Source organism: Mauremys reevesii, linkage group 1 (genome assembly GCF_016161935.1).
Source record: "Mauremys reevesii isolate NIE-2019 linkage group 1, ASM1616193v1, whole genome shotgun sequence".
Lineage (NCBI taxonomy): Eukaryota > Metazoa > Chordata > Testudines > Geoemydidae > Mauremys > Mauremys reevesii.
The window spans coordinates 338,433,743-338,577,921 of NC_052623.1; the positions used below are offsets into that span (position 1 = coordinate 338,433,743).

Consider the following 144,179-nt stretch of genomic DNA (forward strand, 5'->3'; position numbering starts at 1 on the left):
GATAATGGCATAGAGAGTACACGTATAAAGTTTGCAGATGATTCCAAGCTGGGAGGGGTTGCAAGTGCTTTGGAGGATAGGATTAAAATCCAAAATGAACTGGACAAACTGGAGAAATGGTCTGAAGTAAATAGCATAAAATTCAATAAGGACAAATGCAAAGTAGTTCAATTAGGAAGGAATAATCAGTTGCACACATACACAATGGGAAGAGACTATCTAAGAAGGAGTATGGCAGAAAGGGATCTAGGGGTTATAGTTGACCACAAGCTAAATATGAGTCAACAGGGAAATGACTGCCTAAGAAGGAGTACTGCAGAAAGAGATCTGAGGGTCATAGTGGATCACAAGCTAAACAGTGTAGGGTTGCCAATTTTGGATGGATGTATTCCTGGAGATTTCATCACATGACACAATCTTTAATTAAAGATTAATCTTTAATTCCTGGAGATTCCAGGCCAATCCTGGAGGGCTGTTTTGGGACCGGCTCGGTTCAATATCTTCACCAACAACTTAGATGTTGGCATAGAAAGTACGCTTATTAAGTTTGCGGATGATACCAAACGGGGAGGGATTGAAACTGCTTTGGGGGATAGGGTCATAATTCAAAATGATCTGGACAAATTGGAGAAATGGTCTGAGGTAAACAGGATGAAGTTTAATAAAGACAAATGCAAAGTGCTCCACTTAGGAAGGAAAAATCAGTTCCACACATATAGAATGGGAAGAGACTGTCTAGGAAAGAGTACGGCAGAAAGGGATCTAGGGGTTATAGTGGACCACAAGCTAAATGTGAGTTAAGAATGTGATGCTGGTACAAAAAAAGCAAACATGATTCTGGGATGCATTAACAGGTGTGTTGTGAGCAAGACACGAGAAGTCATTCTTCCACTCTACTCTGCGCTGGTTCAGCCTCAACTGGGGTATTGTGTCCAGTTCTGGGCATCGCATTTCAAGAAAGATGTGGAGAAATTGGAGAGGGTCCAGAGAAGAGCAACAAGAATGATAAAAGGTCTTGAGAACATGACCTACAAAGGAAGGCTGAAAGAAAATTGGATTTGTTTAGTTTGGAAAAGAGAAGACTGAGAGGGGACATGATAGCACTTTTCAGGTATCTAAAAGGGTGTCATAAGGAGGAGGGAGAAAACTTGTTCACCTTAGCCTCTAAGGATAGAACAAGAAGCAATGGGCTTAAACTGCAGCAAGGGCAGTTTTGGTTGGACATTAGGAAAAAGTTCCTAACTGTCAGGGTAGTTAAGCACTGGAATAAATTGCCTAGGGAGGTTGTGGAATCTGTATTATTGGAGATTTTTAAGAGCAGGTTAGACAAACCACCTGTCAGGGATGGTCTAGATAATATTTAGTCCTGCCATGAGTGCAGGGAACTGGACTAGATGACCTCTTGATCTCCCTTCCAGTCCTATGATTCTATAATTCTGATTCAGAGCAGTCTTTGCCTTCCATATATTTTGAAGACTATGTAGAAATAAAGACAAGGTCTGTATGAAATATGATTCATATTCTTTTTGTTTATATAGACCTTTGATAATTCTTTTTCATTTTCTTTTCCTCTTCTGAACTTCTTTTCTTCCTCATTTTTTCAACAGTTCACCCTTTTACCTGACCAAGACTGCTAAACAAGGCTGAATTCAGGTTTTTACTCTCAAACATACCTTACCTTAAGGTCCAACTTCACAACTCTTATGGTGATGAACATTTACTTACACAAGTTAAATGAAACTGCTTGCATGAATAAGTGTTAACCAACATGAGTAAGGCTTGCACAATCTGGTCTTTACTGATTAATGACTAACATAATTGAATGAAAAGGTTCAAATGGCACAGTCTACATTTAATATTAATAAACATAATATGCAAATTTCAGTGTTTTTAAATTTCAGTAGAAAACCTGACCTCTGAGTAACGGTTATAAAACTAGGCATTTTTAGTCCTGAGAAAAGACGACTGAGGGGGTACCTAGTAACAGTCTTCTAATATGTTACAAGCTGTTATAAAGAAGATGGTGATCAACTGTTCTCCATGTCCACTTGTGATGGGCCAGGTGCCCCAGCGCCCCCTCGTGGCAGGGGCAGGTTGGGGCCTAGCGCTGCACCACTCGCTTGTCCCTTGGTCTGCCCCTGGTAGCCGGCGTATTACGGCCTAGCGGCCAGAGTCCGTAAGCGCCCCCTTCGGGGCGGGGTAGCGCGGCCTGGCGGCCGGAGTCCGTAAGCGCCCCCTTCGGGGCGGGGTAGCGCGGCCTGGCGGCCGGAGTCCGTAAGCGCCCCCTTCGGGGCGGGGTAGCGCGGCCTGGGGCGAGTCCGTGGCGCCCCGCCGGGCGGGGTAGCGCGGCCTGGGGCGGAGTCCGTAAGCGCCCCGCCGGGCGGGTAGCGGCCTGGCGGCGAGTCCGTAAGCGCCCCCTTCGGGGCGGGGTAGCGCGGCCTGGCGGCCGGAGTCCGTAAGCGCCCCCTTCGGGGCGGGGTAGCGCGGGGTGGGGTAGGGGGGCTCGGGCCCTCCCTCTCCACCGAGCCCCAACCCAGGGCCCTGTCTGTGGCAAGTTCTCCTTGCCTCCCGCTCGGCGGGGATCCGCCTGCAACACGCCGAGCGGTACTGCAGCTTTAAGGCTGTCAGTCGCTACAATGCCCCGGGTCACTTCCTACCCTGCCTGGCCGGACGTCTGCATTGTGGGAGCGGCTCCCCCGTAGGTCCGTCACTGCCGGCGTCCCTCCCCGGGGGCTCCGGGTCGGCCCCGGCTCAGCTGGCGCCCCGGTCTGAGCTCCTGGGCTCTCCCTCTGCAGAGGCTGACGGTCTGCGTCCTTCTCCCCCAGTGGCCAGCCCAGACTGAGCAGACCTGCAGGCTTTTATACTGGTCTGCCAGTTGGAGCATGCCCAGCAGAACTTCCTGGGCGTGGCTTCCTCTGCTAGTAAAGAAGAGTTAACCCCTGCTGTACCAGTGCGGGGCTGCCCTGCCCCGTCACACCACTGAAGGCAGTACGAGAAGTAATAGACTTAATCTGCAGCACAGGAGATTTAGGAATCAGGACAAACTTTCTAACTATAAGGATACTTAGGGAGTGGAAAAGGTTACCAAGGGAGGTTGTGGAATCCTCATCATTGAAGATTTTTAAGAACAGGTTAAACAAGCACCTATTAGGGATGGTCTAGGTATACTGTCTTTGTCCTGCCTCAGCATAGGGGGATTAGCCTAGATAACCTGTCAAGGTCCCTTCCAGCCCTACATTTCTATGAGTTTAGGATTAATAAACAGAATATGCAAATTTCAGTGCATCCTCCCCTGGACATTCTCCCATCCTTGTATTATCTTTGGTGAGATGGGATTCTGTGCTGCACCTCTTATAGCTGCAGCACAGAACTTGCAGACATCAGGGAGAGAGTCCAAACTATTTTTAAGATACCTTTGTGCCCTCTTGCTCCTGGGCTGTGTTGGGGACTGAAGTGGCCCCAGGTGTAACTTGAACAGCCTCAAGGACCTGTCTGAGTTATGGTAACCTCCCTGGGTTGCCTTATGATCTGTAATATGCCTGGAATATCTGCAACATGCTCCCAAACTCATCCCTCCTACCCCAGCTACACCGAATATGCCAGGGCTTAAAAGGGAGTCTTCAAAGGGAAGTTTTCAGCTGTCTTCCACAGTGCCTATGTCGCAGGAATTCTCCCTCAGCAAGAACTGGCCCCTTTATACAGCTCCGGCCCTTTTACCAGGTGTAAAGAGGCCAGACCATGGTGTGAGCGGCTCACCCCTTGTGTCTTTTTGGATTTTAGGGCTGCCTTCTAATGTCTTTTGGGAGGAATATCCCATTCACTCTACATATGCCTGGAGAAACAAGGCAAAATGGTTTCTGTGGACAATCTTGAACATATCGAGTAGACTCTGCCAATCAGGAAACCTGAAAAAGTGTCATTGTAATTCAGTATCTGAAAGTGCACCACAAAAAAAGTTGTACTGAAAATTTTAAGGGCTTTCAGACAGCGAAAAGAATGTTTTACTCAACTGTGGCAATATTTTTGTTGACAAGAAAAATTGTTAATGAGTTGTCAAATTCACATCAGATGTGTGTGTCTACTAGGTATTTAAATCTAGTGATGAATGTGATGTTTACTGCAAAGGAAACTCCATTTGTCCATGCCTAAAGGAGAACTTCAAATATGACTAAAAGTGAAATAATCATGATTTGACTTAACACTTAACTAACTTTAAACTTTTTTTTAAAATGCCTAATTCTCCTAGTTGCGGCATCTCATTCCTGTTCCGCTGTGATGATCTTGAATGCATAATTATGTGACATCAAGACAGCCATTATAGCCCTGCAGAAGCCCAGGTTAAATTTTTAGATACTTATAAGTTTTTGAGAAGCATTACTTATTAAATTAATTATTTGCTATTTTGTAGGGGCTAAGAAATATCCTATCCCTCTTGCTTACTTGGGGCATTCAGCACACCAAATCATGATTATTTCATCATCAGTTCAGGTTGTATGGGAATGGTGGGGAATGGGGCCTTCTTCAGTATGATTTTTCATATTATATCTTAATAAAAAGCCTTTTGAAAACATATACAAGAAATCCATTTACTAGAGCAGCTATGGCCTGATGCCATAACTTTCTCTAGTAGAGTCTTCGTATCTATGACATCTCAGACCATTGCTCCCTGGAGTCACGATAACTGAGAGCTGACCAGTGTGACTTGTGGGGAACCTGACTTTTTTTCTGAAAGGTTAATTTAAAATAAGCTAAGCACCAAATGCCCCTCTATCACTGTTATTTCAGGCATTTAAAAACACTTTAACTGCAAATATTTTGCCAGAAATTATCTGTAAGGATTACTGGATTGCATAGCATGCTCACACAAAACTGATTCTCCTCTCCACTAGTGTAATTAGAACTAATTCCACTGAAGTAACAAAAGCTGCACTATGTATCTGAGGGCAGAATCAAGCCCTACATTATAAGGCATTCACCCAGCTCCTCTTCTATCCAACACTGTTTCTCTTGTGCAACACATTACATTTTATTTTCACTGAAATCCTCCACAGCTCTTATAGTAATTATTTGCATTCATTGCATTCTTCTTATCAGTATATTCAAATTATTATACTGTCCAGTTGCCTGCTCAGATGAATAATGTTAGGTAGACTATGATACTATAAAATTTACAAACCACATGTTGTTTAGTGCTTTGGCTGCAACAAAATTCTGGTTTGCATTAAATGTAAACAGGCAAGTTGATATAGATTTGATGAAGTTAGTAGTGGAAAAGCCATCCCTACAGAGGTGTTACATTTAACATCTGGATGCTGTTCTTCACAAATGAAATTAATGAACTGGGAAGGACTCTAAACTGGATTATTATCATCTGAGGCAACGCCTGACTATTTTAGGTTTTTATTAGCTACATTCCTGCACTGGTTATTTTACAAATGTTGGCATGAATTTTAATTTCCAACATGAGTATAATTTTCTAAGGTATGCAATGACTTATTGTATAATATTGTCACTTAAATAGGAGAGTAAATTATTTACGAAGACCTTCAAGACCATTTACAATTTACCATCTCTTGGTGGGACTCCATCTACAAATATATTACTAGGTGGTGTGCTGAAGGGAGCTAGGTGTTGGACAAAGTGTCACAATACCTAACTTTTAGGCACCTATAAAATCACAGAAAGAGCACTGCAATCCACAAAGCCTGAGTAAGGCACCCACGCTCCCTATACAATGAATGGGGAGAGAAAGGCTCCTTAGAATGCAATCCACTAAGCCAGCACACTAGGCAGGGAGCTGCCTAAGCTAGTCAATAGGTGATGCTGGTTAGAGGGGTATGATAAACCCTCTCATGGAGTTTGGTGCCTAAGTCTGGGTTGCAGGGAGGCATCTATCTCTCTGTGTGATTCATGAACCAGGAAAAGATAGGCATTTAGCTGCCTAAATTGTGTCTGGGGCCCAATCAGAGGCGATCTAACTTCACATGCTGCTACTACTGACTACCCGATGGAATATATTAAAGTGGGTTTCCCTCAGTCTCTCCTGTTGAAGTTTTTTCCAGTTTAATTAAATAATTGAATAACTACAGTAAATATGAATTGGGCCAGAGAGAGTTAGAAAGACTCTGTAGCCCAGGGGTTACGGCACTCACCTTAGAGGTGGCAAATTGTTGTTCAAACCCCTTCCCATCAGGCAGAGGGATTTGCATCACGGGTCTCCCACTTCCCAGGTGATTAACCTAACCACTGGGCTAAAGGTTAGAAGGGATGACTCTCCCCCTCCCTTGTTCTGGGTGGAGTTAGGAGGCCTCAGTGCATGCCTATTGGAGAGGGTCCAACACACAAGTTAAGCAGATGAACACTGGTCTTTCCCCTGGTTCATGAATCACTCTGGGGCATAGGTGGGAGATAGGGGTCTAGGCACCTAGAGGGAGATAGCAGTGCACATGCTCAGAGGTAGAAACACCGGCATCAAGGAATTTTTACTGCAAAGGTGCTGAGTGACTTTAAGCACCTATGGGGTTAGGCGGCAGCTGAGCAGCAATGTTATGGATTGCAGTCATGCCTAAAAATGGGACTTAGGTCCCTACGTACCTTTGTACTTCCCACCCATATAAGCATACGCTATTGAGAACTGAGGACAACCCATTCTGTCAGGCCCGGTACATCTATTATATATAACAAATGCCACAAATCTACCTAAAAGTGAGTTAAAGTCAATATGGAAAATGCTGATTAAAGAAAAACAAAATCCATCATTTATATGTGCTAGTTTGGGGGTCTAAAATGAGGCCCAATTATGCTCCCATTGGAATCAATGGAAACTGAACTGGGTCCTCAGTTCTCAGGGCAGGGATTATCTTTTTGTCAGGTGTTTGTACAGCGCATAGCAGTGTGCGGTCCTGGCCTATGATTCAGATCCCTAGGCACTATGGTAGTTCAAATAATAAATAATAATGGAGTGTTACAGCTACAAAAATGCCAGGCAATAGAGAACTGGGACGAAAAGTCTCCATCCAGTCAAACTAATTGCATACTCGTTAAGTGTAAAACTCAGTGGGGTTGGGTTGGGGTGGGGTGTGGGGCGGGGAGCATTGGTTGGCTAGCTCCCAGTACCAAAAGAAAGGGGACTGAGACTGACAATCCCCAGGAACAATGGGGAGAGGCCAATGCTCCAGGTCAGTCTGATTGACAGGATGGGCAGGCTAATGAGGGAGTCAGGAGGCCAGGGGGGGGTCCTGTCCTCCCTGTGAGCTGGAATTGCCTGGGTCAGACAGAGTGGGACCAAGCTAAGGAGAGAGCAGGGGTGCAAGCTCAGTTGGGGAGAAGAGCTGTGCCAGCCAGAGGGGCCGGAAAAGCAGCCCAGGAAGCAGATCACAGTTGGGAGCAGAGTCACAGAAGCTGCCCAGAGAGCAGACCTGTCCTGGGAGGAGAGCTGCAGCAACCAGAGCCAGAGGGGCCAGAGAAGCAGCCCAGGGAGCTGGAGGCAGAGCAGCAGCAGCAGTGTTAAGACAGAGTGGAACTGGGGCTGGAGCAGTCTGGAGCCAAGTGCAGTGAGCAGCTGGGGAGAGCGAGGGGGACCCAGGACAGCAGGCCCAGTGTAGGGAGATGCCTCCAGCCAAGAGGCCATGCAGGCCAGACATGGAGGGGGATTGTAACCCCGACGGGGCAGGGGCGACGCTGGGAAGAAGGATCCTGCAACTTAGAGCTTGAGGGCTCTTATTTTTTTAAATTGATTGCTGTTTAATAAATTGCATTTGCTTTGAACTGTATGTAATGATCAGTGGGTCAGGGAAGTGTCCAGTGCAGAGAGAGCACCCCAGAGTGGGGACATCCTAGCCCTTGCCCTAAGTGACAACAAGTAGGTTGGGGATTGAGCACCCCCAAGGAATCCTTGGCCCAGCCTTGGTTGTGTTGTGAGGACTCTGCCACACAGGAGAGTGGAAGGGGAGCCCTTGAGGTCAGGCAGGCCTCTGGGTAAAGGAAGTGGGAGTGAGGACTCAGATCCTTCTACTAGCCCACTTCACTGGGGTAGTGTATAAACCAGGAAAGTTCCCCACAATAGCGGGACTATTCCCCTACTTACATAAGGCTAGATAATGCAACCATTACTCATGTTGGAAACACTTCCATAGGTTTTCCCATGAAATTCAGTGAGACTATTTGGCTGAGTGGTCACCAACAAGAGTATGGGTTGCACAGTTTAGCCCTATATATATATATAAAGTACATAGATCATAATATGACCCTTCTCCTAGATGTCATCTGCAGCAACAATGTCTGGATTCAAATAGCTAGGGATGTCTCTTAAAACTTACCAAACACCACTACCTTAAGCCCTCAGTCAGAATTTCTGGGATCACTACATACTTTCTTCCTCCATCCATTTTAATCTACTTTAAGGATCAATGTTGTAGCATTAGTCACCCCCTTCATTCTTGGAAATATGTAAATTATGCAGCTGCTCCCAAAAGTGTCTGGTTTGAGAAATGAGACTGACACTAGGTCTCCCACATGGCAGTGCAAAAGCCACAGTAGACCATAGTTTATTTTGATACGTAATAACACTAATAAATAGCAGAGCTAGTAAAAAGTTAATGAGAAAAGGGTGGTTGGGGGAAGGTGCCAGAAGAGAACCAAAACTGAGCATGGAAAGCACGTGTGGCTGGAAGAGGTGGGAGTGCATTGGGATGGGAAGAGCAGGCGAGGACGCAGATTCTTGTGGTGAAGGAGGGAGGATGAGGAAAGATGCATCTTCCCTTTATTCTGCTAATTATACACTTGAGATTTAAGACTTCTGGCCCAGGCAGCTGTTTCCTGCTGCTGGTTAACCAAACCATTTTTCTTCAAATTTGGCTTTATTTTCTTTGCTGAGTGAGGACTTAAATCATACCAAGTTTGAAATGTTATGTTCAGACAGTTTAAGATATTTTAATGGGGAATAATTTCTTCACTGACAAATGAAATTTTTTCAACCATAATTTGATACCAGATAAACTCAAACTTAAAAAAACAAAGACACTTCAGTTGAAGTCAGTTGTGGACATTTTCACAGAGGGGATTTTTTTAGTGTGTGAAAATCAGAAGGAACTTCAAGTTTCTCATCTTTAACTATACAATATTGCTCACTGTTCCCAAGAGAGAATGTGACATCTTCTTCAGTAACAGTGGTTCTTTGAGCAGTGTTGTCCATATCGATTCTGCTTCTGGTGCGTGTACAACCTGTGTGCAGGAGCCCAGGTTCTTTTGGGCAAGCTCAGCTGGCTGGACCCATGCCCTTGCACCCCATCTGCCCTCCCCTGCACCCAGGGGCCTAAAAGTCAGAGTGGGCCCAGTATTGCTGCAACAGGGTGAGGGCACTGTAGTGGCAAGGAAGCAGGGGGAGTGCAGTCCAGGGACTGTGAACCACAGTTACTGCTTAGGGTTGCCACCTTTCTAATAGCTACTAACCAGATCCCAAGGCCTCAACCCTGTTCTGCCTCTTTCCCCAAAGGCCAGCCCCTGTTGCTCATGACTCTTCCCCTTCCACTCTCTGAATCATCTAGATATCCCTTCACCCCTCTGCCCTAGGGCTGGAGCTGTTGCTGCTTGACAAGGAGCCTGCCTGCAGCTAGGAGGCAGCCCTGGCTGATCAGGGGCTGGAGTGGGTTAATGACCCAGCATCTCCTCCAGACGCGTGGTAACCCAACTTTTGGTGTCCATTCAGTGCATGTGACCAGACACAGCCAGGTCCCCTTTTTGACCAAACTTTCCATTCCAAAACTGGGCACCAGGCAGCCCTAAAGGCAGCTGGACCCAGCACCCCAAAAACGAACTGTCTGGGTAAAACCCAGATGGGTGGTGTAGCAGCCATATGCAGGGTAGGTCAGCACTGGGGCCAGCCACTCCTCTGGCCAACTCCTGCCATGGAGAGAAGTTGACTTCTTGCATCATGGCAGTAGTTCCACCCCACCTCAGGAAATTTCAGCCCTCTGATTGGCTGCCCACCCCACTTGTTCCCGCCCCCTCTAGGGCAGAATAACCAATTAGAGCTGCTGAAATCAAAGCGCCCCGTCCCCTTCTGTTGGGACCCCACGCTCTTCCCACAGGAGAGAAGGGGGCGCTCCAGGCCCCTCCCTTCTGTTAGCAAGGGGCGACAGGGCGGTTCCTGGCCACTCCTCGCTCCTTTTTAAAAGAGCTTCATGACTTTTAACCGCCGGGGGTTACTGGAGGGCTCTTCCGCCCCTCCCCCACTGCCAGGAGCCCGGTCAGGGTTGAGCGACGCGCTCCCCTGGCCGGCATGGCCACACGGAACGGGTGGGCGGGGCTTACTTTCCCCAGTCAACTGGGGGACTCCCCCGCTCCTGTTGGTACAGTCTTGAATGGGTGACTCCTCCCTTCAGTGAGACTGGTAGAGTCCAGTACTGCAACCGTTAGAATTCAAAAACCCCTCAACGGTTCTGTTCTGTTTTCTCTGTTAACAGACTATTTTATTAAAAACTGTCGGCCCGGCGACGTCACACAGACGCAGAGTGGATTGGCAGAGGTGGTTTGCTCCTTCCCCATTTTTCATCCGGGTTTCCTACCCCCTTCTTTTCCATTCCCCACCATTTCACCGCAGGCTTTTTTAAACCCGAGCTGTCGTGCGCACGCGCACTGCCTTCCCCCAGGCCTAGAGCGAGAAGGACTGTACGCGAGCGAGCGGCGCGCGCTCCCCCCCCCCTTCCGCGAGCTGTTGTTTGGAGTGTGTGTGTGTGTGCGCGCGCGCGCGCGTTGCTGAGGAGAGCGCGAGACAGGCGGCGCCTTGGGAGCCAGGGCTGGGCAGCATCACTGGGCTGAGGGAGCTCAGGAAGAGGAGGAGGAGGAAGGCAGCGGGTCCCTGCTCTCGGGGACCGTTGGCTCCACTCACGCCCGGACAGAAACGGCTCTGAGCCTTGTCTGTGTAGCGCGTCCCCCCGGCGCGCGTGTGTGGGGTGAGCTCCGTCACCTGAGCGCCTAGACGGGGGGTTTTCTGGGGGGATCCGTAACCGCCTACCGCCCCCCAAGATGGGCTGCACGCTGAGCGCGGAGGACAAGGCGGCGGTGGAGCGGAGTAAGATGATCGACAGGAACCTGCGGGAGGATGGCGAGAAGGCGGCCAGGGAGGTCAAGCTGCTCCTCCTAGGTAAGGGATGGGGCTGCTGCCCTTCCCGGCCCGGTGCCGGAGCCGGGGTCTGTGCCTGCCGGGCCTGGGCTCCTCGGGCCAGCGACCCTGCTCCGCCTGTGCGCTGGTGGCAGCCGGTAACTCCCTCCCCAGGGCCTGGCACGGTTCCGGGTAACGCTCCTGCGCGCCCGCTGCCGAGGGCGAGACGTGGCGTGTGGCGCCAGAGATGATGTTGCCCCGTAGGATGATCACTCGCGAACGGGACCGTGGATGTTCTTGTGGCCTCCGTGCCGCTTATAAGTTCTCGGAGCGTGGGGATAGGGAAGGCAGCAGCCCCCCACCCCACCCCCGAGCGGCGCCCTTGGCCTCTGCTGGCTTCAGAGGAAGAATTCATGGCAACTGTAATGATCAGTGTTGTAGACAACACCCTTGGGTTGGACGATTTTTACTTTAACATTTAAGCCCTGTAGAACTGGCCATTCATTTCACACCGGCCCTTTGAAACACCAAACATTAAATGGACACACACAGAGGTACTGCTTTTACTCTCCAAATGCTCTGCTTCCACGATGAACACTTACTTTGCCTACACTTTAAATATCTATTTTAAATGACTTTTTGTGATTGGGGTTTTTCGCGATGTGTAATTCAATGAATCACTATATATTTGTCTCCTGCCACAAGTGTATGAATGCGGTAGTTGGTTAGTCCTTTTCATGATTATTGGGGGGGGTGGGGTTTTTTGACATCTTTTTAACAGACTTCGATTTGTCTGGGGAATGAGGGGATGTGTAAACCAGAAAGTTTAAGAGGTTTCAGAAAATCGGAAGTGAGCATTTTAAACCCATCACTAAAGTAAATGTGACATAATCCATAGTTACAAGCAGAAGATACTTTTCAAGTTAACCCACAAATGAGGGAAGTGAGATTTGCTCTACACTATTATTGTGAGGTATTTTGTATTATATATTTTAAAAGTACAAACTGAACAGGAATGTATTAATTCACATATTCAAACTCAATGAACTGCATGTTTTTTCTGCCTTTTAGGAGCTGCACTAGTAGTTAATGGTAATTTCAAAAAGAAAAGTTTTCTGATTTTTCCCAGGAAATGTTGACTGCCAGAATACTACTCTGATATATTTTTTGCACAGGAAAACAATTCTTCTTCTTTTCTGTTTTAACTTCTCCAATGTGCCATTTTACATCTATTGCACAGGAAACTTAAGTTCTTTCCTGCATAGATGTAGAGGTGAAACAAGCCTTGTATGGAGAAAAACAAATGTAGTCCTACACTGCATTCATGCACTTGACATTTTTTTAATGAAGGAAACAACTGAATTTTTTTCAGTGTCAGGCCTGTTTGGTTAGTGCAGTGCTTCCTCAGCCATTGCTTGTTGCATGAAAGGTTAAAAGTACACCTCTACTTCGATACAACACAACCCGATATAACACGAATTCGAATATAATGTGGTAAAGCAGTGCTCAGGGGGCAGGGCTGAGCACTCCAGTGGATCAAAGCAAGTTTGATATAACGCAGTTTCACCTATAACGCGGTAAGATTTTTTTGGCTCCCGAGGACAGCGTTTTATCGAAGTAGAGGTGTATGTGGGGTCAGTGTTAAAAGTGTAGACATACTAGTGTTTCTGTTCTTGAAGGTGATAGAAACTGATCGTTTTATTATTATGGTAGTGCTTACAAGCTCCAACTGAAATAATTTTTTAAGCATTTCACTATTTCCTGTGGAGTTGTTAACTTGTGCAGTTATAGTATGCACAAACATTTGCATGACATCCATAGAAGCACTTTGAACATACCCTTTAAAAAGCATGATTTTTAGATAATTGTATTTCACAAATAACAACTATTTCTCCTTAATTAAAAGTTTCACAAATTCAGGGTTTGTAATATAGGAAAATACATATTCTTCTGTACAGTTTTCATGCAGTCCCAGAGTATATAGCTAATCTGCTCATATCAATACATTTTGAGAATAGCATAATTCAGGAGTTGAAATCTTGCTTCAGTTAAAATGGGCTGTGAAAACCAGAGGGTTAATTTTTATTGGGTCTGGATCCTAAAGTTCTTATGCAGGAAGAACCCATTGAAAATAATTGGACTAAGATTTTACATAATTATGGACTTCATGAACAGGCCCATAATTCAGGGAATACCTCTTGACCTATTTGTGTGGCTCGCCATCTGTCCTGCACCGAAGTTGGTTTGTTTCTCCTGGTGTTTTTTCTTGCTAGATAAGAATGGCCATACTGGGTTAGACCAAAGGTCCATCTAACCCAGTATCCTGTCTTCTGACAGTGGCCAATGATAGGTGCCCCAAAGGAAATTAACAGATCAGGTAATCATCAAGTGATCCATCTCCTGTCGCCCATACCTAGCTTCTGGCAAACGGAGGTTAGGGACAAAATTACTCTAGAGCAGTGATTCCCAAACTTTTTGGCATCACGCCCCCTTTTTAATTTTCAAGAAACCCTCACGCCCCTCACCTCTCCTTTACCATCATCCAACCCCCCTGCTCCTTGTCCCCTGATCGTCCCCTCCCAGGACCCCACCCCATCCAGCCCCACCACACCCTGTCCCCTGACTGCCCTCCGGGACCTCCTGCCCCTTATCCAAACCTCCCCCTCCCTGCCCCCTTACCAGGCTGCTCAGAGCAGCAGGACTGGCTTATTGGAAAGCCTGGGAAGTGGGCGGGCACAAGCCGTGCTACCCTCTCGGTGGCATGGCTGCAGGGGAGGGGCCACAGGCTAGCCTCCATGGCCGGGAACTCAAGGGCCAGACAGCCTCACACCCCTCTTGGAATTTTTTCACGCCCCCCAGTTTGGGAACCAATGCTCTAGAATCTACAAAAACTATATTTTATTTTAGTACCCTGACTTGAGTGTTTCTTGTTGGGTCTTGTGCTAACACATATTCAAATGCTAGGTGTTATACATATTGAAAATATTAGTATTTCTAGTTTTTTTCATTATATGTTTTATTAAGGGCTTGTACAATTTCTGCTCTTATACCAGTTAAACTAAAGGTGTGATGTTAAACTGATTTAGGGTAACTTTTTGTGTGGACTGTCTCTCATTGGGTTTGATCATGATTTATCTTCCCAATATTAAATAACAATTGAGTTTAAATGTTGTCTAAACACAAAGTTGCACTGGTTTAGCTAAATCAGTTTAACATCACATTTTAGTTAAGCCAGTGTAACTAAGCTAGGCCTTAGAAAGTGGTCCCCAAACTTTTTATGTTGTGCCCCACCCCTTACCTGTAATGAAATCTATCCACACACACCCTCCGGGGAGCTGGGAGCGAAGCTGCTGCTAGGCCAGGGCTGGAGCTGAGGCTGGGAGCAGAGCTGGGACTGGGAGTAGGGCTGTGCTGTGGTTGGGGGCCGGTCTGGGAGCGGAGTGGGGTTGGGTGGTGCTCCGGGCCTTGCTGTGCCATAAGGGGGTATGCCCCACACTTTGGGGACCACTGCCTTAGAGACTGTGGGTTGTGGTAATTCTTGATTTTTCATCTTTTTGAGTCAAAATATCCCACATTCTTAGGGTGATCTTCCAACAATCAGAGATCTTTAGGGTATACAGTCTCTCTGGTGTACATTTTGTAAAATTTATTACTAAATTGTAGTAAATAAAGCTGGCAAATGCCCGTTGTTTTCTTGAGGAAACTTCAAAATAAAAAAAAATACTATGAATTTTTTTGTTTTTCATATAGGAGGTAAAAAACATTCAGTTTCTGACAATTGAAAACTTCTTACTGTTTTTTTGTTGTCTACTTTTTGGTTGAAAAAATAGACATTCATTTTGATCAAAAAACTTTTTTCAATAAAAAAAGCCTAGAGAATCAGCATAGAGAGCAGCTACATGGGATACTTCACAGCAGTGCAACTTGGGTCTCTAGCGTAGACATAACCTAAGTGTTTTTCCAAACTTTTTAATATTCAGAACTTTATAGGATTTTTTTAAAAAAAGTGTCTGACAGAAGCGTATGAAATTGTTGTTTAGTTGGGTTGGCTGTTAACGGTAGTACACTTAACTTTCTTTTAACCTTAATTTGAGTTACTTTATCTTACTATTGGAGTGATAAGGTGTGTCAGATAATATCTTTTATTGAACCAACTTCTGTTGGTGAGAGACAAACTTCAAGCTTACACAGAGCTCTTCAGGTCTTGGTTTAATGTTAATGTTACTTCACCCATCTTGTCTCTCTAATCTCTTGAAACCAACACAGCTGGGGCAAAACTGTATACAATCTTAATGTTTAGCACACAGTGATGTAACGGCTTCCCATCAGAAGAGTGTAGAGAACTTAATTGACAGCACGGAGGCCCGATGTTGTCATCAAGAAAGTAAATACTGAAAAGTCCAGGGACAAAACTATCAGGCTTTGTTTAGTCTAACCTTATTACAACATGACCAAAGAGATCAGTTGGCCCTGTGTTGAACTGTGACCATGAATAAGCACTTGTGGTGGTGCGGAACAGTAAATGAGATCAAGTCAGAAATATAGGCAAGTGTTTGAATAATGTAAGGTCTTGAAAGTGAGGACAAGCATTTTGAATTTATTACACAGGCAGATCGGAAGTCAGTGAAATGACTCAAAATAAGGTTGACATGGTTGAGCTGAAAAATAATTAGGGCATGGACAAGCAATTTGGCTAGTGGGACAGAGAAATTTTTTTTCATGCTGAGACAGTCTTGTGCCTCAGGAATCTGTGTTCTTGACACAAGAAGATTTGGACTCAGCTCTTTTGTCTCTGAGGTGCAAAGAGACATCTTATGCCTCTCACCCATTGATTGGGGTTGGGATGGTGTGTGAAGTTTCCTGGGGAGGAAAAGGAAGAAGCAGCTTATTTTCATGTCTTCTCCTTCGCTAGCTTGCTATCTCTTGCCCCAAACCCAGTTGCTATGTAGCTCCGGGCATGGAAAGTGGGATGCCAGGAGGTGGTGGATTTATCTGCAAAATCTCTGGAGACACTACTTCCCTGAGGTTGAGTGCTGTGTAAGTGGTGGAGAGAAGCATCTCAATCAGCATGGTGTCTCCCAATGCACAAAATGATCTAAAAACCATCCTGTGATCCCGCTTCCACATCTCTACAATCACAAAAGATTATGGATATGGTCAGTTGTGAGGTCAATTTTGGTCATTTCTCTGGGTCATAGACCCAGTATGACTGAGAACCATTGAATCAACATAGCAGTGATATTTTTACCATACTTATATAAAGTCAGGTCTATTAATTGTCAATATTGATATTGCTTCTGATAGGAAAAGCACATCTTTACATGTCTGTTGCATTTATTTTAGTTTAGCTGTTATGATTTAAAGTATTCATCCTCTTAGAACTTAATACTGTTCCTTACAGTTCTCCCATCTAATCAGTTGATTGGCTTATCAGGTTTAAGAATGAACAGAAGATGCTTCTCAGAACCATACCACAGCTTTAACTGTGGTGGGAAAACTGATTTGCTTTTCTCCCCTAGATTCAGGGGTAACTGACAGGACATTGCAACTTCCAAATAAGTGAAATTTCTTATCTGTTGATGCTGACATTCTACAAGTACAATCTTTTTCCTTAAAAAAATAAGAAATTGCAATAAGAAAATAAGGGGTTAATGGGAAAAATGTGAGCTACCTGCCTTTTATAAAGATGATATTTTCAAGGAATTTTACTAGCAAATATTGCAGTTCACTGGAATAATAGATGGATTTTTGAAGTAAAATGGTAGTGTGTAGTAATCCTGTTTTATATAATTTTTAAAGACACGTATTGTACTTGACATCAGTATACCTAGCAAAGGCACCTAATTCAATATTTAGTAGGAGCTACAATAACTAGGCAACAGAAAAACAGTGAAAAGAATCTCTGCAATCAGCTCTAAATGGGCTGCCTTTACAGAAGCATGCCGTACGCAGTAATGAAGATATTACATGTTGGAACTGTTGAAACGTGCTTATAATTGGTGATTAAGAAAAGTTTGTCTATTTTTTTGTCTTTGTTTTAAACCTCCATGGGGTTATGTGTGATGTAGCTATTGGAAATCTAATGACTAAATGTAGACTTAAAATTGAATATTCTTAGGCCCTTGTCCTACATACACTTAGTTCATGCTTAACTTTTTTCACATGGGTAACTGGATTGGAGTCATTGGGGCTGCTCACATGAGTAAAGTTAAGTACTTACTTTCATAAGAGCTTGCAGGAGCTTTCTGAAATGTTCACTACTTTTTCTTCCTTGTTAATAAACTATTGGTCCTTTTAATGATAATGAGCTTTACAAACTCTTTTCAGATGAGATGCATCTCATAAATTTAACAGTTCTGAGATGTTTGTATCTGAGAATCTAGTTTTGAAACTGAAATAACTTTTCTAGGATTCCTGCATTAGGCAAAATGGGACCCATAAACCACTTTTGTTACTGCTGGTGGGGCTGTACCCATGATAAATAACTGATCTTAACTTTTCTAATGTCAACGAGGCCTTTGTTGTAACAGTCTTCCTATCACTATATCTTGCAATACTTTCACCAGAAGTGGTCTGAGTCATAGGATAGAGGAGTTTTATGTAGAAATGTTTTGCTGTCTTATAGAACAGGAAGTAAAATAGGTATTAACACATGGATTGAAACATCTCTGATCTCTGTTTTAAAAAAAAAAAAAAAAAAAAAAAAAAAAAAGCAGGACTTGTGTTGAGGAAGTGAGCCATTTTGAAAGCATTTGAATGATCTACGTGTTGTGTCGTCCGTCCCCCTCCCCAGGATTTCTACATCTCAGTCTGCATCCACATTAGGAAAATTGGAACCCAGAAACATCTAGCATTAGAAAGTTGGGAAACTGGTCTTCTGAATCTTGCTGATCATGCAAGTGACTATCTTAAATTTCCCCAAATGTCAGTTATGACAAGACTTCAGCAGCAAATAGTTTGTAAACTGCTGGAGATGAATGCTTCATTCTGGTTTTCAATTTTTAGTTATGTTATTGTTTATGTTCACATAGAGTCCTATTGTGAATTTCTGCATAAACATGCAATAAAGAGTGTCTCTTTCTTAGTTTACAGTCTAGATAGCTCTACCACTTCTTAAGATAGCAGCCATTAAAATTGTATATGAATTTCTGTGACTGATAGCAAGATAGTAACTGAATGATGTACAAAGTTTTAAGGTCTGAACTTAGGATCTGCTAGTACTAGAAAAGTCTGACAGTAGTGAGAAGCTGGATATAAACAAGTCAGTAGGATTAGGCATTTATAGCTTTAATGGTTAATGAGATGTCTGATGCTGATGGTCATTGATGAATTCACCATTGCTTTCTTGCAACTAGTGATGGACTGAATATAAAGTCCCAAAGCTTGGACCAGTGTCCTCTTTATTCCCTGATGTTATATATTTGTCTTGGAAGTGGATTTCTCAGTTATATGGTGGTTCACTTACTGATCCCTGACAAATCCAGTAAACTCGTAGCAAAACCATTATTTGCTACTAAAGCTCTTAATGTCATTGCCTGGGATTCCCAAGTAATATGATTTAACACCTCAGACCTTGTTAGTAGTGGTTGGCGTTTTGCCTCTGCCCTGGATTCTGCAATAGTTGAATTTTCTTTCTGTGCTGTTCAGTGGCTTTTTTGCCTTTGTGGGTGTGTCAGACTAGATTTAGCCTTAATAATATCCTCAGAAAACCTGCAAGTCACTTTTATTAAGGTATCTACCTTTATAGATTTAAACCAAAATTTTCACACTTGTGGGTTCCTGCTGCTTTTTGCACACTACAATAATAAATTTTAATGTGTTGAAGCCTTAATGAAGCCAACTGGTTAGCCATAGTGAAGGGGGAGTGGTGGAAGGGGTATGGCCCTCTTTTTATAGGAGAACCACTCCTCTGCTGAAGCAGGGGAAGACTGATACAGCAAATTATTTGAAACTGTTGGAGGACATGAACCTCTGCTCTAGTAATTTGAATCTTTGCTGTATTTCAAAGCTCTGTCAAGCAATTAAATATTTTATATTTAACCTGTTTTAAAAATAAATTGGGAAAATAATTACGATCAATGTTTTTTGTGATGTGTGTATAATTTAATCACAAACATTCTTTTAGGTAATATATATGTGAAACATACATTTGCATGTGCAAACACATTTTGCATATATAACATAGAACTTGAGTTTTGAAAATGGGGCCCTATATCAGAGTTCCTTAATGGTTTGCTTTGGAACATTGGTTAGAATTTTAGGCCCATACCTAGGCTCTTCATTCAAGAAGGTTAAAGATGAAAGGTTTGGCTACATTAGGGATTTTTGTACTGCTGGTACTATGCCAGTGCAACACATCCAGTGTTGATGCACTGCTCTGATGTAAAGCGGCGCGCTAGGGCAAGCCTGGCTTTGTTCTTCCAGGGCCTCATTGTAATCCCACTTGTAGGATATGGCTCCCCAGATACCAGGCTATGGAACTGCCTTGAAAAACCATGTCAGTTGAAGGGCTCTTAAGGGATCTTTTGTGAGGGTGATGTTATTGCTCTTCTGTCTAAGGGAGTACACCACAATCGCCTTAGTGTTCCTTCTCCCTGACTGCCAAATTGTGGTGATATGTAGGACTTTGAAGTAGAGGTGAAGGTGGGCCAATATGGTGAATACACACAGCCCTTCTTTGAGCAACTATTAATAAGTGACTTTTCTTCTTTGAGGGCCTTTTCCCATAAGCGGTACTCCACCAAGATGATGGTGGACAAAGAGTTTTTAGCTAAATATGGACAATAGCACCGCTCTCCTAAACTGGTCATTGTAGTGCCATGCTAAATCCAAGGAGTAGCAAGCATCTGGTGAAACAGTGAACTGAACTCCAAGTTTCTGCTTTGCTTATCTCCACCAGAGGAACCTGCCTAAGAGATGCCACTGATAATGTGGCAGCTGTCGGTGAGGTTTAAGCCATGGATTACTGGTTTTAAAGATAAAATATACCGGTAATGTTCTATATCCCCAACCTTTTTTGTCTAGCAGATGCCAGACGACGAGCCACGGAGGACCGTGGTGGCGGACGAGCATCTGAGAGCAGACATGGTCAACATTAGTCAGCATATTATCCTCAACACTGCAGACTGGAGTGTGTCTAGGCTGGGATGCAGAATCCGCCTTTTCTGTTGAGACAGGAGATCTGGGAATAAAAGCAGTGGATACGGTGGCTCTCTGGCCACCTGCAGGACATCTGAATACCAGTGCAGATGAGGCCCCAGTGAGGCTGTTAATCGGAGTTTGTTCTGTCTACCCTCACATTCTTACGACTCTGACCATACATTTATCCTGGAATAAAAGACCTATGACATGGCTGTGGTTTGCCTGGGTCAGCTGACCCACTCTCGTGGGGTCCCAGAGCTTGGGCTCCAGTTCAGGCCCAAACATCTGCACAGCAATTTTTAGTCCCACAGCCCAAACCCCAGGAAGCCAGAGTCATCTGACCCAAGCCAATCACAGGTATTTAATTGCTGTTAGACATATGTTGAGTGTCAGGGGAATGGAAGGGATGTCGTATAAGAGATGATGACTCCAGTCCAGCAGAAAGTTAATCTGAAAGAGTTTTCGTTTCTATACACTTTTATGCAATACATTTGACATTTGGTGTTTTTGCTCAATCACAGACTTATCAGTTGGCCCTCTCTGCAAAATAGTACACCTCTACCTCGATATAAAGCTGTCCTTGGGAGCCAAAAAATCTTACCGCGTTATAGGTGAAACTGTATTATATTGAACTTGCTTTGATCCACCGGAGTGCGCAGCCTCGCGCCTCCGGAGCACTGCTTTACCACGTTATATCCAAATTCGTGTTATATCGGGTGGTGTTATATCGAGGTAGCGGTGTACTGGTTTCATGGACCACTGATGCTGATCCTGAGACCTCCTGCTTAGTGAGTCTTAATATTCTCTTCTCCAGAGATGGGATGTGAAGAGCTATGGAGTGAATTTGTTCTGGATGTATCACAGCAGAAATCTAGGCACTCCTTGTATTCAGCAGAGGTCAGCTATTGAACAGTGAGGTTCTGGAGCAGAGGCAGACTTGCAGTTACACAGAACATTATACTTTCTGACAGCCAATAGCTGGACTGGTGGTCAGTAGGAAATACTGATGATATGAATATTCCTTGTTTAAAATAAAAAAATTACTTCTGGCTTGGAGTTTGGTTTGTCATATTGCTAGCTATAGATGTGCATTCCTATCCTTGTCTGCCCTTCTATTTCCTTTAATTTCTTAAAGCCACTTGTGTGTTTGTCGTAATCTGCTTCAGCAGGACTGCTTATATGAGCAAAGTTGCTAACATGTGAAACTGAGCAAGATCAGAGCATAGAACAATATGTTCTTTAGGGCCAGAGTGTTTTTTTTAATATGTATTTGCACAGCACCCAACATAATGGTCTGGTGAGTGCTATTATAATGTTAATATTAATATTTCCTATATAAACAATTACTGTGTTCAGAGATTTTATTTGGTGTAGGTGCCAAGGGGGAAGTGAGGTGATCTTTGCAATTGCAAATGGGAGGGAGGGTGGCTGACTAGTCAGTCTCTGTTAAGATATGGTGAACATATTGGAAAAAACTTGAAACCCTGGAAAATACTTCTCCCCAGCGCATGGTCTGTTTGTTTGGGCTGTGTTTTGGGTCCAGGATTTGGCCCTTGGGTAATTTGCTACATTCTGCTTTTAGAGTGTCAGTAGATGTAGGAAGACAAAATGCATCATTTTATATTTGGAATGTTCTTTTGAAACTGATGGGTAAGCACTTTATTTGACACAGTGATGTGTGGATGTGTTTAAGTTTTAATATGGAAAGAATTGGAGATGATCTGAAGATATCTTGTTAAATTTAACTTAAATTTCAGGTCAGGAATCCAGAGATAAATACGGGTTTAAAGGTTTGTCTTTTAAAGTTTGATAAAAGTGGACATTATGGAGGGTGAATGCTATTCTTAGGGTTATTTTTAAATTCCAATTTTCTTGTGAAACATTGGACTACTTATAACATACTTTTGTAGAAATAATGGTCAAAATGAAAAATCCTGAATTACCTTCTCTTACTTTTTCTTGCTTGCTTCAGGCCTGATGAATCTAGGTATAATAATAATCTAGGTATTCAAGTTCAATTTGACTACTTTAAACAAACCAAAACAAACTAACAGAGGCCTATGTGTGGTAAATCATTATGTTCTATATCAGGGGTCGGCAACCTTTCAGAAGTGGTGTGCCGAGTTTTCATTTAGTCACTCTAATTTAAAGTTTCGCGTGCCAGTAATACATTTTAATGTTTTTAGAAGGTCTCTTTCTATAAGTCTATAATGTATAACTAAAGTATTGTTGTATGTAAAGTAAATAAGGTTTTTAAAATTTTTAAGAAGCTTCATTTAAAATTAAATTAAAATGCAGAGCCCCCTGGACTGGTGGTCAGGACCTGGGCAGTGTGAGTGCCACTGAAAATCAGCTTGCATGCTGCCTTCGGCACCCGTGCCATAGGTTGCCTACCCCTGTTCTATATACTTAAATGAGTTGTTGCATACTTGCCCCATATGATAGGGGTGTAAATAGAATACAAGTAACCTTAAGTAGTACGTATTCTTTGTAATCAGCTAAATGAGTTATTGTTGTGAGAGACTGACTCTAAGGATTTGTCTAGAGCAACAAAGACCTATCAAGGAAGAAATAAAGCAGCATTAATTCATTAGTTTTCCAGAGTGCTTACCAAAAGTGAGAGTGCATTGAAAGTTTGGCATACACATGGTTTCTATTTCTACCTAATATCTGAACACTGGCTGATTTCTAGATCTTGAATTATCTCAAATCTTCTGTCCAACAAATCAGTGTCATTATCACTTCAAATTCTGTCATGTTATTCTCGTGGCTTCTAACAGTGATGTTCTGATCTTTATTTCATGCTTCATTACTTCCTGGGTGAGTTATTGTAATATTTTATTTTCTGTAGTCTGTAGGTACTATGTAGACAACTTTTTTCTTAAGTCCTTCAAGCTTCTCTCAAATGATTGCATTTCAAGTAATTTGTAAATTCCAAAACAAAAAAAAGGTAAGAGCAGTTCAAGAGAAGACGTAACATTAAAAACATCAATGTGTTAAACAGGGTGGATTTGATTTAAGTCACTAGTTGGGAAGACTCTATTAATCATAGATTTCTACATAAAAGCACATTCTTGTTGGTTGTTATAACCTTAATACCTCTTCACACCTCAGAGGTATATGTAGGTTTCGTTTTTAGAAGGCACACACTATAATTTTTAAAGTGATTTATTTTGAAAACTTTTCAGATTCGTTTTACAGCTATATCAGAAAATGAATGATTGTTTGGTTATTTCATTTACCAAAGGTAATTGAAGTGCAGATATTTATGAAGTCATTGGGAGGTGAACTATCTCCAAAAGGTTAATCATTAATATTTGGAGGATTTTCTTGCCATTTTGTATTAATAGGAGAACATCACCAAACAGATATTTAAATTGTTTTATTTAACTAAAACAATGACATTATGTATTCTGGATTTTTTTCTTCAACAGCAAACATCATATTTTAACAAAACAAGCATATTTTTTTAATTTAAACATTCTATTTTTTTAAAATCAAGTTTGTTTTTGTTAAAATTGTTTAACTAAAATAGTTAAATGAAATATTAAAAAAAAATTAAGTAGACTATGTCAGCCAGGTCAACATGAGAAATATTGGCTTCTGCAGCTAACTCAGTTGTCTTCCCCTTCATTTTTCTGTTTGTTCATAATCTGAAAAAGAAAAACAAGCTTTCCTGCTTTTTCAGATCCCAAAAGATTTCTCAATTTGGAATGACTTAGTCCAAGGCAGGGGTGGCCAACCTGTGGCTCCGGAGCCACATGCGGCTCTTTAGAAGTTAATATGCAGCCTTTCCAATGTGCCGGGGGGTGCTCACTGCTCAACCACTGGCTCTGCCATGGGCCCTGCCCCCCACTCCACCCCTTCCCATTCCCTCTTCTGAGACTACCATGCCCTCGCTCCTCTCCCTCCCCCACAGAGCCTCCTGCACACCACAAAACAGCTGATCGGGAGGTGAGGGGGAGGCGCTGATTGGTGGGGCTGCCAGTGGGTGGGAGGCGGGAGCTGATGGGGGACTGCTGATGTATTACTTTGGCTCTTTGGCAATGTACATTGGTAAATTATGGCTCCTTCTCAGGCTCAGGTTGGCCACCCTGGTCCAAAGGAAGAAAATATTCGTTCTACACCGGCAGAAGTTACTGCTGTTAAAAGTGAGATTATCACTTCAACAGTCTCTGAATCCAAGTGCTTAACTGACTTCCACCAGTTCACTGGTGTGACTTTCTTTAAAACATCATCAGCAAACATATCGTTTTTGAATGGTTCACTCTTAGTGCTGAAGTTTATTATAGTTGGCATTATGGAGGGATGATTGCTGGATGTCCATGTCATAGCCAACTCCTCCTCTTCAACAGTTAAGGTTTGACCTTGGTACCGAGTATTGAGACTATTTGTAAGAAAATGAGCTGGACATAGTGCTTGTCCATTTTATTTTTTTTATTTTTAATGCTTGTAAATTAACTCTGTCATTGCATATTTCTCTTTTTAAGATCACTCAGTTCCTTCCAAATTTCAACACTGTCAGCAATAAAACAGCTATTTCCCAGCATTTTGTTCAAAGCTACAGAAATAGGCTTCAGAGTGCTCAGCATGTGTTCCACATTTCTCTTAAGCCCAATGCTGAGAACTTTGGCTGTGACAGTGCCATCTATTTTTTCACGATTTTGTTCACAAACTGTCTTCAGATTAGGCCAGGTCTTGGTATAGTGCTCAAAATAGTCCACTACTGAATTCCATCGCACATCTTGTGGGAGAGTTAGCTTGGTTCCTCCCACTTTTTTCAGAGCAGCTGCTGCAAAGTGGTTTTTATGGAAGTATTTTGCAATTTCAACAACATTAGCCTTTATTTCTGGAACACTGAAGTCTTTGGCTAGGAGGTGCATCAACTGAGCACTACAACCATATGTTATTAGCTTAGGACTCTAAATAATTTCTTCCCATCTTGGATACGTTTGCAGCATTGTCTGTGACCAAGCTGCATACTAGACATTTGAATTTTTTTCAGTTTGTTATAGCTTTTACTGCTACTTCTTGTAAGTATTCTGCTGTGTATGCATTTCCTGATGTATCCATTGTTTCTGTAAGGAAGATATTCCCTTCTTCTGTTGTCACAAAAGCACATACAACAGGATCATTGTGGACATTGCTCCACCCATCAAGACTCAGGTTAACAATTTCACCCTCTAGACATCTTGCACACTGCTCAATTTCTCTTTCATACACTTTATCCAGCAATTTGCCTGCGACATCTGCTCTGCTGGGTGGACTGTATCCTGGTCTTAATGACTGAACCATGTTAATGAAGTGTGGGTTCTCAGTCATAGGGAAAGAAGAGTTTGTTGCATAAATAAACCGGGCAATTTTTTCATCAATTACCTCTTTGTAATCTGCTGGTTCTTATCACAAACTTATCTATGGTTGTTTCTGGATGATGATGATTTTTTTTTCTTTTTGCTACAGATATACTGTGGCTATGTGACATACATGATGTGACTGAAACACTATCATTGGCAGATAACTCTGAAACTATAGAAAATGGTGATCTTGAAGGTGGATAGGTTTCAGAATCCTGTATGTTGAGGATAGATTCTCCTAAACAAAATAAGTCAATGCAGTTACTCAATTATTATTACCAGACTGCTCATGTAGTATTACTCATTGCATTCACTGACACTCAATACTACTTTAAAGGTGAAATTGTAAAAGAAAGATCTGCCTATCTCAGCTATTTATTTTTTATCACAACTGCAACTAAAATGATAGTACGATAGAGTTAACAACTATATTTTTTGCTTAAACGTGAGAATTCAAGAATAGTCCAGAAGGAAGACAGGAAGTCCTTAAGAAAGAAGTATGGAAATAAAAAGTTCACCAACCAGAAGATCCTGCACGTTTACACATGTTCCTTTCATCATCTTCAACAGAACTTCCTCCTGAGAGGGAACGCTTCTCGTGATGTTCTTTAATTCTGGCAACCAGGCCTTGCATTTCTTTGTGGCACTGTTTGCATTTTGCACCCATGCCTGTCTTACCCACAGGTAGAGGAACTTTATTAAAATATTCCCAAACTGGGTCTCTTTATGGCCTGCTGCCATTATAGGTTTTCCCTTCTAGTGAGAGAATGGTATGGTAGATCTCAAATCAATGAAGGCTACACTCAGAAAGACCTCAAGACTTCTGGAATATCCTGCTTGAACAGTTTGACTTTTTGTTTCTACTGCCTGTCCCTCCTTTCTCACATTTATCTCCAGACTTCTTCTATGTGTCCAGATCTATTCCGGCCCCAACAATCTTCTATTCATTGAACTTTTTTGAAACTTTGCACTTTTAGAGAGCGGTAAGGGATTGACTCTGTGTACACAAATTTGCAGAGGGACAATAGGGTTGAGGTCTGTTATTTCTCACCTCTATATATTATTTATTTAAAAACTTTTTTTGCTGTTAACAAGCATGTTATCTCTGGAGACACAAATCCACAGTTTGAGAACTGCAAAACTAAACATCTCTGATGGTATCCTCTAGACTGAGCATTGAGTCCCATTGGGTAGATAGAAAGATTAACCTAAATAATCTATACAGAAGCCCCTGGAACCCCATAAAATTGGGTCCCTAATCCGTGAACTATTGGAACTCATTTACAAAACTTTCCTTAAACATGACATGAATATATTGTCTCATACTATAGAATTAGAATTTATAATCCCTATTCCATGATGAGATATCTTTGAGCTATAATGTATCTTAAACTATATTTAGATTGCTTTTTGAGGAAAACTTTTTTATAAAAAAAATCCAATTTTAAATTAGTTTGTTTTATTTTAATACCAGGGTGAATAAAAATCAATGATTTAGGGGAAAAAAAACAAAACAAAACATAAAAACTCAGGGCATGTCTATGCTTAAAATGCTGCAGCGAAGATTCTGCCTATGCTGACAGAAGGCCTTCTCCTGTCAGGATAGGTAGTCCATCTCTCCAAGAGGTGGTAGCTAGGTTGACAGTAGAAGTCTCCCGTTGCCCTGGTGCTACCTACACCTAGGGTTAGGTGGGTTTAATTGTGGCATTCAGGAGTGTGGATTTTTCACACCCCAAGCAAAAGTGATGCTGACCAGATTTCCTATTGTAGACCAGGGCTTAGTCACCAACATCTACATAACCTTAACCCTTCCCCTGTTTAAAAAACAAACAACACTTGTAAGGGCAGAGTTAAGGTGATTTGGATGCTGGTGATTGAGACTGTTTCTATTCAATAGTCTGTATGTGCATAGGGTGTTTAGCCTATTTCCATAATTTTTAATGTGTATAGGTTGGCTTTTAACACAGATGTGTTCATTGATACTTCAAAGTGGTGCTTTGCAACCTTAACTGTAACTTAGTTTTGTTTTGGAATTTCATGTCCTTTTGTTTCTGATTTAATACAGTGACAGACTTCTATTGTTTCGCCTGAAAAGCTGAGTGCTGTCTGAATAATAGAATATCAGGGTTGGAAGGAACCTCAGGAGGTCATCTAGTCCAACCCCCTGCTCAAAGCAGGACCAATCCCCAAGTTTGTGTCAGTTAAAATTTTCTCTGCCCTGCTTGCAACCCGTTTTCTTGGAGCAAATAAGATTGTTTTATTAATTCCCTGGCTCTATTCCTGAGCCAGATAGAATTGGAAGCCCAGAACCAGCTCTGTTCTGCAGCTCCAGCTTCCAGCCAGACTCTCTCATTGGCTTCCTCTTAGCCCCACCCTCAATTCACAATCATTCCTGTTTGCAAGAGGAGATCTCTGTGCTTAGACTTTTAGTATATCCCAGTCATATCCCTAAGGTGTCAGCGTAATATAGTTTGGGGCTTCCCTTCTTTGCTCCCTTATGACGCACCCAAACATGTCACCCTCCAACTCATGGCAGATTGGAATGCAGTTAAGTTCTTAGCACTCAAAACTTTAGTTATTCGTATAAGGAAACTTTAATTGATAAGCAACTGATGAAGATGTGTTTCATTGGTGCAGCTGCACCACTGTAAACTCTCTCTAACGTAGCTATGCCCTTAGACCAGGGGTCCCCAACGCGATGCCCGCAGGCACATCTAAATGCGCCTGCGTCCTGGCTGGCGGTGGAGCATCCGGTGGCATTTCGGCGGCAACGCCTCTCGATGATGCTACTTGCCACTGACAAGCGACGTCATCGAGAGGCATCGCTGCCGAAATTCGGCGGCATTTTGGTGGATGCCCCACCGCCGCCACAGTCCTTCGCCAGACAAAAAGATTGGGGACCACTGCCTTAGACTGTTGAAATTAGACATAAAACCAGTGTCTATGGAGTCCATGATTTTAGTGTCTGGCAAAGTTATGAATTTAAGTTTCCAGGCACATCTTTTGAAGGTGTTGTGCAGGTTTCCTGTGAGGATGAGGACAGAGATCAGATATGGAATGATCATTTTGTGAAAATTGTTCGCCCTTGAGTGATGGGGTGTTTTTGTTTGTGGAAGTTTATTCAGGAGTGTAGTGATTTTCTGGTTTCACCCACATTTGTTTTTGCGGTATTTGATGCATGTCGTGATACACATGTATAAGACCCAGGGATCTTGACGGGTGTGTTGTGGGAGGTGTTGAGCATCATGCCAGTGGAGATATGTCTGCATGTTTTGCATCTGTTATGCCAGGGTCTGGTGCCATTTTGAGTTGGACCGTCCTGTAATGTGGGGAACTTGTTTCTGATGATAAGGATGGGGGATTGTTTCAAGGCCAGAAGAGGGCATTCAGGAAAAATTTCTTTCAGGATGTGGTCTCCATCAAGTATGGGTAGTAATTGTTTTGTGAAACCCCCTATGGGTTCTAATGTGGGGTGGTAGGTGATGTGCTAGGCATGTGCAGTAGGTGTTGGGGGAGGGGGGTAAAGCAGAGTTTCTCAGGATATTCAGGTGGCCCATTCCACAGTGGTTTCGTCCACATCTCTCTCTCCTATCCTGGGACTAACAGGGCTACAACCACACTGCAAACAAATATTTTTTTCTAGCATTCTCAATTTCTAAGTAATGTGGCATATGTCTGCAGTCATGAAACTCTTAACTTTTGCTCTCTTACCATTTCAGTTTTTAATTGTAGACTTCTAAATCTGTAGAAGAATTCTACTTCAAACCTAATGTAAGCATATAAACTAATTTCTCCAGTCAAGTTAGAGGGATATTGAAAATGGGCCTTAAAATGGAAGTTTAAATTCAACATGAGCTATGAAATCATGACCAATTTCTCCATTATATAATACTTTGATACTATTGTGATAATTATATATACTGTAATATACTATAATTATATATATAGTTCTGCTTCTTAAATGGTTTTATTTGCTCATTCTGAAATACTATTTATCAGGCTTTATCAGCCCTAGTCAGCTCTTCCTGAGAAAGTTATGTATGTACCATATATACTCAATCATAAGTTGGTTTGTTTATAAGCCGACCCCCCCCACGATGGATAAGTGAAAATGGAAAATTTTTATGACCCATTCATAAGCCGACTCTATAATTCAGGGGTCAGCAAACTTTGGCTCCCAGGCCATCATGGTTTGTTTACCTCGAGTGCCTGCAGGCATGGATGTAACCCTAAGTAAACAAAGTGTCCCAGCATGCCAGCTGCTTACCCTGACAGGCCAGGACAGCAACTGGTAGGGAAAAATTTTTTGGGGGTGGGGGGGGGGAGAAGCTGGGGGTCAGGGGAGTAACCCCTGTGACCATCCCCCACATGACCTCACACTAGCCTGGGGCACCCACACTTTCCCCATCCCATCCCTTTCCACCTGATCTGGGGAGGGCCAGGGGGGGGATGTCTCTGGCCTGGCTGGAGCTGCTCCGGGCCGGGTGGCACGGCCGCAGTGTGCCAGCCCCGGAGCTGCAGCTGCTTCAAAGGCTGGGGGGAGAGCAGCATGGCCAGAAGCGGAGACTCTGGCCCTGCTTCTTTCCTTCTGGCTCTGCTGCCTCTCCTTGCTCCCTCTGTTGGTGGGAGGGGCTGTGGCCCACCTCTTCGTCTCTATACCCGTTCATAAGCTGACCCCCTTTTCTGGTGCCTCCCTCTTTTACTTAAAAAAATTTCGGCTTATGAACGAGTATTTACTGTACTTATTTTAAGTTGTGAATGACTGAATTTGAAGAAATTAATGCAACTGAAGATAGAAAGATAAAAATAGAGCCCATCTAATCTTCTGTAGTTTGGGATTTTGACACACTGTTTTTATCCATTCCATCATTTCAGATTTCTTTACAGGCCACCTCATCATTAATATACAGTGCTACTCCACCATCTTTACCTTTATTTCTGTCTTTCCTGAAGAGCACATACCCTTCAATACCTGTACTCCAGTTATGACTACTGTTCCACCGTGTTTTTGTTATCCCTATAATATCTGTTTCCCCTTGCACCAGTTATTCTAGTACCTCCATTTTGTTACCCAGGCTCCTTGCATTTGGTGTACAAACATCTTAGTTGTTTCTGCTCGGCTTCGCACAGATTCCTCACCTGATTAGGTACAGTCATTGTACTGCTTGTATCTCTTACTTGACTGGTGGTGTCATTTGTTTGTGTTGAGCAGGTGGAGAACATTGTCCCTACCAAGTTTCTCCAAGCTGTCAACACAGAGCTCTTAGTTTTGATGAGGGGCAGAAAGGTGACTGGAGGCAAAGATCATGGACAGGGAGAATAAAGGAAAGGTTTCCTCCTCCACTGATAAAAGACTAGCTCAAGCTCCTTTGGACCCCTCTTCTTATTCTTGTAGCGAACAGTACAGTAGTGGAGAAACCAAACCAGCAGCCACTAGTGGCAGGGCTTCTCCTGTTCTTGCAGGTGTGTGCCCTCTGCAGATAGTGGCAGGAACTATATAGTCAGAGTGTATGGAGTTCTTGAACTGTGCCTTCCAAAGTGAGAGCAAGCAGAAAGAGATGCCTCATGATCCCCTTCTATCCCAAATGGAAATCAGACTATTGTTCACTGAAGCTCTGCAGTCCTGTGGGGATTGCTAAGTGTCCACCTCCCTTTCTCCTTGTAAGGATGCAGGACGCTTTCTAATCTCAGACCAATATGATTCAGATGATATGGAATGTTTGGTAGAAATTGTTCCTTCCACCTTGGAATATAGCACATGCCAACAATAAGCTCTTGCTCACCACCTAGAAAAGCTAACGATCAGATGCAAAAAGGGCAAATATTTTATTCTCAATCTGGAATCCCTGGAGAAAATTGTGATTTGGGGATTGTTTAATTTGGGGGGAGAGAGGTGGATTAACAAGGCTGCCTTTAAAATATAGTAGTCCCACAAGACAAAGCTATTGTTCAGTATCTAAAACTTCTCCCCCTCATCCATTCTTGGTACAGGGAGACCCTGATCTCAGTAGATAGAGCTGTTGACCGGAATGATTTAGTAGATTGAAAATTCCCTCAAGAAAGGTTTCAAGTCCTCTTCCATAAACCTGTGTTTCCATGGCACACTTGGTTCTGACATAGTGGTTTTTTCTTTGGTGGTTTTTATTTATTTATTTTTAGTGATGTAGCTGCACTCATGCAAGCCTCTAATGTTAGTTCCATTAGTACAACTTGCCCCAGTTTGTCACTTTTTACATGAGTACAGTGGAGGATTTCACAAGTGCAGCTATGTAGACAAGCCCTGAGGGTAGGATGGAATTATGGGAAGGGGGAGAAAGATTCTTCTCCTTTCCCATGTATGGTAGGCAGGAGGCACCAACTTTATTAGACATACTTACTAGAGGTTAAGTATCAGAGGGGTAGCCATGTTAGTCTGGATCTGTAAAAGCAGCAAAGAATCCTGTGGCACCTTATAGACTAACTGACGTTTTGCAGCATGAGCTTTCGTGGGTGAATACCCACTTCTTCGACTTGCATCCGAAGAAGTGGGTATTCATCCACGAAAGCTCATGCTGCAAAACGTCAGTTAGTCTATAAGGTGCCACAGGATTCTTTGCTGCTTTTACTAGAGGTTGATACTAAAGTTGGAGGACTCGTGTAGTCAATCCTCTTTCCCTTCCTGTCAGTTGAGATGGGGAAATATTTGTCCCTAGAGCTCATTGATGGTGTTGGGGAACCCTCCTCTCCCTTCCTTTACTTATCATGTCTCTCTGTGGCTGTATGGAATGTGATTATGTGGTACCATATAAGGGTTCTATCAATAGGAGTTTAGGATGGCTGCATTATTCATGAGTAGTGAAGCTACAAGTGAGTTATAAAGTCTTCAGAAGAACCTCTGAGAATATGTATGTAGTATGTGTATGTGCATGTACACACACACTCTTCAGATTGTGGTAAAATGTACCGTCCCAGGCACAGAATTTATGTCCATTTTTTACTATGATGAAGTGATAAATAAAAAACCCAAAACTACTTACATATGGAGGAGAGGGAATCATTCATTGCTGTATATTTCATGAAAATAACAAATTACTTACACAAATGATTTTCATAACTTTTTAAAAAGTATAAATTGTTCTTAGACTGAATCTCATACAACTTTTAGCCCAAGTCAAGCTGAAAGACATGTTAAGTGCCAGAAGCTGACTAATGAAATGATTGACATAGTGTACTAAAAGGTGTACCTAGTTTTTGTTAATGCAGTCCCATTGTGCCTTTTAGTTCGTGCTAGCATGGTCTACCTGGGGCAACTCCGGTAAACACTTTAGTGTGCTTTGCAACTCTCACACCCATAGCCTGCATTGCGGGGCCCACAGACAAGCCTTTAGATGTCACAGTAATGATATTTTGATTACACTGTCTTTCAGGGGAGGTATTGTGAAAACATGTGAGGGGAAAAAGTTGTCAATTTATTGGTTTAGTTCAGGGGTGGGCAAACTTTTTGGCCCGAGGGCCACTTCTGGGTATAGAAATTGTATGGCGGGCCATGAATGCTCACGAAATTGTGGGTTGAGGTGTAGGAGGGGGTGAGGGCTACAGCTGTGGGTGCGGGCTCTGGGGTGGGGCTGGGACCAAGGGGTTCAGAGGGTGGGAGGGGGATCAGGGGTGGGGCAGGGGGTTGGGGCATGGGAGAGGGTCAAGGTTGAAGGCTCTGGGGGGCACGTACCTCAAGCAGCTCCTAGAAGCAGTGGTATGTCCCCCCTCCGGCTCCTATGCAGAGGCGCATCCAGGTGGCTCTGTGTGCTGCCCCTTCCACAGGCACCACCCCTGCAGCTCCCATTGGCCATGGTTCCCAGCCAATCGGAGCTGCAGGGGCAGCGATTGGGGTGGGGGCAGCGTGTGGAGCCCCTTGGCTGCCCATATTCGTTGGAGCCGGATAAGAGACAGGGCAAGCCCCCAACCTCGCTCCCTGGCTAGAGCGGGACAAGCCCCCAGCCGTGGACCCAGCTCCCCGATGGGAGCTTGAGGGCTGGATTAAAACGTCTGGAGGGCTGGATACGGGCCACAGGCCATAGTTTGCCCACCCCTGGTTTAGTTAGTGGATTCTACACATATATATTTGGCCGCTTGTTTGTATTAGAAATTCCTGCAATTTTTTTAAATGAGAAGATTGTGTGGCTTGATGGAGTATAGCTATGAATATAAAGGCATTTCAGAGTTAAATCTCCTCCTGTTGTAAGTGTCAAAAACAAGAAATTGTAATTTAAACTTCCTGCCTGATGTTAAAAGGTAACTCGTAAAAATTGTGTTTTAAAATTCTTCAGTAATATATCAGTTGTTAAGGGATTCTTGAAAGATGAAAACTGACTTTTTAACTGCTAGCTTTGGAAACGAAGGGAAGTCAAGAAGGATGTCTTTTAATAATTTTTACCCTTTTATTTTTCAGGAGCTGGTGAATCGGGGAAAAGCACAATTGTAAAGCAAATGAAGTAAGTATGGTTAAAAGATATAACTGAAATTTACTTGCTTGCATTTGAATAGAAGACTTAATATTATTTTCCTCCATAGGATTATCCACGAAGCTGGTTATTCAGAAGAAGAATGTAAACAATACAAAGCTGTTGTCTACAGTAATACCATTCAGTCCATTATTGCTATCATTAGAGCAATGGGGAGATTGAAGATAGACTTCTGTGATCCAACCAGGGCTGTGAGTATTGAAGTACATACAAATATAGATATGCCGCTAACATGCCATATGTTGTTCAAGCATCATTTTCTGTCCATTGTTGCTTCATGGTAAAGGTATTAGAATTTTTTTTCCCCTATCCACACTCCAAAAAAGAGAAGGAAAAAACCCAAACTCCTTAGAGTGAGAAAAGTACTTTTCAGAATAACACAGAATCTAAAGTTTCAGAGTAGCAGCCATGTTGTTCTGTTTCTGCAAAAAAGAACAGGAGTACTTGTGGCACCTTAGAGACTAACAAAGGTGTGAGGATACTTAACATGGGGAAATAAATAGTATTCTTTCACCTCTTGTCAACTGTCTGAAATGGGCCATCTTGATTATCACTACAAAAGGGTTTTTTTTCTCCTGCTGATAATTGCTCATCTTAATTAATTAGCCTCTTAGAGTTGATATGGCTACTTCCACCTTTTCATGTTCTGTATGTATATATATCTCCTTACTATATGTTCCATTCTATGCATCTGAAGAAGTGGGCTGTAGCCCACGAAAGCTTATGCTCAAATAAATTTGTTAGTCTCTAAGGTGCCACAAGTACTCCTGTTCTTTTTACAGAATCTAAAGAACTTTGGCAACATTTATACAAACCTACCTTGTCTTACAGGTGCAGACTGACAAAAATATTAATAGTCCACTTTTAACATTCCAAATAAATGACAATTTTCCTTTGCAGGAGGTTTGATTTATAGAGCACCGTAAATGTCATTGCACTTTACATGGTATATGGCTGTTCAAATTTTCCTTCTGCCTCATGTGGAGAATGGATTTGAACTTATTTCCTACATCCCAAGTGAATGCCCTAACTGCTACTCTACACAGTCATTCTGCTCCTCTGTCCGAATGCATAATTATTTATTCATTTATAGACATTGGAACAGTTTCAACAGGAAAAATTGAGACTCTGCACCAGAATATCCCATAGCACAGTGCTTCAGGCACTCACCTGAGAGATGGGAAATTTGTTTTCAGATTGCTTCTACATCAGACATGGGAGAATTGTACCCACACCTCCCACATTCTGGGTGAGTGCTCTGACCACTGGGCTAAAACTTATAAGGTGGGCCTCCCCAGCCCTTTTGCGTGAGTTTAGGCATGCCCTGAGCACACCTGCCAGATCAGGCCCTGCAGGTGAGTTTGGTGGGGAAATGCCTAGTTTGATGGCTAAAGCATAAGAGGTACCCACGCACCTAGACTCAGGCATCTGTGCGCATACACACTTGCAGAAATTTGGGTATCCAGGGACTTTTAACAGAGGATACTCAAGCACCCAGGGAAAGTGTCTACAGAATTAGGCGTTGGGTAAGAAGGGGTTTTGAGGACCTCAGTAACACCCAGATGTTGGATTTAACACCTAAAATGGCAGTCCGTACCCTGGAATGCATAAAAAGTTATTGTACTCAATGGAGGTGGAGGTCAGTGTGTGGAATATTCATTGGCTGCAACAGCTGAAGCAGGAAGTAGCCCCGGTATGGGCTAGTCTTCGCAGAAGGGACACAGAGGAAGGGGAGAGATTCTGCAAATCATGTACTGAAAAAAACTTATAAAGTATTTATTTGTATTACATGTTTTATTTATTATTTAGTACTTTAGGGTCTTGTGCCATATTTACTTTTTCCTCACACGTCAAGATTGCAAGCTTGAATGACAGAAAGGGGGTGGGTGGGAACAAAGAACAAGGGGAAGAAAAATGGTTTTATGAGGAAAGAAGCACCATTTTATATGTTGACGCTTTGCATTTTTATACCTCTTTTATGTGAATGTCTCAACCACTTTTTTCTAACATTAATGACTATAGCCACAATGCCCCTATGTAGTAGCCATTATCATAATTTTGCAGGGAAGAGTGTGAACAGAGATTTTCAGCTGTTTAAGGCCACCAAGTCAGTGGCAAAGCTGGGAGTAGAACCCAGATCTTCAGATTCCAGTCCTATATTTAGATTACTAGATAATGCTACTTTGCTTTTGACATTGAGTTTATAGTGATGGGTAAGACAGAAATGATAATGGTTTGGCTAATAGGGGTTACTAGATCATTAGTTTTCTTGTTATATATGAAACAAGAAAATTTATATAGATAATAATGTGCTCAGAACCTGCAAATTATGCACACATCTAGTCTTTATGACCTTGTTTCTCTCACTGTTATTCTCATTTTCCTCACCTGTTGCTTAGTTTGTTCTCCAACTGGGTGTGTCTTGCCTTTTGTAATCTCTCTCAGAGACAGGCATTGTCTCTGTGTGGCTTAACCTGGCTCCCCGGGAAGGGTATTGTGATGATCTTCTACTCCTGGGGGAATTATGCACCACTGCACATGCACAGAATTTTTTTTCCTCAACAGAAAATCATTCTGCTCCAGAATGCTGCAGTTCCACCTTTTGCCCACCAGAAGCTGCTGTGGTGCCAGAACAGGTGGCTCGGTTCATGTTGCTGGCTGTTCTGGCGCCACAGCGGCCTCTGGTGGGTGAAAGGTGGAACTACAGCAATTCTTGGGAAGAATGTATTTCCTGCATGGGGGAAAAATTTATGCACTAGACATGAATTTTGCAGTGGAGCAGAATTCCCCCAGGTGTAAATGTTGAACTGACAGCTTTTGGGTGGGTGATGACTCTTTATTGTGATGGTATTCAAAAATAATTACTATATTAATGGTAACAAGAAGGAGATGGAGAGATAAATTAGTGACACATAAGGAGGAGATGACTAAGTTTTGTGACATTTTTTTCTTCGTGTAATGCATAAATTTAGTCAGGTCACTTGTTTCCTGTCTGTAGGAACAGGACAAACCCAATTCTGTTTATTTTGTAAAAAATTACAATAGTCCAGAGTTCTGGGTGCATATATACAATTTCACTCTCTCTCTCTCTCTCTCTCTCTCTCTCTCTCTCTCTCTCTCTCTCTATATATATATATATATACACACACACACACTAGAATCAACTTTATATTTTATTTATTTAAAATATAAAGTTGATTCTAGTGTGTGTGTGTATATATATATATATATAATATAAAGTTGATTCTATTGTTCTGAATTCTTGCTGCAGTGTAAATTTACATATTGACTCTGAGAAAATAGGTCATTTAAGTAGCTCTGTGGACTTGGTTTATCACGGATTGGCATGCTTGATGGGGGACAAAACCTTCAGCATATAGAGCTCTGTAGTATCAACATTCACTTTATTTAAACACTTCAGCAAGCAGAAAAGGTCTCTCTCTGTGTGTGTATATGTATGAGTGTGTGTGTGTACGTACACACACACACACACACACACCTCTACCCCGGTATAACGCTGTCCAAAGGAGCCATTATAGGTGAAACCGCGTTATATCAAACTTGCTTTGATCCACCAGAGTGCGCTGCTCCGCCCCCCCGGAGCGCTGCTTTACCGTGTTATCTCTGAATTCGTGTTATATCAGGTCGCGTTATATCGGGCTAGAGGTGTGTGTGTGTGTGTGTGTGTATACACACACACACACACACACACACTCTTCACTTAACATCCCCTGCTTAACGTTGTTTCAAAGTTATGTCGCTGCTCCATTAGGGAACATGCTCGTTTACAGTTGTGCAATGCTCCCTTATAACGTCGTTTGGCTGCCTGCTCTGTCCACTGCTTGTAAGATTCTGTGGAAGAGCAGCGACTTTGCAAGGGAGCATTGCACAAGTTCCTCTTCTCGGCGTCCTCCCCCTCCCTCCCAGTGCTTCCCCCCCACCAAACAGCTGTTTGGTGGCGCTTAGGACTTTCTAGGAGGGAGGGGGAAGTGCTGCGTTCCTGCTCCTCCCCCTCCCTCCCAGAAAGTCCTAAGCGCTGCCAAACAGCTGTTTGGTGGGGGGGAAGCACTGGGAGGGAGGGGGACGCGGCGTGCTCCGGAGAGGAGGTAGAGTGGGGGCGGGAAGAGGTGGGCCTGGAGTGGAACAGGGCCAAGAAGAGGCGGGCCTGGAGCATCCCCAGGCAAAGTCAGCGCCTGTTCTTCTGTGGGGAAGCTGCTACTGTGCCAGTGTGGGGTAAGCCTGTGTGGGGCACCTCCCAACCACAGTACAGTACTGTACAGTATATAATGTCTTTTGTCTGCCCCCCAAAAATTTCCTTGGTACGTAACCCCCGCATTTACATTAAATCTTATGGGAAAATTGGATTAGTTTAATATCATTTCACTGAAAGTTTTTTTTTTCAGGCACATAACTACAACGTTAAGTGAGGAGTTACTCTGTGTGTGTGTGTGTGTGTGTGTGTGTACACACACACAGTAACTCCTCACTTAATATATATATATATATATATATATATATATATATGTGTATAATTTATTTTCCTGAAAGTGACTTTGGTCAAGCTAAATCTGTCAGTGTAGTCTTGGTATGAAAAATAGGAAATCAGGGGAAGTGTGTTTTGAGGCTCTTTCTTTCTGCTTTATTGTTGTCAGTACATACCCTCTCCTCCCGCTACACCATCACCCAGCAGGCCAGAGATGATGCCAAGTTTGGAAGAGTACTGTTGCAATCTGCATGTCTATGAACTCTAAACCCACCTCCTTGGGTACCGCTTGTGAGTCATCTAATGTGGAATGGACATGACCAAGTTCTTGAAGAAGAAAAAATGATTACTGATGTTTCCGTAACTATTGTTCTTCAAAATGTGTGGTTCGTGTCCATTCCACAACCCACCCTCCTGCCCCTCTGTCAGAGTTAGTCAGCAAGAAGGAACTGAGAGGGTAAGGGGCCAGCCAGGCCCTTTATACCAGCACATGGCACCAGAGGGCGCTAGAGCCAGCCTGCCAGATACCACTGAGGGAAAAATCTCTGGTGATGGTGCATGTACACCTAATGTGGAATGGACATAAGCAACACATCACAAAGAACAATAGTTACAGAAAAGTTAGTAACTGTTTTTTCCTGAAGGGAAGCCCCTCTATTCCAGACTGTTTAAGGGAAGGATGGAAGAAACCCCACATTACCTACCTTCATAAAAAGAAGAGTTGATCCTAATGCCCCCTAATACAGCCACACTTGGTGTGTCTACTGTTTCTGTAAAGGGAAATGTGGCACTGAAGGATAAGTATAAGTCATGAAACAAAAAGTAGATTTGTTGATGGAATTGGAGGTGGGATGAAGAGAAGCAGGTGATTGTTCTGTGCTCCATAAATTGTGCCCTGCATCATGCAGCCCCTATTTACATTTCTAACCTGGTCACCTTTTGAATCCAAGGTCTCCTATCCCTTTCCATTCCACCAAAGATACCAGTCTAATTGAGACCTTCTTTCCATCTTCTGCAGCAGGAGCTGTCTCTGTGTCTCTTGCCATGCTCCCCTTTGCTTTATAGTATGTTTCTCAGTTCTGTTGTCAAGGCTTCACTGTTTTATTCAAACCATTCCAGAGAAATCACCCCTGCCACTCTCAAAAAAATATGCTTATACTTCAAAACAAAACAAATATTTCAACTACTCAGATGTATATATTCATAAAGAGAATATCTGTGTATTTAACAAATGTCCTTTCTTGGTGTCTGTTACTACTTCAGTTGTTTATGTAATCCATTATTGAGATTCTGCTCCTTGGGACAGGGTTTTTTCATCTTTGTATTTAAGTGTGTAGAACAGCTGTGGTCAAATTCTGCCCTCGTTTACACCCGTCAGTCTAATTGTCCTTCAGTGAAAGTTTCGCTCTTGTAAATGAAGGCAAAATTTGAACTGCAATCTCTTTCCTGGAGAACTGGGACCCATATTTGAGTTTGTGGCAAACAAGCAAGCCTTGCCTGTGAGAGAATCAGAGCAAAAAGACCAGGACATACAATTCTCGTGATGTTGGGAGGTGCCATTCCTGTACTATCATGTCAAACAGATCTGAAAATTAAGCTGTAAGGAAGGTGGGTTTTTTTTCTTGTGCTTAGACTTGTGTGTATTGAAGGTCAGAGCAATATAAGTGTAAGATAAGAAATTTTTAACTAGTGATACTATGATATGACTTATGAATTCCACAGTGTTCTAATATGATAATATAATAGTTAACCCCCCTCAAAACAAGACCTGCTTTTCATTCTCACCATATCTAGAAATGGGAGGAGAAATAAAATGCTATAATCCGATACATGTATCACAAAAATTACTCATGATTGAACAGTTTTCTATATTCTGCTTTTTATTCAACAGTTTAGTTTTTAAACCTCCCATATTTGTTCTATTAAAAACTATTAACTGCTCGATGTTGGCCAGCATTGAGAGAGAATGGATTCTTGCTGGGTAAAATAGGCTTACAGGTTAATACCTCTTCTATTCTTTCCAGAAATACTAGAAAACATTTTCTTGTATATTGAGACGATTGGTTACCTGATGCATCTGCTGACAGAAGAGGAGGAATGCTTTGAGGAGAGCTAGCAATTTATGGCTTCTACTCAGAGCTGATTTTTTTTTTGTAGGTCTTTAAAAAATAGTGTACTACAAATTCAGAATTCACGTAAATGTATCTGTAAAAATTTGAGTGTAAATATAACTGTATCCAGTTGGTTTTGAGGGCTAAAATGGGATTGGAGTTTGGCTTCAACTTGAAATACGTTGGATCCACTTAATTTGTAAGATCTCAACAAGAAAAATTCTTTATCAATAAAATTTAGTGTCTTCACGCAAATATTTGATTTACTACCAGTCAATATATTAATAACTTCAATTAATAGGCTTTTATTTTCTACAGTTGGGTGCACAGACTCATACTTGTGCTACTGTACTAAAAATAGATGTGTAGCTGTTGCAGCTTGGGCTTTGAAGCCTCGGCACGAGTGGGCTTTAGAGCCCGAGCTCCAATCTGAGTTGCAACTTCAAAGTACTGTCTACACTGCTATTTTTAGTGTAGTAGTGTAACCTTTGGGTGGGCTAGAGTTCACTTCATTGCCCTTCTCCAGTGCCTTAAAAAACCCAGCTCCCATAGAAAAGCAGCAAGAGACTCAGAATTCTGTCTCTAAAGATTTTTCAGCAATGATTCTACAGGGTCAACCTCCCCACATTCAAGTCCCAAAAAGAACAAAAGGAATAAGCTTAATTAAGTACCAACTTTATAAAATCTTATGATAAAGAAACATAGTTAATAATTTATTTTTTACAACATAACATGGCTGCTTTATAATCCACATATGTTATCTTCACAGTTTATACATAAGCATAAATAAAGAAAACAAATTAAATCTAAACAGTTCAGTCCCCACAGAAACCCAGTTAAAAGAAACTGAGTTCCCAAAAGCTTAGGTTGAGTTCACCTGAGTCTCTATTAGTCTTTGATCACAAAATGTATATAGTCTGCTGAGTTAAAAGCAACATCTCACCACTTGTTTGTAGAAATCTTTAGTTGGAATCCATGAAGACTCTTCTTCCTGCTCTGCTGAAATGAACTCAGTTAGCTACAATTAATCAGCCACTTAGTTCAGTATATAGATTTTTTTTTCTTTAAACTGCTGCAAAATACTTTAGAGTTAGGGAAAACAGTCAGCTTTCTGCTCCAGGAGCACAGCTTCTCCCAAACTACATAGGGCATATGGCCTTTTGTAAAGTAGCTGCCCTGACTACTTGCCCTCATGGAGTCTGAGTTCAGGAACAGGGAACGTATTTAACATTCCCAAAACTGCCACACCCAAGTCCAGAAACTTCTGAATGTGGAGATCTAATTGTGCATCTGCCTAGCAATAAGGACCCAGGCACAACTTATTCCTACTCCACCCCCATAGATCTCTTAAAGAGATCTCCCTATTAGGCACATGGGTTACAGTAGCATGAGCTCTGTGAGACCTAGTCTGCCAGCCTGGGTCGGGAGGCCACTGTCATGGGCTGTGTAGACATACTCATTTCCTTAGTCTACTAATTCATCCATTTGCTGTGGACTGGGCTGATGCTTTTAAGTCCTTCTATTAACTTAAAGGAATGATATGGATTTCGGCTCTAGTTTTTTTTTTTTACCCTCAAGTTTTCTGTTTCCATGTTTCTTACAGGATGATGCCCGACAACTCTTTGTACTAGCTGGAGCAGCAGAGGAAGGATTTATGACCACGGAACTTGCAGGAGTTATCAAGAGATTGTGGAAAGATAGTGGAGTTCAAGCCTGTTTCAATAGATCCAGAGAATACCAGCTTAATGACTCTGCAGCTTAGTAAGTGTAGAACTGATACTATGTTGATGGGAGTCTTAGAAGTACCTAGATAGTCCTTTTCTGGGATCAGACAGTTGCAGCAGTCCTGAAATAGAAGTCTGAACTCGAAGAAAAGGAGTTGGGTGGGGAACCTAAGTGTTGTGCTGGAATTAACAGGTCAAATCTGTGAGCAGTACCCAGAGCAGTTAATGTAAGAAATACAAACTAACAGGTACTCTCGAGTGCTTTATATGGCCATTTATTTTATTTTTGTCCATATAGTGGAGCTGGGGGGAGTTGTGGTCTCAGGGCTACTTGTTCCGTATATGAAAACCTTTCATGACTGTTGGCTCTGAATCAGCATTGTCAATTGAACTTTGCTTCACTTCCATTACATTGGTATTTTTGGGTGCTACCACAGTATTAATCAGGATTTGTCTTTGTTGTGCTAGGCACTGTACAGATGCATAGATAGATATCGTTCTTGCCCTAATGAGTTTAAAACTAATTAAGACTAGATGCAGCAAGAGAGGAAAAACAGATGGAAAATAGGGTAGGAGGAGGATGATGATAGTAATAAGATGAAGCAATTACAGGCTTGTGTAAATCATGATTCTGAATTATCTGAAAGGATTCTAAGTTTAATAAATCTTCTGTTCCTGATTGCTCTTCAAATTTGCTGCTACTAGTTTTTTTGCAGTAGAAAGGAAAAGGATCGGGGCAGAGTGGCTGAAGCATATCTCAAGCATAAATTACCAAGACCGAACCGTACACCGGCTAAATGATTGGTTTAATTTTCTATTCAAATCCATATATAATGAACAAAAACATGATGCCATTAGTGCACTGAGATACTATAGATCAGTATTTCTCAACCTTTTTGATACCAGGGACTGGCTTGCTGCCTTCCTAAACTGTGTCAGGGAGATCTCAGGGACCAGCATTGGTCTACGGATCAGTTGTTAAAAAACACTGCTGGAGAGATCTCCAGCCTGCTTTTATCTGCTCTGCACCTGAATGACAGCATGAACTTTCTAGACTCTTCAAGCCATCGACAATAGGGACAAACAGTATGAAACTCAAGGTAGCAAATAACTTAATAGAAAGATAAGCCTGAAGAAAGCACATCCAGGACAAAAAGAACTGGAAAGTCACTTTTGTGGGTCATTTTCCTACTTCTAATAAGATCCCTCAGTCTCTATGGCTTCAGTATGTTAGGTAACTAGCTTTATTGGGGAAATAGGCATTCCTTTTTGAGTGATAGTCCCTATTATATTCCACATGTGCCCGGAGCCGAAGCTTTTCAAAGTAGTTTTGCTCAGTGGTCCGCATATTTGCTCTTGTATTGCCTTGTAGTTTCGCCTGAGTGATAAAAGTCTGCACCATTTGCTAGATCTGCCAGTCCCAGTGCCAGATCTGCATACCCCTCCTGCTTTGGCTGTTGGCATCCCAGATGCCTTTACCAGTTCCGGATACTATTGACTCTGGGGAAACTCAGAAGCACTCCCAGCCCTCAAACTGTTCACTCTGGAGGGAGCTACGTCACTGCATGTTTTTTTTTTTTTTGTTGTTTTAATGGAGATAGCTTATCTCCTAGAACTGGAAGGGACCTTGAAAGGTCATTGAGTCCAGCCCCCTGTCTTCACTAGCAGGACCAAGTACTGATTTTGCCCCAGATCCCTAGGTGGCCCCCTCAAGGATTGAACTCACAACCCTGGGTTTAGCAGGCCAATGCTCAAACCACTGAGCTATCCCCCTGTTCTGATACACTCACCTCTGTAGAGAGCTCCATCTCATGTGTTTCATCTACCATCTGCTGGCCATACCCCTCTAACACATCCCGTTCCATCGGCACTGGCATTCATGCAAGACTCCGACTTCTCTGAATCTGACAACCTGGGCGTTCAGCATGGTCTGCCACTTCCATTCAGGAAACACGACTACTGGAGGGTTCCAACAGCTCCCAGTTTCCCCCTTTGCCTTACCCAAGAAGCTGGTATCTGTCGTCTTGGGCACAAGCATAACAGGAGCAGGATCAACTGGGTTGGCCATATTGGAGCTCATGGCCCCAATATATTCCTCCGGAATAGTCTCATTTGGCTCAGGAGAACTCCCTTGTTTCACCGTCCCACCCTTTGTCCGGCAGAGGTTCAGAAATGGGGTTAGACGAGACACCAGTCAGGTCAGCTCCAACGGTACTGGTGGATCGGGAGAGATTCCCTTCGTCATCTCCAGACACAGCTGTGTCATCAACACCTTCCCCCCCACCAGATGACTATCGTCAGTTTCAAGACCTCCTATGGAGATAGCCATGGTCCTTGAGATCCCACTGGAAGAGGTGTGGGACAGTCAGCACCGGTTACTAGATATTCTGCACACATTAGTACCAGCAAGGGTGGCCTTACCAATCAGTAATGCTATTCTTCAACCAGCACACAGTGTGTGGCATATCCTGGACATGTGTGTACCAACTCCAAAGGGGGCTGCAAAAAAGGTACTACGCCGCTCTCCCCTCCCCCCAAGCCCCATGACCTGAACTTTTATTTTCACACCCTCCACCTAATGTCTTGGTAATACAGGCTGCAGTAGAGCAGACCAAACAACAATACCCACGCTCCATCTCGGCAGACAGGGAGGGTAAGAGACCTGACCTCATGGGTCGAACGGTCTTCTCCTCAATTGGACTGCAGTTCCAGATCTCTAATTATTTGGCACTGATGGCCAAGAATGGCTTTATGAACTATGGCTGGACGGAGGAATTTGCAGATAAGTTACCTCATAAGGATTGTACTGGATTCCAAGCAATTGTACAGGAAGGCAAGTTTGTCACTAAGTCCATACTTCAGTCTGCAGTTGGTTCAGTGGACATGTCATTGCGTGTATTGGTGACTGGAATTGTCATGAGGAAGGAATCCTGGTTACAATTCTTGGGTTTCCCTAGAGAGGTGCGGAACACTATTGAGGACCTTTCCTTCAATGAATCACCTCTTCAACCAGAAAACTGATGATTCCTTACACTATCTAAAAAACTCTAAAGCAGTGGTGGGCAACCTGTGGCCCACGGTTGGATGGGCTGCTGCTTCCAGCAGCTCCCATTGGCTGGGAGCGGTGAACTGTGTCCACTGGGAACTGCGGGGGGCCCGTGCTTGCAGATGGTCCTGAGGTTCAAAGTGGGACAACGGCACTTCCAGTACAGGGTTTTCCCATTCAGATTCATCACTGCCCCACGAGTTTTTACAAAGGTTTTCTCTGTGGTAGCGGCTCACCTATGATGTCAGGGAATCCTTGTCTTCCTCTATCTGGACAATTGGCCGTTGGCAGCGTGGTCCAAAGAGGAAGCTCAAGCATTGATATCCCAGCTTCTTCTACTTCTCTCCTCCCTAAGAGTGAGCATCGATGTCGAAAAATCAACTTTGTGCCCTCCTCAGTCCCTGGAATTCATAGGAGCTCACATTGATGTGATCTCTGCAGGAGCTTAAATGCCACAGGTCAGATTCCAAAGCCTACTGAACCAAATAGCCCTGATAACCTCCAACTCTTTGGTCTCTGCCAAGACCTACCTTTCCATTTGAGGGCACATGCTGGTGTGCACATACATCACACCCTTCACCTGCCTGCATCTTTGCTGTCTATAGCTGTGGCTGCAAAAAAAACTATTCTCCTATGCACAAATCTATGCACACCCTATTTAACATTCCACCCAATGTCATCTCTTCTTTTTGGTGGTGGACAGACCCACTACAAGTCTGCTCCAGGATGCCCTTCCTCCCATCCTTGCCAACTGTGATATTCATATTGGGCGTGTCACTCACACACTGGTGCAGTGTATCTCAATCCTTCCAGACTATTGTACCCTTTTCAGGAGTCTGATTTGTTTTGTGTGCCCCAGGTTTCACCTCACTTAAAAATGACTTGCTTACAAAATCAGATATAAAAATACAAGTATGACAGGACAGTTACTGAAAATTGCTTACTTTCTCATTTTTACCATATACTTATAAATCAATTGGAATATAAATATTGTATTTACATTTCAGTGTATTGTATATAGAGCAGTATAAACAAGTCATTGTATGAAGTTTTAGTTTGTGTTGACTTTGCTAATGCTTTTTATGTAGCCGTTGTAGAAATAGGCAAATACCTAGAGGAGTGGATGTGCCCCCTGTAAGACCTCTGCATACCCCCAGGAGTACGTGTATCCCTGGTTGAGAACCACTGGGCTGGGACACTTACATTGGAGATCACATGACACAAGGCACCTGGACCCATGTGAGAGTCCAGGATGCACATAAACATACTTGAACTTTGAGCAGTAAACAAAGCATGTTGCGTGTTCTTACCAGCTATCTGCTATTGCCACATCCTCGTCATGTCAGACACCACCACCACAGTATACTACATAAACAAATAAAGTGGCACAAGGCCCCAGCGCTGTGTATGGAGGCAACTCACGTCTGGGAATGGTGCATTGCACATCATATCCTTCTGTCAGCAGCCTACCTGCCTGGCACCCAGAATGTAATCACAGATTCAGCAAGACCTTTGCAACCGACCACAAATGGGAGTTGCACGAAACAATAATCACAGACAACTTTGGTCGCCACTACATGCATCCGACGAAGTGGGTATTCACCCACGAAAGCTCATGCTCCAAAACGTCTGTTAGTCTATAAGGTGCCACAAGACTCTTTGCTGCTTTTACAGATCCAGACTAACACGGCTACCCCTCTGATACTTGGTCGCTGAGTACACCAATCAGAGATCTTTTTGCACCAACACCAAGTGCACCCAGTATTGCTACAGGAGAAGACTCGGTGCTCACTCACTGATCAACGCTCTGGTCATCGATTGGTCAAACTGGACAAACTATGGTGTCTCCCCCCTCCCCCCCCATGGCATCCTCCACAAACTCCGTCAGAACAGCACAACAGCCATTCTGATCTCTCCATTCTGGTGTCATCAATTCTGGTTCCCTCTTCTCCACGTGTCGAATAACCTCCTCTCCAACTCCAGACGTTTCTGGAACTGCTGACAAAACAATGGCAGACTCAGGCATCGAGATCCATGGAAGCTACACTTAACAGCATAGATTTTGAATGGACACCTCCATTAGCACAAGAATGCTCATTGGCAGTGCAAGACCTCTTCTCCAATAACCAAAAGGACTCCACAAGGTGATCCTGCTAGGCCAAATGGACATGCTTCACCTCTTGGGCCCAATGGCAAAGTCTTTCCCCCAAAGCTGTGGGCATCCCTATGCTGTGACTATTTCCTCTACCTGAAAACCTCAGGACTCGATCTCAGCTCTGTCAGAGTGCATGTAGTCACCATTAGTGCTTTCCACCCTCCAGTAGAAGGGTATTTGATTTTTACCCACCCCTGGACCGTGTTATTCTGGACGGGCCTTTTATGTAAATATCTGCGAATTCGGCCTATCACTCCCCGATGGGACCTCAACCTAGTCCTTACCTCTTTAATGAACTCTCCCTTTGAACTGCTGGCCTCAAGCCCTCGTACATGCACACTCTCTCTCTCTCTCTCTCTCTCTCTCTCTATGAAGGTCACATTCCTTGTTGCTATTACTTCAGTGAGGAGGGTTGGTGAACTGGGAGCCGCCATTTCACCACATTAGATAAGGACAAGGTCTCACTGTGATGGCATCCCAAGTTTCTGCCAAAAGTGGTTTCCCAATTCCATCTCAACCAACCCATATATCCGCCTACCTCCTTTCCAAAACCACACGCTTCTAATGAGCAATGGTGGCTTCAGTCCCTCGATGTGTGTAGGGCTGTAGCCTTTTACCTACAAAGGACGAAGCCATTCCCGAAGTCTCCCAGGCTATTTGTTGCCATAGCTGAGAGAATTAAAGGACACACCATATCCACCCAGAGAATCTCTCAGTGGGTCTCAGGGTTTATTAAGTGTCACTATCAATTGTCAGGGAACTCCTCACCAGATGGGATACAAGGCCATTCCATGAGAGCACAAGCATCAACCAGAGCCATGTTCCATGATAGATCCCTTGCGAACGTATGTAAGGCAGCCACGTGGAGTTCAATACACACCTTTTCTTCTCACTATCCTCTAGTACGTGATGCTGCGACAGATGCCTCATTCGGTGCAGTGGTCCTCCGTTCTACGGTTCCACCATCTTCCTTGCACCTTCTTGTCAATCACCCTCAGTGGAATACAATCGGTACTAATACAATCAGTCGAAACCACAAGGCAATAAAAGGTGCCTCTGCGGACCGTCGAGCAATATTACTTTGAAAAGCTCCAGTGCATGTGTATAACCCTCAGTGGAATACATATAAGGAGCACACATCTCGGAGAACCTACAGTAACCTCCTCTTCTCTTTCCTGCAATTTTATAATGACAGCATAGTTTACTTAACACCCCTAATTATATCCCTGAAGTTGATAATTTGTGATCACATAGGTAGTCGTTCCTTTTTTCTGTTCCTTTTCAGAGTGAATGCAAATAAAAATCACATATGTACTGTATTAAAAGCACTGAATTGATGGCACGTATCTCAAGAATTTCAGAAAGTAAAACACAAGGCTTTGTTTTCAAGACTATCTAACTAGAAGGAAAGTTACTGTGTTACAGTGTGCCAAACCAGCCACCCCCAGCCACCCAGTCAATAACCAGAATCATAGAGCATTAAGTCACATGAACATCTGTTGATTCAGTATTTTGGCTGGAACATTCTTCATACATTTAATAATTCCCATTAAGGGACAGCATATTAAAATACTTTAATTCTGTAGACAGTGTAAAGATAATAAAATGTATTCTCTGTTTACATGTTTTCCTGCTTTATAATTGCTTGCACCAACTGGAAGAAAACCACACGTGTTCTAAGACTTAGAAGGAAGAATTATTTAAGAGGGAATGAATTGCTTAATTTTTTTTCTTTCTAGAATAATATTTTTCAGTATGCATTTTTTTTACTAGTAAAGGCTTGCCAAACTTTTTTTAAAATTCTATTTTTAAACTGGTAAATAACCTGTAATACATGAATGTAGTATGCAGGTTCTCTGTTTTACCCCAAAGAATACTGTCCCTGCTTATGTCTAAGATGAACACTAAACTGAATGTGCTGAATAGATGTGAGATTTAGATATGTTAACTTTTATAACCGATAAAATACCTTTTATCTGTGCAAATCTCATCTTTTTTTAAATACTTAAAAGCGGTGTTTATTTTATCTTTAGTTACTTGAATGATTTGGACAGGATAGCACAAACTAGTTACATCCCGACTCAACAGGATGTTCTCAGGACTAGAGTGAAAACTACAGGAATAGTGGAAACTCATTTTACTTTCAAAGATCTTCATTTTAAGTGAGTATTCAAGCTGTACACATAACCCTGTGATATGTTTTATTCAAAGTTTTAAATGTTGATTAACAACTTTGACTTATTTTTGTCACAACTTATTTCTTGGCATTTGGAACTATTTTCAGAGACGAGGGGATGTCAGCGGGGAGGGAAGGGATTGGGGAAATGACTTTCATAGTGAGACCAAGTACAATGAAATAACACAACTTCGTAGAGGCATATTTAACATTGAATTGCAGCACCAGGAAAGCCTATTTAATTCCCGTGTAAGCTTACATGTTTACATGAATAATGTGCACATATAAACGTCTTTAAAATAATCCCTTTTGTGTAATGTTGAAAAACTAGTGATTGAAAAATCAGCTTTTCTTCTACTTAAAAATCAGTTGAAGAGCTGATGGACTATGAACATTCGCTATTTGTGAAGTGAAACCACCAAAATATCTTTTCTAGTAAAGCTAAATGCTGATTTCTGTTCAAGTTTGCAACATGATGCTTTGTTTACTGACTACTTTTTCAAATCTATTTTTTTCTTCATGAAGAAAAAATGAGACTTTTGTAGAGAGAGTTCAGGAAACTTCTAAGGAGCAGACGTCTCTGCATCAAGTCTTACTAAGAGATGTTCTCTCTCTTTGCATTAGGTGTTTTGAAACTAAACATTTTGGAATCTCCTCCACTTCTCTCAGCAAAGCAAATGCATGAAAAGGATACAGTGGAAGAGTTATACCTACTGTCTGTGTAGTATGTAAATCAACATGGGTTTATGGCAAATAGATCCTGTCAAACTTGATATCTTTTTCCATGAGATTACAAGTTTGGTTGATGAAAGTAATAGCGTTGATGTAATATGCTTAGGCTTTGTGAAGTGTGTGACTTGGTACCGCCTATATTTTGATTAAAAAATTAGAGCAATATAAAATTAACATGGCACATATTAAATGGATTTAAAATGGGCTAACTTATAGGTCTCAAACTGTAGTTGTAAATTGGGAATTGTCTCGAGTGGGTCTCTTTCCAGTGGGGTCCTGAAGGAATCGGTTCTTATCCCTACACTATTTACCATTTTTATCAGTGACCTGGAAGAAAATATAAACAAAGAAGGGCCACTAGAATGATCCGAGGAATGGAAGGCCTTTCGTATGAAAGGAGACTTGAGGAGCTCGGTTTGTTTTCCTTAACCAAAAGAAGGATGAGAGGAGATATGATTACACTCTTTAAATATATCAGAGGGATAAATACCAGGGAAGGAGAAGAATTATTTCAGCTCAGTGCTAATGTGGACACGAGGACGAACGGATATAAACTGTCAGTCAGGAAATTCAGGCTTGAAATTAGACGAAGGTTTCTAACCATCAGGGGAGTGCAATACTGGAACAGTCTACCGAGGGAAACAGTGGGGGCGAAGGACCTCCATGACTTTAAGATTAAGCTAGATAAGTTTATGGAGGGGATGGTATGATAGGATAACGGGCTTAGTCAATAGGTCAATTATGTGCCTGGTATGATATAACCTTTTCCAGAGGGTTTGGCTGGAGAGTCTTGCCCGCATGCTCGGGGTTTAGCTGACCGCCATATTTGGGGTCGGGAAGGAATTTTCCTCCAGGGAAGATTGGCTATGGCCCTGGAGGTTTTTCGCCTTCCTCCGAAGCATGGGGCAGGGTTCACTTGCTAAGGAGTGGGTGGATCGGCTTATGTGGCCTGCATCTTGCAGGAGGTCAGACTAGATGATCATAATGGTCCCTTCTGATCTTGAATTCTATGATTCTATGATAAACTCAGCACTGATCGTTTGCAAATGACACAAAAATTAGAGTAGTGGTAAACAATGAAGAAGACATGTCACTCAAAGCAATTGGGATCGCTTGGTAAACTGGGCACAAGCAAACAATATGCATTTTAATGTGGCTGAATGTAAACAAAGAATATAGGCCACAATTACAGGATGGGGGACTCTTTCCTGGAAAGTCAAGACTTTCTGAAAAAGATTTGGTGCTGGTGGTGGATAATCAGCTGAACTTGAGCTCCCAGTGTGATGCTGTGGCCAAAAGATCTTGGTGTAGGTGGCGTGCCGACCCTTGTTGGAGCTGAGCTGGTCGACTTGACATTGAGTACTTTGATGTTGGTGCGGAGTGCTTCTCCCACTGTGAGAGTCTCTTGGCACCATTTCCCATCACCTATGCCGAAGGAAAAACATAAGCAGGTGGCTGAGAGAGAGTGTTCCCCAACTCTGAAGAAAGCCAAGTATGGAGAGCACAGCAGAGTGTGACCTGAGTGTGCCCACTCCTCTGCCCCCACTCCAAGGGCTCATTGACTCTATCCTTACGCAGGCTCTGTTGAGTCTGGTCTCGGATCAACCTTCGGCACTGGAGGGACATTGTGGCACCAGCAGAGTTGTGGTGCCATCAACCCTGGAGGCGTTTGTTGCAGCCAGGGACTTGCTGGTACTTTCGATAGCACTGTCGCTGGCAGTACAAGAATCAGTGATGTCTGTGCCAGTGAGCAGAAGGCAGCATGTTGCACCAAGCTCATGTTCGGTACCGTCAAGAGGGAAACTGTCCCTGCTGGTTTCGACTCGGGTCTCCCCGCCTCAGCGCCGTTCCCTGGCACTGAATGGTACTGCTCCTCTGTGGGCCCTGGAGGAAGACTCGTCATCTGACTCAGAAGTGGAATTGTATTCCCTGCCAAAGAACTTTTCCCAGTACCACCCCAGTCAGCCTTATTAGGTTGTGGATCCAGGTGTAGGGCTACCCCCAAGTGCTTGGCACAGTGGGCACTGGCCTGTGTAGATGCAATAGCCATTTTCGAAACCCGGGGGATTTTCCCCTGACTCCAGGCACTCATGCTCAGTGGTCTCAGAGAGGAAAGCACTTCCATCCCATCGAGCAACACCCGATCTGGACTTCAGTACCAAGCCTAGTACCAATCTCAGAACCTAGACCCTCAGGATCAGATCGGTGCAGAAAGAGAAGAGGAGGACCCCCTGCTGGTGCAGGCCTCATCATCATCCTCCCTGGATGAGGCAGTGTCAGGTGGGCGTGTCACTTCCCCACTGTGACTTCAAACCTCAGCAGGAGCTGTTGAAAAGAGTGGTCTCGAACCTTAGGCTGAAAGTGGAGATAGATAGTTAGTCCTCCCACAACCTGGCTGATATTTTTAGGGCGGCAGCCCCATTGAAGGAAGTATTCCCTCTCAGTGAGGCCATCATGGGACCAGTTAAAGCCCTGTGGCAAACCCCATCCTCCTTGCCTCCCACCTCAGAGCCGAAAAGAAGTATTTTGTTCCCACTCAAGGGTATGATTCTTTATACTCCCATCCCCCTCCCAGGTCCTTGGTGATCTTGGCAGCCAACAAGAGAGAGAGAGACAAAGGCGACAAGCAGCAACCCCCAAAGTGAAAGACTCAAAGACTAGACCTTTTTGGTACAAAGGTTTATTCTAGGGAGGTCTGCAGCTCCAACCAGCAGGTATTGCTGGGGAGGTATGACTTTAACGTCTGGGACTAGATGTTAAAATTAAAGGACTCAATTCCCCAGGAGTTCTCTGCTCTGGTAGATGAGTGTAAGTCTGTAGCCAAGACTTCCCTGCAGGTTCCCCTGGACGCAAAAGACTTGGCGGCTAGATCCATGGCTTCTGCGGTGGTCATGCGCAGATGCTCTTGGCTCCACTCCTCAGGAGTGCCAATGGAGGGCCAGCAATCCATTCAGCCCTTCTGTTTGAAGGCGCTTTGCTCTTCTCAGAGCAAACAGATGCAAAGCTCCATGGTCTGAAAGACTCCACAGCCACCCTCAAGTCCCTGGGTCTTTATGCCCAGGTGCCTTTGAGGAAACACTTCAGGCCCCAGCACTCCACCTGCTTCTCAGCTCCATCGCCCAATCAGGACCTGCAAAAGAAATGAAGCAGGGGTTTTAGATGCAGGCAGCTGCCCCCGTCCACCTCAACATCCCTACCTGGGCTCCCAGGCGGGGGCCAGCCAAACAGAACTTTTGATGGGATTCCTTAGGGCATTATACTAGTTCCCATGCCACTAGATCATGTCCACCTTTAGTTTTTGGAACACCTGCCCCCCTTCAACATGGCATGGTCTCTTATCACCTCGGACCACTGTGTGCTGAGCTCTGTGGAAAGGGGTTATATGCTTACATTTATTTCTACCACCACCTCCCGCATGCTTTCCTTCTCATGAGCAACTTCTGGCTCAGGAGATGCAAGCCTTCCTCTGAGTGGAAGCCAGAGAGGTTCTTCGTGACTTAAGAGGGAAAGGGTTTTACTCCTGTATTTCCTAATTCCAAAGGCCAAGGACGGTCTCTGACTCATTTTAGACCTGCGCCGTCTTAGCGGCTACCTCAAAAAGCTGATGTTCCACCTGGTCTCCCTGACCTCCATTATCTGCTCCTTGGATCTGAGGGACTAGTACACCATCCTCAACTTGAGAGATGCTTATTTCCACGTCTTGATTTTCCATGTCCACAGAAGGTTTCTCAGGTTCATGGTAAACCAGACTCAATACCAATTTATAGTTCTCCTGTTCAGCCTTTTGGCATCCCTGAGGTTTTCACTAAATGTATGGCAGTAGTGTTGGCCTTCCTGAAAAAAAGAGGGCTACAAGTCTACCTGAACCTCAATGACTGGCTGGTCCCAGGCGCAGGCCATACAGTCGACCTTTCAGGTGCTAGGCCTGTACAGAGGATAGAATTTATCACAGAGCAATGCTTGATTTCTCACAGGACATGGCTTTCCTCCCAGAAGCCCACTTTCAAACAGTGGTGTCATTAATAGTTAGCCGCATGGCCACGTGCACATACGTAGTGCAGCATGCGAGGCGATGCCTCAGACCCCTTCAAGTTTGACTAGCCTCGGTGTACTCACTGAGTTGCCATCACTTGGACTCACTGCTCACGGTTCCTGCCCGGTCCTTGCCTCCCTCGACTGGTGGAGGGATTCTCTGTTGGATCTAGGATGGGGATCTCACCTAGGGCACCTCAGGATGCAGGGCTTGTGGTTCCGGGAGGAGCTTTCCTACATACAAATGTTGGTGCTAAGAGCAGTCTGCCTGACTGTCAGGTGTGGTCCCACATCATGAACAAGAATGTGCTAGTGCTCACTGACTGTATGGAAGCCATGTTCAACCTCAACAAGCAGGGAGGAGCTCACCCCGCCCCACCCCCCAATGTCAGGAAACTAATTGCTTGTGGGAGTTCTGCATAACACACGCAATCCATCTCAAAGCTTCTCACCTTCTGAGAGCCAGGAACAAGTTGGCAGATCACCATGAGTGGTCCCTTTTGCTCTGACCTAGTAAAGATTATTTTCCATCAGTGGGGGACTCCCCAGGTAGACCTGTTTTCAACCAGGCAGAATAGGAAATGTCACCCATTCTGCTTCCTGTGAGGCCACAGCCAGGGCTCACTCATGGACGCTTTCCTGCTCTCTTGGACTGGACACTTATTCTATGCCTTTCCCCCCCATTCTTCTAGTGCACAAGGTCCTACTGAAGATCAAGCAAGACAGAGAGAGGGTCATTCTTGTAGCCCCAGCCTAGCCCTGCAAACACTGGTTCACCATGCTGTTGGGCCTTTTAGTAGCGACTCTGATGCCACTCTCTCCTCCCAGACCTGATACAGCAGGACCACAGTCGAATGCTCCACCCAAACCTCAGGTGGAGCTTGGAAGCTCTATGGCTAAATCCTGGCCTGTTTGGAGCAAGTCTGCCAGATTCTGCTAGGTAGCAGGAAGCTCTCTACCAGAGTTACATACCTCGCCAAATGGAAGCGTTTTTCCATTTGCTCTTCCCAGCAAGGTCTCTCGCCCACGTGGTCATCTCTGCAGGCTATTCTGGAGTATTTGTTACAGCTGAAACAGCAAGGTCTGGCAATTTCATCAGTGAAAGTGCACCTGGCAGCGATTTCTGTATTCCACACCCCGGTGGATGGCAGATCAGTTTTCTCACTTGAGATGACTGTTCATTTTCTCAAGAGCCTGGAAAGCTATACCTTCAGATTTGGGAGCCCAATCTCCTGAGGGTCCTGAACCTGGTCTTGTCAAAACTCATTGGCCTCCTGTTCAAGCTGCTGGCAACATGCCCCTTGTCAAACTTTTCCTGGAAGGTGGCCTTTTTGGTGGCTATCCCTTTAGCCAGGAGATCAGGGCCCTGTACAGTCGTCTTTAAGGACAAGGGACAGCTTTGCCCTCACCCTGCATTCCTCCCAAAGGTGGTTTCGCAATTTCACTGTAATCAGGCTACTTTTCTGCTAGTTTTCTTCCCAAAACTGCACACGAACAGGGAGGAGCAAAGTCTCTGCACACCGGACGTTAGATGTACCCTGGCATTCTACATTGAGAGGACAAAAAGTTCCGTAGATCCACACAGCTCTTTGTGGCAGTAGCGGACAGGATGAAAGGCCTTCCTATTTCGGCTCAGAGGATCTCATCCTTGATTACATCATGCATTCACCCATGCTACGAGCAGGCAGAGTTCCCATCATTGGCTATAGTGACGGTCCATTCTAAAAGGACGCAAGCTTCCTCAGCAGCATTCTTGGCCCAGGTGCCGATCCAGGACATCTGCAGAACGGTGACTTGGTCATTGGTACATACGTTTTCTTGCCACTATGCCATCACTCAGCAAGCTAGAGATGACTCCAGGTTTGGTTGAGCTGTGTTGCGGTCAGCGTGTCCATGAACTCTGGTCCCACCTCCTATGGTACTGCTTGGGAGTCACCTAACGTGGAATGAACATATGCAAGCACTTGAAGAAAAACAGTTCCTAACTTTTCCATAACTTGCTCTTAGAGATGTTACATATGGTCCTCCTTTGAGCAGGGGGTTGACCTCCTGAGATCTCTTCCAACCCTAATTTTCTATGATTCTATGTCCATTCCACGACCCCCTGACCCTCTGTCAGAGTTGGTTGGCAAAAAGGGAACTGAGAGGGTGCAGGGTTGGCTGGGCCCCTTATACTGGCACATGAGCACGCAACACCAGAGAACGCTAGAGCCGACTCAGTGGGGATCACTGAGGGAAAAATTTCTGGTGACTTCACAGCACAGACACACACCTAATGCAGAATGGGCAAGTGCAACACATCTCGAAGAACAGTAGTTCCAGAAAGGTTAGTAACACTTTTTTTCAGACACGTGGTAACAGATACTTATCTCCCTGTCTGGTCATATGTGTATTAGGTATTGTCTGCCTCACAGTGTATGCCTGTTTGCATAATCAAGAGATTGCGAAATCAATAAGAGGAAACCCAAGAAGAAACAGTAAGCAGGGGATGTCCTGTTTATGAATGAGGATAAATGATTGTCTTGATATTTGTATCTAGGGGTACCAGGAGACACTCTGGCTCATAGAATCATAAAATATTAGGGTTGGAAGAGACCTCAGGAGGTCATCTAGTCCAATCCCCTGCTCAAAGCAGGACCACCCCCAACTAAATCATCCCAGCCTGGGCTTTGTCAAGCCAGGCCTTAAAAACCCCTAAGCAGGGGCGGCTCCAGGCACCAGCGCACCAAGTGCGTGCCTGAGGCGGCAAGCCGCGGGGGGCAGCCTGCTAGTTGCCGTGAGGGCGGCAGTCAGGCTGCCTTCAGCGGCATTTCTGAGGGAGGTCCACCGGTCCCGCAGTTTCGGTGGCAATTCGGTGGCGGGTACGCTGAAGGCACGGGACCAGCAGACCTCCCGCAGGCATTCCGCCTGACTGCCGTGCTTGGGGCGACAAAATACGTAGAGCCGCCCCTGCCTCTAAGGATGGTTCCTTCACTGAGGAGGCAAGCTAACATAAGGCCATACTGGGTCAGACCAAAGGTCCATCTAGCCCAGTGTTCCATCTTCCAACAGTGGCCAATGCCAGGTGCCCCAGAGGGAGTAAACAGAACAGGTAATCATCAAGTGATCCATCCACTGTCTCCCATTCCCAGTTTCTGGCAATCAGAGGCTAGGGACACTATCCCTGCCCATCCTGGCTAATAGCCACTGATGGACCTATCCTCCATGAATTTATCTGGTTCTTTTTTGAACCCTGTTATAGTCCTGGCCTTCACAACATCCTCTGGCAAGGAGTTCCACAGGTTGACTGTGCGTTGTATGAAAGAAAAATACTTCCTTTTGTTTGTTTTAAACCTGCTGCCTATTAATTTCACTTGGTGACCCCTAGTTCTTGTGTTATGAGACCGAGTAAATAACACCTCCTTATTTACTTTCTCCACACCAGTCATGATTTTATAGACCTCTGTCATATCCCCCCCAGTCGTCTCTTTTTTAAGCTGAAAAGTCCCAGTCTTATTAATCTCTCCTCATATGGAAGCCGTTCCATACCGCATTTTTGTTGTCCTTTTCTGAACCTTTTCCAATTCCAATATATCTCTTTTGAAATGGGGCGACCACATCTGCATACGGTGTTTAAGATGTGAGCGTACCATGGACTTATATAGAGGCAATATATTTTCTTATTTCTATCCCTTTCTTAATGATTCCCAACATTCCGTTCACCTTTTTGACTGCCACTGCACGTTGAGTGGATGTTTTCAGAGAACTATCCACAATGACTCCAGGATCTGTTTCTTGAGTAGTAACAGCTAATTTAGGCCCCATCAAGCTGACAGTGTTGTGCCTCATGAAAAGAGGTATCAGGTAAAGCACTGCTAAGTACTACTCTGCTAAACATGAGACTGTTTTGTTAATTAACTCTAGGCTCTAAAATGTACGTTATTTTATTTTGTATAGAACCATGTTTCCAATATTTCTATTTGCTATCACTTGAATCGCTATTCTTTGTTAAATAAACTTTTATTTGAATTTTCTGTAAACATATCTAAAGGTTAAGCACAGAGATGATCTGAGGTGCATCTGTAAGCTGGGGGCAATACTGTTTCTTTGGAAGCAGCAGATCTGTGAATATTGTGAGTGTCCAGTGGAATGGGCTGGACACTCTGGGGAGACGTTTGGGGGTTGGTGTGTGCCTTTGGCTAACCTGTAGAGAGAGAATAGTTTCTATGTAGATCTAGAGAGGCGTGTGTGTGTTGCCTAGATCAGTACAGTTGGGGAACTGACTCTGGCAGGCACAGACAGGGTTTCCTCACACTAAGGGCAGGTGGTAGCAAGGTGCCTCACAACCCTGGGTACCCTGGGAAGCATCACAGGAAGTCACCCATTGCAAATACTCATAGGGACCAGCACTCAAAGAAGAAATGAAGGTTACTTACCTTATAGTAACTGGAGTTCTTCGAGTGCTTGCTCATGTCTATTCCAATGTAGGTGTGATTGCCCCATCACCAGAAGTTTTTCCCCTAGTGGTATCCGTTGGCTTGACTCTGGTGCCCCCTGGAGTGGCACCTTCATACTGCAGTATATAGGTATGTGATGCCCTTCAGTTCCTTCTTACCGACTGTGATGGTTGCTGGAACACTGTTTCTCTTGCTTTGCAAGTGATTCTCCTGAGTGGTTTTCTTTATCCTGTAAATAGATTTTTAAATGGCATGTAAATAGTTAGGATTAGAATAAATTAACAAGTAGTTAGATCACTTAGGGCTAGCCTACACTGGCAAAGCTAAAGCACTGCCGTGGCAGCGCTTTAATGTGTCTTGTGTGGTCATGGCACAGCACTGGGAGAGAGCTCTCCCAGCGCTCTAAAAAAGCCACCTCCACAAGGGGCGTAACTCCCAGTGCTGGGAGTGTGGCTTCCAGCACTTAGGGCACTGTTTACACTGGCGCTTTATAGCGCTGCAACTTGCTGCACTCGTGGATGTTTTTTCACACCCCTTAGTGAGAAAGTTGCAGCATTGTTAACTGCCAGTGTAGACAAGCCCTTAGTAGGTTCCTGCCCTGCAGGACTAGTCCTCCTGGGACAGTGGCACATGCCTCAGTCCCACGGCTTCAAACAGTGCGTGGCGTGCCACAAGCCCATGCCAGTTAGTGACCTGCATGAAAGCTGAGAGAATGTCAGACCAGAGCCTGGATCTTACCCCTATGGCAAACTGTATCCTCAAAAGCAGTGATTCTGAAGAGTATTTAAGGGCCGTGGTGGGTAACTAGATGTATAAGCTGGGAAACATTGAGCAGGAATAGAGAGGTAGTATTACTGCTAAACAGCATTGGTGAAATCATTATTGGAATGTGTGTCCAGTTCTGGTGTCCACACTTTAAAAAGGATGTTAAATTGGAAAGGGTTCAGAAAAGAGCTGCAAAAATGAGTCAAGGTCTGGAAAACTCACCATTCAGTGAAAGATTTAGGAAGCTCAGGGCTTGGCTACACTTGAGAGTTGCAGCGCTGGGAGTTTACAGCACTGATCATCCAGCTGTGTAGGAACAGCGCTGGTGTGTGGCCACACTCACAGCTACCAGCGCTGGTGTGTGGCCACATTTGCAGCATTTGCAGCGCTGTAGGGAGTGATGCATTATGGGCAGCTATCCCAGCGTTCAAGTGGCAGCAACATGCTTTTCAAAAGAGGGGGGTGGGGTGGAGTGTAGTGTGACAGGGAGCGGGGGGGAGAGAGAGTGAGTGGATTTTTGGAGCCAACACTGTGTGTTAGCTTCCTGCCTTGCAAAATCAGAAAATGTTCCCGACCCCTTACTCTTAACTCTTAACTGCAAACAGCCTGCATCCAAAGGACTCCCTTTCTCCCCTCTGTTTCTCTGTCAAGCAAACACTCACTCCCTGCCTGCCTCATTCACAGGGGTTATCTCATTTGATTGTTCACAGTCAGGTACAGATTGATCACAGCAAACAGGAGCTTGTTTGTTTTTTAGATAAGCAGCTCCCGGAGCACCACCGGAGCTCCGAGTTCACAACAAAACAAAGAGAGGCTGCATAACAAAACAAAGAGAGTAATTTAGTTAAAAGCATTCCGGAATATCTGCTAATATCCTGGAGGCCAATAACAGCGCTGGTGTGTGTCCACACTTGATGAGCAGCGCTGGATCACCAGCGCTGCACTCGCTACACCCCAAGCAGACCAGGTGTTCAGCCAGCGCTGCAGCCAGGGAGTTGCAGCGCTGGATGTGCCTTGCAGGTGTGGACAGTTACTAAGTTGCAGCGCTGGAAAGCCTCCACCAGCGCTGCAACTCTCAAGTGTAGCCAAGCCCTCAAATCTATTTAATTTATCAAAGGGCAGGTTAATAGGTGACTTGATCACTCATTAGTACCTGTAAAGGGCTCTTTATTCTAGCAGACAAGACCAGAGGCCTAAAATAGATTAATTCAGGCTAGAGATAAACCACACATCTTTAAGTTTGAGTACTTAACTATTAGAACAGCTTATCAAAGGTTGTGGCTTCTCCATTACCTGAAGTCTTAAGTCAAAACTAGATGTCTTTGTAAAATAAGATACTTCAGCTCAAATACGGGGTATTGACGTGGAGGAATTTCTGGATGAAATTCTTGGCTTGGTCAGATTAGATGGTTAAAATAATCACTTCTTGCTTTAATGAATCTGTTCTTATGAGGGGACACAGATGCCCCTTCAATTTTCTCACCTGGCTTTGAGGTGTTTGATGTTTTTCTCTTTCCCGTCTTTCCTTTTCCCTCCCATATTCTTTAGGTGGATTGAGGGAAGAGCCAAATATACCTTTTTCCCCCTCCTTTTTCTCTTCCCAACCCCAGGTCTTGTGAAGCTTCTGCTGCTCTTTGAAGAAACTGGCTGCTTTTGCTGCACTAAAGCTCCTATGGTAACACAAATAAATAGGCACTTTGGCTGCTCCATCTGCCTCACTTCTTGCTGACATACAAATGTACCTTAGTAGGAATATGTGGCTTCCTTCCAGTGTAAATGTGGGTGGAAAGAAATGGTCAAATCCAGAATGGAGTCTAGCTGCACCTGACAAACATTTTTTTAATCCTTGCTAGGCCAGCCAGTCTTTTGAAAATGAGGATGCTGTTTATTAGTCTCCTATCACTAACAATTTTGTCCTTGGATAAATTATTGCAACTTCCATTGAATTCAGGGAAGTTATTCTATGTGTATCTGAAGGTAGAAATAGACCTTGAACATCAATTTTGAATTGGTCTGGATGTTTGCGACTTTGCTAAGGTCACATGCAAATCTTATTAATTGGATGGCTTAATAAAGCATTGTAACTTTTCATTTAAAGTCTGTGGGAGAGTTCTTAGATCAATTTTAACTTACATTTTTTAAATAGTTTAGATTTTGTTTTACAAGTAGATTACTAACCTTGTCCCTAATTCCAGCCTGTAAACTCTTGTGGTTTTACAGTCACACTTTTTTTTAAGTGTTTCTCTCCTCTGTTGCTATATGAAAAGCTCACACAAACAAGGGGGAAATATGACTAGCTACCTGACTCTGCAGAGGAAACAAATGGACTAGACTACTGTCAAAGGCACACAATAAAGTGTAATGAAATAAATAAATCTGCTATGTGATCTTAGGTATTAATTGAAGCAATAGTAAATACAATATGTTGGCAGAAGTGTGGGGGTTTGTTTTTTAAATTGACTTTCCTCCTAAAATAGTATGTTCTATTTAGTTTCCATTTTTGGACTTTGAACAAGAAATCATAGATTAGTTCTTTCAGTCTGCTTTAAGCTTATAAGTTGTTTTGGAACTGGAGAGAAGTGTTTTTCTTGCTTTATGTACACTGGATTGGCTTGTATGAGAAGAGCAACAAATTTAGTAGTATTGATTCACAATAGAGTAGCATTTGTTACAAAAATACATTTACTAGGTAATTGTGATTCTTGTGCACCAGCTGCAATTCTGTTCTAAATATCTAATCCGTTGTGTCTGTTCCCACTTTAAAAAAACAAACAAAAAAAACCCCGTCAGTATTTATATTGATAGAAATGCATGGTATGATTTAGTTGGGTTTGGTCCTGCTTTGAGCAAGGGATTGGACTAGATGACCTCCTGAGGTCCCTTCCAACCCTGAGATTCTATGATTTGACAAATCCAAGTTTTAAGACTTTTTACTATATTGGAAATTTATTTCATTTTCTGTACTTTAGAAGGTTTTAAGTATATTGAATTATTTTTGTTCAACCATGAAAAATGTAGCTGTTGCGGCAGATGGAAATGAATCCTCTCCCCTCTGTCTCCCGAATTCTTTGTGAAATTTACTTTTCCAGAGGTAAAATTAAAAAAGCCACACTATTGAATATCTAGCCTCAGGTATAGAGTGATTAGCAAAGCCAGGGAATTTGAAACCCCTGGGAGTGACAATAGTACAAATTGTGAGTTATTGACCCCTAGTTATCAGTTCTGTTTGTTCCTCAGGAATCTGAAGATCTGGCTGTCAAATTTCTGACATCTTGTTAGATTACTTACTCAAAAAAAGCTAGAACTCCATAATATTTAGAGTTTGTGGGCAGAGCATCACAAGGGTTAAACTGTAGTAGTTAAACAGGAGTACGGGAAGTCATTAGGATTTTAGTTGTTGGTTTTTGTTTTTTAAAGCATGCAGTAGTGGATTTATAGACGTGAGGAATCAGTAAAAATAACTTGCTTCTGAGCAGAATTTTTTTAGATGCAAATGGACAGGGACAAGTTTTGAAGAGAGACATATTTTAATACATCAGGGTTCATAAATAATTAAAATAACCACATAACATTGTAGACTTCTAGCTTATTGTACACTTTATCCTTCTATCCCTCCTGGTTTTGTCATGTCTATATTTAAAAAAAAGTTCTCTGAGGTAGGGCAACATTTCTTCGTTGTCTGTAAAGCTCCTAACATGCTTCTGAGCATTGAATAAATCTAAAATAGTAGCAACAAGTTTTTTATCCCATTTTGATAAGCTGTCTCTCAGAAGTTAAGCTGGTTCTTTTTGGATTTTACTTATCGTATCTGTTTAAAACCTTAAATTTTAATTTTGCAGAAATACAGCAAATCAGTTTTCTTTCTATGCAGTTTTTGATAGGTCTTTTATAATTTCTCAGCAAACTTGATTGTGAAGCTTTGTTTTGGTGCAAATAACTGCATGTATATCAAACATGGCAAAGACAATTTCCAAAGTAAAGATTAAATTGTAATGATGAATATTTAAATTGCAGTGTTGAATACTTTCAGGACCTTTAGAGCAGTGGCTCTTAACCATGGGACTCTGGGCTCACTAGGGGGCCACGAGCAGGTTTGTTGGGGCCCTCCAAGAAGGGCCAGCATTAGACTCGCTGGGGCCCGGGGCAAAAAGCTGAAGCCTCACCGCATCGGGCTGAAGCCCAGGTCCCTGAGCCCTGCCACCTGGGGCTGAAGCTGAAGCCTGAGCAATGTGGCTTCGTGGGGGCCCCTGTGGCATGGAGCCCCAGGCAGTTGCCCTGCTTGCTACCCCCTAATGCTGGCCCTGGCTTTTATATGCAGAAAACCAGATATTGTGGCACAGGTGGGCTGTGGAGTTTTTATAGCATGTTGGGGGTGTCTCAGCAAGAAAAAGGTTGAGAACCCCTGCTTTAGAGCATGTTTACACAGTCCACGGCATCCAGAGCCTTCCATACTAGGTCAATAGACTTAGGTAGTGGGGCTTGCACTAGTGGTCTAAAAATAGCTATTTAGATAGCGCTTTGAAGTTGCAGCTTGGGCTTTGAAGTCCTCTCCACTCTAGGCTTCAGAGCCCAAGATCCAGCCTGAGCTGCAACTTCAGATTGCTTTTAGGAGTCCTCAGCTAACACAAGCTTTGAATTGTGAGGAAACTGAGGGAGAGTTGTGGCCACTTTGCCCTTTATGCCTTGTACAGTGGTATCAGGAGGCCCTATTCAAAAACTCAGATCTCACCACCCTTAAGGTGCATGCCCACCAATAGAGGAATCCACGCTGACTAAAACATCTCAAACATCTCTTGGGTACTGAAATGCTTACCTCAGCTTATATATTAGAGTTCTTTAAAGATCAACCTGATCAGCTATAGGAAAGAGAACTGGATTTTTCTGTTTTAAACATTAGCAACTGACGTGTTTGCCAAACCCCAGCTGTATGTCTGTGCACGAGTCGAAACCCAGCATGATTTCTAGGCTGAATTTGAAAAGCTGAAAGTTTAGAAAAATTATAGTTTGAGTGATAAACCTTGTGACTTGGATTTAGAAATGTTGAAACTGTGAAAATAAAAAACGGAAATGTAACTTTTACTCAATTTTCAGAGTATAATCCAAATGTTTTTATAAAACTTCCCCCCAAAGCAGTGAAACACATAATTACTCTGTGCTCCTGAATGTACAGGATTTTGCACCCTAGCTCAAAGAGTATTTGTCTAAGAAAAAAAAAATTTTCATGGTCTATTGTATGTTTAGTGCTAGCATTTTTTTCACTAAGCCAAATAAGTTGAAAAGCTCTTCATTCAAGTACATGTATAATAAAACTAAATCCAGGCGCATATTTTGCAGTGTGTTTTGACATCTTGCAGCCATAAACAGTTGCAGAGAAACTGTGTAGTTCAGATCATGTTTACTTCTGCAGAGCATTTTATTTGCTTTAGTTTCAAAGTAATTTTTGCTAGAAAGTAATGCAAATTATTGTATTGAAGAGATTTTTAAGGCTTTATTAAAATTAATTTTCAACACTAAGCTATTACTCTAAAACTTTAATACCCTTCCGCCATAAAATTGTGTGATCAGACTAGTACAGTCTGCGCTTTAATTTTATGTATAGTATTCAGAAGTCTGGAATTTTAACGCTATCTTATTTTTCTATTTTGCAGAATGTTTGATGTGGGAGGTCAGAGATCAGAGCGGAAGAAATGGATTCATTGCTTTGAGGGAGTTACAGCAATAATCTTTTGTGTAGCGCTCAGTGATTATGACTTGGTCCTAGCAGAAGATGAGGAAATGGCAAGTAAACTAATCTTGAAGGAAGGGGGAGAAGAGGAAATAAAAATTAAATGATCTTGAAAGAAGTTAAACCCTTTATGAAAAGTGTGTATATCCTCTGTTTTCACAAGGAAGTAATTTCCACTTGAAAGTGTCCCAGTGGACGATAGAAATGGAGAAGAAAATGCCATCTCTTTGAATATCACTTTCTTACTGGATACTTTTGTTTACACGTAGCTCTTTTCCATGTTCCAAAAGACATTCTATTTTTAAATTAGGTAACAGAGGTGAACACTTGTTTTAAATTGCATAGTAGGGGGTTAAGACAAATTTTGGTGATTCAGACAATTTTTAGTGGAAAACCATATGGCTTATTTAGACCACCACTTTGTGTTTTCTTTCTTTTTTTTTACCTAGTGTCCAGTCCTTCAATCTTCCTTTCTATAGATCTCTTTCTCTGATAATTTTCCCTGCATTTGCTGGTCTCCTCTATCTATGTCTTCGTTTCTTTGGTTTTTCTTTCCAGCAACTCTTCTTTCCTCTTCTTTCAGGATCAGACTCCCCTAGCGAAAGCAGACACAAACTAGCACCACTCTTTATTCATGGAGCTGACAAGAGTGATCCTAGTCTGTGTTGCTGTCTAGCTGGCTTAATAAGTAAAGTACTTCTTTGGTGCTGACTCTCCTGTAGACTGTAATTTGGGAGGTAAGGAAGTAGCCTTCAAATCAAGCCTAGGCAAATTGTGTCCTGGGTGGGTGGTAGTCTACTAGTGTAAACAGTTAAAAGCATGGCAGAGGCTATATGCATGACTGGAAAATGTTTGTGAGCAAAGCACTTTTTCACTTGATCTCTTGGTAACACTGGAGTACTTGATTATCTGGCAGGGCTGCCATATTTGATTTTCTGACTTCTTCAAGAGGAGTTATACAGTAATCAATTTCCACTTAAAGGTCACTGTCTTCCCTGGAATGCCTTTTCTTTATAACATTTGCAGTTATGTACGGAAGAGAGACACTAAACTGTGCAATTGTTAGACATTCAATATTCACAATTACTTTATTTTTTCATTTACTTATGACTGTATTTTCTCACGTGAATGCTGCCCAAATTATTATAGGAAATCATGCTTTGATTATTTTGTTCTCCATTTCATACAGCACTGGAGTGGGGTTCTGGGATTCAATATACAAAAAGACTTTTACAGGAGATTTTATTACTCCATTGGTAGAGTTTCACTGTATCAAACAGGTATATGTTTCCTGATTTCATTACTATTGAAAAGGATAATGGAGGGTAGGCTGAAGTATCTTCTTTTCAATTGCAGAATCGGATGCATGAAAGCATGAAATTGTTTGACAGCATCTGCAACAATAAATGGTTTACAGACACGTCTATTATTCTTTTCCTAAACAAGAAGGATCTCTTTGAAGAAAAAATCAAAAGGAGTCCCCTCACTATTTGCTACCCTGAATATGCAGGTATTTTGCTAGTTACCTGGGAAGTCAAGTCACTTCCTGTTATGGAATTTTATTACTGGTTTTATGATGCGTGAACCAGTCAGAAACAGTTTAATCTAGAATCAAAGTTGTGTCTGTAGCTAGCAGTTTGGGGAGATGGCTCCGTTTACAACTAAAAAACTAATTTCATATGGAAGTTGAGTAACAAAATCATGAAACTTCACTATGCCACTTTTAGTCACTTTAAAGTATGTGCCAAATCCTGCTTTCCTTACTTACCTGAGTAGTCCCAGCTGAGTCAGTAGAACAATGAATATGAGTAAGGCTAAGAGAATTTATAACTGCTCATTGTAGAGCAGGAATGCTCCTGTTAGACCAGTACTCACTATCTCTGGGCTGCGAGCATTGACAGCCTGAAAAATCACAACCAGGTCTAAAAATATTCCAAAATATAGTTAACTACAGCTCAAAGATATGAAAAACTGTACATATAAGGGGAGAAAACTGTCCCAAACTTGTAACAGCTTACAAAATGGCAACTCTGATAGTCTTTCCAACATAGATGTATTGTAAGGTGGTGGTTTGAGAGCATAGTTGGCCAATTACTAACATTAAACAAGAATTTAAAATATTTAACTGTAATCAAAAGTATTGTTACATTCATGGTTTATTGAAAGCTGATATCAAACATCTTTTCAAGTACATGGAATGTTTGGAAGCACTGGGGGGAGAATCCACACAAATATTTGGTTCATTGTTCAGTATTTAAAGTGTTTAAATGTTCTTCGTGGTGAGATCCTTTCCAATTTATTCTGCTTAGGCTCTTCCTGTACTCCATTTTGCTCCAAAACCTTTACAATCATAGGATTTTCTCCTAAAGAGGTTTAGGGCATTTAGGTTTTCTTAAACACATTGGAAGGAAAAACATGGTATGCAAGAATTCTTTAGGAAGAGAGGATGATGTAATTCAGCAGTGGTCTGTATTTAGAATTTCATATAATTATATAAATCTACCGATAGGTAGTGGAAATCTGTCATTCTGTTGTGCAGAGAACACTTACTTGAAAAAATATAATTAAAACTGGGAGAAAAGAGGGAATAGGCCAAATATAAATTTAGGCAGGTGGAGATGGAAGAAAGCACCATGAAAAAGAAAAGTGAGTGTAAACAAAAATAAATGGAATGGGGGAAGGTTTTTTTTTTGTTGCTTCCCTCAGTATTTATTTTCCTTAGTGTTTAATCTGAAAACATGAACTAACAATTCCATGGAAACAAAACATCATTTCTATTTGCAGAGCAGTTGTAGCTCTTTAATAACCTGATCGACCTCCCATCGAAGTCAAGGGTAAAATTTCCACATAAGTGGGAGTTGGATTGATTCCATACCCTTTATATATATATATATATATATATAATTAATAATCCAGTATGTTTTACCACCAGCAAGTTTTATACTCTAACTTAAAACAGTAGTTGTGAGGTTACTTAAAACTGCATACAATTCTTCCATTTTTAAAGAAACTGTCCAGCAGTTTTAAAAAAAATAGTTCATGGCTTCCTTCAAAGTGTATAGTATTCATTGCTGCTTAGGCCTTGTCTACCCTACAAGGGGAAATCGATCTAAGCTACTCAGCTTCGGCTATGTGAATAACATAGCTGAAGTCAACGTATTAAATCTACTTACCGCGGGGTCCACACTATGCGATGTTGACTGGGGACGCTTTCCCATTGACTTCCCTTACGGGTCTCCATTCAGGTGGAGTACAGGAGTCGACGGGAGAGCGATCGATAGTCAATTTAGAGGGTCTTCACTAGACCGTCTGAAATTTAGTATTTATTGATCAACTTTTTCCCTTTCTTCAGGATCCAACACTTATGAAGAGGCAGCTGCATACATCCAGTGTCAATTTGAAGATCTGAACAAGAGAAAGGACACAAAGGAAATCTATACTCACTTCACATGTGCCACAGATACCAAGAATGTGCAGTTTGTTTTTGATGCGGTAACTGATGTCATCATAAAAAATAATCTAAAAGACTGTGGCCTCTTCTAAGACTTTGCATTCAATGGTAATTGTGTTCCTTGACCAGAATGAGTAATAGAACTTTTCATCATTTTGTATATGCCTCGGTAATAGAAAGCATTTGTACATGTACATAGGAGTCTAATTCTCTTGATCTTTATTTTTAGATTTGAAGAATAACTTCACAAACTTCTAACCTGATGGGGTTTCAAGAAGAAAGAAGTACAAAACAATTTGTGCTGAATAACAGACCAGTACTGTACTTGCCTGTTTTAACAGCTTTATTTATGTTTGTCTTGTAAATTTAAGTAATTAAATATTAGGTAACAATGAAAAGTATCTTGATTGTATGTATACTTGTAATTGTAGGAATGTTATTTGTATGAACATTGAACAGAATATTTTAATAACTTGATTTGTGTTCCAAAGTTTCCACGTTTTATGAGAATGCTCTTAAGAAGGGTAATTTTTTTTTTTTGCGCCTTTGGATTATTTAAACATCTTGTACAATTTATTTTTTGTTTCATCTTAAATATGCATGCTGACTTATTAGGTTTTGTTTGCATAACCAAATGTTGCAGGCTTCTTGGTAGTCTAAAATAATCTTACGCTTGCTCAGCTTTAAAGGGACACTGTGAATTGAAGTTTGTCCCTAACCTTCGGTTTTGAAAAAGCTCTTAATTTCAAGGTTAATAAGTTTTCTTTGATTTATTAGAATTCCAGTGGAAACAACTGATTACAAATAAACTTCTGCTTGCAATCTTTTCAGTCCAAACGTTACAACACTGAGAAACTGAAACTGGATGAGTTAATTTTCATTGCCCAAACTGATGGAATTGTAAAAAGAAATTATTGGGATCAGTAACAGAGATTAAATTTTTAAAATGTATTTTGTCTATTTATCTTTTTCTCCTGCGAGTGACAAAACTCTCCTTGCTCTCGTAAAAGCCAGTGGCAAAACTTGAGAGCAAGACGACTTGTTTTCTTTTCATTCCATGGATTCAGAATCAGGTTCCTAATGTGTTGCTATTAATTGTAGGTAAGAAAACTAGTTCTACAAATTATTGATAGTCATGAAAACATCAGACACTACCAAAAAGCAATGCACAGTGGTATCAAATATAGTACAGATTTTCTGTTGCAAATATAAAGAAAATCTTCACTATCTCTGATCTCCATATGAGGTAATTATTTGCTAATGTTGACTTTTAATGGTGTGCACTTGTGTGATTTTTAAATTGACCGTGTCTCTTTAAATAATATTGCATAGAATTTATTTCCTTTCATTGTATCATTTACTATGTAAGGGGTATATTGTGCATTGCCTTATGGGTAGTGCCAACACTGATTTTTATACATTTGAAACTGAAATAAGCTTTTATTTTGTAAATAAGTTCTTAGATGGTTGTCCTGAGCATTTTGGTCACCTAAGAAATGTAGTCACAACAAATTTAGAAATTACTTTCTACAGTTGTTGGAACATTGTTTGTAACTTCCATACACCATATTACTTTGTCCACGACGAGAACACCTCTGAAACTGTTGCTAGTTTTTCATATTTTCTTATAGATTCATATGCTTAGAAGTGTTCATTCTAAATGTCTAATTAGAGTTAGTTTAAAGCATTAACTCATTTTTGGTTGTGTGTATACTTGGTTTAAGGCTGTCAAATGGCCTTGAAATAGTTCTTATCTCAGCTCTTTTCATTCTTGGAATTTTCCATTATTTGCTATGGAATTTCTAAATGTTTTCAAATGAGAGGTTAAAACAAAGGAGCAGTAATATTAATTTATTAATGATGGAGGTTGTTGACACACAAGCTCTTTTAGTTAGTAATTATGGTAAACAGTTTACATCTTGGACTGCTTTGAATTGTGCATTATGCTGCAGTCACAACTGATTTTATGTATCACTGAAATATTTTGTGACTATTTAACTTGTTGTCTTTGTACTTAATGTAAAAAAAAACAAAAAACTGGGATTAATCAAAAATTACTGAAAATTTGTCTAAATTCTTTGTGCCTTGCCTAAGAGAAATGTTTTTCATTAAATTTACTGATGGAAGACCTGCTGCATCCACTTTGTGAAGATAGTGAATAAAAATGAAAAGAAATGAAATTGTGAGTAAATTCACATGAGTGTATGTAAGTAAAATAAAAATGAGCACACATTGATGACCATTGCTGATGGATTCCTGAATTTTATCCTGTATAATTTACTAACATCCTAATAAAATTGAGATTTTTTAAAAAAAACGAATTATAATTCTTTCCTGAAATATGTACACTGTTGTTTTTTGTCCTATGCTAAACAAGTGCATTGAAAATATATCTCCTCATGAGCTCTTCCATTCCAGACTGATGGACTTTCCTCTTTTGACTTGATGAGTTGGCAGCTGGACAAATTTCCATGAAGACTCTCCTTTCCGCCCCCTCCCCCCAAACTGATATTGATTCTATGGTGGGAATCTCACAGGTCTGTGTCTTGCATTTACAGAATGGGGTATACAAAATAAGCTGTTCTTTTTCATGCATTTTAAGGCCTAAAGGGACCGTTATGAAGACCTAGCCTGGTCTGTATAACACAAGCCATGATATTTCACCCAGTAATTACTACATCAGGTTAATAATTTCTGGTTGATCTTTTAGAAAGTCATCCAATCTGAAAGACTTCAAATGATGGAGAATCCTCCAATCCCATGAGCTTTATCTTCCAGCCTATTGGAGGATGTTATGCCTTTGTCCGATATAAAGAACTATCTACTAACAAATTGTCTTTCTGTAATCTCGTCAGTGCTGTATATACAGGTCATGTCACCTCACTTCTTCCTGCTGTTTCCCTACTCATACATCCAAAGACCGTGTTAGCCTTTGTATCCATAGCATCATGCGGGAAGCATGTATGCAGATAGTTAATTATCATGACATCTGTCACTTTATAAGAACATAAGAACTGCCATACTGGGTCAGATCAAAAGTCCATCTAGCCCAGCATCCTGTCTTCTGACAGTGGCCAATGCCAGGTGCCCCAGAGGGAATGAACAGAACAGGTAATCATCAAGTGGCCCATTCCCAGCTTCTGGCAAACAGGCTAGGGACACTTTCAGAGTTGTTGCTTTCCAGAATAGAGTCAAAATTACACCAACTTGTCACCAATATCAAAATGTGTGTGAGCCACCAAAATGACATCAACTTGTGAAACCAACGTCTTTGACATCTGAAATTGTAGCTTTCCTCTAACACAGAACAAATAACTTCATTAGATCAGAAAAGTGGTGTCCTTGAAGTTACTGGATCTGTCTGTCTTTTTCTCTCTGCTTCACTGTAAGCTACAGCCTAGAACCTTCCTCAGTCCACCTCTTATCCAGCTCTGTTTTTGAAGTTTTTTTGTTGCAAAATTGCCACCTTCAAGTCTGTCACTGAGTGGTTAGAGAGGTTGAAGTGTTCTCCCACTGGTCTCACAGATCTTGGGAGACAGGCCAGTCCTCGCTTATAGACAGCCTCCCAACCTGAAGCTAATACTCACAAGCAACCGCACACCATACAACATAAACACTAACCCAGGAACCTATCCTTGCAACAAAGCCCGATGCCAGCTCTGTCCACATATCCATTCAAGTGACACCATCATAGGACCTAATCACATCAGACATGCCACCAGGGGCTCGTACACCTGCACATCTACCAACGTGATATATGCCATCATGTGCCAGCAATGCCCCTCTGCCATGTACATTGGCCAAACCAGACAGTCTCTACGCAAAAGAATAAATGGACACAAATCTGACATCAAGAATCATAACATTCAAAAACCAGTGGGAGAACATTTCAACCTCTCTAACCACTCAGTGACAGACTTGAAGGTGGCAATTTTGCAACAAAAAAACTTCAAAAACAGACTCCAAAGAGAAACTGCTGAACTCGATTTAATATGCAAATTAGATACAATTAACTCTGGCCTAAACAGAGACTGGGAATGGTTGGGTCATTACACTAATTGAATCTATTTCCCTATGTTAAGTTCTCACACTTTCTATGGGCCATCTTAATTATCACTTCAAAAAGTTTTTTTCCTCCTGCTGATGATAGCTCATCTCAATTGATTAGACTTTTCCTGTTGTTATGCATACTTCCACCTTTTCATGTTCTCTGTATGTATAAATATCTCCTGTCTGTGTGTTCCATTCTATGCATCCGAAGAAGTGAGCTGTAGCTCACGAAAGCTCATGCTAAAATAAATTTGTTAGTCTTTAAGGTGCCACCAGTACTCCTTTTCTTTTTGCGGATACAGACGAACACGTCTGCTACTCTGAAACCTGTCAATTTATTACGATTTTTAATGAAACCAGAGACATGCCTAGTGATACTAACATTAATTACCTCTTATGTGAGCATGTTCAGAGTTCGCATGTGTATGATTTATCAATTATGGCTATAGCCCCTAGAAATAGATTAATCTAGCCAATTTAAAATCTACAAGAATACTGAGATAAGGTCTTTGTGCTTTTGAAATGTTCAGCATCTTTTGATAAGAGTACAAAGGATCACAGAGATAAACTTCCAAGGTGTGAATCTGTTGGGCGCCACATCCAGATAAAAGCCTATCGTATATGACTTAGAAGTATCTTCTTTGAGCATTTGTCCACATGGATATCACTATAGGTGTGTGAGCCAAGAATCTTTTAGCCAGAAGTGTCCATTGGGGCTAAGCATGCATCCTGCTTACCCTCACACCCCCTACAGCAAGGGTAAAAAGGACAGAGCAGCCTCAACCACCATGCATGTCTTTTTCATTGCCCAGGGTGGCCTCCAGCTTCCCCATAGTTCTTACATTTAGAATTAGTTTTGATAAGTTTTATTTTTTTTTCTTTTGAATATGTCTGATGGCTGAGAATAGGTTTCTGGGCTTTAAAATATGCCCTGCCTGCAAGATATCTATGCTTGCCAATGATGCACATACAAAATGTTTTGTTTAGGGGAGTCTCATATCTCTGAGTGTGCCACTTGTAATTTTTTTTCTGAGCTCCCACAAAGGGCTTATCATGCTCATTAATATTATTTCTAATGGAAAGTTCATTGTGTAGTGTAGATTCTGAGGTTCCCCCTCAAAAGCAGTCTGCTCCAGCTTCAAAAACAGTTTCAAAGTGTCGTCTATCTTTGGTGACTGGCATTACTTCCTTGGCATCATTGGCATTGGTACCACATCCTGATAAGAATTCTAAGACCTCAGCGCTGGTACCACTGTCACAATTCCATCACCATCAGTACTGTTTCCTATGTCCACCAAGGCTGCTTTTATATACCATTACTCTGGAACCAGAATCCGCTTTTTGGATGTCTCTCCTGTATTTGTGCTATCCAAGTCTCTGTGATACCAGAGCCCTGAGTACCAAAGATGAAAATTTCTCTGCATCCAACCTCTACAGTACTATGATGGGGTATACTTGCCCTGCACGGGAGATGAAAGGGTTAAACCAGTACTCTTGGCAGTGGAAGCCACGCCCCCTCACCCCTACTGAGTATGCTCCAACTGCTGCAGTATAAAAGGGAGCAACTCAGCTCAGTCTGGGCTGACCGCTGAGGAGGAAGGATGCACTCCTCAGCTCCAGTAGAGAAGCAGCTGGAAGCCCAAGCCATGAGAGTGGGGGATGCCGAGACCTAGACAGGCACCAGGATATCGGCAGATGCCCCAGAGACATTGCAGCTGCCAAGGGCCATGCCACCCAAGGGGCCTGGAGAGTCTGAGAACACTTCCACTGCAGGAGTCAAGGTAGGAAGTAGCCCAGGGAGGGACTAGCCAGTGTCCCTGGAGCAGTCTGTGTGTTGTGGTCAGATTCCCCATCGTCTTTGTGATGAACCCCTTCGCCACTACCAGGGCCCAGGGCTGGGACCTGGTGGAGATGAGAGGGTCTGGGTCCCCCTACCCAGCCACCCCCCCTTTCGGGAGTGGCCTACAAAACCCCCTTCTATTGACTCTGGCCATTAGGCTGCATTTCCCTGCAGCGAAGGGGAGTCCCATTGACTTTGGCCATAGGGCCATGCTTCCCTGCCACCAAGGGGAGCCCTATTGACTCTGGACATTAAGCCACACTTTCCTGCATACGAGGAAAGCCCTATTGGTGCCAGCCATGGAGCCCTGAGGCTGAGCTCAGCCATATTGACTTAACCACAGGGCTATTGCCCTTGCCCCACCCTGAGGGTGCCTTGTGACAAGTACCAATGCCTCCTCATGCTATGAGTCTTTCTGTTCCTATGCCTCAGGAATTAGCTCCTCTAGAAGGATTCTGTTAAACTGCATCACCTTCACATGGCAGCAGGAGCCCTTCACCTATGAGATCTTTGCCTAGGTTGATTCCTGAGTGTAGCCTTGGAAAGGAGCCCCTCTCATCACAGATCCCATGCTTCAGTGTGCTCTCATGTTCTGGTTTCCACTTATGGGGAACCATTTGCCCTTCTTTTATGAGACTCAGTCCTGAGTCTATTGGCCTCTGTGGAATCCTTGGCCTCACCCTCTCTGCTTTGTATTCAGCTGCATCAAGATCCTATGTAAGGTTACATCCTTCTAAAGAATCATCTACAAGTGCCACAGTCCTCTTACCATGAACTCCTTCAGAGTTTGAGCAAGAACCTCGTAGCAAGGAAAAATACCTCCTTGAGAAATATGAGGATCAGCCTATTCACCTGACCATGTGATCTTTGTCACCTGACAAAGTTATGGCTCCATCTAATACATCCACAATAGACTACTTCAAGGCCTTCCATGATTTCCTTAAAAGAATGGCAGACATCTTAGAGATTCCATGCCTACTAATGAAGGCATTCTTGAGCCTGTCAAGGACCTGTGGCAGACCCTGGAATCTGTCTTGGACACATCTAAGAGGGGAGATTGCAGGTACCAAGTTCACCCTAAGGGGTTTTGAGTACTTTTTACTCATCCAATCCCTGAAACTTTGGTTGTGACAGTGGCTCATGAAAATTCTGAGCAGCTTGGGCCGCCTAAATCTATGCCCAGGGATAAAGAGCCCAAGAAGATGGACGTTCTGGGGAGAAAAGTTTACTCCTTTGCAAGTTTTCAGGTTCATATAGCCAACTATCAAGTCTTGTGAGTGAAGTACAATTTCCTGCAGTGAGACAAAGTGCTACAGTTAATGGGTAAGCTTCCTCAAGAGACCAGAGAGTAATTGAAGGCAGTGGCTATGGAAGGTCAGTTAGTGACTAAGACAGATTTGCAGGTCTCACTGGATGCCTCTGATGCTAGAGCATGGTCAATGGCCACTGCAGTCTCTATGCAGACAACACCATGGCTGCAGTTGTCAGGCATTTCAAACGAGGTTCAAGCCACAATTGAGGACCTTCCTTTTGAGGGTTTTTGAAGTCAAGAACTGACAAAGTGCTTCACTTTCTGAAGGATTCAGATTTTGGTCTTTACAATTGCAGAAGGGGAAGTAAACCAGATCTCTCTTATTCTCCAGGTAGAGGCCTCCATCTTTCTAGAAAAATTAGGATCCTTTTGTTGGTACTGAAATAAGAAAAAGGCCTCTCTTTTGAAAGAGAAGAAGCCCTACTACTATGACAGCATGCTTTTTATAAGGCTGGAGGTGGCATGTTTTATGCTGAGTTCAAAGAAACTTGGATTTGTTGTAGAGAATCTTTACCCCTTCTTTCCATTCTCTGACAATCTCCTTATTTTATGGATGCATGGGCTGTAATTACCATCAACCTTTGGATCTCCACCTGGACCCAGCATGTCTACATCTGACAGCTTGGAGGCTTGTTGGCTTAGTTCTGTGGATAGAAGCTGGATAGGATGTTTTGTCCCAGAACAGAAAAGACTCTCCTATAAGGGCATACCATGCTAATTGGAATTATTTTTTGTTGTCCATTCAGAGACATATTCAGCTCTTGGACTGGTTTGGAGTATTTGTCTTTGAAACACTCAGGGCTGGCTATAGCTATGTTAGAGTTAATTTTGCTGCTATATCTGCAAAAAAAAATTGATTTGGTCCCATCCCTCAGTGTTTTTAGGCTTTGAGGGCAGCCACTCCAAACAATGTTTTGCTTTTTTCCCCCCCCCCCCCCCCGCCACCCCATAAAGACAGGACTACTCTAAGGCCACATCGGAAATTTTTACCAAAGATGGTTTTGGATTTTCATATAAATCAACTTACCCACTTACAGGTATCTTCCTCCCCCCAGCTCAACTTTCCTGTAGAGGCTAACTTCCACACACTATATGTCTCATGGCTGTATCTGCTTATCAGATCAGAACAAAGCCATTTCATAAATCATCCAGTCTGTGGTTTTTGGTGATAAATCCAATGGGCAGGCTGCTTCCTCTCACTCTCTAAATGAGTTAGACTGCATTAAATTTTCTACTTAGTACACTACCTCTTCTCTTTTGAGTTAGAGCAGTCAGATGACATCATTAGCTTGCTTTGGGAGAGTCCCTATTTCTGAGATCTGCAGGACAGCTACTTGCAGTTCGGTTCATACATTTATAAATCGCTACTCCATTGTGGCAGCTTTTAGATCAGATACCCAGTTTGAAAGGGCTGTCCTAATGTTGTTTAGATAGGACTCCTCTCACTCACCGTAAGTTGTGTCTGCTAGTCACTTATAGTGGGATCTGTGGGCAAATGCTCAAAGAAGAAAATGAAGTTACTTACTTCATAGTAATTGGAATTCTTCAAGATGCTTTTGTATTTGCACCAATCCCACAACCTGCACTCCTCCTCTACTGATATGGGGTCCTTTACCTGGATTATGTGTTAGTAAAGAAACTCATGCATCTGACGAAGTGGGTATTCACCCACGAAAGCTCATGCTCCAATACGTCTGTTAGTCTATAAGGTGCCACAGGACTCTGCTGCTTTTAAAGAAGCTGAGTGGCAGTGGGACTGTTCTGCCCTTTATAACTTCACTGAGGACTGGGACACAAGGATGTGAAGGGCACATGCATAGCTTCAAAGGACCCTACTGGTTAAAATATTTTGGTCTTACGTGCACATTTCTACAGTAGGACCCATGCAGAAGATTGCATCTCAAAGAATGTTCCTGTAAATTAAGTAATCTGTAAGGTTAGAACAGACCAAACCACATATAATATATGGAGATATACCTATCTCATAGAACTGGAAGGGACCCTGAGGGTCATTGAGTCCAGCCCCCTGCCTTCACTAGCAGGACCAAGTACTGATTTTGCCCCAGATCCCTAAGTGGCTCCCTTGAGAATTGAACTCACAACCGTGGGTTTAACAGGCCAATGTTCAAACCACTGAGCTACCCCTCCCCTCATTAGTGAGATTGACCTGCTGTCTTTCAATATGGGTATTTAATATGAATTATTTGTATCTGTAACTATTGAAAAGGTCAACAAATTATGCAGAAAAACTTCCTTGACAATCTGTGTATTCTGAATTCTTGATGTGTGTAATGACATGAACCATTTTCATAATGTTCCTCGTACTTCTCTCTTCCTGTTCTGACATACTTGCTATCTTGTTAGTGGTAATATTTTAGATTCACTTCTGTGCATTATTGTTCTTAAACTAACCTGTACAGACATAGTTCATTTCTTTAAACCCACTGAGTGCTGTGACACTTTTCAAGTTACCATGGGAGCACAATCTGCAGGTTGATTACTTGTACACGCAGTATAAATGTTGCAAGAATTTTGTGTCATGTTGAGATCTTTCAAAAAAAGTAAGTTCATAGCTGTACACTAATAACCTGCAGTAGATTAAGATTCAACTCAGTTGCTGAATTTGTTTCTGAGGTGTCTTGAATTGGCCTCTACTATTTGTTCATGCTGGGAATGTACTCTTGCCTTTGCCATGGATGGTACAAAGAATTTCTCTCAGTAGTAGAAATGAATCAAGTTTTTTGAGAAGACAAATTTGGATCACAGACTTGGTTAAATGTTTACCTGTTTCCCCCTTCCATACTTCCACCACATTTCTTTTTTACTAGAAGCTTAATTTTAAATGTACAAAATTTAGTATGCTCTCTTATACAGACACGTATGCTTATCTAACTATTTTAGAACACAGTTGTGGCCCCCATCATCTGCCAACCCAGAGGAGTAAAAATGTGTAAGTCGCTTGTTTAATTCTTGGTGTGGTCTAGACCCATGTCACAATTCAGGGTGGCGAGCAGCCTCTACAGGGCTTCTGCCCTACCTCCCCTACAAAAATGTGGCAGTCAGCACATTTGAACCAATGCAGAGAGGAAAGTAATCTGCACAAGGTATACGACTGTCACAAGTTATTTCCCCAAATGCAAAATGTGATCAGACACCAGATTGTGACTTAGGGCTTGTTCTACATAGGAAAATTGGCTGGAATAGCTATTGTGGGATAAATTACTCTGCAATAGCTCTCTGTGAATATTCTTCTTCCAGAATCAGTGTGTCCATATAGGGAACTATTCCAGAATAGCTTTGTGACATTATTGATATACTCTGGGACCATATAGAACATGGCTGCAACCAAGGTCCTGTAGTGGCACTAAATCTTATGTAAAGTGGGTCATATAAGGTGTCTAAGACCTTGTTATGGGTTACTGGTTATGATTATGCTGTCCGTGCATATGTATCATTTTGTAGTTGAAGTTATGAATATTGGTTCTGTACTCTCTGTATTTCAAACTTGTGCTGTGCTTCTGGGTGACACCCCAGACAAGTTGGTGTTAGCTCTGCCTAGCCTGCTTGATGGCCCAGTAAGGACCATCAGCTACACAACTGACCCATTGAGAGAAGGCAGATACGCCTTGTAACTCAGCAAAGCATGCAGGTACTTGCCCATGTGACTCCAAACTCCATTTTGCTGTAATTTTCCACAGTAAGAACAAAGAAGTGTTCTTACACCTGGAAAAGACTATAAAAGGCTGATGCCTCATATCCATCTTGTCTTCAATCCTGCTTCTTACCTCTGGAGGGACTGTGCTACAAATGGAAGCTCTACACAAAGGACTGAATGACACATCCCAGTGGGGGATGTACTCCAGAGACTTGATTTGAACCTGCAGTTTATTCTATCGCTGCTACAAGCCTGAACCAAGAACTTTGCCATTACTGTATGTAATTGATTCCATTTAACCAATTCTAACTCTCATCTATATCTTTTTCCTTTTATGAATAAATCTTTAGATTCTAAAGGATTGGTAACAGCATGATTTGTGGGTAAGCTCTGATTTGTATATTGACCTGGGTCTGGGGCTTGATTCTTTGGGATTGAGAGAACCTTTTTTCTTTTATTGGGGTGTTGGTTTTCATAACCATTCATCCCCAGGACGAGTGGCACTGGTGGTGATACTGGGAAACTGGAATGTCTAAGGGAATTACTTGTGTGACTTGTGGTTAGCCAGTGGGGTGAGACCAAAGTCCTCTTTGTCTGGCTGGTTTGGTTTGCCTTAGAGGTGGAAAAACCCCAGTCTTGGGCTGTAACTGCCCTGCTTTAAGCGATTTGTCCTGAATTGGCACTCTCAGTTGGGTCCCGCCAGAACCGCATTGTCACAAGCTTATTCCGCAATAAGAATTCTGGTCAATTTTCCCATGTAGACAAGTCTTGTTGCTTGGTCCACTCTTGGGGCAGAGCAATTATGTCCTGACCTGTACTTAGGACTTAGTTTACAATCTAATTGTATTTTTATCATATGTGGAATAGGAAACCATTTTTCCCTTTGGAGCACAGTGCATGCCAGTAGTATGATATAAATATTTAATCTTTTCCTTATTAAATTAGCTTGAATAAAACATTCACTTGTTGTATTAGATCAGCCCATTTTCTCCCTCCCCCTTGATATTGTAACAGGGCTGTAAAGCTTCACACTGAGTTGAAAAATATGAATTCAGACCAATAAAAGGAAGTATGGAGGAGCAAATTCGTTAATCCAAATACAGTGACACAGCTAGAATGAAGTGTGGGAACAGGTGGTATTAAATAAAGTTGAGACAAAATTGAAAGTGAAAGTTGATTGTGCCTTTTTTATCCATAATCTATGGGCTGGGCCTTCTTTTTTCAATCTGCACTCCACCTCCCCGAGCAAAACCTTTAATGTTGTGACCCTAGGCACCACTGTATTCACACCCTACACACTATTGTAATAAGATTTGTTTAAATATGCCTTGAGAGGTATCATGTGAAAGCTAAAAACACACTGGTTATTAATATTGTAAAATGCATGTATGTGAAGTTACGACTTCCCTTTGCATGATGTTACTAGAACATGTTTAAGACAAGACAGCCTAGTCTAGGTAAAGGTAGTAAACAGGTCTGTCCTGCACAAAGGAATGTGGGTTTGCCTCATTTTACATATTAGCAGTAAACAGAGCCATCAGGCTAAACCTGTGGGAGTTATCCTGATCCTAACTTGAGAGAGAATTAACAAGGCTCCTGCACCCCAGGGTACGTCTACACTACGGGACTATTCTGAAATTGCATAAACCGGTTTTGTACTGCCCTTTCGAATTGCCAGCACTATAAAGTCACAGGTGACTGAAAATGCTGGCTATGTTCCATTTACATAGTAACTGACTGCACTAGAAACAACCGTATCAAAGAAATCAGGGTACGTCTACACTACGGGACTATTCCGAATTTGCATAAACCGGTTTTGTAAAATAGATTTTATAAAATCGAGTGCGCGCGGCCACACTAAACACATTAAATCGGTGGTGTGCGTCCATGGTCCGAGGCTAGCGTCGACTTCTGGAGCGTTGCACTGTGGGTAGCTATTCCGTAGCTATCCCATAGTTCCCGCAGCCTCCCCCGCCCCTTGCAATTTCCGGGTTGAGATCCCAGTGCCTGATGGGGCAAAAATCATTGTCGCGGGTGGTTCTGGGTAAATGTCGTCAGTCACTCCTTCCTCTGGGAAAGCAACGGCAGACAAGCATTTCGCGCCTTTTTTCCCTGGATTGCCCTGGCAGATGCCATAGCATGGCAATCATGGAGCCTGTTTTGCCTTTTGTGACTGTCACCATATGTGTACTAGATGCCGCTGACAGAGGCGATTCAGCAGTGCTACACAGCAGCATGCTTTTGCTTTTGCAGGACAGCAGAGATGGTTATCAGCCATACTGTACCATCTACCAATCCATAAATTAGTAAAAAGATGAGCATGGTTACCAGTCGTTTTGCACCATTTGCTGCTGTCATAAGTGCCCCTGGCTGCTCTTAGCCAGGGGCACAAGAGCCAAAATTGGGAATGACTCCCTGAGTCAATCCCTCCTTTTTGGTATCTAAAAATAGAATCAGTCCTGGCTAGAATATGGGCAAGTGTACTAGAGAACCACTGTATCAGAGAGTGCAGCTGCTCTGTGTCAGATCCTTCAGAAATTATGAGCTGTATGCTATTCACAGGGGGTGCGCATGCAACAACCCCACCTGTTGATTCCGTTCTTCCCCCAGCCTTCCTGGGCTACTGTAGCATTGTCCCCCCACTTGTGTGATGAAGTAATAAAGAATGCAGGAATAAGACACACTGACTTGTTAGTGAGAAATGAGTGGAAGGCAGCCTCCAGCTGCTATGATAGTCCAGACAGGACAGTAAGGAGTGTGGAGCAGAGGAGCCCAGCATCCCTCTGCTAGTCCAGGGGCAATTGAATCTTTTTTTTACACATGAAGGGTGGGGGCTGACAGAGCTCAGCCCCCTGTTGCTATGACGACGATGGTTATCAGCCATACTGTACCATCTACCATGAAAAATTAGGGCCAGGCACCCTTGATAGAAACTCCACCAGAGAGGTCCTTTGGGGCCATCTGCCTGTCCCAAGTCAGGGTAAAGGAGGAGGGTTGGGCGTGGGGCTAGCAACTCCACCCCGTAAAAATCAGCTTGCTACAGAAACGCCAACAATAGAGTTAACAGAGACTTTTAGCCTGGAAAAAGAAGGGTCTTCAACTCGAAGACGCATGACGCTGGGTGGTGAAAGCCGCGAGGAAGCCACTAAGCCGATCACCCTTCTTACAACCAGGAGGATTACCATCGGCACATGGAACGTGAGGACCATGTACGAGTCAGGAAAGACGGCGCAGGTTGCAGCAGAGATGAGGAGCAACAACCTGACCCTACTAGGCATTAGCGAGACAAGATGGACGCAAGCTGGACAGAGACGACTGTTGACAGGAGAGCTGTTGCTGTATTCAGGACATGAAGAGAGCAACGCACCCCACACACAGGGAGTAGGCTTCATGATGTCCAAACAGGCACAGAGAGCACTGATTGGTTGGGAGGCACATGGTCCCAGGATCATCACAGCATCCTTCAGAACTAAAATGAAGAGGATTAAGATGAATGTTGTTCAGTGCTACGCTCCAACCAATGACAGTGAAGAGGAGGACAAAGACTACTTTTACAACAGACTCCAGAAAATATTAGAGACTCTCCCAGACAAAGACATTACCATCCTTATGGGAGACTTTAATGCCAAAATTGGACCTGATAACACAGGATACGAACAAATCATGGGGACCCACGCTCTGGGAGAGATGAGTGAGAATGGAGAGAGATTTGTGGATCTGTGTGCACTTAACAACCTGGTCATAGGAGGCAGCATCTTTCCTCACAAGCAGATCCACAAGAGTACCTGGGTATCGCCAGCAGGCATGACAGAAAACCAGATCGACCATGTCTGCATTAGCAAGAAGTTCAGAAGATCCTTGCAGGACGTTAGAGTTAGAAGAGGAGCAGACGTGGCGTCCGACCATCACTTAGTGGTGGCCAGATTGAAGCTGAAGAAGAACTGGATAGACGCGTCAGACAGAAGAGCGAAGTACAACGTCAACCTTCTGAAGGACCATAAGACCAAGGAAGATTTTGGATTGACGCTGAAGAATATGTTTTCAGTACTACAGGATCGGTCTGAGGAAGAGGAAGACAGTGTACTCAACAGATGGCAGAAAGTGAGAGACACGCTTAGGTCAGCATGCCAGGAAGTGCTTGGAATTAAGAAACACCAGCAGAAAGAGTGGATCACAGCAGAGTCCTTGACTAAGATAGAAGACAGAAAGAAGAAGAAGGCAGCAGTCAACAACAGCAGGACTAGAGCAGCAAAGGCCAAAGCTCAAAAAGAGTATGCTGAAGCCCACAGAGCAGTGAAGAGGAATATTAGGAAGGATAAGAGAGATTATGTGGATGGACTGGCTGCAGAAGCAGAGCAGGCAGCATACAGCGGTAACATGAAACAGCTGTACGATACTACCAAGCGACTGTCTGGAAAGTTCAGCAAGCCAGAACGTCCCGTTAAAGACAAGCAGGGAAAGTCTATAACAGGAATAGAACAACAGATGAACAGATGGGTGGAGCACTTTGAGGAACTCCTGAACAGACCAGCACCACCAAATCCACCAGACATCGACCCAGCCAACGAGGACCTCCCAATCAATTGTGATAAACCAAGCAGAGCCGAGATCAGAAAAGCCATCACCATGATGAAGAACAGTAAGGCGGCTGGACCTGACGACATCCCAGCAGAGGCCCTGAAAGCAGACCTGGATACTTCAGTGGAAATGCTGTACCCCCTCTTTGAGAAGATATGGGAAGAAGAAGTGATTCCGGCTGACTGGAAAGAGGGATATCTCATCAAAATCCCCAAGAAAGGAGACCTCAGCAACTGTGCCAACTATAGAGGAATCACACTCCTGTCGGTGCCAGGGAAGGTCTTCAACCGAGTCCTCTTAGAGAGAATGAAGGATGCCGTCGATCCACAGCTACGAGATGAACAGGCAGGTTTCCGGCAGAACAGATCATGCACGGACCAGATAGCAACGCTCCGCATCATAGTCGAGCAGTCTATGGAGTGGAACTCCTCGTTGTACATCAACTTTGTTGACTATGAGAAAGCGTTCGATAGCGTGGATCGAGAGACCCTCTGGAAGCTCCTTCGGCACTATGGCATCCCAGCAAAGGTGGTCAACCTGATCAAGAACTCATACGACGGCATACACTGTAGAGTGATCCATGGAGGGCAGCTCACAAACAGCTTCCAGGTGCGAACCGGAGTCAGACAAGGATGCTTGTTGTCACCACTTCTCTTTCTTCTCGTCATCGATTGGATTATGAAGACATCCACTTACGAGCGTAGGAACGGAATCCAGTGGACGTTGTGGACCCAGCTTGATGACCTGGACTTTGCCGACGACCTTGCACTCCTTTCACACAGTAAACAGCAGATGCAAGAGAAGACCAACGTAGTGGCAGCCACGTCATCACAGGTTGGCCTCAACATCCACAAGGACAAGACCAAGATCCTTAGGATCAATTCCATCAGCAACGACCCAGTCACACTGAATGGACGCCCCCTGGAAGAAGTACAGTCCTTCACCTACCTAGGTAGCATCATCGACCAGCAGGGTGGCACAGACGCAGACATCAAAGTAAGGATTGGTAAGGCAAGAGCAGCCTTCTTACAGCTCAAGAACATCTGGAGCTCCAGAGAGCTGTCTTTGGCAATAAAGATTCGACTGTTCAACTCCAACGTGAAATCAGTCCTACTGTATGGAGCTGAAACCTGGAGGACAACCAAAACAACCACCAGGAAGATCCAGACCTTCATTAATAGCTGCCTCAGAAGGATTCTCCAGATCCGCTGGCCAGACACCATCAGTAACATCCACCTCTTGGAGAGGACCCGTCAACTCCCAGCAGAGGAAGAAATTAGAAGGAGAAGGTGGGGCTGGATAGGACATACACTACGCAAGCAGCCAACCAACATCACCAGACAGGCACTGCGGTGGAACCCCCAAGGCAAGCGGAAAAGAGGCCACCCAAGAAATACCTGGCGACGCAACCTTCAGGTTGATAGCAAAAAAATGGGCTATACCTGGAACCAGCTAGAGCGAATGGCCCAGGATAGAAGACTCTGGAGATCTGTGGTTGGCGGCCCATACCCCGGTTGGGGTGACGGGCATGAATGAATGAATGAATGACCCTTGATAGACCTCACCGATGCTAGTCAGCATGGTTACCAGTCCTTTTGCACTGCCCCATGTGCCAATAGGCTGATGACGAGGACGGATACCAGTCGTATTGCACCATCAGCCACCCATGGCGGGGGGGAGCAAGGATGTTGGTGTTGAGTGCTGCAGCATCGGGTCTATCTGCAGCATTCAGTAAAGATAGGGTGACATGTTAAAGAGTCAAGAGAGGATTGCTTTCCCTTTCACTTCTGGGGGTGGGTGGGGGGGTGCGTAAATTGCCGAGCTATGCCCTGACCCACCGCGGACACTGTGTTTGACCCTAGAAGCATTTGGAGCTCAGCCAAGAATGCAAATACTTTTCGGAGACTGCAGGAACTGTGGGATAGCTTGAGTCCTCCAGTCCATGAGCGTCCATTTGATTCTTGGGCTTTCCGTTACGTTTGTCAAGTAGCAGTGCGCTGAGCCCCTGCTATGGCGTCTCTCTGGAGATTTTTTAAAAATGATTTTGAATTTCGTCTTCTGTAACGGAGCGCTGATAGAACAGATTTGCCTGCCCTTACAGCGATCACGTCCGCATCGTCCATGCGGGAGCTCTTTCTTTATTTTGATTTTTAACTGCATCACCACACGTGCTGATCGGAGCTCCACGCTGGGCAAACAGGAACTATTCAAAAGTTCGCGGGGCTTTTCCTGTCTACCTGGCCACTGCATCCGAGTTCAGATTGCTGTCCAGAGCGGTCAGTGGTGCACTGTGGGATACCGCCCGGAGGCCAATACCGTCGATCTGCGGCCACACTAACCCTAATCCGATATGGTAATTCCGATATTAGCGCTACTCCTCTCATTAGGGAGGAGTACAGAAACCGGTTTAAAGAGCCCTTTATACCGATATAAAGGGCCTCTTAGTGTGGACGGTTGTGGCATTAAATCGGTTTTACACTCCTAAAACCGGTTTAAACGCGTAGTGTAGACCAGGCTTCAGTGTCATCACTACAACAGAAAGACTTTGGGTGTGTCTACACAGCAGCTGAGAGATGTGATTCTCTCAGCTCAAGTAGACATACACACATTAGATCTGCTTCAGCTAGTGTGTTAAAAATAGCAGTGTGGCTACAGTGGCATGGGTGCAGCACAGGCTAGACATCCCAGAATTGTACTTGAGTGGCTAACTAGCCTGATACCAGTGCCACCACACTGATACCTCTAACACTAGCTCAAGCAGAGCTAATACAAATACGTCTGCACATGCTGGCAATCACAACTCCCAGCTGCTGTGCAGACATACCCTTAATATTCAGCCTGTTAGAAAAAGAGTTGTTGAGATGTAAAGCAAATACAGAAAGATGTAAAGAAAGAGCTCCCGCATGGACGATGCGGACGTGATCGCTGTAAGGGCAGGCAAATCTGTTCTATCAGCGCTCCGTTACAGAAGACGAAATTCAAAATCATTTTTTAAATATCTCCAGACAGATGCCATAGCAGGGACTCAGCGCACTGCTGCGTGACAAGCGTAACGGAAAGCCAAAGAATCAAATGGACGCTCATGGACTGGAGGACTCAAGCTATCCCACAGTTCCTGCAGTCTCTGAAAAGCATTTGCATTCTTGGCTGAGCTCCAAATGCTTCTAGGGTCAAAAACAGTGTCCGCGGTGGGTCAGGGCATAGGTCAGCAATTTACGCACCCCCCCACCCCCAGAAGTGAAAGGGAAAACAATCCTCTCTTGACTCTTTTACATGTCACCCTATCTTTACTGAATGCTGCAGATAGACGCGATGGTGCAGCACTCAACACCAACATCCTTGCTCCCCCCACGCTATGGCTGGCTGATGGTACAATACGACTGGTATCTGTCCTCGTCATCAGCCTATTGGCACATGGGACAGTGCAAAAGGACTGGTAACCATGATGACCAGCATCTGTTAGGTCGATCAAGGGCGCCTGGTCCTAATTTTTCCTGGTAGATGGTGAAGTATGGCTGATAACCATCATCGTCATAGTAACAGGGGGCTGAGCTCCATCAGCCCCCACCCTTCATGTGTAAAGAAAAGATTCAAGTGCCCCTGAACTAGCAGAGGGATGCTGGGCTCCTCTCCTACACACTCCTTACTGTCCTGTCTGGACTATCATAGCAGCTGGAGGCTGCCTTCCACTCATATCTCACTAACAAGTCACTGTGTCTTATTCCTGCATTCTTTATTACTTCATCACACAAGTGGGGGGACAATGCTACGGTAGCCCAGGAAGGCTGAAGGAGGAACGGAATCAACAGGTGCGGTTGTTGCAGGAGCACCCAATGTGAATAGAATACAGCTCATAATTTCTGCAGGATCTGACACAGAGCAGCTGTGCTCTCTGGTTCTCTGATACAGTGGTTCTCTAGTACACTTGCCCATATTCTAGGCAGGACTGATTCTATTTTTAGATACCAAAAAGGAGGGATTGACTCAGGGAGTCATTCCCAATTTTGGCTTTTGCGCCCCTGGCTAAGAGCAGCCAGGGGCACTTATGACAGCAGCAAATGGAACAGTGCAAAAGGACTGGTAGCCACAATCATCTTATTACCAATTTATGGATTGGTAGATGGTACAGTATGGCTGATAACCATCTCTGCTGTCATGCAAAAGCATGCTGCTGTGTAGCGCTGCTGAATCGCCTCTGTCAGCGGCATCTAGTACACATACGGTGACAGTCACAAAAGGCAAAACAGTCTCCATGATTGCCATGCTATGGCATCTGCCAGGGCAATCCAGGGAAAAAAGGCGCGAAATGCTTGTCTGCCGTTGCTTTCCCAGAGGAAGGAGTGACTGACGACATTTACCCAGAACCACCCGCGACAATGATTTTTGCCCCATCAGGCACTGGGATCTCAACCCGGAAATGCCAAGGGGCGGGGGAGGCTGCGGGAACTATGGGATAGCTACGGGATAGCTACCCACAGTGCAACGCTCCAGAAATCGACGCTAGCCTCGGACCATGGACGCACACCACCGATTTAATGTGTTTAGTGTGGCCGCACGCACTCGATTTTATAAAATCTATTTTACAAAACCGGTTTATGCAAATTCGGAATAGTCCCGTAGTGTAGACGTACCCTGATTTCTTTGATACGGTTGTTTCTAGTGCAGTCAGTTACTATGTAAATGGAACATAGCCAGCATTTTCAGTCACCTGTGACTTTATAGTGCTGGCAATTCGAAAGGGCAGTACTCCCACTAAAGTACTGGAGTAGCAATGCTGTTTCAATACAGCTACTTCGATTCACTTGTGCTAAAATATCACTTTCAGAAATAGTGCTTTCTGGAGGAGGTCTTCATCTGGAAGCAATTAGCTAATCAAGATGACTTGCAAAAAGGAGTGCACCTGGCATTGTGGACATCTTATCACTCGATGGTTTCTTTGATTTATATCGCTTCAAGTTTTGACAGGCTTTTGCACTGCAAAATTTACACTGCAAAAAACCTAGTTTCTATGCCATAACTTTCAATCCCATAAACACCCCACCTTCTGTCCTACCCTGAGCCACCTCCCACACTCCTTACAATAGGTTTACTAACGCTAGTGTTAGTTATGTTAAGTGGGTTAAGCTGGAATGTATTGCAATATTATGATTTTATGAAAACTCTAGTCAAAAGATATAATTATGTTGGGTCACAGGCATCAACAATTTTCTTCAACTGGGTCATGAGGAAAAAAGTTTGAAAACCACTAGCATAGGTCATGTCTGCACTACACGTGAGTGCAGAAACAGGGAGAACATAGTAATGCAGGGAGGGCTTTGTTGTGGGGACTCTCAGACCTAGGCTAGACTAATCCAGGTACTCAGAGCTAGGTGCCAGTCACCCAGATTAATTGTGCAGTGAAGACATACCCAATGCATTGTATTTAAAAAGAGCCTTTGATCTCAAAACACTTTATTGAACATTCATTGATTTCAATGAAACTACTCATGGAGTAACATACAGCTCAACATGAGTAAGGCTGGCAAAATTTGGCCTCAAGTGATATTTTTTTTAATAAGGCTGAGTGACACACAGGAAAGAACATGACAGGACTACTGGGACAGCATATATGTGTCTATGTAGGGGTGTGTGTGTGTGTATGCACACACACACACATTTAGAATCAAGAGAAACAAAATCTCATTTACTCTTTAGACACATTTGATTAAATACTTCCAAATAGTCTGTTCTGTTTTCTAGGCTGGCTAGATCATTTAGTCCTGCTCAGTGATGGTAATGTGTTTTGAGTACCAATGTTGTAGAATTAACTTGTTTGCAATTAGACCTGGTTCTCAAAATAAATTAGTTTTGTTCTTAGTTAACTATTTGTTTGAATACAAACACTCCAGATCAAATATCTTTCCCTAGAGGCGAGGTCATATAAAATGTTTATTCTCTAAAATCTGGGGAAAGAAACAGTGTGCCACAGTTCCCAATGAGTTTAAATAATAAAACACACCAGGAGTAGAGGGGAAACACAATTTGCATCCTGCCAAAGCATGTTCTATGTCAGCTAAGAGGAAAGACATCATTACTGAGGTCAGTTTGACCTAAATAGTGTATAGAGACTGAAATGCAATATCATAGTTGGAATGTTACTCATAAATAATCTGAATTTCTTTTCCCAGTATCTTCTGGCCTTTTTGTCATGGGTGGTTTTACTCTGATTTAATTGCTTACAGACTGCAGCACTGTAAATGAGCTTTTATTAGGCAATGTCCCTGTCCTGAAGAGCATGTAGAGTAAACGGGGCAAATACAACCCATGGGACAACAGTGGAGGTGTGGAGTTGCTGTTAGTGAGGCGCTGATGATCGCAGGAAGGCCTGGTGGCTTCAATATTGATTTGGGGCATTTGGACACTACCATAATATAAAGGTTTAATAGTAATAATTAAGAGCCAGACCTTGTTGCCATTACTTACCTGGAATAGTACCATACTCCACTAATAGTCCCATTCAACTCAGTGGATTAGATTGTAACTTTACAATCTGCCTGGCATTGCCCCAAAAATAAATCAGACCATGAACTGTGAATCATGTGATATTCCTCTACTTCTCAGTGGTGCTCTGGAGAGGGAGTAAGATAATTCTTCCTTTTCATGGAAAAACGTCCGTCTTGCTGTGCAGCTGGCCAGCTAGTCTGGATATCAGGGGCAAGAGATGGAGTCAGGGCTCGTCCCACTTCTCTCTACCTCCTCCAACTTGCATGCAGAAAGGAATTGGACAGCTATCCCCACTGCAGCCAGAAATTGGGAGACCTTACTCTCTCTTACAGCATGTCAACCCCTATGATAGTGGGCCTACACCAGGAGTAAGGTGCTACTGCATAAGGGTATGGCTATAAAGGAAGAGAAAGGGGTTGTTTTTAATGTACAAGAGAGGGAGGCTGTTCCAAGCACCGGGGAAGACACACAACTCCCATGACTTTCATGGGAGTTGGGCATGTTTAGCCTATGGGTGTATCAGGTCAAAGGAGAGATTGTTCATAACCTTGTATTTTAATGGATGTATTGTTGTTAGCCATAGACCTCATTGAAAATCGGAAAATACAAATTCACAAGAAGAAAATAAATATTTAGCTATGGTCTAGAAGACCATGATCAGTTGAATGTGCCCATGGGAATGCTAATACTTGACCTCCAAACCTGATCCCAACTCCTCATATGTGTTTCCCTTTAAGCTACAAGCCAAGGTTGAAAAGATATGTCTGCAGAATAATTTTCTGCTTGTTTGAATCAAGAATTCTTAAGTCTTTCATAATCTCAGATTTTAAAAGAAAGTTGATTAGAAATGGGTTAATTTCTTAAAAGTACGTTTGCATTTGAAATGAAACATTCAATAGTGGGGGACACCACTATCAAACAATTAACACTTTTAACACTCTTCAAAAGACAAACCAAAAGGTATAGTCATTAGACAATGCTCTTAACATTTGGATTGCTATAAATCTCATTCCATGGCACGGAAATAAATGACCCTACTTCATTTTACATCCCCTAAAAGAGTTGTACTAAAAAGATTTATGGAATAACTAAAGGAATGCAACATTTGAGTTGCCCTGTGATCAATGCTGAAATATTACATTGCAGTAGCATGTTTCACTATACTATGTCTCATAATCTGCAGCAAGGATATTAGGAAAACCTTTCTAACGATAAGGATAGTTAAACACACTGGAATAGGTTTTCTAGGGAGGTTGTGGAATCCCCATCATTGGAGGTTTTTAAGAACAGGTTAGACAAACACCAGTCAGGAAACATCTAAGTATACTTGGATCTACTTCAGCTCAGGCAGCTGGACTAGACCTCTTGAGGTTCCTTCCAGCCCTACATTTCTATGATTTATAACTTCCATGGAAGAGCCAATAAGAGTCAGTGGCACTTCCTGATTAGGCTGTGCTGATCTAGACACATAACTGTTTGCAGGTTTGAAGAAGAAGAAAGATGAACAATAGCAATAGATCTGAGAAGTGACTCTTAAGATAATACTGTCAGTGATTATGTGAGGTCACTATCCCTTGAGATCAGCCTCGGCTGAGAAGGGTGCAGAGGACTCATCCCCTAAAATGGCATTTCCTTCAATTGGCTTCCAAGTGAGAGTTTATTCCATTCTTAACATGACTTTGCTGCCTCATCAGCATGCATGGACTTAAGAGACCAGTGAACGGTTCTGTTAGAGGTGCCATCGCATACTTAAGTGAGGAAAAATCATGGTGAAACTGAAGAAATTCCTCTAACCCCATTTTGTGTTCATAACCTCCATTTTGTGTCTTTGGCTCAGAGACAGGTTAAGGTTTTGTGAGGCCCTGGGTCAGAGCAAGGGGGGTGCCCTTCCAACCCCTTCCACCTGTGGCCTCACCCACGATCCAACCCCATTCTGCCCCTTCCTCCATGGCCCATAACTCTGAGGTAAACAACAGCAGTGAGCATGTGCAAGGTTATTAGTACTGAATAAGTCCAAGCATGTCTGGATATGTCCAGGGATGCCACAAATTGAATGTTGGTACTAAGCATGTGAGCATGTGCAGAATTGAGAAAAAGCTTAGAAGGGTAGGGACAGGTCTGGGCTGGTCTGGGGCTGCTTTTTTTAGTCGTAGTAAGCATGCACAGTAAGCAGGGATGAGGTAATGTTTAATAGTGAACATGCTCAATGAAGGTCTGACAGTATAAAAGGCAGTGTGCTGACCGGCAGCTGGACAGTTAGGAGCCAGCAAGAATTGCTGCTGGAGAAGAGAGAACAATAGACCCAAAGCTGCAACAGTAACAGAATGAAAAAGCAGCAGCAGCCACAGCAGAAGGAGCAAACACAGAAAGAGATAGTGTAACTAACATAGCAAGTGGAAGGAGTGAGTTTATCACATAATGTTAAATTATAAGTATAGTTACATTATAGCATAGTACAGTTTTAGTATAGTATGTATATGGATGTGTTAATGGTAATGTTCCTATGTAAAACATAACATAAGTTAAGAACTGCTGTCAGCGATTTGGTGCAGACGGGCCATCTGTAGCAAATCGCACTGCTTAGAATCATTTAAACTGTATGCTCTTGCAGTTTAGATAGTCTTTAACTTGCAATAAGGGAGTTGTGTCTGATTTTCTATCTTTTGATGGCCTGTTTTTGGGTGCCTCCTGAAATATCTTGGACCTGATTTTCATAGAGGTTGAGCACCTGAAACTCCCCTTGACTTCAGTTGGAGTTGTGATAGTTCAGCACTTCAGAAAATAAAGCCCATTCGGAGTTAAGTACCTAAATACATTTGAGGCTCTGGCCAAGGTGTCTTTAGGCACCCAAAATCAGAGATCATTTTTTAAAATGGTAGCTTTAACCTCTGTGGCTTGGCTTCCCCAAGGGGGATAATAATATTAGGACTGAGTGAGATGGTGAGAAAACGTGTAAATATCCCACCCAATTTTGAGCCCTCTGAATTTTGTTTGACATGAAACTTTGTGCCCCAAAGAATGTTTCACAGATTGGTTTGCAAAATGCTCCTTTTAGTTCTAAATTTTGTAACATTGCTCAGTCAAAACTTCATTGGAAGATACTATAGCATCCATCTCTAGCAAGTTTTGCTTGTGGAAAGAAGACTGGAAAGAATAAAGCAACATGCAAAATGTACATCCACACATATTTCCAATGTGCCACCTACACTCAGTCCCACAGGATCTTTTGTGTCCCTAAGCCCCACCCCACCCTTGTGTCCTGACCATGGCAGAAGGCTGAGGTGAAGTGCCAAGGCAACAGCAATCTCAAGTCAGCTGTATGATCAGCAGCTGCCAGATCTTTCTGCTGAGAGCAGCCAGTCGTACAATGTGATCATCTAGTCTGACCTCCAGCATAATACAGGCCACAGCAATTTCTTGAATCATTTCCTGTTAAACTAGAGTATATCTTTTAAAAAAAAATCCAATCTTGATTTAAAAATTGCCAGTGATGGAAAATCCATCACACCCCTTAATAAATTGTTCCAAAGATTATTTACCCTCACTCAGTGGTGGATTAATGCATGGGGCCTCAGAGCCCATGCCTAGGGGCCCTGGCCAATTTGGGGCCCCCCAGAGGGGCACCGAAACTTGTGCAGAAGCACGGTGTGCTCTGGTGGTGGAACTGTGCCCCCTCCTCCTGCTCTTCCTTCCTCCCCCCAACCCCACCCCTGCTCCTCTCCCTTTTCCCAAGGCCCCGCCCCCTGGCCAAGCCAAAAGCCAGAACTAGGCAGTGGTAAGAGCCACCCAGGGAGCCCAGGTTGCTGTTGAGAGCCCATATTCTCTTCCTCCCTTGGGCAGGGTGCCCCAAAGCAGCTGCCAGCCCATGTCCCTGCCCCCCGGGGTGCATCACCCAGAGCGAGTGGAGGGACTGGGCTCCCCACAGCAGCCCAGGCCCCCTGAGTGGCTCTTACCACGGCCCAGCTCCGGCTTCTGGCCTGGCTAGGAGGCAGGGGCTCGGAGGGAAGGGGAAGAACAGGGGACAGGGCCCCATGGCAAGGGGGGCTCCACCCCGTCTCAGCCCTCTACTGGGAAGAGGCAGGCACCCTTAGCAGGGGCTGTGCTTTGTGGTGGGGGATCTGATCACCTTATCAGCTCCTCTGCCATGAAGCACAACACCTGCGACTGCTGCTCTGTGCCTGCCCGAGGCTACTATGCCCATCTTAAAAATTGGGTGGGCATGGCCCCCCTTTGCCTCCCCCCAGTTCTGGTGCCTTGGGCCCCCTGGGTGTGGAGGGCCACATAGTCTTTGTGCTCAGAGCCCCAATAAATCTCATTCTGCTCTGCCCTCACTCTTAAACATTTGTAGCTTGTTCCGCGAGTAAAACTGTGCAGCTCCAAATTCGAGATACTGAATATTGCTATATCTTTGTCTGCTAGATTGAAGAGACCTCAGTTACCAAATTCCTGTTCTCTACGTAGGTTCTTATAGACTGAGCACGTTACTACTTAGCCATCTCTTTGATAACCTTAAACAGATTGAACTCTTTCAGTCTATCACTATAATGGATATTTTTTCCAATTATTTAATCATTTTTGTGGCTGTTCTCTGAATCCTCTTTAATTTTTCAACATCCTTCTTGCATTGTGGACACCAGAACAAGGGCACAGTACTCTAGTACTGACAAATCCAGAGGTGATATATAACCTTGGTGCTCCTACTCAATATTCCCGTTTATGAGTGTGAGTAAGCAAGTATTTAAAATATTTCTCTGGATTTTTTTTGAGGGATAGATGAGAGGGGATGTACAAAACAAGATAATATTTGATGCAAAAATATCTGCCTGAGTTGTCATCCTGAGTCTAGAAATTTCCTTTGCAAAGTGGTTAAGTGATGTGTCAAGAAAGATTTTTAGTTGAATAAGTGGCAATTTGATATAATACACTCTAGTCTTTCATCTCTGGATGCTTGATTCACTTTCAGTTACCTCCACAGGGGCTGATTGTGCTCCTACTTAAAGCCGTGTAAATCAGGGATAACTCCATTAATTCAGAGTGGTATGAAACAAGTGAAGTGAAAAGAGAATCAGGCACAGTATTATGATCATCCATGAAGAATTAAGAACTACTGAGAAAGTCAGGCATCTGCTGAGCAGCTGAGCATCTTGGGTTTCTGATAGGAGAGTAGGATGCTTCCAGCTAGAGTAGCTATCCTTTTACCTAGATCTGTCTGGTTTTGACTTCAGGTCCATGTCAAGGCATTTCTGTACTAAAGTACCACTCATCCAGACTAGATTCAATTCTAAACCAGATTATCCTCTGACTGCTGGATTGAGAATGAGGCTCACAGGAAGATATTCCCTCCTTAGCTGTAGACTTCTGACAGCATAGGACATATCTACATCACAAATTAAGGTCTGATTGTAGCATGGGTAGGCATGCCTGTGCCAGCATTAATCTAGCTAGTATGGCTAACAATAGGAGCGAAGACATGCCAGCACACACTTCAGCATGGGCTGTGTGCAACATGACAAGCCTGCCAGGGATCCTGTTTATGTATTCGGGTTGCTAGCTGGTGCTGAAATCCATGCTGCCATGTCTTCGTTATTGTTGTTATCTATGCTAGCTTGATTAGAGCAAGTGTGGGTATATATCCCTGCCCATGCTACAGTCACACATCATTTATGGTGTAGATGTACCCAAAGTCTTCTAAGGGCACTTTTATCTTCTTAAGCAGGGAAGGGCCCAGGAGACAGAGGCTGGGATGCTGTGGCAAAACCTCTCTTGGGCTTGACAACCTGGGAGGTGGAGTAATGCAGTGCTTCTCAAAGCCGTTCTGCTGCTTGTTCAGGGAAAGCCCCTGGCAGACCAGCCCGGTTTGTTTACCTGCCACGTCCACAGGTTCAGCCGATCTCGGCTCCCACTGGCCACAGTTCGCCTCCAGGCCAATGGGAGCTGCAGGAAGCGGCATGGGCTGAGAGATGTGCTAGCTGTTGGACTGATGGGGCCCAAGCTTTATTATCCAGGTTGCTGAAAATGTTTTGACCTCCTTCTAGATAATGAAACCCTTCCAGCCCTCCCCACTATTGAAAACCACCTTGATCCTTCTTCCTGAGGGGCTAAACCCACCTAAGCAAATGTCTGTGACTCAACCCTTCCATGACCAAATGTGCAATGTAAGTTATGGATGCCAGGTATTCTGCTTTGCACAGGATCCTGCACCTGCCAAATCTAGAACCAGACCTTCATGGGTTACAGAAGACATGTTCTATCATTTCCCTTCAGACTACTGTTGTGTCCAGTAACACCATAATAGTTAAGGTTATGTCGGACTTCACATTATAAAATTATGCTCCAGTAAGACTATATCTTGGCCATAAGGTTTAGTATCAGTAGTCCTAACCTGAGTTCAATTTTATGTATTTAAACTGAGTGTATACAGCAGCAATACAGCACAGTATATGAAATCACCTATCTTCTGCCCTGTGATGTTTAGAAGTGAATGTTAAGGCACACAGACCTTAACATTATTTTAACTCAGAATTCTGTGTGCCCATGTAGGCACATATAATTTATTTCTGGAGAATACCAGACAGCTGAGAACACCCCAACCAATGGACTTCCGCTCCTTGCACTCTTGTGTGGAAAACTTTTTGACCAGTTCTAGTACATATATGGCCTCCATCAATATAATTTCGGAACAAGTCACAGTCTTTAACGCAATTATCCCCATTTTAAAGATGGAAAATTGAGGCACAAAGAAACTGTGTCTTGCCCAATGTCACACATGAAATCTAGGGCAGAGCAAGGAATTCAACTGAGTCTCAGGCTATCATTCCACGGAACCAGCCTTCTTCTCCAGACACAGTCAGTGGAAAAATAGCCCAACCTTTGAGCAGTCAGCTCTGGCGTAAGTTGCTGTTCCAGGGAAACAGATTAAAACTCTTTCTTGGAAGTGGCTCAATATGTATCCTTTTTCTCAGAAAATGCATGGTTATTGCTCTTGTCAGGGTGTATTATTATATGAATCTTATCTTGTGTTAATCCATATTTTATTATGTTTTCCCCTCCTATTAGAGCAACACGTAGTTTCCAATAGACTCTAACAATACTTCTTGGAAATATATTCCATGGCAACATTTTAACATTTTGTACATTTGTCAAACCCAGTTGCAAAGTAGTAAACATTATACGGTAACACTGTTTGCAACTTGATCCTCAGGGTCTATCAGCAATTCTGTTAAAATAAAAACAACTGCATATTAAAGGAGTTATAATAGAAGCTTAAATTGGTCTCTAAGCCAAAACTGAAATTGGCAGGCATGTTGCAGTATTTTCATAAAAACTCTGAATACAGAAAAAGATGGAGAAGATGATAAGTGTTTGAGGGAAGGCAAATCAACATGGACAAAGGGATATGCCACGAGTGATGTATTTACCACCACATTTCCTAGAGCTGGGCAGAGAATGGTAACTTCATTTTGCAGAAGATTTTGATATATTATGTGACAAAATTCCTCCTCTACCTTGGTGGGTCCTGCGCTTCTTGGCGGATTTGCTCACCTCAGTGATCTTCCCCTCTGGTGGAACCCACAGTCTGCGTCAACTCCTCCTGTCTGATCAGGAGTTGGGAGATTTCGGGGGGAACCCGGGCCCGCCCTCTACTCCGGGTTCCAGGCCAGGGCCCTGTGGATTGCAGCTGTCTTTAGTGCCTCCTGTAACAGCTGCATGACAGCTACACCTCCCTGGGCTACTTCCCCATGGCCTCCTCCCAACACCTTCTTTATCCTCACCGCAGGACCTTCCTCCTGGTGTCTGATAACGCTTGTACTCCTCAGTCCTCCAGCAGCACACCCTCTCACTCTCAGCTCCTTACACCTCTTGCTCCCAGCCCCTCAGACATGCACCTCACTGACTAACTGGGAGGCTTTTAATTAGTTCCACCCAGCCCTTGATTGGCTTCAGGTGTCCCAATCAATGTAGCTATCTCCACTGCCTTCTAGAAGGATCTTAATTGGCCCCAGGTGTCTTGATTAACCTGGAGCAACTGCCATTTGGTTACCATGGTACCAGGGATTTGTTTAGCCTGGGGCTAACATCCTCACTACTTTACTGTAGCCATCTGGCCTTGCCCCATCACAACTGTTTTATTTTGATCTGGAACAAGGGACTCAGAAAGGGAACAGAGCCCTGACTCCAGGGCAGTCTACAGGGCAGAAGCTTGGGAGACCCTGACTCTGGAGCAGTATGTATAGTGAGCTGCTGTGATCCCTGGAAGCCCAGGCTGCTGAGGAGCTAGACGCCTGGGCTGCTGAGGAACCAGAAGCTTCCAAGGGCTTCCAGGTTCTCGGCTCCTCGTTAGTCCACCAGACAGGCTGATGAGGAGCTGGGCAGGTGAGCTGGCAGGAAAGCAGGCAGGTTTTGACAAATTGGCAAATTCTGACCAAAAAAAAAAGTGTTGTAGTGGAATTTTTCTGACCAGTTCTAATTTTCACAATAAGATGACGGCCCAACCCTGAGAAGTGCTGAAGACCCTCTTCTGCCATTGACAACAGGAGTTGAGGGCCCTCAGCACCTCACCGAATATATTTAGAACTTTACAGGATTAATCAATCAGAATATTCGGGAGGCAGTGTGGTCCAGTGAATTGGGCACTGGAGTGGGAGTCAGGATATTTGGGGATTAGTCCCATTTCCCAGCTCTGCCACTGACCTGCTCTGTGACCTTCGGCAAGTCACTTCACCTCACAGTGTTTGTGTTGCTCCTCCCACCCTTTGTCTGCTTAGCTTGTGAGTTGTTTGGAAAAGGGATTGGCTCTCACTCCGTGTTTGCAGAACATCTAATAAGATGGGGCCCCAGTCTCCTTTTGGAGTGCTACATGTTACTGCAATGCAAATAATAAGTAAGAATTATTCTGAGTAGAGTTCACTGACTAGTTCATAATGAATAATTCACTGAATGGATTTTGCATCTTTTTCTTTTCACAAATTGTCCATAAGATGATTCCAATTTTTGCCAATTTATTCACGCTTTATAATGATTTGCTCAGTAATTTCTGCAAATGGTTCATGATCCATTGACTGATTGCGCACTGGATATTTGAAATTCAAGTTTTATTGGCTAGCTTTGGTCACTGTGATCAGTTTCTGCTCTCTGATTGGATGAGAGTATGTATCAGCCACAGGTCTGGGATGAGAATATTCACCTTTAAGAATTCAAAATTTGTTTTCAGTGAATAATCTCCAAAATTCATTTAAAATTCACTGTTTCTGGAAACCTTCTTGCTAGCCAGTTAGTTTGTTGAACAGCCCTGGAAAATGAACACAAAAAGAAGTGAAAAGAACATTTGTTTAAACAGCTGAGTGAATATTTGTAGGACCTTCTCAGTGTATTAATCCAGCAGCATCAGGTATTAGAATGAGGGCTTGTCTACACTACAGGACTATTTCGAATCTACTTAAGTCGAATTTGTGGATTCGACCTTAATAAGTCGAATTTGTGTATCCATACTAAATACACAAATTCGAACTTCTGAGTCCACATTCACGGGGCCAGCTTCGACTTTGGAAGCGGTGCACTGTGGGAAGCTATCCCACAGTTCCCGCACTCCCCGCTGCCCATTGGAATTGTGGGATTTCCCCCCAATGCATGCTGGGGGGAAAAATGTGTCGTCATTGAACCGTCAATCCCGCCCTCCCTCTCTTCCTTGAAAGCGCCGGCGGGAAATCTGTTCGCGCCCTTCTCTGGTCGGTTACAGCGCGGACGCCACAGCACTGCGAGCATGGAGCCCGCTGCGATCATCGCTGCACTTATGGCCATTGTCAACTCCTCGCACCTTATCGTCCACCTCTTCCACAGTCAGATGCTGAGAAACCGGGCGAGGAGGCTCCGGCAGCACGGTGAGGAGAGTGGCGCAGACCTCTCAGAAAGCAGGGTACGCCGGGCAGTGGAGATCATGGTGGCAATGGGTCAAGTTCATGGTGTGGAACGGCGATTCTGGGCCCGGGAAACAAGCACAGACTGGTGGGACCGCATAGTGCTGCAGGTCTGGGATGACACAGAGTGGCTGCGAAACTTCAGGATGCGTAAGGGCACTTTCCTTGAACTGTGTGACTTGCTGTCCCCTGCCCTGAAGCGCCAGGACACAAGGATGCGAGCAGCCCTGACTGTGCAGAAGCGAGTGGCCATAGCCCTCTGGAAACTTGCCACGCCAGACAGCTACCGGTCAGTAGCGAACCACTTTGGCGTGGGCAAATCTACCGTGGGGATTGCTGTCATTCAAGTAGCCCACGCAATCGTTGAGCAACTGCTCTCAAAGGTAGTGACTGTCGGAAATGTCCAGGTCATCATAGATGGCTTCGCGCGATGGGATTCCCAAACTGCGGTGGGGCTATAGATGGGACTCACATCCCTATCCTGGCACCAGCCCACCAGGCCAGCGAGTACATTAACCGAAGGGCTACTTTTCAATGGTGCTGCAAGCTGTGGTGGACCATAGGGGACGTTTTACCAACATCAACGTCGGGTGGGCGGGCAAGGTTCATGACGCCGCGTGTGTTCAGGAACTCTGGTCTGTTTAGACGCCTCCAGGCAGGCACTTTCTTCCCGGACCACAAAATAACGGTTGGGGATGTGCAGATGCCTACAGTGATCCTCGGGGACCCGGCCTACCCGCTAATGCCCTGGCTCATGAAGCCCTATACAGGCGCCTTGGACACTGAAAAGGAACTCTTCAACTACCGGCTGAGCAAGTGCAGAATGGTGGTGGAGTGTGCGTTCGGACGTCTCAAGGGGAGATGGCGGACCTTACTGACTCGCTCGGACATCAGCGAAAAGAATATCCCCGTAGTTATTGCTGCTTGCTGTGTGCTCCACAATCTCTGTGAGAGCAAGGGCGAGACCTTTTTGGCCGCTTGGGAGGTTGAGGCAAATCGCCTGGCTGCTGTTTACGATCAGCCAGACACCCGTGCTGAGAGAATATCCCAGCGGGAAGCGATATGCATCAGGGAGGCTTTGAAAGCGAGTTTCCTCGCAGAGCAGGGTAACCTGTGACTGTCCACTTGATTTTAAGAGAGCCTGATCATAAACCAAGTTTTCCCCACTTCCCAAGGACGTTTTAAAACTAAGGACATGTTTTAGTAATTAATAATAAATCTTTCGTTGACTTTGCATTTCTGTTTCTTGGTTGAAACATGGAAGCATTGTGTGCTGGGTAAGGTGTGCACTGATGGGTGGGTTTGCAGGAAGGGGCGAGGGGTGCCGTCCTTGGATAGGAGTTACCATGACGGCTGTGGGTTTGGGCGTTGGAAGGGGTGAGGGGTGTGGGGGAAGGGTGAGTATCTGCCCCTGGATGAGGTCTCTTTTTGGGGCTCGGGGCACCGGGGAGGATCGTGACTACGGTCCAAATGCATGTGAAGGGAAGCCTGCCTTTACATTCGGGGATGTCAGGCACCAGGACCCTACACATCAAGGAAAGACCCGGGGCAGCATACACCACACAGACTGTCCCTGGTGCCTAGTGACTGCAGTCTGTGTGTGCCCTGCAGTTGACCCTGCCCCCAAGTCTGTACCCTGGTAATGTGGGCTATGCACTGTAATTAAAAATCCCCCCCCCCCACAAAGTCTTCTGACACGAGAAACGTGACGGAAACAGAGAGTAACAGCAAACCGCTTTTAATAATGTTATACACAGTGGGGGGTTGAAACTTGGATTTGGGACTGGGTGATCCTGTAAGGGAAGAACTTCTACAAATTTACAGCGAGAGGTGTCTTGTACATTAGCGCTCTGCTGCGGTGGAGTGACAGTTCTCAAGGCCCCTACCGCCAATCCTTCTTGTCACTTTGGGTGAGGGGGGGACAGGACTTCTTGGCGTTGGAGGGCGGTTGCAGATGCACTGCAGGGGGGCTCTCTCCTCCTGCCTGTGGTCTTGCAGAACATCTACAAGGCGCCGGAGCGTGTCCGTTTGCTCCCTCATTAGACCAAGCAGCGTTTGAGTCGCCTGCTGGTCTTCCTGCCGCCACCTATCCTCCCGTTCCAGGTGTGTGCGATGCTGCTGACACAGGCTCTCCCTCGACTGTCTCTGCTCTGCCGCCTCCGCTCTGGAGCTGGCCATCAGTTCCTGGAACATGTCGTCCCTTGTCTTTTCTTTCGGCGTCTAATCTGAGCCAGCCTCTGCGAGGGGATGGCGGGCAGTCCGTGAAGGAGCTGAAGCTGTGTGATGCGAAAAAGTAGGTGATTTCCTTGAACAAATACATGTTTGCCAACAGTAAACACAGTCTAGTCATTTTCAGTTAAGAAGACCAAACAGGGAACCAAGTCTCAGGAGATCTCGGAACTAGTCCGAGATTTCGGAATACGCTCTCATTGGTGGCGCGATTGCACTGGATAGCGCACAAGCGAGGAGAGACAGCTGCATCCCTCTTGCACAAAGTCCTGGTAAGCCTTACAGTACAGACTGCTTATCAGATAGTGCTTAGCTGTGCTCTCCTGCTGGAGGCAATGTGCAAAGCAGAAAAGATGAGCGTTATGCGGCATCTCCCGCCAGTGACCGCGAAAGACCCCGTATGCTTTTCCTCTGAGGCCTGCAACACGTGGCTGTTAAGCGAGGGTCATTCTTATGCAAAGTAAAACTCTGTTAAGCGAGGGTCATTCTTATGCAAAGTAAAACTCTGTTAAGCGAGGGTCATTCTTATGCAAAGTAAAAGTCTACCATGCACAATAGTAACAGTACACTAATTCCACTAATTAGATGCAGCACTTCCACAACGACATCACCCTGAGGCGTGTCAGGCGCACACAGAGAGAGCGGATGTTAATAGAAGCCCTGCACAGACCAGGACCCTACGCTGCCATGCTCGTAGAGGCGATGGTCCCCCTCTACCTGAGGATGGCATGGCGCGGAAGAGTGTGCTTCAACGGAGCACCCAATAAAGCACCTCTCCCAAGAAACCTCTTGCTGAGGCTTTTCCAGCTGCTCTCTGAGAGCTTTTTTGAAATATCCCCAGAGGACTATTGCTCCATTGCTGTTTGTGTAGACCTGCTGTTTGTTTAGTTTCATATTAAAAAATGTTTATATAGTATTTCTATTTTTTATATAAATCCCTGTTTCTTAAAAAAATAAATGTTTCCCTGTTTGTAGCACTTACCGCCTGATCCTTCCCCTGATTCCGAGTCCTGGTTAACGGGCGGGGACGGTTGGTAGGGGATCTCTGTGAGGGTGATGAAGAGATCCTGGCTGTCAGGGAAAGCGGGAGTGGGTTCGATGTCGCCTGCGCCGTCCTCTAAAGACCCTTCCTCATCTTCCCCATCGGCGAACAGGGAGGGGGAACTGTCCCGGTACACTATTCCGTCCTCGGAGTCCACCGTCACTGGTGGGGCACTGGTGGCAGACCCACCTAGAATGGCATGCAGTGCCTCGTAGAAGCGGCATGTCTGGGGCTGGGCTCCGGAGCGTCCGTTTGCCGCTCTGACTTTTTGATACCCTTGTCTTAGGTCCTTCACTTTCACGCGGCACTGCATCGCATCCCGGCTGTATCCTTTGTCTTTCATGGCTTTAGAGACCTTCTCGAAGGTCTTCGCGTTCCGCTTGTTGGAGCGCAGCTCCGAGAGCACAGACTCCTCGCCCCACACAGCGATCAGATCCTGGACTTCCCGGTCAGTCCATGCTGGTGACCACTTTCTATTCTGGGATTGCCCGGACTCCTCTGCTGGAGAGCTCTGCATCGTTGCAGGTGCTGCGGAGCTCGCCCCGATGTGCAACCAGAACGTCAGATTCAAACCGCCCAGACAGGAAAATGAATTCAAATTTTCGCGGGTCATTTCCTGTGTGGCTGGCCAGAGAATCCAAGCTCGGACTGCTGTCCAGAGCGTCAACAGAGTGGTGCACTGTGGGATAGCTCCCGGAGCTGCTAAGTTCGATTAGCATCCACACCAAGCCTAATTCGAGCTAGCAAGTGCGAATTTAGCGTTACTCCACCTGCCGGGGTGGAGTACCAAATTCGAACTAAAGAGCCCTCTAGTTCGAATTAAATGGCTTCCTGGTGTGGACGGTTGAGCGGTTAGTTCGAATTAACGCTGATAAATTCGAATTAAAGTCCTAGTGTAGACCAGGCCTGAGATGTTATCTGAAACATCAGGTATTGGTTTGTTCAAGTGGCAAGTTACTGATTAAATGAACATTGTATCACTTTGCTATCCCATTTATTTACAGCCTTTCCCCAGACAAAGAATTTTTGGCACTGATATATATATATATATGAGGAAACTTACAATTGTATTTTCATTATTGCTGTCACCAAAGGAAACTATAAAAATAATTCTAAAGGGTTTTATATCCCTGGTGCACAGGTGTTGAATGTAAATCCATAAAGGGATGAAAACTGAATTACTGCAATACCTTTTCATGTCTAATGGGAGTCTTTGGTAGACTCAGGTTAGATTAAACTCTTGCTCTTTTACTTCAGTGCATTTAGATGAAGGGCTGTAGCTGGAACAGTCACTTTGAGCCTCAGTTTGAGCGGGTTGGGGGTTCAACACATTTGAAAGCCTCAGCCTTTGCTCACAGAAGTTTGGTGAACAACTGCAATTATTGCACAGACTGGAAAAGCACAAATCTCGCTCTCTTCCTAGGAAGTCGCCTTCATTCCCCAGCAACAACCACCCTTTCTGCTGGGGTATTCCTTAACCCCAATTCAGCAAAGTACTTCAGAACTTGCCTAACTTTATGCAGTCCCTTTGAGATCAATGAGGGAATTGGGCCCCAGTGGCATGCTAGGGATTAGGGGGCATCTGCCCAAGCACATACTTTTATTTCAGGTCATCCTCAGGAGCTCCCTAGCTGCCACATAGATTGTGAGTTATCTTTCAATAAAGCCATCAAGCAAGGGAACGAGGCATTTTCCCCCCACACCCACTGCACTATGCAGGTGGTGGTAGGGAAGGAATGGAGGCAGTCACTCATTTCTCATCGCTCTCTGAAGCCTATTCTGGAGGAAATGGCCTTTTGTGGCCCCAAAAACCTGCAGGAAGGATTGGAAGGGGCTCCCAGGCCCCAGCGGTGAGAAGCAGATTCCATTGCTAACCTCACAGGATATTGTGTTGGTGCTGATTTGGAAGAAGAGGCAGCTGGTGAAGGAGAGGAGGATTCCTGTTTGGGGTGTGTGTGTGTGGGGAGAGCAGCTGGTATACCTGTGGCAGAAAGACATCTATATATGTGAAGGCGGGGGGAGTCAGGGAGGTGCTGGTTTCTCTTGGAGGCTCCAGTTTACCAAAGCCAAACTTGGTTTGCATCCATACTGCAGAACTCAGTTTGCTGTTCCCTTCATGGACTAAGCCTCGCAGAGCTTGCACAGCTCCAGCAGTGACTCAGTCTGTGTGAAAGTGTAGGCTTTGACCTCAAATTCTTTTTATCTCCATCTCTGGAAAATACATTAAAAAAGAAAAGAACAAAAAACAATAACACGAGTAGACTGTGCTTCATCCAGGTGTGCTTTGCTTCCTGAATGCATAAGTTCAGTAGCATCGCCTGTTTAGCTGTGCTCTTTGATTATGAAAAGCAGTTGGATAAAAGAGTTACAGCCGTTGCACTGTTTGTCTATAGATATGCTTGCCAATAAACATGCTCAAGGCTATTTCTAAAAATAGGACATCCTTTTCCTGCACGGCTGTGAACATGGATTGAAAAAAATGGATCATTAAGACTTGTACACTGAGCTACAGGAAATCGACTCTCTTACTGGTCAATTTACTAGAAGTTGTTAATGATGTCAGTGCCATAAAAAATATGGTATAGGGCATGAGAACATAGTTATTATTTTTTATTACGCAAGAGCATGTTTGACTAGAACCACGTGAAGTGATATACAATCACCTTGCTTAAGGTATCTGCCAGAGTGATTCAGTATGTTTCACGCTTACCACAGAGCAGAAAAGCAGGGTGGCTTTATCTGTTTCAGGGGGGGAAAAAATCACTGAATTTCTCCTCAAACACTTATTTTCTTCCCCATAAGTGACACTCTCAGGATACAACTCATGTATCTAACTTCTTAAAGCCTGTGTCAATACTAATAACTGGATAAAGTCCTGATTTTGCAGGTTATTAGGCCAATTAACGTAATGGAGTCCCACTGGCCCTCAGACAGGTAATAACATTGCTCAAGTGAGTACTCACATTGGGCTGGACTGTCACGATCTTGACTTGCCTCACTCCTTTGCTTGGATTTTGACTTTGGCTGTGGTGGGAAGAGGAGGGGCTACTCAGTGGCTGGGTGAGAGACCTGCAAGGAACTCCTGGATGTTGTAGGAAGTGATGCTGGTGATTTGGCAGGTGATGGTTTTCCCTTTGAGGACTAAGCCAAGGCCACAACACAGAGACAGAAGTACTGTGCTACCAAAAGTTACATGGTTTGTATGAGATTTGGAGCTCAGGTCCTGACCACTTGATTGAATTCACTGAAGATTTGTTGACATTTTTTCAGTAGTTAGAAGTGTTTGGTGTCCTGGCCAAATTCCAGTGCAAGTAGTGACTTTCTGCTTCCCTAATCCCCCATGCAATTATAGTTGGAGTATTCTTACTTCCACTACACATTTATGTAGTCCTGCTGAAGAGTGCTGTTGAGCAGCTGCTATGTTCAATCAGAGATGACCATATTTCAGTGGTGAATTGATCCCTCGATATTCCTTGCTTATATCTCAGAGGTGATGTGAGGCCTTGATAGCTAATATCTGGAAAGTGCTTGGACATCTCTGCATGTTTTTCTCCATCTTAAGAACTGATCTCAGAGGATGTCATCAGCTTTATATTGTAATCTGAAATGTGCATTTGCTAATACCCTATTAAAATGATCTTTCATATCATGCTCATTAAAGCAGAGGGAGCAGTTTAACATAAGTGTAATTTAAACCATCTCAGCAAGACTCATAAAAATGCTCTATTCAGTAATTATACTTAACTCTAATACAGCACTTTTCATCCATACATCTCAGAGCATGTTATAAAAGGAAGTAAACATCATTATTCGTATTCCACGGGGAGGGAAACTAAGGCCAGGAGTGTGAAGTGACTCACCCAAGGTTACACAGAAGGTGAGTGGCAGAGGCAGGAAGAGGACTGAATTTTCCTGAATTCTAGTCCAGTGCCCTATCCACTAAACAAAACTACCTCCAGAGGCAAACGGCAAAGAAAATACCCTGAAATAATTAGCACTGTCACTAATGGCCCTACTCAGAAAGAGAGCATTTTGTTTTGTCTGGTACAGACTACAGCAAATTTGCAGAACAAAAGCAGGAGTGTGTGTGAATTTAAAGAAGGACTTGCGTCTTCACTTAATGTTTCAGAAGCTTTGTACAATTCATGATTTATATATGTCCAGCCATATTGAATATGGACAGGACTATATTTCTTCTTGTTGTTTCCTTCCTTGCTTGAAAGAAAATTGCCACTGAAGTTGTATCTCACACTGGACACCTAAAGCCATCTCCGTTGAACTGCTTAATCATCTAGAGAGGCTCACAATGACATAGGGAAAATGAACGTTTAATCTTTTGAAAGCTGTAAGAATGAAAGGTTGAAAATTTCCTGCATTAGAATGTCCAGGATTTAAAAAGAAGAGACAAGGTGGGTGAGGTAATATCTTTTATTGACCAACTTCTATTGGTGAGAGAGACAAGCTTTCAAGCCACACAGAGCTCTTCCTCAGGTCTAGGAAAGGTACTCCCAGCATCACAGCAGAAATGCAAGGTGGAACAGATTGTTTAGCATAAGTAGTTAGCACATATTATAAGGTACCCATTAGAGTGGCCCATTAACAGCTCTGCAGACATCACCAGAGATCCTAGAAATCTGTTCACCATGGTGTGGCAGGGCAGGGGTGAAACCCCTTGAATGCCCTGCTAAAATGCTGGCTAAACCCTGTTTTTGGGCAAAGAAGCCAAGGGCAGAGGTGCCCAGCTGCTGGCCCTAACAAGGGCTGGCTCATTGCAATAGACTGAGCTAAGCAGCAACAGCTGGGCTGAAGGCTGGGCGGGCTATAAAAGCCCTGAACAACACTCAGTCAGGAGGCTAGGGGTTAGGAGGCTACAGCTCTACCTCCTCACCACAAGACGGGCGTCTCAAGGGCCAAGAGACACTGGAACAGGTTGGCAAGGGGATAACTTGGGGGATAAAGTATCAGAGGGGTAGCCGTGTTAGTCTGGATCTGGATCTGTATCCTTTTGGGGGATAAAGGGGACTGCACGGTGGCACTGTAAAATAAAGCACAAGGGTGAAACACCAGAGGTGCGAGAATGCTTATTTTACCAGCGTGGGCACAGGGCGAGAAGGCGCAAACCTGTGCGGACCCCGTGACACATGGAAAAATGCAGAATTTGTTGGTTATTTTTATAGAGTATCTTTAGATTTTACATTTTGTGAAGAAATAAAAACATGGATTAATTATCAACTAAATTTTACTGAAAGTACCAGTGTCACTTATTCAGTGCACGCAAGCTCCCCGTCTTGTGGTTGATTTTTGAATGTGCTTTAAATTTACATAGCTAAACATACTCCAATAAACTGCTTCCAGTGAATAGAGGTTACTCTACTGTGTAGAGAGGTTCAGGTTTTAATGCAGCTCAAATTTCACGTCAGCCTCCAGACATGAATAATTGCAGTTATGAAAAGATGCTGAGAACTTAGGAAAGACCCCTAAAGACTGTGTCACTGAGTCTGGCAAGGACAAATTTCACGTTGAAGGTAGGCTTCGAACTTGCTTAAAAATGGTAAATATATCAATAAAACATTGTGTTCAACTGATACCTATTTATATTGTGCCTAGGGAAACTAAAGTTCAATGTTTCATTTTAATCATGGAAAAACCACGGGGTTTTCTGGTCTTTAATCAGGGAATTTTGGGGGTTTTCATCATGGAAAATTAGGATCTCTGGACATAACCTACTAACCCCCTCTTTTTGTCCTATGTCAACAGAGAGATAATGAATATACACCTAGGGCAATTCTAGTGCAAAGGGCCAAATCTGGCTTTTAGCTATACAGGCATTAATACAATGAAATCAGTGGGACTGATTCACCACCTTGGGATCTGCTGGCAGAACGGATGCTCCATAACCCCAGAGGCAGAAAGCATGGCAGGAGTGGGGCTGTCGGGGTGCAAGTGCCTGCCTGGAGGTCTGCAGCCAGCTTATAAAGCTCCAAAAATGGACAACACAGGCCTGTATGGGGACAAGGCTATGTCAGCTGGGAGGTTAAAGCATTGGACTGGCATGCAGGAGGCTTTGGTTTGATTCCTTGTTCTACCACAGACTTCCTATATAACGTGGGACAAAGCCTGTAATCTCTGCCACAGCTCCCCATCTGTAAAATGGGGCTAATAATAAATCATCCCTACTTCACGGGTTGTTGTGAAGATAAATTTGTAAATACTTTTGTTGTGCTAAGGCACTGCAGAGATGGGGTATTTAAATACCAAGATGTGGAAACTCAGCTAGATTTGAAAGCTGCTTTTTCCTACATTATTTTCAGATCACTAGTTACTCTCATAATAAAAATGCAGGCTTTGTTTTCCCTTTATTTATACCAGGTTTATATCTAGTTCCCAGGGCATTATTGACTTGGTCGGTACTTGCAATAGAGTAGTTCATTGTCAAGTGTCTCTAATTTTTTCAGTGAAGGTTTGTTTATAATTCTGTCCTTGAAATACTGAAGTGTGATTCATCAGATGAAACCAAAAGCGTTATTATGACAGTCCTCTGCATGTAGCCATCAAAACTATAGTTGAGGGAAAACAAAACCAAACCACTTTCCTTGAACAATACCAACTAGAAATTGGGTACTGTGTCTTCAGGGATGGTAGCCAGGTGAGTGGGCTAGTAAAATAAAGACGTGGCAACAAATTAACGTTAACATTACTTTAAACATGTTTAGTACAGACTCTTCTGCTGTACTGACTGTGTAACAAGAGATTCCCAATCTAAACTCAGTCATTTCCTAAGTGACCCTGGAAGGAATGTCATTTATCATGCACCAGGAGATGTAGGTATGACAACTGGGATAATCTGTCTAGATAGAGTTTATGATTTCTGCTTGATATTGGGGACTGTGTTTATCTGTGTCAGACACTGCAGATTCCATTTTGACAGCTGGGTTTATTTGCCTTCTCTCATGTCTTTTGCCTCCATATTGAACTAAAAGCAGGAGGGGACAGGAGAAATTCTTGTACTTGGCACAGGGCTAACAATAAAGGGTTATTTGAACTCTGATGATCATCCATTCAAATGGAGCACCTTGGACAATGAGATGGCTAATGCTCAGGGCAAACTCCAGGGCATGATAACTAAGCAATGGAGCATTGGCCTCTCCCCATTGCCCCTGGGGACTGTCAGTCTCAGGGTTCTGATTTCCCATCCACCCTTCCCCTTTTAGTGCTGGGAGCTAGCCAACCAAAACACCCCCACTGAATGTCAGTAAGGGGATAACAGTCCACTTACACAGAGGAGAAAGCAAGTGCAGGAGGAAATGGGGAGGGGAATGATTCTGGTTAAAAGACAGGGAACAAAGGGTAGAAATTAATGGTAAATTCTCAGAATGGAGAGGGGTAACTAGTGGTGTTCCCTAAGGGTCAGTCCTAGGACCAATCCTATTCAATTTATTCATAAATGATCTGGAGAAAGGGGTAAATAGTGAGGTGGAAAAGTTTGCAGATGATACTAAACTGCTCAAGATAGTTAAGACCAAAGCAGATTGTGAAGAACTTCAAAAAGATCTCACAAAACTAAGTGATTGGGCAACAAAATGGCAAATGAAATTTAATGTGGATAAATGTAAAGTAATGCACATTGGAAAAAATAACCCCAACTATACATACAATATGATGGGGGCTAATTTAGCTACAACAAGTAAGGAAAAAGATCTTGGAGTCATCGTGGAGAGTTCTCTGAAGATGCCCACACAGTGTGCAGAGGCGGTCAAAAAAGCAAACAGGATGTTAGGAATCATTAAAGGGATAGAGAATAAGACTGAGAATATATTATTGCCCCTATATAAATCCATGGTACGCTCACATCTCGAATACTGTGTACAGATGTGGTCTCTTCACCTCAAAAAAGATATACTGGCACTAGAAAAGGTTCAGAAAAGGGCAACTAAAATGATTAGGGGTTTGGAGAGGGTCCCATATGAGGAAAGATTAAAGAGGCTAGGACTCTTCAGCTTGGAAAAGAGGAGACTAAGTGGGGATATGATAGAGGTATATAAAATCATGACTGATGTGGAGAAAGTGGATAAGGAAAAGTATTATGGGAATAAGTAAATAACAAGAACTAGGGGTCACCAAATGAAATTAATGGGCAGCAGGTTTAAAACAAATAAAAGGAAGTTCTTCACGCAGTGCACAGTCAACTTGTGGAACTCCTTACCTGAGGGGGTTGTGAAGGCTAGGACTCTAACAGGGTTTAAAAGAGAACTAGATAAATTCATGGTGGTTAAGTCCATAAATGGCTATTAGCCAGGATGGGTAAGGAATGGTGTCCCTAGCCTCTGTTTGTCAAAGAATGGAGATGGATGGCAGGAGAGAGATCACTTGATCATTACCTGTTAGGTTCACTCCCTCTGGGGCACCTGGCATTGGCCGCTGTCGGTAGACAGATACTGGGCTAGATGGACCTTTGGTCTGACCCGGTACAGCCGTTCTTATGGACTCCTTAAAAATCTTGGACCACCTCAACTCAAAGAACACTCAAAGTGGTGAGGAAACTGAGGCAGGGAAATGTGTGGGCATATTATTGTTTTGTCTAGATCTGTATAGGCCTTATGATAAATGGTATTCAGAATAATCTCACTATGCACATGGATTCTGAGCAGTTTGAAAATTAACAGAAATTCATACTGGGGATGTATACTGGGAACCCCTTAATCAAATTACCCAATGTCTGCACCACTAACTCTACCCCAGGGGTATACACATTTTCAAGACACTCTTCCTGTGCATGTGGATTTTAGAACTCTTGGATTATTAAAATCAGCTATCGGGGTGGGGACTATATCTGAGGGAGCCCTTGATGAAGTGACCCTCAATTTGCACCACAAACTCGTCCCATTGCCCTAATGAATGGCCCCATAATAATTGATGTTATACGTGGATTTCCATTTTAACACGGGGTGAAAAAGTTCTACTGAAATTCTGTCCTTTGGATTTGAGTATCATTTTAAAATTTTGTTGTAATTTGTGTACTCCTTAATTTTCCTATTTCCTATTCCTTGATTTGTGAGGGGAAAATATCATTTGAGGTTTGCAATGGCTGGTTTTAAAAAAAATTCTCTGATGTCTAACATTTCCTTTTGGACCCCTTTTCACAGGAACAACAGCACTAGGATGAGTGAAAGCTTTTGGTTTGTGACGCGTGGATAAATTATTGTAGAAAATTGAAATTTGTTTTCTGACTTCATATTTAATGATAAACACAAGTTATAGTTTTGACTGACCACATTACCCTGGCACTACATTTATTAATGTCAGCATTATGACAGCCCTGAGAATAGGGCTCTCTATTAGGGATGTGTTTCCTGGTGCACTGCAGTTCCTTTTGATCATGCTGCCATTGATTAGAGTTGTAGCTACCTAGCTACCTGATTTCTCTTTGCTCACACTCTGTCCCATTGTTTAGGAAACAGGTGAGGACCATGACACATGTTTCCCTTACCTTAAGGCGTAGTTTTTCACTACAAAAGGTTACTGCTATAGCTAACCCAGCAAACACTCTTAATGTATGTAGGTTCAACTTACAATGGTAAGAGCATGCTTCTGATGTTATAGCTTATACCAGCTACCCAAATGAGATAAATGGTACATCTACACTAGGGCTTTTTTGTCAGTAAAAAAATGTCATTAAGAATCACACACTCAACGGACATTACTATATTGGCAAACGTTTCTAGTGTAGACATAGGTGCTGGAACTAGAAGTGCTGGGGGTGCAGCAGCATCCCCTGGCTCAAAGTGGTTTCCATCATACACAGGTGTCATAAACAGATAGTTAAGGGTTAAAGTCTCTTTTACCTGTAAAGGGTTAACAAGCTCAGTAACCTGAGGAATACCTGACCAGAGGACCAATCAAGGGACAGGATAATTTCAAATCTCTGTGGCGGGAAGGCTTTGTCTGTGTTCCTTGTTTGCTCTGTGTGCTCTCTTTGGATCTAAGAGAGGCCAGACATGTCTCCAAGTTCTCCTGGAGTATTTCCTACTATCCAGTATAGTGAGTATTAGAAAGGCAAATTAGTCTTATAATTTGATTTCTACATTTGCAATTGTGTGTTTGCTGAAGGAAATTCTTTATTTCTGTTGCTGTTACTGATTATTCTGAGGAGGAGGGAGGGGGAAGTCTCTCCAGTTTTTATAAGTTAGACCCTGTATTTTTGCATCCTGGTAATACAGAGAGAGTGTACTTTTTTTCTTTCTTTAATAAAATCTTTTCTTTTTAAAACTTGATTGATTTCTTCCCTTGTTTGGATTTTCAGGGGAAGGGGAGGGGAAAAAGTGAATCCCTCTTTGTTTGATTCAAGGAGTTTGAATCAGGTATCTCTCTCCAGGACTAGGGAAGGGGAGGGGGAGGGGAGTCCCTCTTTGTGTTGAGTCAAGGATTTGACTCGGTGTGTAGGTGTGTAATCTCTCCGGAGCAGGCTGGAGAGAGGGAAGGGGGGGGGAACTGGCTGTTTCTCTCTCTCTGGTGAGATTCAAGGGGTCTGAATCTGGGTTCCCCAAGGGAAGCTTGGGGGACAGGCAGTGTCTTATCCACTTTAAACGTAACTGGTGGCGTGAAAGCCAGATCTAAACTAGGATTTTAGTTTAGAGGAGTCCATGCAGGTCCCCATCTTGGAACCCAAAAGCTCCAAGTGGGGGAATAAACCTATGACAACAGGGTTTACAGTTTGGTTGAATGGCTTTCAGCACCCCCACTATACAAATTGTTCCAGCGCCCCTGAGTGTAGATCTGGCCTAATGCTGCTGCTTCTAGAGTCTTTTGTCTTCCCTCTATTTAATTATTGGTGTTCTCCCTGCCACTAAAGTAAGAGCAGAGTATGCATGTGGCTGTTAGAACACTCTGAAATATCAGCTTGTAAACAGGAAACTGCTCTCAGAGCAGAACTTCCACAAGGAGCCTCTACAAAATGCAGCCAGGGAGCAACCAGTGGGCACAAGAAATGTTACCGCAAGTCATCCAGTCATTGATGAGCTCCCAAAATCCTAATAACTGGTTCCCTACCAGGTCCTCGGCAGCACTTCAGTGGCGGAGGGGTCTTCACTCGCTCTGGGGTTTTGGCAGCATTTCAGCGGCAGGTCCTTCACCCGGAACAAGTGAAGACACCCCACCATGTGCCTGTCTCCCCCCCACATCCAACCCCAACCCAACCCACGTCCTGCCCTCGATTGCCCACCTCAGAACCCGCAACCCATCACCCCCCGCCCACTCCTTGTCCCCTGACTACCCCCTCCCGAGACCAGGGGTGAAAGTAAGTCCAGTGACTTACCGGTACGCTGGGGCCAGCTCTGGCCCCTGGAAGGGGTGGGGCCTAGGGCGGAAGGGGCGTGGCTAAGGGAGTCAGAGTCAGCCCCAGCCCACCCTGTAAGGTAAGTGCCCCCCCCACTGGGGTAGCAGCAGCAGCCTGGGGCTCTGGGGGCTATTTAAAGGGCCAGGGGCTCCCCTGCTTCTACCGCCCCAGCCCTGTAAATAGCTGCGGGAGCCCTGGGGAAGCAGCGGGGGTCCCACAGCTATTTAAAGGACCAGGGTGGCAGAGGCAGCTGGAGCCCTGGGCCCTTTAAATAGCCCCTGGAGCCCCCCACTACCACTGGGCTCTGGGGGTTATTTAAAAGGCCTGGGGCTCCCCTGCTTCTACCACCCCAGCCCTTTAAATAGCCACCAGAGCCCACCCCCTACCCAACTCACCCCGTTCCCTGTCCCCCGACTGCCCGACCCCATCCACCACCACCCCGACAGACCCCTGGAACTCCCACGCCTACCCACCCCTCCGTTCCCCGTCCCCTAACTGCCCCCCTAAACCTCCGCCCCCTCCAACCACTCCCTGCCGCTTATCCAACTCCTCCTTCCAGCCCCGGCCCGGCCCCCTTACCATGCTGCTCAAAGTGGTAGGAGCTTCAGAGCTGCTCAGAGCGCCTGTGGCATGACACGCTGGGACTCTGCAAGGGCAGGGGGGAAGCGAGGGAGGGGCCTGGGGAGCCTCCCCAGCTGGGAGCTCAGGCGGGCCAGACAGGATGGTCCCGCGGGCCGGATGTGGCCCGCGGACCAGAGTTTGCCCACCCACCGGCCCCTTTAATAATCGGTTCTACATCAGCTTCTAAATTTAACAACCGGTTCTTGCGAACCAGCTCCAGCTCACCACTGTATCCAGTCCCTCTGACATCAGCCTGCCTGCAAACACTCTGATTAGCAACAGAACCCGAGTCCTGTCACACTGTACAAATGATTTTCTCTGGCTCTTCAGCTTGGCTTGAGATATTGTAGATCCAACTTTTACCCTGAATAACTTTCAAAGTATTGATTTCCCAAAGGGGCGGTGGGTGTTGAACACTGGTGAAATCAATACTGAGTGGATGATAGCTCAGTGGTTTGAGCATTGGCTTGCTAAACCTAGGGTTGTAAGTTCAATCCATGAAGGGGCCATTTGGGGATTGGTCCTGCTTTGAGCAGGGGCTTGGACTAGATGATCTCCTGATGTTGTTTCCAACCCTAATATTCTATGATAGGAGCCCCAGCTATGTGCAAAACTATCAGAAGAAATGTACAATGTTGGTGTCACATGACTTATTTAGGAGGGCTGTACTTCAGAAACCCTTTGCTCAAACAACCTTAAAATCTGACCACGCATCCTCCTGGGTCCCTATGAGGCACAGTAACTTTCAAGACAATCCATGTAAGCATGTGGATTTTAGAACAATTAGAACAATCAGCTATGAAAAAGTAAGCTAGCTGAACCTTAAGTGTAGTGCTGCCACCACCACCCTTTAATTTACATTGTAAGCGCTTCATGGTGGGGACTGTCTTTTACTATATGTACATACAGTACCTAGCACAGTGGGGCTCCAGTGTTGATTGGGGCTGTAGTGGGGTGGTCACCCCACTCCGGCCCTGAAGAGGTTAAAGCAGCCTTGGAGAAGGCCGCAGCTGGGAAAAGGGAGGCTGATGGAGAAAGCAGCCACAGCTATGGCCAGCTTAATCAGGGCCCAGCTTGCCCTTATAAGAGGGCAGTGGGCCAGAAGCTAACAGCCTGGGAGCTGAGCACCTGAGGTGGAGCAGTGCTGGGGAAGGGCAGAGGGAGCTGGGGAGCTCTAGCCAGGAAAAACCCCAGGCTGCAGGCCTTGCAAAAAGGGGCCAAATAGGTACTGGGGCTGCAGAGGAGCAGCTCAGAGACAGGCAAAGGCAGCGGTCTTGGACACTAGGAAGTTTAGACTTGAAATTAGATGAAGGTTTCTAACCATCAGAGGAGTGAAGTTCTGGAACAGCCTTCCAAGGGGAGTAGTGGGGGCAAAAGACATATCTGGCTTCAAGACCAAGCTTGATAAGTTTATGGAGAGGATGGTATGATGGGATAGCCTAATTTTGGCAATTAATTGATCTTTGATTATTAGCAGGTAAATATGCCCAATGGTCTGTGATGGGATGTTAGATGGGGTGGAATCTGAGTTACTACAGAGAATTCTTTCCTGGGTGCTGGCTGGTGAGTCTTGCCCACATGCTCAGGGTTTAACTGATCGCCATATTTGGGGTCGGGAAGGAATTTTCCTCCAGGGCAGATTGGCAGAGGCCCTGGAGGTATTTCGCCTTCTTCTGCAGTGTGTGGCCCAGGTCACTTGCTGGAGGATTCTCTGCACCTTGAGGTCTTCAAACCACAATTTGAGGACTTCAGTAACTCAGACATAGGTTAGGGGTTTGTTACAGGAGTGGGTGGGTGAGATTCTGTGGCCTGCGTTGTGCAGGAGGTCAGACTAGATGATCATAATGGTCCCTTCTGACCTTAAGTCTATGAACCCTCGTTGCCGATGATGAGTGTTTTACAGACTGCCCCAGTGAGTGGGGGCTAGATGGAGACTGACAGTAGCCACTGAGGCAAGGTGGGGATAGAGGGTTGGGGGGTTCCCCTGGGTGGGGAGACCCAGATTGTGGGTTATTGTCGGGGCAGAGCCCTGATATAGAGGGGTACCGGGGTCTAGGAGGAACACAGGGGCCAGTGGCAGGCAAGACACCAGCCTGAAGAGGGCACTCTGGGCAGGAAAAAGCTAATTCCCAGGATGACCAGCAGGAGGTGCTGTGCCGCTGAGTCGTCACCCTGCCACAGGGGCTTATAGGCATTACTGTACCATGGGCAGAAATAAAGAATAAATTCAGTTTCCAAATACAACTGTTCCTTAGTGATTTACCTCTTTGAAATGCTCACTAAAAATTAATTCACGAAAGCCCTGTGAGGTAGGTAAGGGAGTATTTTGAGCTCTATTTTACAGGGCATTTGCTTGTTTTCTTTCTTCCTTGACACGTATTTCAGGATGTGATTAAATCCCTCATCTTCCTTCTGGGGCTAAGGATAATAAACCAGTTAATGCAATCTAGATAAAGAATCTGCTCTGACGGTCTTTCCGAGAAGTTGCTCCATATGCTAGTTCATAGATGAAGCAAAGCAGGTCAGCTGCTCATTTGACAAGCATCATATGAGCACTGCCAGGACAGACAGTAGTTAATATTGGATTATCAAGATGCATTGTCCAACCTATAAGCAATTTTGCCAGTTTTCCCACAATTGATCCCCTTCTGCTTTACTACATTTCCTATTAGTAGCAGGCAAGGTATTGGATGTGAAAGCAACAATTCATTGTGTTCTCAAAGTATATCTGAGTTAGGACTTGTCTACATGGTGACTTAATGCACAGCAAGCTCAGGTGTGAATATACAGCGCACTTGCATGCTGTGCGCTAAGTCGTCATGTGGACCCTGCTACTGAGTGCTAAAAGTTTCGTAACGTGTTTTGACGTATTCCTGTTTAAGCTGAAAGGCAGGATGGGATATACCAGCTGTTTGAAATGGGAGTATGTCAAAGCGCACAATGGAACTTTTAGTTCCTGGTGTAGAAAGGTCCACACAGTGACTTAGTGTGCGGCAAGCTAGTGCACTGTAGAGTCACACCCTGGCTGGCTGAACACTAAGTCATTGTGTAGACAAAGCCAGAGTAGAAACTGTATTTCAGACCGTAATCTGATTCATGTCAGTCTAAAACCATAGCCTGGTGAAACAAGTAGTTATTAGAAGAGAGTAAAATAGAGCCAGAGTGTGGGGGTATGTGTGTGTAGAACTGGGACATGGAGGCAAATTATGTGCAACAACCGTTATATTCGCCTTCTTGCATTTCGGCTTACATTTTTGCTGAAGCCATGTCAGAGTTCTGTCTTTTCAGAAAGTATTGCACAGAGCCAAACCCAGAGCTATTGTCTTCGAAACCCTAAGTTTAGGTCTTTCTTAACAATTCTCAGTTCCCTTCACAGACACAGCGCTGCACAATTGCTTGTTAGTCAAATGTGTACATTGGCTACAAACAAATATTTGCAAAAATATTAATAGATTTTTGTTTTAAAAATTATTAGGCGGTAAGTCTACCAGTCTGTTCTTCCTCAATAGACTTTCACAAACTCCCTTTTGTGTGTGTGGATTGTAAGGAAGGGTTGTCACGCTGCAATGTAGGGCTTCACCATAACATTTCTCTTTAGCGCACACGTGTGTATATACATTCTTTTTTCTACTGATTTTCTCCATAGGCCATTTCTCAGTCCATAGTGTGGCCTAAAATGTAGGTAAACTCTAGACTCCCCCATGGCATGACCTGTGTAAAAACTGCCTTGTCTGCCCTAGGATTTTAGCTTGCTTTAGTTGTTGAGTTAAGAACATGCCTTTTCCCTAGTAAATACATGCTATAGGGGTGACAGAAGCTCCTCTTCCAGCTCTCCCCCTTCCTCCATAAAATACACTGCAGTGACCCATACATTATTTTGATTAAGGGGTTTCTCTAATAGGCAAAGGCTGGAATAACACAAAACCATAGCCAAAGGGTTACAGATTTTGAGACCCAAACATGATAGCATCCATCTCTTCTGGCATTATTCATTATTATTATTATTATTAGCAGTAGTAGTATGTAGGGCTTATGGACTCCAAGGATTGGAGTTCCATTGTGCTCAACATGGTACAAACAGAATAGGAAACCAGCCTGACCCTAAGGGCTCAGTATCTAAATAGCCTTCCATCATCAGCATTGAGCCAAGTCCATTGGATGATTGGCTCACATCTAAGACCGAGGATGTGTAAGACATGCAAAACTGCTTGTGCATAATGGCGCCTTCAAACATTGGCTTCAAGGAAGTTTTTGAGCATGCTCAGTGGGTACCACACTCCTCTGCTGGGTATTTCTGACACTTCTGGCCACGTCCCTGCTCTTCTCCCTGTATGTGTATCAGAATCACGATGAGACCAACAAAGATCTTCCTACTCTCCACTGCTGCTCTCTTTTTCTTTGGAATAAAACAGAAAAGGCAGTATAAAAGCACGTGGGTTACATGTGCAGTTATTGCCTGGGGCATTTCAGCCATGGGTGAAGTGATCCCTATATATCAGTGGTGGGCAACCTGTGGCCTGTGCCTATTGGGGTAATCTGCTGGCGGGCCGCCAGACAGTTTGTTTACATTTGCATGGCTGCCTGCAGCTCCTAGTGGCCGCAGTTCACCATTCCCGGCCAATGTGAGCTGCGGGAAGCAGCGACCAGCATGTCTCTGTGGTTCCCATTGGCCGGGAATGGTGAACCGCGGCCACTGGAGTTGTGGGCGGCCATGCAAATGTAAACCGCTCGTCCCGGAGCCCGAAAAGACGGACGACCACCCGCGGACCGGGGGCAGCGCAGCGCCCGCCGCTGGGCAGGGCAGCAGCCTACTAGAGCCCTTCCTGTTCCATTGGAATGGTGAACCGCGGCCACTGGAGTTGTGGGCGGCCATGCAAATGTAAACAGACTGTCTGGTGGCCTGCCAGCGGATTACCCTAATGAGCCGTGTGTGGCCCCCGGGCCACAGGTTGTCCACCACCGCTATATATGGTATATGCAGACTTAATTTGCTCTAATCTCTCTTTAGAAGCTGCTAGCCACTTGAAAAGAGCATTTCTTCACAATAAAGAATGTGTTAGGTCTATGACTGCAACACTTAGGAGCTGTGAAAACCAAACAGTAGTTGGTAGAAGGTGGTAGATTCAGAACTCCCATTACATATTCATAGACATATTATGCCCTGTAAAATATAAGTTTATTTGAAGAATGATCCATTTTCCATGTAAATTCTAGTTCAGGATCATTTGAACAGAAGAGGTTTTAAAGCTGTGTTTAATAGCTGTACAGGTGCAAATAATTACATCAGACCTGTCAATCCTGCATTTAAGCCTGATCTAATGCCCACTGAAGTCATTAGAAAGATTCCCATCAGGTCCTGTGTAAGGTAATGTTTTCAGAGAAGCCAATGATTCAAAAGCCACATAGCACATAATTTTTCCTTCCTGCATAATAAAAGCAGGGAAGCTAGAACTGTCTTTGCACAGTTAACACAGCATCAGCATAATCACATCTATTGCCTGTGTCTGTGTCTACCAAGACATTACAATAATATGCTGTCCTTTTCATTTCTACCCAAAGTATGTAGTTACATGCATTTACTTGTATTGGGCTATGCTTGTCACAAGCACATAATTCACAGACATCTTCACCCACATTTGAAAAGGATCTTCCGGGGAAAGAGAGAAAACCTTAAAGGGACTGAAAGACACTCTGCAGACAGCCCTGGTATTAATTGGCACTTTCTGATATCGGCGAGCTAGTGCAGAGATAGTTCTATGTGCAGTTCAAGCAAGTTGTAACAAGCTATAAAGGAAATAGAAGAAGAAAATTTTGCATGCATGTCCCAGGAGCAGAGATTCTGTATTTTATTCTACAGTTTCTTCTAGCTGCAACGTGTAGCAGTGTTCACCCCCAGGGCTGGGGGATGGAGGGAGCAGGGAGAGGATGGAAAAAGGAAGACTGGACTTTTTAAAGCCTTTATTACACAAAGATCTGGACTTTAGGGCAAAATTAAAGACAATCAACTAAGGGAAATTTAGTCTTCCAGTGACATAGATGATTGTTATTATTTATAATGAGCAATACTTTGGCTGTGTCCAGATACCCTCACACACATGCGTAGGCTTTGCTCACAGAAGTAAACATCAATGAGAGTATACATGTGAGTAATGCTTGCAGAAGGCTAGTTTCCCAACTACACAGGGACTGATCCCTAGCATACTAAAGTGAATGGAAAGACTCACATTGACTTCAGTAAGTTTTGGATCAGACCATTAATGAGAAGAGTGATCCAGAGGTGATGGATTCCTTTTCCATTTAGGAAGAATAAATACACAAGTCAGCTGCAAAAAATTCACACACGAATCCAAAGGGTATGCCTACACTATCTGCCAGATCGGCGGGTAGTGATCAATCTCTCGGAGATTGATGAATCTCTCGTCTCGTCTAGACGTGATACATCGATCCCCAAACATGCTCCCCGTCGACTCCGGAACTCCACCAGGGCGCGAGGCGGAAGCTGGGTCGACGGGGGAGCGGCGGTCATTGATCCCATGCCCCGAGGACGCAAAGTGAGTCTATCTAAGTTGATCTAAGATACGTCGACTTCAGCTACACTAGTCTCGTAGCTGAAGTTGCGTATCTTACATCAACCCCTCCCCCGCGGTGTAGACCAGGCCAAAGAGTCAGACTTTCCTAATGCATTGATTTGCTTCAGGAAGTAGAGACAGAGAGACACTGAACAGACAGTTATTACAAGAATCACTACCCCAGTGTTTCAGCTCTTTCATTAACAAATGGAGAGTGAGACATAAATGACTTTTGAATACTATGAATTTCTAACAGAATATGCAATTTTTAAGGCAAACCTGAATGTTGCAGTGAAAATGGACATTCCTTTGATAGTGAAGAGACACATTTTCCAGTTAGAGCTTAATACTTTAGGAACAGAAAATGATTTGTTATTGGTCATATTCAGTATTACCACTGGAGAAGGATTTTATGGGCCACAGTCACTGTCATATTCTGGCTGCTTCGTGTCGCTCTGGTAATGCAAAGCAGGCATAATCAGTCTGCGAAGATTAGTTTTATAGCTATTTTCATCACTCGAGGGGGTGCAAACAGGAAGAGTGTATTGGTGAATCTGGCCCTATATTTTTAAAAGTGCTTATTTGTCCTGCCTGGCAATTGGCATGGAGAGACATAAAGCAACTGCTAAAGTTAACACATTTTTACTTCAGCAACTGATCACTTGATTTCACAAGCCAAGATTTGCAGCTGCTTAGGTCTGCGGGTGAGAGAAAATGAGATTAAATGTTATCATGGGTGTCCCAGATTAGATATTCCCTGAAATGGGTAGACATTCCAGGGTAGACATTTCAGGCTTCCATGAATGCTTCTCTGGTTTACTTCTCCCTATTATTATTTTATTATTTCACAGCAACCACAAATGTTCAGTAGAAACAAGAAAATGCTGACCCTACACCAAAGAGCGTCTCATGCAATGAAAATCCAAACAAAAGAGTGGGGGTAATAGGGAAGAAAGGAAGAGAGTTTCCAAATTCTTTGCTAGTGCTGTCTGCCTTCCTTTCAGCTGTGTGCTCTCTGATCATCAGCTGGCAAGAGCAAACAGGACAAGGCATTTGATACGGTCTCACATGATATTCTTATCAATAAACTAGGCAAATACAACTTAGATGGGGCTACTATAAGGTGGGTAAAATGTTCAGTTTTGCCAAAAAAAGTGGGGCACAACCCCTATTGGGGCACAGAGGACTGTGTGAGTGGAGGTGGGAGAATGGCAACCCCAGCCCTGAGTGGAAGGAAGGAACTGGCTTGGGACGGGCCAGCCACACACGGGCAGGTGGCAGGGGGTTTCAGGCTGGCCCCATGTGGGTGGGGAGAGGGTGGGGGGCCTTGGGCCGGCCCCAAGCAGTGTCCTATTTTGCTTTGGGAAAATATGGTTGCCTTATACCTTGAGAATTGCTGTCACCTGGGAGAGGTCAAAGCAGCCCCCAGGTTCCTCTAACCTTTGTCAAAGACTGCTCCAAACAGAGATTTAGGAAGTCCTAAATGGCTCCTTGATGATACCCATTCTCTGCTACTCCAAGCAGAAATTTGGTACATCAGCGAGCCCAGCCCATGGAACCTTCAACTATTATTACAGATGATTGAGTAGCTTGTCCCTATACAAGCAAATGCTTGCTATTATCATTTGTTGTTCCAATTACATATGCATAGTAGCATAATATGCGTAGTATGAAGCACTTAGTGAAGATCAAATCTGAATAGTCCCAGTTTTAGTGGCTGCTCTTGTTAGATAACAGCATCAGTAGCAATGGCATTACTAGGAACCATGATTGCAAACATTGTGGTTAGATTCATGGCATTGTAAATGTTGTTAATGAGCTGGTGGTGAAAGTTTTGAGCTGCGCAGATATTCAGGCCCCCCTGAGGAATGTGTATGAAGACTAAAAGGGGAAATCCATCCCATTATGTTAATGCACTGGAGGTATGCAGTGGTGAATAGTGTATTATTTTTACCACTCAGAATCTCTCTACTTCACATCATGGTTCCTATATTTTATTAATCTCAGATATAGCTTAGCTGTTTAAATGTGGTCATGTTACTGACTGCTAGTTTCCTGGCAAGTTGCAAATAATCATGTGTACTGCTGATGCATATGTGGCAGGGAATTTATCTTAAAATTACAGAACTTTAACTCCACAATGATCATTTTAGGGTTTTAAATACTTAAAGGGCCAGGTCTCAACTGGTATATATCAGAGTAGCTCAATTGAAGCAATTGGTTCTACATCAATTTACACTAGCTGAGGGACTGGACTAGAATTCTTTATTACATACCAGTGAGTATTCCCATATAGTAGTGTCCATGTGTCATAAGAACATAAGAATGGCCATACTGGGTCAGACCAAAGGTCTATCTAGCCAAGTATCTTGTCTACCGACAGTGGCCAATGCCAGGTGCCCCAGAGGGAGTGAACCTAACAGGTAATGATCAAGTGATCTCTTTCCTGCCATCCATCTCCACCCTCTGAGAAACAGAGGCTAGGGACACCATTCCTTACCTAATTAAAAATACAATGGGGTGAAAAAATGTGTAAGTCTAGGGATGATGTTGAAAGCTGGCATGACGAATGAATGGTCAAATAGAAAACAACATGTAGTGACTCAATGGTTCTTAGTTTCTGGCCAGCTGCAAATCTTGTTTTGCAAATGATGCTTTCCTTAGTTTTCCAGTGCATGTCAGCAACCCTAGTGGGTTAGTGCAATAGCATTGGAGTGTGCATAGCCAGCTCCATTCCAAGAGGAGAGACTCTAGAATTCAACTCTAGCCATTATGAAATGAAACTGTAAAACATACTGACCTACGTGTGACCGTGGATATCTGAAAATCTGTACGTCATCAGGTTTCTTCTCTGGTACATATTGCTATCTCTCCATTTAACAGATGGGGAAACTGAGAGAGTTAAAAAAAATTATCTAGCGGGACTGTGATTAAGTGGATGAGACAGAAACCTGAATTCTGGGCTCTGACTCTAGGTCTATTATTAATTTGCGATGTGACCTGAGATATAACACTTGGTTTAGTCACATTTTCATCAGCTATAAAGTAGGAGCAAAGATGTTTACTTTAGGGGCATTATAAGGCATAACTAATTATTTTTTGTGAAATATTAGTAAGACCAGCTGTTAGCAGAGGTACAAATAGAATGTAGGCCCTCTTGGCTCATAGTTCCCACTTCTGCCCCTGCTCAAAAAAAAAGTTTAAAAAGGGGGAGGGGGATTTTGACCCCCCCCATTTTTCATTTAAAAATTGAAAAAATATGAGCTCCTTTACTCCATTATTGGTTGAAAATTGTGTGGGGGAGGGAGAGGTCTTGGCTCTCTAGGCAGAGCCAAGCAGCCCATAGTCCAGAGCCCTGCCCCAGGCAGGGCGAGGCACAAACAGTTTAGGGCTCAGGCCCTTGTGTAGGGCGGAGCACCAAACAGTCTATCACCTGATGTCCTAACTCAGGCAGATGGCAGACAAACACAGGCCTTTTGGCCTCAGCTGGGGAGACTACCACCACAGAGGTGGGTTTGGCAGCAGGAGGTAGGGGGACCTAGGCTCATCCTACTCCACTGGGTCCCAGCCCAGGGCCCTAACAGTAGTGAATGGCTCTGGACAAAACATACTGACTGGGATTCTGGCCATACAACCAGACTACTGTCTGGTTTCTCTGAGCTACTTCCTATGACCTCCTTGCTGGGTACCTTCACTCCATGGGTGTCCTTCATCTTCTCAGGGTACACAGCTAGCTGCAGTCCCAGCAGCTCCTCAGCGTCCCTGTTGGCAGGCAGCTCTGACAGTCCCTTTGAGTCCTCAGTGCTGTAGAGGTCCTCTTCAGGTTCCCACTCCAGTGGTGAGTGAGAAGTGTCTCCTTCACCAGCTCCACCCAACTGAGTTGCAGGACCTGCCTTTTATGCTTCCTGTCCCATCTCTCTGCTTCCAGCAGGGTTTTCTCCCCATCAGTCTCTGAGGGAAGCCACACCCCCTCCCTGCATATGTCAATACTATGACCTTTATCAACAAAATATGTATTCTCATAAAAAATCAGGTTTGTTCGAGAGATCTATATTCCATAAACCCATATTGCTTTGTATTAATTATATTACACTGATTTAGTTAATTATTGAGTCCTGTATCAGTTGTTCCATTATCATGCCTTGGATCTATGTCAGGCTGACAGGCCTATAATTATTCAGTTCATCCTGTTTGACTTTTTTTTTTAAAATTGGCACATTAGCTTTCTTCCAGTTTTCTAGAGCTTCCCCAGTGCTCTAAACTCATTGAAAATCATCATTAATTCCTCAGCAACTTCCTCAATCGGCTCTTTTAAAACTCTTGGATGCAAATTATCTGGACCTGCTTATTTAAAAATGTCTGACTTTACTAGCTTCTGTTTAACAATATGATGAGACTGCATCATCTGTTTTTCCGCATATGCAGAACAGAAATATTTATTGGACACTTCTGCCTTTTCTGCATTATTACTGATAATTCTACCATTTCTGTCTAGTAATGGACCAACACCATTGTTTTTTGTTCCTAATATATTTTAAAAACTCCTTAATATTGTCCTTACCTCTGCAGACCATAGAGCAAGGACCAAGAAGTCCTTGTGTCCCTTGACTTCCCTTATTCTTTTTTCTATAATTCTTAACTTCTGATTTATATTATTACTGTCAACTATATATATATATATTTGGAATAAAGGGGTATGTATATATGTGTGTGTGTGTGTGTGTGTATATATATATATATATATATATAATTCTATAGTAGACCTTGTCCTAAAAGATAAAAGACAAACTGATCACAGAACTAAAAGTTAATGGTAGTTTAGGTACAAGTGATCATGACTTGATCGTGTTTATGATGAGCAACCAGAATAAAGTCCAGACCAGTGATATATATACTTGGTGATTTAATAGAGCAATTTCACAAAACTTAAAATAATTATGTGCCAAGTCAGCTGGGAGGAAAGATTTCATAAGAAAAAGTGACTGATAATTGGAAATTATTTAAGAACATCTTACTAGATAATCAAAAAGCTACAATCCCACAATTGAGTGAGAAGGCTGTGCTAATCTGGTTGGAAGTGGAGGCAGCTATAAAAATATCTATCTATCTATCTATGTAAAGTTTTAGTTCTGTGATCAGTTTGTCTTTCATCTATTAGGACAAGGTCCACTATAGTATTCCCCTGTGTTGACTGCAACAATTTTTGAGTCAGGAAATTGTCATTGATAATTAGGGCCCTACCAAATTCACGGTCCATTTTGGTCAATTTCATGGTCATAGGAATTAAAAAATCGCAAATTTCATGATTTCAGCTACTTAAATCTGAAATTTTACAGTGTTGTAATTGTAGGGATCCTGATCCCTACAACTGTAAGGCAGCTGGTGGTGGTGCTGCCTTCAGAGCTGGGCAGCTGGAAAGCGGCAGATGCTGGTTGGGAGCCCAGCTCTGAAGGCAGAGCCACCACTAGCAGCAGCAGCACAGAAGTAAGGGTGGTATGGTATGGTATTGTCACCCTGATGTCTGCGCTGCTGCCTGCACAGCTGGGGCCTCAGTCAGCAGCCACCACTCTCTGGTTGCCCAGCTCTGAAGGCAGCAGCAGAGAAGTAAGGGTGGCATGGTATAGTATGTTATGGTATATCATAGAATCATAGGACTGGAAGGGACCTCGAGAGGTCGTCTAGTCCAATCCCCTGCACTCATGGTAGAACTAAGTAATATGTAGGCCCTGGTATTGTATTGCCACCCTTACTTCTGCGCTGCCGCTGGTGAGGCACTGCTTTCAGAGCTGGGTGCCTGGCCAATATCTGCCACTCTCCAGCAGCAGCTCTGAAGGCAGCACAGAAGTAAGGGTGGTAATACCGTGACCCCCCCTAAAATAACCTTGCAACCTCTGTGCAACTACCTTTTGGGTCAGGAGCCCCAGTCTGAGGAACGCTGGTTTCCCCCGTGAAATCTGTATAGTATAGAGTAAAAGCACACAAAAGACTAGATTTCAAGGTCCGTGACACGTTTTTTATGGTCGTAAATTTGGTAGGGCCCTATTTATAACGACTTCCTGTGAATTATTTTCAGCCTCCTGAAATTTCATGAAGCATCATATTTTGTGTTTGAAATAGTCTTTTTGTCATATTAGCAAATCAGCTGTGGCAAGACAATGGAAAGCAGCTCCTGAACCATGTAGACACATATAGAAAATTCAGTAAACCGGCTGAGGAGGAGACTGGAGACAAGATGGTTCAAACTCAGAGAGATATGTAACATATTTTATATTAGACCCCCTCCCACTAACTTCAGTTCCTTTGCACTCAGCTGCACTCCCTTCCCTGGGAGAGGAATTGTAAAATAAAAATAGATAAAAACCTCGTGCTTCAGGGCAGACACAAACCTATAGCTGACAGGGATTAGAAAGAAGTCTCCTTTGGTTGGTTATGCTATAGTTGTCCATTTTGAGTTCTTTTATCTTCCTCTGAAGCATCCGATGCTGGTGACTGTCAGACCACGGTCTGATCTGGGATATCAATTCCTATGTTCTTTCACCTACTTACAGCCACTTCCTGACATGTAAGGGAGTCTAAATTGAAGCAACATGCTCACTAAAGGGGCCGGAAGAAGGTGCAAATTATACCATCTTAGATTCCATCTACACTTTCATAAACTTTGCCTGTGAATTTGTGTTAAGACCTCTGCAAGAAACTGCGCAGCAGAGACAATGACCCCCCGAATGCTGAGTGCTCCTTTTTCACATTCATTTTCACAAGGAAAGGTCCCCATCTGTCGTGTGAGCTTGTTTTCTCATCATTTGCGTTCCAAGGATGGAATGTGAGAATTGCAGTGCTGCCTGGATTCTGGGGAGTGTAGCTTTGTGCTGCTGTGACATTTGTACTCCTCTGCCATGTGATTAGTAAGAGAGTCAGAGAGTGAGCCCCAGGGAGGGGATAGACTGTTCAGCCAATCAAACAGAGAACACCGAAAAGGTCAAAGGCGTTCCAGACTGCAGTCTTTAAAAAATATGTTGGGATTAAAATTCCGATCCTGAATGTCATTCTCATGATGTGGGGCCTACACTGGTGCCCACTGAGGCAAAGAAGGGAAGCGGGATCAGTTCCAAGGACAGTAATGAGAAATGGGCACAGTGAGACCCTATTCTGGCAACAGAAAGATTGTAATGCTTATAGGAGCCAATATTTTTGTTTTCCCCAGGGCTGCTGTAATACTCAGACCCCAAAAGCTGACTTTGCTGCCTATAAGGCATACAGTGTAAATGCAGACCACAGACCCCGACTTTGCATGTGTAACCCTTCTGCCAGGTGGAGGCAGCAGCAACCAGGGCTGGGTTCAATATCTAGGGGTTCCCTTTCAACAATACAACACAAAACCAGCTCAAGTCCCCACCCAGTAAGCTGGGAAAAGTACACACCAGCCCTGGGCGCCTCTGAGAGGCAAAACTTTCCCATTCACAAGCACAGAGTCTGAGTGTAGCAAAGAAACTTTTAATGAAAGGAGGGAAATTACCTGACATTAATTAGGGAAAATGCAACAAGCAGGATTCATAAAGCTGTGAGCAGGATGCCCATCACACTACCCCATGTTCCTGAACTCTACAACCAAAAGTTAATTTACTGTGCCCCTCTCTGCTCACTCACCATACCCCACTCACAGTGGTTGTCCTTGGTCAGTGAGGACCCAGGGTTCAGAGATGCATCTGTGTGAGGTCACCTCCCACCAGGGGAAGAAGGCACCTGGCTTGTTCTGCGATCTGAGCACTTGCTATGGCTAGCCACCCCACCAGCTGCAGTTCCTCTCCACTAGCTGCCTCACCAGCCACTTGTTCCACTCCACTGGCCGGTCACCTTTTGCCACCTGCCTCTCTGCCAGTCAGTCTTTTGAGAGTCCACCCTGCTCTTAGTAAAGCACTTAACATAACAAAAGGCTCCTAATAAAGCCTATTTAGCTCTGTCTTTGAACAATGGTGAAGAATAGGTTAAACCAGAGTGGAAACTCTTGTGGGAAGGTCACACCTTCCAGGCAGGACACCTGCCACTCCCCCACTTACTTTTGCAGGGGTCTGGCATTTGAGCCCCTGGCTTACTGAGCTCCTTTCAACTGAGGGTGACCCCTCAATCAGGACAGACTCAGCACAGTCCTGCTCCCCTTTACTCATGCAATAAAGATACTGCATTCAGTACTATAGTGATTTGTAACCCAACACCAGCAAAAGTTGATCAGTTGGAGCTACACAGCTCCAGTCTGCTGGATACCTAAGCAGAGTAGATGTGTTCATGTCAATACAGTTTACTCCTGAAGTCTCTCCCCATCCCCAACCAGCTGTCAAGGAGTTCATTCAGACCCTGCTTACACATGTATAACTCATTGTGTTTTAAGTTTTATACTTAAACATTAGGCAACAATTAAATATAATATAAACTCTACAGGTCAGTTCCTCAGTTGGTGGAAATCAGCATAGCGGGTTTTAGTGTAAATTATATATTGGAGGGGATAATTTAGTGGTCTAAGCACTGTGTTTGCACAGTTTAGATTTGCTAGAGCCATGTGTTCTGCCAGATTTAGCGCTGGGCTTTATCTTCAAGAGTATAATGTGTAGGTCTTTCAGGTGATCCCTTAAGAACTGAGGCTTGGTTTGCTCTGCATGGGCACTAAAGGCCTAATGATAGTTTATAATGGAAGACGTTTGTCTCAGAGTCTACCTGTCTATTTCAATAGTCTCATTATTGAAGTATCTAAGCCAGGTCCTTGGCCAAAATTTCCCCTGCTGATGCCTTCTACCTGCTGTCCTCTATCCCAGAAGAGGCTGCATTTTATTGATGATGCAGATATACATATAGAGGGCCCAATCCTTGCATGTGTCTTACTACTCTGAGTGGTTCCCCTGACTTCTATGGGACAAATCATGGAATTAAGCACAATGGGCATGCTATCACATTCTGGGGTGCAATGCAGACTAGTGAGAGGTTGTGTCACCCCCTGCCCTGCAACCTTGGGTGCGTCACAATACATTGTTGCTCAAGCTCTCACCACAGGCTCCTCACACAGAGCCAAACAGCATGCAGGTTACACCCTGAATGTCTGTGTGTAGCTGCAGCCTGCCAACAACACTCCAGTCAACCCCCTAGCTTCCACCAGCCTTGGTTACCACTTGCAGGGTAACCCCAACATAAGCCCAGTCCCAGATTTCCCCCCAACATGTGTGTTCTGAAACTATCCAGCCCACTCCTGGACAGTTCAGATATTGCAGGTCCATTGTCCTGTAAGGGGTCAATATACAAGAGTTTGCTACTTTAATTAGCGTTACCAAACAATTTAGTTTAAACACAACACTGGATTAGGTTCGATTAAAGAATAAAACAAGTTTATTTAACAACAAAGAGAGATTTTAAGCAAGTACAAGTACAAGGCACAAAAGTCACAAATGGGTACAAGAGAAATAAAGATAAAATGCTTTCTAGTAACTAAAACTTAACACACTAGACTTGGTTCAAGATATCGTTCTTATCACATGTTCCCTGCAATAGGGCTGACCAAATTCTCAAGTCAGGATCTGCCCCCAAAGGGCTGGTTCCTTTGTCTTAGGTGAATCAGCAAGAGAGAGAGAGAGAGAGACTGTGTTGTTTTGCCCCTCACTGTTACAGTCTGGTCCCCCTTTGAAGTGGATTCCTCTGAGGATTACTCCTCAAAGGAAAATGTATTCAAACAGTAACAAAGGTGACCTGGAGTCTGGGGGTGAAGGTGCCCCCATGCTCTTTCTTCTTCCTGAAATGTAGATTTGCCTTGTCTCTCCCTTGCTGCCTCAATGACCCGGTTTACTCTTTATATGTAAATCGAGGTAAACACACATTCCTTTGTTTATGATATACCTGCTTAACCACTCCTGCCTAATCAGGGTTACATGGAGTCTGAATATGTGCATACAGACCAGGAAATTCACAACTTTACAGACAATGTTTCTACATACATTTCACCATGACTTTATTGACGAATGAGTTATTATTTTTCAAATGATACCTCACAAGGAGTATTTTGTACAAAGATTATTACAATAACGTGTAGGGTGTGACTACAGGGGTTCATTCAGTCACTCATGCACTATACAATCACAAAATATTCTTATCTTAAATGGTCAGCTATTTACACGTCCTTGGGATTTTCACAGTTAGTTACAGTTTTCAGCCTGTTTTTCCATGGATGTTTTGCAGAGGTCAGGATTTGTTTGTAATAGGATTAATTGCCCATTTCCCCTCTTTTCGATAGCTTTGTGCTGCATTTATATTTTTGTTATTGAAAAGCACAAAGCTATTGGCAACCTTTGCCCCTGGGTCAGTGCTTCATCAGTCTTGCTATATTCACTGCAGAAAAGTGTAAGGAATCTTGATTCAAAATAATGAAGATCTATTTCAAAGCTTAGTCTTTCCTTAACAGCTCCAACTAAACCAGATTTCGTCATCTATTCAGCCTTTCTCAGGACAAAACACTGGATGCTATCTTATTTGTGTCACTGGACCAAAGTCACTCCTGCTGTAACTCCACTAATGCCAGGAATGGATTTGTCTGTAGTATTTTGATTTTCTATCATCTCAGGAGTCAAATGGTTGCAAAGTCTCAGGTGTCTTTGGCTCAGTCCATTGGGCAGGGTGGAGTTGGTGTTTCAGTTGGGGAAATTGAGGAGGTGGATTTTTATTAGTCTTTGTATTTAAGTAAAGTCCCAGCTGAGATCAGAGTCCCATTGTGCTAGGTGCAATATTAGTCATAGACCAATCATTTCCTCCTTGGGTTTGAGTTGAAGTGCACCTTGTATGGAATTAATTCCAGACAGGTCTGAAGGAAAATACCACTTTGCCAACAGAACACCATATCCAGGATCTGCTAGGCCTGGAGAGGAGATGGGAAGACGCAGTGTTATTCTGTTATGCAGTGTTGTGGTGGGCAGACGTCACTGAAATGTTGTCTGTGCAGTTCAATGTATAGTATGGATTTTATCTGCATTTTATATTTTAATTATTATGAAGCCCCCTGAGTGAAGAACCGGGGTGAAAAAGTTGAAATACATGAATGTATCTGACCTAGAAAAGCCTAATGGTGACATCCTAGCCCCACTGAAGTCAATGAGTTTTGGTATTTACTTTTGTGGGCTTAGGGTTTCACCCCGTGGGCTTAAACTTTAGTTACATGAAATATACTTAGTAAGATATATAGGAATATTGAAATTCTTTAAAATGCCTCCAACGCATTTTTGCCAGGTTAAAACTATTGAGTGGCACTGGAACAACATCAGTTTTTCAAAGAATGGTAAGAATCAGGGTAACCGATTGCTGGCCTGGTCCACAACCCTCAGCTCTCATTGAGAAGGGAACTCAGCACCTTACCACAGCTGTTCTTTGCCTTCCTAAGTCTTTCCTCTCTTTCCAGTAGGGCCTGAGCTATGCTGCACAGCCTCATCTGCTGCTGAAATGAGCATCTTGCAGCCATGGGCACTTCGACAACGCTCTTTGTTTTGGTTTAAAAAATCCCATTGCAGGAGAGCAGTGAAAAAAGAGAAGAAAACTAGGATGAATAATCCTAACAAAGCATGTTGCTAAAAATACATGCCATTATAAACTGGGGGAAAGCAGCCTGCTTATGTCACATTTTTCTTGAATGCATTGTGATAGTGACACCCATGTCATGAAAATTTGTACCTTGTGCCTTTATTTTATTTTATTTTATTTTATTTTATTTTATTTTATTGAGGAATTACAAAAACCACTCAGATCATGCACAGTCTCCTGTATATCTCCCAACTTCATCCAAAAAAAGGAGGCATTATTTTTATAGATGACCAGGATTGTGATAGCACTCTAAAAACATGATAGAAGACCATTCCTGCCTTCAGGAGATAACAGACTAAGCCAGATGTTTGATGTGTGAAGCTGTGAAACCTATTTTTTTGAGTGTGTGCTGTACCTTTCCACTCCAAGGAGTCTGCTGAAGGCAGTTGCCATTTCTAAATATACAGCTGTTATGGAGAGACACACATTGTGTTCTCAGATGGCGATTTCCTTTTGTTCTTGCTTGTTTTGGTGATTACTCTGAATCTAAGATAATAATCATGCAGACTTGAGGTATATGGTTACTATTTACTATGGAAAACATAACAAAACACAGAAACATGGGTCAGACACTTATTGGACAACACGAGTCAAGAAACCAATTTCCTAGCAGTGGATTTTGCTTAAATCTATCTTAGTGGTCTATATCTGAAAGAAACAAATATGTTTTAAGGGATAATTTGAAGTGTCACATGAGCAGGAGAAACATTTTAATTACAACAGAGTGTCTCTGTTAGCTGCAGGTGCATTTTGCTTTAAGATGCTCTGTAATTCAATGGTAGTATATAATTTCGCGGGATGTCATAGTTACCACGGAAACTGAATTAATATTGAATGTGTATAAAACATGCAGAAACATTCAACATGCTGGTTCCTGCTACCCAGAGGCTACTGTAACTTACTCATCTTTTCTTTTAAAATCGTATCTTTTCCTCTCCCCTTAAATATGCACCTCACATGGATGAGCTTTTCTTAGTTACTAATTCTTATGCTGTGTAGGTGGGAGCTGGTCTTTTATTAGCAGGAGGGATGGAGACATTCAAAAAAGGCTTATGACCTTGTTTTTATGGACCTAGTTAGAATTCTGATTTTTTCTAAAGGAGTCGTCTTTGCAAATGTTGCATGGAAAATGAAAGGGCGGGGGGACTACAGTTAATAAGATAAGTGATTTCAGATCAGATGATTTTCTCCCTGGATCTCTGATGCATTTCTGACTCCTCTTTACTCATCACTTTTTTGTTTTTGTTTTTCCTGTCTCTCCCTACTGTTTTCAGCTGAAATCCTGGTCCCCTTCAAGTCATTGGGAGTTTTGCCGTTGATTTTGATGGAACCAGGGTTTCATCCTCAGTTTATAGTTAACTGAGGATCCATTGAAAAAACTTGAGAGTAGCAGCAAAATTCCTGTGGGGTCTCAAAGATCCAGGTGGTAACCCTTGCTTCTGCCCTGCACTTGCTAGGTGTATTGGAGGCAGCAGTGTGGAGGGGAGAAAAGCTTCTGTGGATGAGGGAGGAGCATGACCCCACCTCATTCTTGCTTCCTGTGAGGTAATGGATATGTGGAGTGCACTTGAGCACAGGGAATGTCACTTTTCCTGAGCTCTGTGCAGAATGGGCCTGATCTAAAGCCAACTGAATCAATGAAAAGTCTCCCCCAGACTTCAGAGGGCTCCTTAGATACCTCATAGAGTGGGGGTCCTTGCATGCAGCTGCACTCTCTGCACACCAGGATGAGGACCAGAGATGAAACCAGATAAAATCCATGTGAAAATTGCAGCTAGTACAGAATAGAGCATCCTATTAAATTGCATTTCTCTGTGTGGGAATATGAAACCTGTGCTCTGCTATTGGTTTCTGGCTATAGGGGTTTAACCTATAAAACCCTAAATGGGACCTACTCAAGTGACCATCTCTCTCCCCTTGTCATATTGGTGTAACATCGACAGACCCTGGTCGTCGGTGGGCAGGATCGAACCTGGGGCCTCTGGAGCAAAATGCAGGAGTCTCTACTGCAGGGATCGGCAACCTTTGGCACGCAACCCGCCAGAGTAAGCACCCTGGTGGGCCGAGACGGTTTGTTTACCTGCCACGTCCGCAGGTTCAGCCGATTGCAGTTCCCACTGGCCGCAGTTAGCTGCTCCAGGCCAATGGGGCTGCGGGAAGCAGCATGGACCAATGGATGTGCTGGCCGCCGCTTCCCGCCGCCTCCATTGGCCTGGAGCTGCGAACCGCGGCCAGTGGGATCCATAATCAGCTGAAGCTGCAGACGGGGCAGGTAAAAAAACTGGCCTGGCCCACCAGGGGCTTTCCCTACCGGGCCGCGAGCCAAAAGTTGCCGATCCCTGCTCTACTGCATGAGCTAAAAGCCATATGGCCCTTAGCTCAGGCTATAGAGTGGATTCATTTTGATTTTCAATCAAATTCAAAGATTCCAATCTCTCTCTAAGTGGTCTTGGTGCCACTAGCTGGGATAGAACACCACACCCAATAGGTGTGTGAGTTACACTGGCACAGCTGCAGTCAGCAGAGGCATTTAAGCTGTGGCCCCATGAGTATAAGAGAGGGAGTTGCTAGCAGGACTTTCCCGTTAGGCCTCTGCACCTTTGGGACTTACTGCCAGGATCCATAACAGCCTGAGTTTGGTAACTTTCAAGACCTGTCCCTTGTGCTCAGCCCAGTGGGAAGTTGGAGAATGGTTGGAGGGGGACTCTAGTAATGGTTTTCATAATGACTTTTATATTAAAGTTTTGTTTCTCTCTGTTGGTAATGGATAGTGTTATCTGCAGGGGTCTGTCTATTTTACAAAATGTATTTTTAAAGTTTGTCGGGGGTGCCGGTACTTTGGGATAGGTGATCATTTGTTTATTGTAGTATAAATCCAAATGAATAAATAAATAAAAGCTGCATCCATAATGTGACAGGCACATGAAGCTCAAGATGTAATCTATTGCTGCATAGGGACCTTATAATTAACTTGCTCATGGCGCTGGCATTTGTCTTCAGATCATGTTTGGAGAGTGCAGTGTATGTGTAGATTAACCAAAGCACATGACAGTGTGTACATATGAGGTCCAACCAATGAAGCTGTCACACATACTAAAACTAGGAAAAGAAAATCTTTGCTCATCAAGATTCCTAGCATTTAATCATACTCCTTGGCTATATTCCATGCTACTTATTAAAACTTAAAATTCAGGCTTGCTACTCTTTTTCAGCACCTGAGAGACTTCCACTAATTTTATTTTCTGTTCCACTTCTGCTTTAATAACTAATTTGGGTTCTATTTTTTTTCCGTTATGTCTGATTTGCAACTAGCCACACGGTGAGGTGACATCAATAATACTCAACTAGACTGAGATAATACATACTGATTTTTCCTGACAGAGTAAAACAAACCAACTGCAACAAAATGTGATCATTAGAAAAGCAATGAAAATATTTCATTGAAAAGTTGGACTGGCTGATAAAGTTAGTTAGCAGCAGCGACAACTTATGTTTCTAGAATGGAGGTTGAGATTAGATTTAGCTGAGAGGCTGTAAACGTATGATAAAGGATATTGCAAAGCAATGGACTAGATTCTTAGAGCAGTTACACTGACATAAATGCAGAGCAACATTACTAGTTTCAGTGAAATGACTCTGATGTACACTGATAGCGCTGTTTTCTTTGCAGGAGCCACTGCATTTTTACGATCGGTCTAGGATCAGAAACTCTGAAACCCTCTACGATATGCTTTTGTGGTATTTTTGATGAACTGGGCAGAAAGTACCAGAAATTTAAATAAAAAATCCTCTTCTCTCCTGACTTTTCTAGTGCCCTTGGTAGGACAGAGTTCTTTTGGGAGCACAAGTATTGTTCCTTGGTAGCATTGTTACAGCTATTAGCTACTCCAGAAAGGGGTAGGGAGGGCATGAATGAGCCTTCGCCTTTGCTTTGTACAAATCAGAAGATCTGGGACCAGGCTCTCAGGGTGCTTGCTGTGCCTGTTCAACAGGCAATAGAGTTTCTGCTCCAGCGTACGCTTCCTCAGATACCTAGGAGTATCTTCTCCTGGCGGCTGTGCCATTCTGCAGTGACATGTCTCCCCCAGCATGAATCGTCGAATAAAGGCTCTATAGCACTACAGATCATTACCGTCACACGGAAGGGAGGTTGAAATCATAAAATAAAACGCTGTTTTTAAATGCATTGTTTCTTTACTGTTACAGATGGCTAGTCCCTGGTTCCCCTATTTGCAGGGATCATGCTGTGCTAACGCTATTTTTTTTTAAAGAAGCTAATCACTAAGGTCTTATCAGGTATTCTTCACACTGGAGCTAGAGTAATCACCAAGGTTAACAGTCTCCAATTGCAGCCTAGCTGGAATTTTACTCCTAATATCATTCCCCTAGCTATTGGAAGATGTCTATAAAAAGTAACCCTCCAATCAATATCCAGCATATCAAGTAGAGGTCAGAGCGCTGCAATTTGAACAAAGAGCCAGTCCTGGGGTTCATATTGTGAAGCTCGATGTTTATTAGATGGGCTGCTCACTGAAATATCCAACCCACATTGATTTTATTGTTGTCAAACTCCAGGCACAGTTCTGAGCCAACTGAAATCAATTGCAAATCTGTTGCTTTGACTTTGAATAGAATCAGGTCCTCCATGTAAATCCTTCATTTTGTGCTATAGTGATTCTAGCTTATGTAGCTAACTTCATTCCTCTCTATTCTAAATACTTCTAAAAACCTGTATATTTCTCTAGGCTTCCAAGTATCCCTGTCTGGCTGTGTAGGCTCTATTCCTTAATATTGCTCTCCCATGGATTTGTGTGTGTAGGTAATAAACTGGTTCAGTTTTGTACAGGAAGCTGAATTTCCTGCAGCAGGAGGTACTGTTTTTCTGTGGAGTTTAATTTAGGATTGGGAAGATCATGACACTACACCAAGCAGAGTGTTCTCAGGAAGAAAATTAAAAAACAAAAACAACGTGCTTGTTTTGTTCTCCTGTATAGCTGAAACATGGATGGGGAAGGAATTTATCTACTCCAACCAGAAAAATCTCCTAAACCCATAAAATACTTAAAAAATAATAATAAATTCTTAACTTTTAGAAATAAATATTGATTAGGTTTTTCAAAAAAAGTGGGTTTTGTGGTGTTTTCTGTTATGGTCATGGCATACATATGGAGAATATAGATAAAAATATACAAATACTCTTGCTGAAAAGTTGCAGTGTAACAGCACTTTATTTTGTAGAATTCAGAATGATCACACAAGAATGCAAAACAGAAAGACAAAACAGGCTGCTCCCAGAAACAGAAAGAGGCACAGCTCTTCCCACCTGGCTCTAGACTGGGTCTCTGTGGGACTGACTCTGCCAGGCCCACCTCACACCTTACCCTGTAGAGCCCCATAGCTTTCAAGTAGGTCCAGGAAAATCCCCTGAGCATTTAAAGTGGTAGCTCACAATTCTAATACTGATTTCCATATAGCACATTTTCCCCAAGTGATGTATCAGATTCTGAGTTACCTGTCAGAGCAGCACTGAAATAGTGTCTGGTGCTGTGCAGAAGTCATTAAGGAATCAGATCAGCTTTCTGTCTGTTGAACCTATTTACTTATTATTTGAAGTGTCCAGGAATGTGGACACATAGGATTAAATTCAGAGCTACACCGTCCCAGCCCTTTCATGCCCCCTCTAACCATGGATCGAAGTCTTTCCTCCTGAATGCTATGGAGGTTCCCCCTGCAGGTCACTGATCTGCAAGGGGAAAGGGGCAGGCTTGGAGGAGAAATAGGAAGGGGTGAGTGCTGGGCTGCTGGAAGTCAAGAATGTGCATCATAAACTTCTTCTTGGGAAGGCAACACCACATGAAGCCGCATTACAGTTTGCGTGGAGCTATCCCTCACAAAGGAGGATGTACACATCAAAGGGACTCTCAGGGCAACTGTTGAGGCAGGCAGCCCTAGTAGTTTGGCTTCATTGGGGCGACAGGGTAGCTCAGTTTCCCTGAGTAATGAAGCCATCCAAGTGAAAGGGCAGCATTCTAGCTGGCAATAATCACTTTCCCTGTTGGATGCTGCATTTTTTTCGTTATAAAAACATGAATCTACAGGGTATCATTGAGCACTGGGACATAGAATCATAGGAATGGAAGGGACCTTGAGAGGTCATCTAGACCAGTCTCTTGCACTCATGGCAGGACTAAGTGTTGGTCAGATCCTGCCAAGAACAAATTGTTATGCTGTTATGCTCATGATTTACTAAGCTCTTGCTGTTAGTTTTCATTCTGCAAAATATATACTGCGTCATGGGGCAAAAATGTATTTGCTGTGATATTAAAACTGTGTTTCCCAAGGGAATGAATTTTAAAATGAGACTGAGCACCAACTAATTCTTAGAAGGCTTTGTTTATCCAGGAACCCTCCTTTTTTATTTGGAAGCAAATGAAATCTGATTAGTATGCTGTCATTGATTGGGCATAAATGCCTGATCGCAATTATAGGGTTTCAGTGGGCTTTGGATCAGGCCCTAGATGTATCCAAAGTAGATTTCCAGGCTATGGACAAAAATAAGAACAATCTGTGTTAGGGTGACAGGGTTAGCTGCACCTCTCTCATGTCTGAGTGCACCCCCTCAAGTGACAGGCCTCATGCCTTCCCTCTCTTCTTAGAATCGTGAGGTTCTCCCACTCTTAGAGCTGGCCCTGGGTTACAGCACCTTGTGAATCAACTGTGGCTACCTCAGCAGGTCTGGCTAGGTTTGATGCCTGTGAGTCGTGACCAGTGGCCTTCCTAAAACCAAAGCACTGTTTAATCTTCACAGTAGGAATAAAGTCTAACATAAAAGAAAAAAAGGTTTTCACAACAGAGAATGGCTTGTATACATGTCTATCTTTCCCACAGGCTTCCCATGCCCTGATGGACGCCTAGGAAGGCCTAACTTCTTCAGACATACCAGTGGGTGTCTGTGTGTCTGCAAAGCTTCTCAGCAGCAACTCTCTGACATAGGAGAAAGAGTTACTTTTATGTAGTCTGAGTTCCCTTGTCCTCTGAGTTCCCCAGGCTTTTTGGCCCTGCTGTCCAAATCCAGTCTGATTGTCTCACTGGGAGGTCAACATTGCCCTGTAACAACCCTCAAGTGTCTGCTGATGGGGCTGTCCTATGCAGAGTCATTGTTTCATTCTCTTGCTTATTGCCCCTTAAGTCCTATTGACTTACCCCAGAATAGTCAGACATTAATGATCCCAGTATTGAAACCAGTCTCCTCACGCAGGAACTATTCCAATAACCACCTATTCATACATCAGTACACAGCAGCTCCACCTCCATCACAACTTTGTATTTTTGCAAATACAGAACCTCCTATTCCCCTGCTCCTCTCTCTTAATGAGCCTGTCTTCTCTCTAAACACTCCTACTCAGATCAATTCCTCACTCTGATGATCTACATTAAACAAAATACATTTCAATGAAAACTGTGGCGATATTGGATACATTGATATGATTAAATAGGCATTAGCTCCGCAATGGGATCATCTGGAAATGTGTACACTGTTCGGCGCAAACAGAGGCCTACCATAAGCAGATGTAGCTCCCAGTGAAATCAATGGTAGTTATGACCTCTTACTCCAAGGATTAATTGGATCTTCATAGCACTCTTCATGCTGTCATAAATTTAGCATAAAAAGGAAATATTATAAATCGTTGCATCAGATCCTCGGCTGGCTTAATCCTGCTCCCACCAAAGCTAATGATGTTGTTGCTGTTGACTTCAATATGGAGGCAGGATGGTTCAAAGGATAGGGCACTAGCCTAGGGCCCAGGAAACCCGGGTTCAGTTTCTTATTTTGCCACAAACTTCCTGAGGGACCTTGGGCATGTCACTTACCCTTTCGGTGCATCAGTTTGCCACCTGTAAAATGGGGATAACGGGGTCGCATCTGCCTACTTCACAGAAGTGTTGTGAGGCTAAATATATTAAAGATTGTGAAGTGTTTTTAGATCGGCTAATGAAAAGTGCGGTATGGAAATTATGTATTATTATTAGGATCAGACCATATGTTTCCAAGCTGGGAGTAACCTGGGGGAAAATGTGTGTCTCACCTTTTGAAATGACAGAAAAAGGACGGCAATGCTGGTGATAAGTCCTACAGTAAGTGCAGCAATGACACTGGTGGGACGTCTGCCTGGGTTTATAGACTGTAGGACTGGACTTGAGGTGAGGTCCTCACTCCCATTGTAGATCCTGTACAGTGGGTGATAAAACTGGAGTAGCATAAAGGGCACCAAAAGTCCCAGCTCCAGCTGGGAAAGGATTCCCCTAATGCAGGCACCGAGGAAGGCAGTCGTAAGGCTGCCTTCCAAGGATTCCCTTACAAGCCTGAGTGAGGGGTATGCTGAAGGGTGTGTGTGTGTGTGTTGGGGTGGAGTCACAGCACACAGTGATGTGGAAATTCCACACAGCTCTGTAGCCCATTCGGCAGCCCCAGGAGCCTGGCATAACTTAAATAGCCCCCCAGAGCTGCCTAAACAGCTCCAAGAGCCTCTCTAGCTCTTAGACCAGCCCTGGCTTGGGAGGGCACAAAGGGACTTCTCCCTCAGAATGTAATTTCTGTGCTGCACTTTGTAGAGACATACTATAGGTCTGTTGCCTGGCAGGATCAGACACCAACTCTGGGCTAATTTCGGATACCCTTAATCACATTGACAAGTACCTTGCTGTGCAAATAGTCCTACTGGAATCAGTGGTGCTTCTCATGGAATCTGGTACTATTCAGCTTGAAAAAAGTATCAAATCGATCCCTTTGTTTGCATGGGACTCCTTTTCATTAATGCTTTGAGAACCAAATTGTTGCTGTTTTAATTTTCTCATAGCAAAATCAGAACCAACTTTAAGGGACAGATCCCCAGCTGGTGTCAATTATAACTCAATTGACTTCAGTGGGTTTACACCCGCTGAAGATCTGGTCCTAAGTATTTTTTGAACCAAATCCAGTCTAGGCATAAGCTAAAACACCCTATGCAATACAAGTATAATTGTAATGGAGTTTTCTCCTTATGCTTTGACCTTCAGTACACCTCTCCCCCAATATAACGCTGTCCTTGGGAGCCAAAAAATCTTACTGTGTTATAGGTGAAACCGCGTTATATCGAACTTGCTTTTAGGGTGACCAAATGTCCTGATTTTATAGGGACAGTCCCGATTTTTGAGTCTTTTTCTTATATAGGCTCCTATTACCCCCCACCCCCGTCCCGATTTTTCACACTTGCTGTCTGGTCACCCTGCTTGCTTTGATCCGCCAGAGCGCACAGCCCTGCCCGCCCCAGAGCGCTGCTTTACCGCGTTATATCCGAATTCGTGTTATATTGGGTCGCGTTATATCAGGGTAGAGGTGTACTTTAAAAGTACATCATCCATTGTTATATGGCTATAGTTATTTTTCTTGATTTCTGAGGATAAAATACATTATTTTAGTTTTTCAATACTGCACAGCAATAATAAGCAATCAAAAAAGATTTAACAGGCAATTTCTTTAGGTAAAAGTCTAACAATGATTCACTTCATTTCTATTTCCTCCTGGATAGCGATAACAAACCCTCCTCTGATATTGTATGTAAATTCATCCAGGCTGCAGTGTTTGCATTTCTTGTCACCATTTACATAGTACTAACAGCTGTTAATCGTATAGATGACAGTGTCAGGGTGGTATTCAGCAGTATAAAGCAGCACCACTGCTGCAAAAAAGCTGCCACCTGATTTTAAGCAACGTGTTAAAGCAATAAACCAGTATAGAAAATCATTGGTTTAAAAAAATATCATCCTTTCAATGAGTAGAAGATAAAGGGAAAAATATCTGGTGCACCCAAAGGCACCACAGTACCGCCAATAATGTTTCTTTTAAAGTAATAGGTTTCTTTTGTAAATACTGGAGCCCTTGTAATCAGATCAGTGCCAGGTCATCTGCTCTAACTCCTTTGAAAGTGATCTTGCATATTTGGATATACGTGAAGTCCTTACTAAGGGTCAGTTCTTTCACCC

The 144,179-nt window shown here is 43.6% G+C and overlaps 1 protein-coding gene and 1 long non-coding RNA gene across 2 annotated transcripts; one reads left to right on the top strand and one right to left on the bottom strand.

The window, feature by feature from the left end:
* The first annotated feature begins 10,157 nt into the window (after positions 1-10,157).
* Positions 10,158-71,238, top strand: LOC120393873 (guanine nucleotide-binding protein G(i) subunit alpha-1). The gene is made up of 9 exons (XM_039518348.1): positions 10,158-11,143; positions 34,022-34,064; positions 34,144-34,285; positions 42,292-42,449; positions 49,647-49,775; positions 65,403-65,532; positions 66,836-66,989; positions 68,832-69,038; positions 69,160-71,238. Exons 1-8 carry the CDS (start codon positions 11,026-11,028, stop codon positions 69,020-69,022), a joined length of 1,065 nt encoding a protein of 354 aa, XP_039374282.1. The 5' UTR covers positions 10,158-11,025; the 3' UTR covers positions 69,023-69,038; positions 69,160-71,238.
* Positions 71,239-120,099: 48,861 nt separating this feature from the next.
* Positions 120,100-126,411, bottom strand: LOC120395902. The gene is made up of 3 exons (XR_005592878.1): positions 126,245-126,411; positions 125,356-125,447; positions 120,100-120,313 (listed from the first exon to the last, which is right to left on the bottom strand). It is a non-coding gene; the product is annotated as an uncharacterized LOC120395902 (long non-coding RNA).
* Positions 126,412-144,179: the final 17,768 nt, after the last annotated feature.

Excerpts from the sequence above, each read along its gene's own strand:
- LOC120393873 (XM_039518348.1), top strand. The coding sequence starts at position 11,026 with ATGGGCTGCACGCTGAGCGCGGAGGACAAGGCGGCGGTGGAGCGGAGT. Across the intron at positions 49,776-65,402 it reads TTCAAAGATCTTCATTTTAA|AATGTTTGATGTGGGAGGTC; the intron begins GTGAGTATTCAA and ends TCTATTTTGCAG. Across the intron at positions 66,990-68,831 it reads TTGCTACCCTGAATATGCAG|GATCCAACACTTATGAAGAG; the intron begins GTATTTTGCTAG and ends CCCTTTCTTCAG.